The sequence below is a fragment of the Odocoileus virginianus genome, chromosome 15 (assembly GCF_023699985.2).
Source record: "Odocoileus virginianus isolate 20LAN1187 ecotype Illinois chromosome 15, Ovbor_1.2, whole genome shotgun sequence".
NCBI lineage: Eukaryota > Metazoa > Chordata > Mammalia > Artiodactyla > Cervidae > Odocoileus > Odocoileus virginianus.
In genome coordinates this window covers 49533682-49677860 of record NC_069688.1, presented here as the reverse complement: position 1 = coordinate 49677860, position 144179 = coordinate 49533682, and the positions used below count along the sequence as shown (strand labels likewise).

General features: G+C 40.5%; 4 protein-coding genes across 13 annotated transcripts in view; 2 read left to right on the top strand and 2 right to left on the bottom strand.

Annotated features, from left to right (window-relative positions):
• RGS22 (regulator of G protein signaling 22) overlaps positions 1–16037 on the bottom strand; it is a 148331-nt gene extending 132294 nt beyond the window's left edge. The window contains exons 1-2 of one of the 3 annotated variants that reach the window (XM_070477333.1): positions 15742–16037; positions 15220–15248 (exon numbers count right to left, since the gene is read on the bottom strand). In XM_070477333.1, coding sequence (XP_070333434.1) covers positions 15220–15248; positions 15742–15766 — 54 coding nt within the window. In that variant the 5' untranslated portion in view covers positions 15767–16037. The remainder of the gene's footprint in view (positions 1–15219; positions 15249–15741) is intronic. The other 2 variants (XM_070477331.1, XM_070477332.1) reach the window with 2 other exon arrangements.
• A 19468-nt stretch (positions 16038–35505) lies between these two features.
• On the bottom strand, positions 35506–47337 carry FBXO43 (F-box protein 43). 5 transcript variants are annotated; one of them, XM_070477327.1, is made up of 6 exons: positions 46941–47337; positions 43382–44864; positions 41020–41122; positions 38377–38433; positions 36312–36515; positions 35506–36210 (listed from the first exon to the last, which is right to left on the bottom strand). In XM_070477327.1, exons 2-6 carry the CDS (start codon positions 44845–44847, stop codon positions 35962–35964), a joined length of 2079 nt encoding a protein of 692 aa, XP_070333428.1. In that variant the 5' UTR covers positions 44848–44864; positions 46941–47337; the 3' UTR covers positions 35506–35961. The 5 variants fall into 5 exon arrangements, with proteins under 5 accessions (XP_070333428.1, XP_070333429.1, XP_020770293.2 ...); XM_070477328.1 differs by lacking the exon at positions 38377–38433; XM_020914634.2 differs by lacking the exon at positions 46941–47337 and having other exon boundaries at positions 43382–46927.
• Positions 47338–58395: 11058 nt separating this feature from the next.
• On the top strand, positions 58396–61062 carry POLR2K (RNA polymerase II, I and III subunit K). 2 transcript variants are annotated; one of them, XM_020914635.2, is made up of 4 exons: positions 58396–58499; positions 59275–59343; positions 59697–59789; positions 60438–61062. In XM_020914635.2, exons 2-4 carry the CDS (start codon positions 59283–59285, stop codon positions 60458–60460), a joined length of 177 nt encoding a protein of 58 aa, XP_020770294.1. In that variant the 5' UTR covers positions 58396–58499; positions 59275–59282; the 3' UTR covers positions 60461–61062. The 2 variants fall into 2 exon arrangements, with proteins under 2 accessions (XP_020770294.1, XP_020770295.1); XM_020914636.2 differs by lacking the exon at positions 58396–58499 and adding an exon at positions 58550–58743.
• A 172-nt stretch (positions 61063–61234) lies between these two features.
• SPAG1 (sperm associated antigen 1) lies at positions 61235–143296 on the top strand. 3 transcript variants are annotated; one of them, XM_070477326.1, is made up of 20 exons: positions 61235–64581; positions 64745–65072; positions 67905–68046; positions 70393–70552; positions 78093–78218; positions 84174–84238; positions 84954–85060; positions 85644–85749; positions 89132–89262; positions 92531–92637; positions 94362–94521; positions 116607–116999; positions 117313–117412; positions 123566–123718; positions 128206–128372; positions 131636–131768; positions 135045–135171; positions 140889–141053; positions 142129–142500; positions 142604–143296. In XM_070477326.1, the coding sequence occupies exons 3-20, from the start codon at positions 67907–67909 to the stop codon at positions 142733–142735; spliced, it is 2844 nt and encodes a 947-aa protein (XP_070333427.1). In that variant the 5' UTR covers positions 61235–64581; positions 64745–65072; positions 67905–67906; the 3' UTR covers positions 142736–143296. The 3 variants fall into 3 exon arrangements, with proteins under 3 accessions (XP_070333427.1, XP_070333425.1, XP_070333426.1); XM_070477324.1 differs by lacking the exon at positions 64745–65072; XM_070477325.1 differs by having other exon boundaries at positions 61235–65072.
• The last annotated feature ends 883 nt before the right edge of the window (positions 143297–144179 follow it).

Here is a 144179-nt window from a genome sequence, read left to right as displayed (position 1 = left end):
CTACAACAAGGGTGGCCAAGTTTTACACTACTGGGTTCATGATCAAAAATCCATAGGTGGCAAGGGTGAGTATTTTAAATTAGTTAACTGTAATGGAGCATGGTTCCTATTTTGCTAAACTAGCCATTTTGTTTTTAACTTTTAGTTGTAAAACAAAAAGTGTGCTTCATAAATACACATGGACCTAAATATCACCTAGTCAGTTACATAACCAGAAATTTCTAGAGAATCCTCAAATTCATATAGTCATTTCCAGATGTTTCACACCTCTAAAGGACTCTAACTCAGTGCTTTCCAAACCACCTGTGATGAAGCACCTGTTTTGTTTTTTCCCCTCTAATCAATTTCAGACAGATTTTTTTGGTAAAATACAGTAAGAATGAATTATTAGAAAGTGAAATAAAAATATACATAATACAAGCCCAACTATTTTTATTAATAGTTTTAAAATATTTTATTAATAGCTTCCCAGGTGGCACTGTGGTAAAGAATCTGCCTGCCAATGCTGGAGATGCAAAAGATGTAGGTTCACTCCCTGGGTTGAGAAGATCCCCTGGAGGAGGAAATGGCAACTCACTCCAGTATTCCTGCCTAGAAAATTCCATGGACAGAGGGGCCTGGCATGCTACATTCCATGGGGTCGCAAAGAGTCGGACATGACTAAGTACATACACACATTTTATTATTAAAGTCAATATTCTCGGAACTTCCCTGGTGGTCCAGGAGTTAAGAATCCGCCTTGCAATGCAGGGGATGCAGGTTTGATTGCCGGTCAGAGAACTAAGATCTCACATGTGGCAGAGCAACTGAGCCTGCACATGGCAACGACTGAGCCCGTGCGCCATGACTTGAGAGCCCACGAGTCGTAATAAAAGATCCTGCACGAGACATCGAAGCTCCTGTGAGCCACAGCTGAGACCCGAGGCAGTCAAATAAATGAATAAATAATGAAACCTAAAAGCAATACTCAGTCAGACTGCCATAAGGCTTCCAAGGGTTTGCTCTCGATTTCTGAACTCAACTCTGAATGGACAGACGGGAGGTCTCTGGCAGCACCAGTCCGCACACCCGACTCCAGCAGCGCGGCCCGGACCCTTGGGGAGCAGCGTGCTCTCAGCCCCTCAGGTCCCCTTGCGGGCCCACAGGAAAGGGCATTTCCTGGGCATCCCGTCGCATCCTCCATCTGCACTTAACAACCATGGACATTAAATGTATTATTCAAATACATCAAAATCTGTATTTCTTTTCTGAAGCTGCATCTTAATTTCTACCAATATTAAATATAAATGTTTCTGCTGGTATCAGGGCAGTTAGCTCCACAAGGGAAATAAGTGTGGCCTTCAAGTGCCATTCGCTCAGTCCTCGCATCACACTTGAATGAAAAGGCCTGCGTCTCTCAATAAATGAATGTATTTTCCCATTGCAGTTTCTAGTTCATTGTGTTCAAGTATCTTGTCACATCAGTAACAAAGTCCTGTGAACCTATAAGGATATGATAAACCCTTTATTCTCCAAATCCTTTAGTTTAAAAAAAAATTTTAAGGCCTTGATTTGGAGAAGCAACTCAGTTACTCTCAACAAATTTCCACAGTCCAGTCACTTGGCTGTAGTAAAAGGAACTAAGTCTCCATTATCCAGGTTTAACATCTTCCAAATAACCAATAAACTGGCGATGGTTAGTGGTACACTCAAGAAGAAAACTGAGTTACAATCAATTCCTCCATTACATCATTCCAAGAACCTGACTACAAAATTTGCAACACAGATTCTCTGCTGAATGATGCAATGGAAGGCAGAAACATTTTTTCAGAGTTGAATGCACCCTTGAAACCTATTTTTTCATGTATTACAGGTGTGCCATCTGTGAAAGTGAAGTCAGCTTTTCCATTTTTAGTCCAAATTGCTCAAAACTTCTTCCTGAAAGAGGATTACACAAAATAGTTTGTATGTGTATGCTAACAGGGAAAATTTTTTATTGATTAAAAATTCATTTTGCTGGACCCTCAAATGACGTAAACTACAACTTCTTCACAACTCTAAAAGATGCAAGATATACAAAGAAGATCTTCTAATGAAGGGAAAACTAGATAAATACAGACAAAAAACGTAGTCCAAAAAGAATATAGTACCTGCCATAAGAAAATTACCACATAAAGTGTTTCCTCCAAAAGGAGGGAAAGATGTTATTTGGTAGGGGGAGTCAGAAAAGACTCAAGGGGAAAATGGCATTTGAATTATATTTCAAATAACTTCAACGTTTATATCTAGAAAGATACACATGAGAGGCAATAATGCAGAGAAAAGACAGACATGCATGAGGAAAGAAATGGTGGAAAGCAAAACATTGTAAAGGCAATCAGTTAGCTAATGGCACAAATAGAAAAATAACCCAAGTTTCCAACTTCCATTTAAGCCATCCACATACTGGCCAAAGCCATTCATCTAATTTTTAAGGCAGAATCCTAAACTGACACAGTTTAGGCTGGGAATGCTATCAGCCACCAGGAGATAGGCATAAACCATATTTCCAGAATTATACTTATCAGGAGGGACCTATTTTGCTTCTTCTTCCTAAAATATGTATAGATTCTTCCTTTTCTTCTCTCTAAACAAGCCAATCACGAGACTAGAGCCTCCAAACCAGCATGGCCGTGACACAGCGTGGTGTGCAGACAATGGAATTCATGGTCAAGTGAAAGGAGACCTCTTCAGATCGCAGGACAACCAGGAATAGTCAGGGATGGCTGGTGCTCCCAGGATGGTGATCCCTGGCTATGAGCAACCTTGTTTGGGACTCCTCATCCAACTCGCTTCCCTGGAGACGGTGATTTACGAGCCACATCCCACGCCCAGACACTGAGTATAGCCAAAGAGTTGCTCAAGCTGGTGGATATGGATTTATTAGCCAGCTGCAGCACACACCACCGCTCTATGAAGCTGCTGGAGGAGTTTCTGTTTGAGATGTCCAAGAAGACAGTTCACGGCCAAAGGTGCTGACAGCTTGGAGGAAAGAGGGAGAGGAGATCCTGGAAGGAAAATGGCCCCAAACCTTTGCCTACCCATACAACAGATATTTCTGTCTGCTGGCAACTGAAGCATCCTTGTAGTAGTATACAAGGCAATCAGCTTAAAAATATATGCATATACTGCCATAGAATTTCATTATTATTTTGAAATAATTGAAACACTTTATTGACTTCTAAATTTGTTTATCCTAAGAATTTTTAACATCATATTTGTCATGAAAAGAGGGGGTACTATTAAAGTTTAAATTTCATTTTCAACTTCTGCAGTTTTGAATGGCTGTTTAAAAAGTCTAAAAAATTTTAATACCTATTGGGAGATACAGTTTTTCACCAATTGAGACTATACAAGAATAGTAAAAGATCAAACATTATTGATTAGAAATTACATATAGTTACTTCAAGCGTAAGACCTAATGTTAAAAAGTCATGTACATTCAAAAAGGAAATTAATAATTCCATTTACAATAGTAGGGAAAATAATGACAACCAAGAAGGCAAAGACTTGTACACTGAACTAAAAGACTGCTGAAAGAAATTAGAGAAGATATAAATAAAAGGAAATACATGCCATGTTCAAGGATTGAAAGACCATATTGCTAAGATGACAATACTATCCAAAGCAATCTACAAATTTTAATACATTCTCTATCAAAACCCCAATGTCTTTTTTTTTTTTGCAGAAATGAAAAACTCATCCTAAAATTCACAAGGAATTTCAAGGGACCTTGAATAGCCAAAATAATATTGAAAAAGAAAAAAAACTGAAGGATTCATATATCCTAATTTCAAAACTTATGACAAAATTACAGTAATCAAAACAAAGTGGTACTGGCATAAAGACAGACATACAGAACATTGGAATAGAACAGAGTCCAGAAATAAATCCTCTCTTAAATGGTCAAATAATTTTCAACAAGGGTGCCAAGACAATTCAGCAAAGAAAGGACATTCTTTCAACAAATGGTGCTAGGAAAATTGGATATCCACATGCCAAAAAATGAAGTTGCACCTTTTCTTTATAACATATACAAAAATTAACTTAAAATGGATCAAAGACCTAAAACATAAGTGCTAAAACTATAAAATACTTAGAGAAGACATAAGGATAAATCTTCATGACTTTGGATTTGGCAATGGATTCTTAAATATGACATCTAAAGCATGAGCCAAAAAAAAAAAAATGATTTTTCATGAAAATTAAAAACTTGTGAATCAAAGGACCCTACTAGGAAAGTGAAAGATAACCTACAGAATGTGAGAAAATATTTGCAAAGCATGTATCTGATAAGCGTTTAACATTCAAAATATATATAAAGAATTTTAAAAACTCAGAAATAAAAAGATAAACAACCCCAAGTTTTTTAAACAGGCAAAAAACTTTAACATTTCTCCAGAGAAGATATACAAATGGTCAATAAGTACACTTCACATCTACTAGGATGGCTACAATTTTTTTTAAAAAATGAAAAATAACAAGTACTGGTGAGAATGCAGAGAAATTGGAATCCTTGTACATTGCTGGTAGCAATGTGAAATGGTACAGCCACCATTCCTCAGAAAGAAGAGAAAGCAGGACTCAAACAGATAACTGTTGCACCCGTGTGTGTGTAGCACCATTATTCATAACAGCCAAAAGATGGAGACAACTCAAATGCCTGTTGATGTATGAAAGGATAAACAAAATACAGTATGTACATATAATGGAATATTATTCAGCCTTGAAAAGGAATGAAATTCTGATACATGAAACAACATGAATGATCCCTGAAAATGTCATGCTAAATGAAATAAGCCACACACAAAAGGACAAATACGGCATTATTCCACTTATATGGGTTACCTAGAATAGTCAAGGGCTTCCCAGGTGGCACTAGTGGTAAAGAATCTGCCTGCTAATGTGGGAGGATGTGAGATGTGGGTTCAATCCCTAGGTTGGGAAGATCTCCTAGAAGCAGGCCTGGCAACCCACTCCAGTATTGTAGCCTGGAGAATCCCACAGACAGAGAAGCCTGACGGGCTACAGCCCATAGTGTCACAAACAGTCAGACATGACTGAAGCAACTTAACCTGCACACACAGAATAGTCAAATCCATAAAGACAGAAAGTAGAACAACGGTAACTAGAGGCGGGAAGAGGGATAACATGAAGTCACTATTTAATGGGTTCAGTTCAGTCGCTGAGTCATGTCTGACTCTTTGCAACCCCATGAACTGCAGCACGCCAGGCTTCCCTGTCCATCACCAGCTCCGGGAGCCTGCTCAAGCTCATGGCCACTGAGTTGGTGATGCCATCCAACCATCTCATCCTCTGTCGTCCCCTTCTCCTCCTGCCCTCAATCTTTCCCAGCATCAGGGTCTTTTCCAATGAGTCACTTCTTCACATCAGGTAGCCAAAGTACAGGAGTTTCAGCTTCAGCATCAGTCCTTCCAATGAATATTCAGGACTTATTTCCTTTAGGATGGACTGGTTTCATCTCCTTGCTATCCAAGGGACTCTTCAAGAGTCTTCTCTAACACCACAGTTCACAAGCATCAATTCTTCAGCGCTCAGCTTTCTTTATAGTCCAGCTCTCACATCCATACATGACTACTGGAAAAAAACCAAAGCTTTGACTAGACAGACCTTTGTTGGCAAACTAATGTGTCTTCTTTTTAATATGCTGTCTAGGTTGGTCATAACTTTTCTTCCAAGGAGCAAGTGTCTTTTTATTTCATGGCTGCAATCACCATCTGCAGTGATTTTGGAGCCCAAAAATATAAATTCTCTCACTGTTTCCATTGTTTCCCCATCTATTTGCCATGAAGTGATGGGACCAGATGCCATGATCTTAGTTTTCTGAATGTTGAGTTTTAAGCCAATTCTTTCACTCTCCTCTTTCACTTTCATCAAGAGGCTCTTTAGCAATGGTAACGATAACCCTATATGCAAAACAGAAAAAGAGACACAGATGTACAGAACAGACTTTTGGACTCTGTGGGAGAAGGCGAGGGTGGGATGTTTCGAGAGAACAGCATCGAAACATGTATATTATCTAGGGTGAAACAGATCACCAGCCCAGGTTGGATGCATGAGACAAGTGCTTGGGCCTGGTGCCCCGGGAAGACCCAGAGGGATCTGGTGGAGAGGGAGGTGGGAGGGGGGATCAGGATGGGGAACACATGTAAATCCATGGCTGATTCATGTCAATGTATGACAAAAACCACTACAATATTGTAAGTAATTAGCCTCCAACTAATAAAAATAAATGGAAAAAAAAAAGGGAAAAAAAAAAAAGGCTCTTTAGCTCCTCTTTGCCTTCTGCCATAAGGATGGTGTCACCTGCCTATCTGATAGTATTGATTTTTCTCCCAATAATCTTGATTCCAGCTTGTCCTTTATCCAGTCTGGCATTTCTCCTGATGTACTCTACATATAAGTTAAATAAGCAGGGTGACAATATACAGCCTTGACGTACTCCTTTCCCACTTGGGAACCAGTCTGTTGTTCCATGTCCAGTCCTAACTGTTGCTTCTTGACCTGCATACAGATTTCTCAGGAGGCAGGTCAGGTGGTCTGGTATTCCCATCTCTTTAATCACAGTTTGTTGTGATCCACACAGTCAAAGGCTTTGGCATAGTCAATAAAGCAGAAATAGATGTTTTTCTGGAACTCTCTTGCTTTTTCAATGATCCAATGGATTTTGGCAATTTGATCTCTGGTTCCTCTGCCTTTTCAGTTTGGGATGATGAAAAAGTTCTGGAGATGGATAGTTGTGATGGATGCACAAGGTAAATGTGCTCAATGCCATTGAAATCATACACTTAAAAATGGTTAAAATGGTAAGTTTAATTTTATGTGCATTTTCCACAATAAAAAAGATAGAAAGTTAAAGTGTTAGTCACTCAGTTGTTTCCAACTCTTTGTGACCCCATGGGCTATAGCCCGCCAGGCTCCTCTATCCATAGGATTTTCCAGGCAATAATACTGGAGTGGGTAGCCACTCCTTTCTCCAGGGGCTGTTCCCAACCCAAGGACTGAACCCAGATCTCCTGCACTGGCAGGCAGGAGATCTGCCATCTGAGCCATCTGAGCCAGCAGGAAAGCCAAAGTTAAGGATATTCCAGAATCATGAAACAACATGGAGAATCTCAAGATCATCACGCTGAGCAAACACAGTTTTACACAAGAGAAAACCAACTGTACGATTCCATTTACATGAATTTAAATCTATAATCTATGTTACTAATCCATGGTGAAAACCAGGACAGTAGTCTCTGGGGAATGTAGGAAGAATCAACTGGAAAGAGACTTAAAAGGACTTCCTAAGATTATGGAAATGTTCTATATTTGATGGATGTTTAGATTACACAAGTGTATACACTTATTAAAATTTGTCAACTGGGACTCTCAAGTTTTCCATTTCACTGTGCATAAATTTTACATACAAAAGAACCATAATCTAACATTGAACACTAATTTTAGGGGTGATATATGTATCTCATCAATGTCTACAGCTTATACTCTGAAATGCATAAAAATAAAACAGATTGATGGATGATTGGTGAGATGGACAGAAGAACAAGAAACATGAAAAAGCAAATGTAGCAAAATACTAATGACTGCGAAATCTTGGGGATGGGTATATAGGTGTTTACCACAGTTTTTTTTTTCCCCTCTTGGCCACACAGCATGTGGAATCTCAGCTCCCTGACCAGGGATCGAACTCACATCCCCCGCCATCAGAAGCACAGAGTCTTAACCACTGGACTGCCAGGGAAGTCCCACAACACAGTTCTTTTAACTTTCCTATGTGTTTAAATGTATGCATTAAAAAATGCTGTGATGGGGGGACTTATGTATAAGGAAATGATATCATGTTTCTCTGCATCTGTTGAGCTTTCCTAGCCTCCTGCATACTAAAGGACAGATCCCAAATCACTTCATCACATCTAGAATAAATCCCTGGTCACCTGATGATCTTTTGACTACTATCCTGGGATCCCATGCACTACCAGTCAGACTCCTCTGGGACCTCTGCCTCACCCTCCTGTCCATAATGGGCCAAACCTCATCTTCCTACCTCTCCCTTACCCCATTACAGTATGGATCAGTCTTCCTAGCAACACCACAATCAATACAAGATTTCCACTTGTCTCCCAATCTCCCATCTTTTTCTAACACAAAAAGGGGTTTAGGATGAATGCAATTTGGCTCCTGCCCAGCTGTCTAGCCTCATCTCATATTACCATGCTCTAGCCATTGCAGTTTTTTTTTATAGTTCTGCACCTTTGTGCATGTTGATTATTCGACCATGAAAATCTTTTCTCCTCTTATCTATCTACCCACCCCTTTTCTTCTCCAAAAGTTACATCTATGTTTCCCTTATCATAACTTTTAATACTTCAGATTCTAATTTTGTATTTAGTCTCACACTCTGGGCTGTAAACTTCTGGAAGAAAAAGACTGCTTCTTATTCATTTAAAAAATTCCTAATGCTAAAAGAATCTGAAAAATAATACATACACACACACACACACACACCCATATACATACATATACTGAGGCCCACGTGGCTCAGTGGTAAAGAATCCACCTGCCAATGCAGGAGAACGAATTTGATCTCTGGGTCGGGAAGCTTTCCTAGAGGAGGAAATGACAACCCACTCCAGTGCTCTTGCTTGAAAAGTCCCATGGACAGAGGAGCCAGGCGGGCTACAGTCCATGAGGCTGCAAAGAGCTGGACACGACTGGGCAGCTGAGCATGCAGGCACACATAAGTGTAATCTGAATCATTTTGCTGTACTCCTACCTAAAACTGACATAATATTTTGAATCAACTATACTTCAATTAAAAAACTTCCCAGTGCTTTATATAATAGATACTTACATTATTGTTAAGTAAATGTTGAATGATTATACCAAAGACATGAAACCTAAAGAGAAAGACTAATAACCTAAGACTCTAATAAAACAACACTAGGGAGAGCCCCTGGAGAAGGAAACAGCAACCCACTCCAGTATTCTTGCCTGGAAAATCCCATGGACAGAGGAGCCTGATGGGCTACACTCCATGGGATTGCAAGAGACAGACATGACTTAGTGACTAAACCACTACCTCCAATAAAATAAAAAGGAGAGATGCTGCCAAAAAAGGAAGACAGAAAAAGAGAACACAAGGGGAAACAAACGCCACAAAGTGGCTTGTTGAAAGTATATATTACACAGATCAAAGGCATTTCAGGAACTTAAGAGCTGAAAGCCCATTTATCAGATCCTCACTGGACTGCAAAACTGCATCTAGTATTATTAATATAGTATATGAAGCAGGAAGCAAATAAGAGTGGTTCATGCAATGAATGGCAAAAGCATGGATCTCCTTTTATTATGAAGAGTTATCGTCACATATTACAGTCAGCATCTACTGAGCAGTACTTTTCCATTTGGTTTCTATTCTCACTCTCTTTGCTGGAGGAAACTCTGAAAGGCCTGGGGAAGGTACAGGAAGCTGTCAATTCCCTTTTTATCCAATCACACTGTGCTTCATGCCGGGCTGGATGAAGCGCAAGCTGGAATCAAGATTACTGGGAGAAAAGTCAATAACCTCAGAGACGCAGATGGCCCCATGCTCATGACAGAAACCGAAGAGGAACTAAAAAGCCTCTTGATGAAAGTAAAGAGGAAAGCGAAAAAGCTGGCTTAAACTCAACATTCAGAAAACTAAGATCATGGCATCTGGTCCCATCACTTCATGGCAAATAGATGGGGAAACAATGGAAACAGTGAGAGACTTTATTTTGGGGGGTTCCAAAATTACCGCAGATGGTGACTGCAGCCATGAAATTAAAAGATGCTTGTTCCTTGGAAGAAAAGCTATGACCAACCTAGATAGCATATTAAAAATCAGGGACATTACTTTGCCAACAAAGGTCCATCTAGTCAAAGCTATGGTTTTTCCAACAGTCATGTATGGATTTGAGAGTTGGACTATAAAGAAAGCTGAGTGCCAAAGCATTGATGCTTCTGAACTATGGTGCTGGAGAAGACTCTTGAGAGTCCCTTGGACAGCAATGAGATGAAACCAGTCAATACTAAAGGAAATCAGTCCTGAATATTCCTTGGAAGAACTGATGCTAAAGCTGAAACTCTAATACTTTGGCTACCTGATGCAAAGAGGCAACTCATTGGAAAAAAAAACCCTGATGCTGGGAAAGATAAGGCGGGAGGAGAAGGGGATGACACAGGATGAGATGGTTGGATGGCATCACCCACTTGATGGACAGGAGGTTGAGCAATCTCCAGGAGTTGGTGATGGACAGGGAAGCCTGGTGTGCTGTAGTCCATGGGGTCGCAGAGTCGGACAGGACTGAGCGACTGAACTGAACTGTCTAAAAAGCCAAGTAGGACTTTTTCAGTCAATTCATTGGCTTGGGTTCAGTCTATTCATTTGGCCAAACACCCTATGTCTTTCCTCCTATACCAAAGTCCTGGATACAACATGATATCCTAATGTAAAAAAGTGTATTTTACACTCTTTATCATCTTTCCTCCCATGCTACACCTTATGACTGAGCGGCTAAGTATAGTATACACCTTACCTATGATTAAAAGTTTCTCTTAATCTTAATGCACTTTTTGTTAAAAATGCACACAAACATAAACCGCTTATCCTTATATTGTTTCATATTAAAGGTCACCTCTCCAACCAGAAGGTATACAATTTGGGGGACGATCGATGGACAGCGTTGTGTCCCCAGTAGTGCCTAATACAATGGTAAGTTCAATTAGGTGCTTAACAATATGCTTGTTAACTAATGTATTGATGGAACCTCTAAAGCCGTTCCTGCGGTTTCAAAAAGCATTAGAGAATTTGGTTCCAACCAGAGAACTGGACTCCGCAGAGATGGAAGTATTCCAAACAGCCTAACACTCTCCAAAGGACCTCCAGGCCCATCTGGGTTTCCAAATGACTTGGTGGAGACATTTCTGGCACCTCACTTGGCACCCTCCATCCACCTGTTCCTGTCCTCCACCACCTCCGCAGACCTCCAGCCAGCATGCCAGCCAGGTGTGCTCTCCCAGTTCCCCCAACTCCACTGATGTGCAATCAGCTATATTCACAATCTGAAAAGGTAAACACCATGTAGTCATTAATGTTCATATAATTAGACACTCGTGCTCACAAGAACTGGAGCATATGCGTCTTTTTTGCATGTTACATGAGAATAATGAGAATATCCTCGGACTTGGGAAATGCTCTGTGTTTATAATAAATTCATTCACTCTATAAAAATAACAGAAAATGAATCTGAACAGCCTAAAGATTAGCTGAAAATCAATACTACTTTTAACAACTAAAATATAAAACATATTACGTGAAACTACAGTGTCTCTTAATTTTATTCACCATATGGAATATGCAGGTGTACTGAATCACAATATGAGTCCTATAGGTGGTCACAACTCTGTTAGGAAATTGCAAAATTTACAAAGAAAGTTAAAATATATGCAAAGTGACTTGTCTGACAAGAAACAAATTGTTCTAAATGTTATTCTCTCCACTGAAGACAGAGGCCTCATGTAAAGGTTAAAATATTTTACAGACATACTTAACAGCATCATTGTCTGAGAAAACGCAGTAAGAAAAAAGTTCCTGTGAATACTGCTAACTGCTAAGTCACTTCAGTCATGTCCGACTCTGTGTGACCCCATCCCTGGGATTCTCCAGGCAAGAACACTGGAGTAGGTTGCCATTTCCTTCTCCAATGCATAAAAGTGAAAAGTGAAAGTGAAGTCACTCAGTCGTGTCTGACTCTTAGCGACCCCATAGACTGCAGCCTACCAGGCTCCTCCATCCATGGGATTTTCCAGGCAAGAGTACTGCAGTGGGGTGCCACTGCCTTCTCCGTCCTGTGAATATGGATGCTCTTTTAGTATAGGACTCTGCTGCCAATAATGGAAAACCAAAATAATACTATTTAAATAACACAGAGGTTTATGTTTCTCGTGTAATTATAAGCAGTGCAGAACTGGCACAGTGGTATCCCAACCTATCAGGAGCCCAAGTCTCTTGGGTCTTGTGGCTCTGCCATCCTCAAGATGCCACTTCTACCTCAAGATCCAAGATGACTGCTTCAGCTCCAGGATCACACCCTCCTTCCAGCCAGCAAGACTACAAAGGGCATGTTCTTTCCCTTTACATTTATCTGAGTGTCAGAGTCAGAATGACCCAGGTTCTAGATGTGGTCTGACCGGTTTTACCAGCTGTGTGACCCAGGGGTTGGTTATTCCATCTCTGTAAACATCAGCTTTCCAGAAGTAGGACACAGTGCTTCTGCTTAAACTTCATTAATCAAAACTTGGTTACAAAACTTGGTTCTGGGAAGACTCAGGGCTGGTGCACTGGGAAGACCCAGAGGGATGGGATAGGGAAGGAGGTGGGAGGGGGGATCAGGATGGGGAACACATGTAAATCCATGGCTGATTCATGTCAATGTATGGCAAAAACCACTACAATATTGTAAAGTAATTAGCCTCCAACTAATAAAAATAAATGAAAAACAAAACTTGGTTCTGGCAAGGGAAGCCAGAAAACGTTAATTATTTTGGAGAGCAATATGTCTTGTAGGTACCGTGGAAAGTGGTGGAATGGGAAACCAGAGATCTCAGCCACACAATTCCTTTCTAAAAATATTAATGAGAAAAAATACTCTTACACTTTGGGGAAAGAGGAAGAAATATTATGTGCAAGACATACGGATTCTTTCATCTATAGATAATGCTTGGTGAGCGATGAATTTGAGGATCTGGTCACAAACTGGTCATGACTGAAAGCTGCACAGGGCTCAGAGGCAATCTGGATGAATTTAGGCTGGAAAGGTTTCACGGAGATGAGCTGGACCTGGAAGAATGTCCAAGATTGTGAAATGGATGGGGGAGAGCATCCGAGACAAAACTCAACAGTAAAGCCAAGGAGGCGAGCAGCGCAGTTTGGCTGGAGCAGACGGAGTGTGGAAGCACTTTATAAACCAAAGACAGTATGAACACTGTCTTCATCACATAGACAGTATTGGCAGATAAGGTTAAAGAAGGTTGAAAAGTTGCGAAAAGATTCTGCATGCTAAAGGGAGGCTTCTGACATTCTGGCTCTGCCAGTTACTAGACGTGTGGCCCCAAACCAAGTCAGTGAGCCTCTGTGAACACCGACATCCTCATCTGTGAGAGGTGAGTGTTAGTCACTACCTAACAGGGTTGTTCTGAGGTTAAATACCACCATGCAGTCAGCATTCAATAAACAGGAGGTTAAAAAAAAGGTTTGAGCAATTGAGTAACATGGAAATTTCTTAAAGAGTTAATAGCAATTTGACAGCCAAGGTAGAAGAGATGGGAGAAGGAAAAATCCTAAAGGTAGAGCAAAACCATAGCCGGAAATTCAGGTGATGCACAGGAGTTTGCTCTCTGTGCCTTAGGCAAAGAAAAACTGCAGTTGGCAGAGTGAACACTGGAGGCGGTGATATCAGCCAGAACTACCGCCGAAGTCCGAGCTCAGAGGTGAGGGCCTGAATAAGACAGTAGCTGTGAGAATGGAGAAAAAGATCTGGCTATGAATGGAACTTGGGAAATGACTACAGGTGGGAGGTGAAGAAAAGGGAAGAAAGGTTCTGACTTGGGTGACTGAATAGCCAGTGACACCATTAACCGGAATAAGAAAAAGAGGAAAAAGGACAGAATAGGTGGTAATGAGTTCACTTCACACTACTGAAGTGATGCAGGGACATCTAGATGATGAAGGCACCCAGTAACCCAGTAGATACAGAGTTCTGACATCATAAGAGGAGTGTAGACTGGAGGCGTGTAGGTTTGAGTCCTGAGAAATAAGGGTGGCGGAAGTCATAGAAGAAGAGTTCTCCCAGAGAATCCTGAAGAAGGTCTATACTTTGATGGGTAAGAAAAAAGAGAAGCCAGGATGGGAGGACATGAGAGATGGGAGAACTGGGAGACAGTGGAATTAAAAAAAAAAAAAAAATCAAGAGAAAGAGGAATGGCTAATAGAATTTTCAAGATGGCCTCATTAAGTTGCCATAAGCTGGGGAAAGACGTGCGGAGGTCAGCAGGCAATTCAAATGTTAAGGGTGATGTCCTTGGGTGACTGTGAGAGACTGTGCTGAAGTTGTACGGGAAAAGGTTATCTCGAAAAATGCTTTCCTCTTGTCTGTGTGAAGAACACTTCAGGAAGCAGCTTAAAGAAACTTGCTACTACACAGCATGACGCCAAGGCAACAGGAAGATTGTTGGAGTCTCTGGCACGCTATGTGTGCCTCTGTTTTGGTCTCCCCCAGTGGTGGACCAAAGATTGGGAAGAGTGAACGTGCAAAGTGCTAGCAGACGCAAGGTAGCAGACAGCCTCTACTCTCAGCCCCTACTAGACTGTGAACTTTTTGAGACGTACCCTGAGCATCTAGCACCACACTTGAATATAGAGGCACTCATGTTTGTTGAGTAAAAAGCCAAAAGCAAATAAGATAATTGACCAACAAGAGAAATAAGTGCTGTAGGACATAAGCAAATAATGTAGAGAAGTCATTAGAACTCTTGGAATCAAGCCTCTGTAAGAATGAGGCTTTGCTGCCTCCTATCTTAACGCATTACCTGGGACAAGTTCCTTGAATAAACAGAGGGAATCGCAGTAGAACCCACTACTCTAGATGCAGCACTCACCTAAATGACAACAGATATAATGTACTTGGCCAAGTAGTTATTACAGCTCAACTCTCCAGAAGTCTGAGCTGAGACTATCTGGTACATTTTCAAAATAATTATAACTGTAAACAGACCTTGTGTTATTAATCAATGCCACCTACTAAGGTTTACTGTAACCAGGAACTGCTCAGCCCTAACACAACAAAACCATGGAGATGAATCTACTCTCATGGAGTCATCAACAAACTTAGCAAAGTTGAATGAGGCCATTTATATAAAAGAACTTTTAACAATGAACAGCATCCACCATGAAAAATCAGTTGGCCCCTTCTTAAAAATGTACCTGTTAAAAAACAAATTCTTGAACCCAGCACCATTGTTATGAAACCAAAGCTTAAATTATAACTCATTTGGCAAAAAGAAAGGAAAAGAAACATCATTTCTAAAAAGTGATCTATGATTTGCTATTTTTAAAAAGCCAAGGAGGGGGGAAGTAGCCCTCTAAATTCTACTTACAAATCCTTCTTCTGTAATAGTTGGTGGCTCTGAAACAAAATAAAATATTACATTATCTCACTCAAATCTGATTTCCTTTTAAAGTAAATGAAATAATTTGAGACAGTACTCAGGCCTGCTTTATACGTGGGCAAGCTCAGTAAAACTCTTGGCCCTCTGTTCGCTCTCTGCACATGGATTGAATTTGAAGTTGGAATTCAAGGTGGAAGTGGGGAGAAAAGGCCTCTGGAATCCAGCTTGGTCACTAATCGACTGCGACCCCCTGAGTCAACCTTAATAGATGGAGGCCTCCATGACTCCCGCTGCAAAACGGAGAATTAAGCAAGATAAAATAAGACGGTGCCAACGAGGCACTGGAAAGGGGGGGATGGCGGGTTAAATTCCTTACAAAACGCGGTGAGAGGGCTCTGTGCTACCAAGGTTAGGGAGAGGGGTCGCCCGGGGGGCAGAAGGAAGCCCAGAGGCGGTGCGCGGTGGGGCCGCCCCGCGCGCCCCGGCCCCGACCCCGGCCGCCCCACCTACCGACGGTGAGCCGCCTCTCGGGCATGCCGCCGCCTGCGCCCCGCGCCCCCGGCACCCGCGGGGGCCGTCAGGACGCCTCGGGCGCGGGCCGTCGGGCCCCGGGAACGGACGCCGACGCGGAGCGGCGCGCGCGGCCCTGGGCGGCCTCGCTGCTGTGGCCCTAGCGCGGCTCGAGTTGCTATGGAGCTGAGACAATGCGGGCGCCGAGCAGCGGCCCGTCACGCGCCTTTCGGAGGGTGGGGGGTGCTCCCGGGGCCGACGAAGGGACGCGGGCCGCCCCGGTCCGTCCTCCTCCGGGCCAGAGCCCGGCGCCGCCGCCAGCGGCTTACGGGACGACCTGCGGCCCAACCCCGCCACCCCGGGGCCCTGGAGACGCGTCGCCCCCCAAACTCAAACCGGCCGGGGCCTCGTTTCTATGGCGACCGCGGCTCAGGCTGGTTCTCCCCGCTCGGTCCACAGTAACACAAGACCCGCTTCGAGCGGGTGCCGGAAGTGGAGGCCACACGGCCCGGTCCTGAAAAGAGGTGGAAGGCGAGCTCTCCTGGTACTAAAGGAGCTCTTGAGCGCATTCACAGTTACATGAATGCCTGTGTAAAAAGTTAAGTGTTCCGGTACTTTTAGGAACCAGCTCTTCCTCATGCTTTTTGCTCCAATCGGTTAGGGCAGCCCAGTTCTCAAGATAGCTAGCTATTAAAGATAGATTTTACAATTACCAGAGGAGACATGAAGAGGCGATAGTAAACTGAGGGTGCCCAGAGTGTGTGTGCCCGGAAGAGTTATGACAGAGGAGTTTAACAGTGAAATTTGCAAAAAAGAAGAACAGTATTTATAATTAGGGGGAAATGAGCGCCTTTAGCAATGTTGTGGCTCAAAGTTCCTTCCCACATCTCTCCCCCTCGGAGGTCCAAATCAAAATGTCCAAAAGGAAATTGACAATATCCCCCGTTTCTTGTTTTTGAATCCCGTCTTCCTCCATAAATTCCATATTCAGTAAGTGGTACCTTCACCCATTAAGTGACTCAAAGCCAGAAACACCAGGTTCACTCAGGCACTAGGTCCTGCCAAGTCTACCTTAAAGTGTTTCTGGAATCTGGAATCTTTTCTGTCTTGTAACAGAGTCAGCACAGCCTGCCATTCGGACTGTTGTGAAAACTTCCTAACTTGTTTCTCAGTCATTGCTTCCAGCGAAGTTCCCCTTAAATCCATTCTCTGAGATGAAAGCAAAATATCCAAATACAAATTTGACCTCCTTGAATCCTGTTGCTCCATTTTTGCCTCCTAGGGCCTGCAGGTGTGTGAGTGCTTAAGCAAACAAGAGTGACAATGGGTGCTAGTCCTACAAGAAACTATAACACCTGCTTAGTTATATTTATTGCCTTTTCAATAGGACAGGGAAAGGACAAAAAAAAAAGTAAATAAAGCAATAAATCATTAACTTGGCCAAACAAAATCAGTAGGCCAGATGAAGTCAAGGGAGTAGTAAGGAGAATGGAAAGGGGGCATGTGAGGGACAAACCACCAAGGCTTTCTCAGCCCTCCTAAGAACTCTAGCGCTCATTCTGAGTGAAACACCAACTATAGGAGTTTCGAATAAAGAAGTACACAATTTTACTTTTATTTGAAAATGATCATTCTGAGTGCCGTACAGAGAATGGCGATGGGCCAAGCAGTAGCAGGCAAGAGCAGGTGGCTCAGAGCAGGACCGCAGCAGTAACAGGTTTGAGATGGACTCAGATTCAGCATATATTTTAACAGTAGGGCCAAGAGGATTCCCTGACAAAGTGGATGTGGGAATGAAAGTAGCTGAGAATAACTCCAAGGTTTTAGCGATGAGCAGCAGAGAGGATGGAGCTGCTGTGCGTGGACCACAGGTGGAAGAGAGGTTAAGAAGCCTATTAACCATCCAGGCAAAGATTTTGAGTTTGAAGTTAATATAGAAGCCTGGAATTTGGGAGATATAAGTTGGAAAGTTGACATACAAACAGGCTTGTCAGGCATCTGCTTGCACTGATTGTTTGTCACCTTCAACAGGGAAGTCCTTCTGCCTTTATCAGGCTATTTTTTCTCATTCTTTAATACGTTCCTGTGAGTTCCTTTCATTGGCCTCTCCTCTCCTGTATATTTAGTACAAAGTCATGTCTTAAAGCGATACTGTCTACTCTCAGTGCCACTCACCAGACAGTGAACTCCTGGGGAAGAAGATGATTCGTGTTCCTTTAACAACCTCCCCACCCAGCACCCTCTACTGAGTGCTGCTGTGCTCGGTACATATTTGTTGAAATAGCTTCTCTTTATTGCAGTTATTCTTCACTGTGCCCTACTCATAGACAGGATTTGTTAATTCCTATTTTAGACAGCTATACTGATGAGAAGCCAATGATTTGTTTTAATATTAAGTGTGACTAACACAGTGCACACATTGTGAGCCTTTAACAATAACCATAAGAGATTGATATTATTCTCAACAATTTAAGAAACTGGGACTTAGAGAGACATAAAATTTGCTCAGAAACAAACAAGCTTGAAAGTGTTGAATCCACCTGCTGATCCAGGTCTGTCTAATTCAAAGCCTCTACCAGGTTTGGCAGCCTCTAAAAATAATCTTGTCAGAGATTTTAAAAACACCATCAGTTCAGTTCAGTCGCTTAGTCGTGTCTGACTCTTTGCAACCCCATGAATCGCAGCACGCCAGGCCTCCCTGTCCATAAGAATCATAAAAACAGTAACTTGAACCCAAAAGCTTAGGTTATAAGCTATTCTAATGTTTTGATTTTTTCTGATAACAATTTTGAGATGTAATTCACATATAATATTCACCTATTAAACTGTATGATCCAGTGGTTTTTAGGATATTCAGTTGTGCAACCATCACCACAATCAATTTTAGAACATTTTCATCACCTCATATCCTTTACCTCATACCCCTATTATTCCCATCCCCACCCAAACCCTATGTACCCACTACCTTCTGTCTTTATGTATTAATAATTGTATATTCTGGACATTTCATATAAATGGAATCACAGAACACACCACATGCTGGTCTTTTGTGACTGGTTTCTTTCACTTAGCATAATCATGTTTCTAAGATACATCTATGTCATGGCATGAACCGGTTCATCATTCCTCCGTGTTGCTGAATAATATTCAGTTGTATAGATGTACCGCAATTTGTCCATTCCATCAGTTGATAGATATTTGGATTGTTTGCTTTTTAGCTACTATAAATACTGCTGCAATGAGCATTTATGTACAAGTTTTTGTGTGGACATATGTCTTTTGTGAAGACATATGGATATATATCCCTAAGAAAGGCAATCCCAAAGAATGCTCAAACTACCGCACAATTGCACTCATCTCACATGCTACTAAAGTAATGCTCAAAATTCTCCAAGCCAGGCTTCAGCAATGTGTGAACCATGAACTTCCAGATGTTCAAGCTGGTTTTAGAAAAGACAGAGGAACCAGAGATCAAATCGCCAATATCCACTGGATCATTGAAAAAGCAAGAGCGTTCCAGAAAAACATCTATTTCTGCTTTATTGACTACACCAAAGCCTTCGACTGTGTGGATCACAATAAACTGTGGAAAACTCTGAAAGAGATGGGAATACCAGACCACCTGACCTGCCTCTTGAGAAACCTGTATGCAGGTCAGGAAGCAACAGTTAGAACTGGACATGGAACAACAGACTGGTTCCAAATAGGAAAAGGAGTCTGTCAAGGCTGTATATTGTCACCCTGCTTATTTAACTTATATGCAGAGTACATCATGAGAAATGCTGGACTGGAAGAAGCACAAGCTGGGATCATGATTGCGGGGAGAAAGATCAATAACCTCAGATATGCAGATGACACCACCCTTATGGCAGAAAGTGAAGTAGAACTAAAAAGCCTCTTGATGAAAGTGAAACAGGAGAGTGAAAAAGTTGGCTTAAAGCTCAACATTCAGAAAACTAAGATCATGGCATCTAGTCCCATCACTTCATGGGAAATAGATGGGGAGACAGTGGAAACAGTGTCAGACTTTATTTGGGGGGGCTCGAAAATCACTGCAGATGGTGACTGCAGCCATGAAATTAAAAGACGCTTACTCCTTGGAAGGAAAGTTATGACCAACCTAGATAGCATATTAAAAAGCATAGACATTACTTTGCCAACAAAGGTCCGTCTGGTCAAGGCTATGGTTTTTCCAGTGGTCATGTATGGATGTGAGAGTTGGACTGTGAGGAAAGCTGAGCACCGAAAAATTGATGCTTTTGAACTATGGTGTTGGAGAAGACTCTTGAGAGTCCCTTGGACTGCAAGGAGATCCAACCAGTCCATCCTAAAGGAGATCAGTCCTGGGTGTTCATTGGAAGGACTGATTTTGAAGCTGAAACTCTAATACTTAGGCCACCTCATGCGAAGAGTTGACTCCTTGGAAAAGACCCTGATGCTTTGGGGGCAGGAGGAGAAGGGGACGACAGAGGATGAGATGGCTGGATGACATCACCGACTCAATGGGCATGAGTTTGAGTAAACTCCGGGAGTTTGTGTTGGACAGGGAGGCCTGGCGTGCTGCGATTCATGGGGTCACAAAGAGTCAGACACGACTGAGCGACTGAACTGAACTGAACTGAAGGATATATACCTAGGACTGGAATTGCTGGTAATGTGGTAATTCTGTTTGTTTGGCAACTCTAATTTTTAAGGAACTACAAGTCTTCCAAATTGACTGTACCATCTTATATTACCACCAGCAGTGGATAAGATTTCTGATTTACCATATCTTAGCACTAACATTGTTATCATCTGTCTTTTTGAGTCTAGCCATCCTACTGGGTGGGCTTCCCTGGTGGCTCAGTAGTAAAAAATCTGCCTGCCAATGCAGGAGACATAAGTTTGATCCCTGGATCAGGAAGATCTCCTGGAGAAGGAAATGGCAACCCACTCCAGTATTATCCTCTGACAGGCTACAATCCATGGGGTCCCGAGAAAGTCAGACACAGTTTGACAACTAAATAACAATCCTACCGGGTTTGAAGTGGTATCTCATTGTGGTTTTGATTCATATTTCTCTGATTATTATATTTTACCTACTTTTAACATATTTTATTATGTTTCTGCCCCTACCCAAACTAGCCAGATTTTCCAAAAAGGGCTTTTTCTATGACTAGTCTATATGATCGTTGAAAACCAAGGCAGTTCAAAATCACAAGTTTATAATAAGAATAGTATCTACATAAATGGATTCTTTTTGTTTATTCTCTTCTGATTCTGGACATGTTCTAAGAGAATTTGGAAGGTGTGTTTGAGATAAATTGACTAAAACAGACTCTATAGTACACCTAAAGGCAGTTTGGGGGATCCTCGGAGAGCATCTCAGATAGTCTCCCTGCAAAACAGCTAAAACTGATACAACTGTGGAACAAGACAGAAGTGATATCATGTTAAAGTGCTGTAGACCAAAAAAAAAAAAAGATGAGCTTTCCAAATATGAAGCCCAAACCAAATGAGGGCTGATCTGAACTGCAAGGATTCATTTGCTCAGGGTAAGAAATGACAGGGATTTACCCAGTGATTCTCACAAGTACTGCTGGAGAGCCTGGAGTGTATGTGTGTGTGTACACATCTCCTTGATAATCAACAGCAGATTTTTCAGGCATCCTACCTGTTTGGTATCTGTTTACATGTATTGATCCTACCTTGGGTTTGGTGTGGTAGGGTCAAACTTAAGCCTAGTTCCAGATCTTTCTAAATGTGAACAGGAATAGCATCAAAGAATGAAATTCATATTATTATTGTGATTTTAATTTTTATAGTAATGGAATATTTCATAGAGAGTCTGAATGTACAAATGGACCATGGCCAGATCACATATGACAACAGAACTCTTAAAACCTCTGAAGAAATCATCCTGGGAAGCTAAGCCGCAACTTCTACAACAGTACGTCCCACATGGTCAGGACCATTTCATGGGTAATGGCCAGTCTCCCTTATTTTTACCCCCACTTCCAACTCAGAACCAACCAGAGAAAACCAAATATGCTTCCCTAACTAGTAACAGAGTGTGCCTGCTGGATTCTAGATAGCCGGCTTCCAGCCCCACTGCCAACAGCCTCCAATGAGCGCACCTGACATCTTCCCCTTCTTTCACTGCACTGCTTTCCCACTCTCTTGCCTGCCTTTGAGCCGCTGCCACATGCAGGTGATGGTGGCTGACTCCTTAGCTGTAACAAGCGCTGAATGAATAGCCTTTGTTCTCATTTGGGTTGTTTTATTTCCTCATAGTGAAACTATATCCTTAATTTTTACATGAATCATTTTTATTCCTAAATAAATGAATCAGAATGACAGGATAATGCAAATAGAATTGTTTTTCCTAGGAGCTGGATGGCACCTCAACATCTAATGATATGTGATACCAGGTCCAATCCCGGAAGTAACTGCGGTTGTGGCAAAGAGATCAGAAACACAGATTATAAAATTTATAATAGTCTCTTTCCATTCTCTTTTTGATAATCACTGATTCTTCCCCTTTTGTGAAATTACATATCTTGTCTATATTGTATAACAACCCACTCCATATCACATTTAACTAGATAACAGCACTCTTTTTTTCTATTTCCTCACTTAACAGTTCATAATTTTTTGAAGAAGGAACATATTTAGTTTAATACAGTTATTAGGCAATTTCTTAACTTATTCAAGATAACTACCATCTGGACCTGCTGGTTTAGATTTATTCTAATTGTCAATATATTCCATTACATGACTTTGTTTCTTTCACAAACTGATGAGATAATTCAATTTTTTTTACCCTCTCCTAAAGTTTGAAAACTCTAATATTGCTCTAGGATTTTGTAATTTTTACAGATAAAGAGTACATGACTTTTACTTTTTCTCCTCCTTTTTTTTTATTCTCCCCTCCTCTACTTTTCTTTAAAAATGAATTTGTTTGAGCTCCAAGGGATTTTTTGACCTATGTGAGCCTCTCCTGTAGGGCCAGAACCTATTTCAAAGCATGCCATGATACAGTAAAGGCTCAATAAATATGTGTTAGATTAGCAAATTACATTTAATGAAGAAGTAAAGATTATATTATTGGAAATTATAAAACAGTAAGATACCACCACATCTCATCAAAAGGTCAAAATCCAAACACAGACAACACCAAATGCTGGAGGGTATGTGGAGCAACAGGAACTAACCACAAAGTTGCTGGTGAGGCAGCAAAACGTGATAGCCACTGTGGGAGACTGTTTGGTGGTTTCTTATAAAACTAAGCATACTCTCACCATATGACCCAACAACTGTGCTCCCTGGTACTTACCCAAAGGAGGTGAAAACTTGTATCCACACAAAAACCTTCACATGGATGTTTATAGTAGCATTATTCCTAACTGGCAAAACTTGGAACCAACTAAGATGCCCTTCAGTAGATAAACAGATGAATTCTGGTGCATCCAGACAGAGGAATATTATTGACTGTTAAAAGAAATGAGCTATCAAGCCACAAAGACATGTTACTAAGTAAAAAGCCAATCTGAAAAAGGTTACAGACCATATGGTTGCAATCACAGGACGTTCTAGAAAAGTCAAAACTATGGAGACAGTAAAAAGATCAGTGGCTGCTAGAGATCAGTGGCGAGAGAGATGAATAGGCAGAGCACAGAGGACCTTCAGGGCAGTGACACTACTCTGTATGATATTTTAATGGTGGATACAAGTCATTATACACTTGTCCAAATGCACAGAGTGTACAAGACCAAGAGAGAACCCTAAGGTACACTGTGGACTTTGGGTGATCATAAAGTGTATATTTGGTTCATCAGTTATAACAAATGAATCACTCTGGTGGGAATGTGGATAAATGGGGTGGCTTTGAAGGTGTGGGGACAGGGAGTCTGTGGGAAATCTCTGTAACCTCTTAATTTTGAAGTAAACCTAAAACTGCTCTTAAAAAAAAAGTTTGTTAAAAACAGTTGTAAAGAACTTTGGTCAAAATAAAAGATTTCATTTTTTTAAAAAATTGAAGTATAGTTAATTGACAATATCAATACAATACTCAGCTTCCTGGGTGGCTCAGATGGTAAAGAATCCTCCTGCAATGCGGGAGACCTGGGTTCTATGCCTGGGTTGAGAAAACCCCCTGGAGGGCATGGCAACCCACTGCAGTATTCTTGCCTGGAGAATCCCCATGGACAGAGGAGCCTGGTGGGCTACAGTCCATGGGGTTCCAAAGAGTTGGACACAACTGAGCGACTAAGAACAAGCACATGGAGTTAATTTACAATATCATATTAGTTTCCGGTACACAGCAAAGTGATTCAGTTGTACATATATATGTGTGTGTGCACACTCAGTCATGTCCGACTCTTCGCAACCCTTTGGACTGTAGCCCACCAGGCTCCTCTGTCTGTGGGATTTTCCAGGCAAGAAGACTGCAGTTGGTTGCCATTTCCTTCTCCAGAGGATCTTCCCCACTCAGGGATCAAACTTGTGTCTCCTTCATTTCAGTTGGTTTCTTTACTTTTTGAGCATTGGGCCTCCCTATATGTACATGTATCTATTTTTAATTCTTTTCTATTGTAGCTTATTATATTAAAATGTTATATATTCTTGTAAATAATATTATTCCATATGTATTATATTAGAATAGTTCCTTGTGCTATCCAGTAAATCCTTATTGCTAATTTCATGTGTGGTAGTGCGCATTTGTTAATCCCATACTCCCAATTTATCCCTCCCCTGCCTTTCCCGTTTGATAACCATGAATATGGTTTCTTTTTTTTCTAAAAATATTAATTTTTTTTGGCTGCACTGGGTCTTAGTTGTGACATGCAGGACCTTCAAACTTCATTGCAGCATGCAAACTCTTAGTTGCAGCATGTGGGATCTAGTACTGGGATCAGAGGTCGAACCCGACCCCCCTGCATTGGGAACATGGAGTCTTAGCCACTAGGCCACCAGAGAAGAACCCCCTGAGTAAGTGTTCTTTGTGAGTCTATTTCTGTTTTGTAAATAAGTTCATTTATATTCCACATGTAAGTGATGGCATATATTATCTTTCTCCAACTGCACTTAGTATGACGACCTCTAGGTTCATTCATGTGTGCATGTGCAGTCACTCAGTTGTGTCCAACTCTTTGCCACCCCATGGACTGTAGCCCGTCAGGCTCCTCTGTCCATGGGATTTTCCAGGCAAGAATACTGGAGTAGGTTGCCATGCCCTCCTCCAGGGGATCTTCCCAACCCCGGGATTGAACTTGCATCTCCTGTGATTTCTGCATTAGCATGCAAATTCTTTACCACTATGCCACCTGGGAAGCCCCTAGGTCCATCCATGCTGCTGCAAATGGCATTATTTCTCTTTTATGGCTGCATAATATTCCATTTGGAGAAGGAAATGGACTACAGTCCATAAGGTTGCAAGAGTTGGACATGACTTGGTGATTAAACCATCAATATTTCCTTATATAGTGTGTGTGTGTGTGTGTGTGTGTGTGTGTGTGTGTGCATATATCACTTTGTACACATAGTAGACGTTACTTTGCTGACAAAGGCCCATATGGTCAAATGGATGGTTTTCCCAGTAGTCATGTATGGATGTGAGAGCTGGACCATAAAGAAAACAGCGATGAAGAATTGATGCTTGTGAATTGTGTTGCTGGAGAAGACTCTTGAGAGTCCCTTGGATTGCAAGGAGATCCAACCAGTCCACCCTAAAGGAAATCAACACTGAATATTCATTGGAAGGATTGATGCTGAAGCTGAAGCTCCAATACTTCAGCCACTTGATGAGAAGAGCCGACTCGTTAGAAAAGACCTGATGCTGGGAAAGATTGAAGATAGGAGAAGGGGACAACAGAGGATGAGATGGTTGGATGGCATCACTGACTCAGTGACATGAGTTTGACCAAACTCTGGGAGATAGTGAAGGACAGGGAAGCCTGGTGTGCTGCAGCCCATGGGGTCGCAAAGAGTGGAGACGACTGAGCAACAATTATAAATGCACACACACACCACACCTTTCCACATTCTTCTCTTGATGATGCTTAGTTTGCTTCCATGCCTTGGCTATTGTAAATAGTGCCACTGTGAACACCGGGGTGCATTATTTTTCAAATTACAGCTTCCATCTTTTTGGGATATGTGCTCAGGACTGGAAGATCTTAATTTTTAATCTGCCAATCAGGTATTGGGCTTCCCTGCTGGCTCAGTGGTAAAGAATCGCCTTTCAATGCAGGAGATGCGGGTTCAATCCCTGGGTCAGGAAGACCCCCTGGAGAAGGAAATGGCAACCCACTCCAGTATTCTTGCCTGGGAAATTCCATGAACAGAGGAGACTGGCAGGCTGCAGTCCATGGGGTCGCAAAAGAGTTGACAAAATTTAGTGACTAAACAACAAAACCATCAGTGATCAGGGAAAATAAAAAAAGTCCATTAGCTTGAATTTCATATCTCCTTACCTTAAGCCAAACCAACAGCAAGTGATTCTCTAATAATCAGGGAGCAGGGGAACCAAAGTTTTGCTGCCATGAGAGAGAGCTACTACTCAGGTTAGCATGAGCAGGCAGAAAGCCTGCAGTCAAACAGCCACCGTTTTAGCCTCAGCCCCAAATTCACTAGTGGGGATGAACATAATTTTAAACTCCTCTAAGCCTTAGCTGAAAGAGGGGGAAAAAAAGCAAGTATAATGGTACCACTCTCATAGCTTTGCTCTTAATATAATGAGATAATGTCATTAAGATACATGGTTCACTTACTGGCCAAATTAAAAATTAGCCACCAACAATAAAGATCTATAAATATTTTAAATTGAGGTCACTGTCTCAGGAGTCCAGAGCCCATTTAGTCAACATTTACCGTGTCTCTGATTATACTAGTAGATACTAGAGCACTAGAGAGTGCTAAGAAAGAACAGCCCCTGCCCTTGGGATATTTACACTCCTCATGAAACAATTCAAAAGCACTTACAAAGTAACTTGAAAATGAGTGCAGATTATCCTCTATACCAGTACAAAAAGAGAGAGGCAGCAGTGGACATTTTCCTGGCAGCCGAGAATAAGGGAAAAGGAGGCCTCTCATGAGGGCAGCCTTGACAGCGCCTTATTTTCAACAATGACATGGAATGCCCTCTCTCCACACCCCAGGCAGCCCATGTATATACCTAAACCCTACTAGGCACGGGAGAGGTGGAGGGAAGCCTTCTGGCAAACGGTGATCTTCTATTCAGTGTTTCGGTACTAGACTGAGTACTGGGGACTCAGACACGGGTCAGAGGACTTCACTGTCTAATGAGGAAAGCACAGACCTTCTGACAAATGCTGTGAGAACACAAATGGTCTCTGGAGACTGACATAACCAGCTTGGGGGTGGGGGAAGGTAACAGCTCTGTTGTCTACTGAGTGGGGGGTTAAAAAGCAAATGGGAGCAAGGCGGAGGGGAGAGGACGACAATCGGAAGGAGACAGCAATGCTGGCAAACTCTCAGTGATGGGAGAGCCGGAGCCAAGGGAGCATTCATCCTCGATTTGGGCAGTGACTCGATTTTAGCTCTTTCAAAAGCAGACAACTATATTTGAAGTTCCCTAGGATATCAGCTGAAAAAGTAAAGAAAACTGAGTTGGACAATATTTACCTCATACTATGAATTGCTCAATTATTAATTCCGCAATTCAGTTAAGATTTTAAACAAATGAAAGACTCAGATTTCTACTTCAATAAGATCAGATTTGCACTCCAACCCAGATCATAACTGTTTTGTTTTTAACCCATGACTGTATTATTATTAGTTATTTTAAATATGTAAGGTTATTCAGCTCTCTTCAGGTGACACCCAAACTTATTCAAGTCATTAATATTTACCAAAATGCATGAAAACATACAAGAGATAAAATGACATTGTTATCAGCTTAACCAGTTCTGGGGGTCTAATGTACAGCATGGTGATTATAACTAATCATAATGTATTATGTACTTGAGAGATGTTAAGAGAGTAAATCAAATGTTCCCACCACACACACAAGAAGAAACAGTAATTAGGTGATGGGATGGAGATGCTACCTAATATGAGAATGGAAATCATTTTGCAATAATATATGTGCATCGAGTCAACATGTACACAGTAAACTTACACAGTCTTATGCCAGTTCTACCTCAATAAAGCCAGGGGGAAAATAAAATACTTTTCCTTTAATACAAGTACTAAGTTTTGAACACATATTTCCCTCTTTTGAATACCAACACATGCAAAAATTAAGTACCTTTGCCACCCTAGCACACACAAATTTGATGTTTACTTTCTGCATGTAGTTCTATGCCACTTAGTCATAAAGTGATGTATATTTCACCTCTAAAGGCCAAAATCCTCTGCCCTTAAACTCCTAACATATATGTATATACGCATACATGCATGTATATCATAACAATACATTTTATATCATATTATCATATCATGTGATAATCATTATTCAGCAATTAATACTTGCTGCACCATCTATCATGCACAAGACATTCTGCTCTAAGAGACGGAGAGGTGAATAAAACAATTCTGCTCTTATGCATGCATGCTAAGTCGCTTCTGTCGTGTCTGACTCTGTATGACCCCCATGGCCAGTAGCCCACCAGACTCCTCTGTCCACAGGATTCTCCAGGCAAGAATACTGGAGTGGGTTGCCATTTCCTTCTCTAATTCTGCTCTTAAGGAACTTGCTAACAGCAGAAGATAAGAATTTGTATTGATACAAATAAGACATGCCAGAATTACCACAAGAAAGGTATAAACGAATAGTAGATTCAAAGAAGGTAAGAATTTAATCTTGTTGGAGAGATCAGAAAATGATTCATAGAAAGAAACTAAGGATTAGCTGGATTTGATGGGATTTAGTGTGGCAAGGGAGGGAGAAAGCACTGGGGAAGTTTAGAAAACAGTGAGAAGTCTGGTTTGGCTGGAACAAAGTGTGCAGAGTAGAATGGTGGGAGAGATTGCTAGAAAGTTAGGACCATTAGGAGTTCTGCTACATCTTTAATAGGAAGCAACATAATTGGAGCCACATTTTCGTACAAATAACCTGGCAATGGCCACTGAGGACGGAGTCAGATGGGGAGAAAGGAGAAGCAGAGACCCGCAAGGAGGCACTGAGCAGGATCTAGGCAGGGTGGGATTAGGGCCTGAACCAACACCTCCTTTCTGCAGAAATGAGCATCCCAAGAGGAAAAAAATCGGCAGCATACCACCACCAACCATAATTAGCACTCACCTCCATGTTTCTACTGCTCCTTCCATTCTTCTGGCCCCACAGTCTGTGATGAGGCGGCCAGGATGGCAACCTATTGGGCAAGGGGAAAAAAGATGGCCCAGCTACAGACCCCAGGGCCAACAAGGTATTCTGTTGAAAGTCATTCGGGAAAACAGTACACTCTTGCAAGCCAGCTAAAATATTTTAATTACCAACTCTTAGTGATAACTACTACCAACATTTATTCTATATACACTTTAAAAGTTAAGTCAAGGAATATTTCCCCTATCTGGCAATGTCACATCACACCGGTATCAAGTATATAAAAGCTAAATTTACTTTTTCAAAGCAAAGCCAAAATCACTATAAGTGAGTCTTTGGCGCCCCCTTGTGGAATGTTTAGTGTGAACTTTGAAATATTTACTCTGCTCCACAGCACAGGGCTTCCCTTGTGGCTCAGCTGGTAAAGAATCCACCTGCAATGACGGCGGGAGGGGGCGGGGGGGGGGGGGGCTGAGTTGGGAAGATCCCCTGAAGTAGGGAACTGGCCTGGAGAATTCCATGGACTGCATAGTCCATGGGGTCACAAAGAGTCGGACACAACTGAGAGACTCACTTCCAAGCACAACATACATAGAAACAATAATGGGTATTTCCATCTTTAATATATTACATTATTTTTAAGAGATGCAATTTAAAATAAATCCACATGAATAACTTAATGCAAACCAGGAACATAAGAGATCAAATGTAGAAAATGCAGTAAATTTTTGCATCGTAAGTTTATGATGGTTTTGCTTTCTGTCATAAATTAAGCAAAGGTAACAACAAGAAGTCAAAAAACTAGCTTTCTATGGTGCTATGTAAATATAGAAAAATTTTCTCAATAATATTTCTACCCTTAAATTATTACTAAGAATTCCTTAAGACTTTATTAAATCTTTAAATAGCTGGAATAAATTTTAACATATATTATTTTGCTCATAGAAATGCCAGAATGATCAGATAGTTCTTAAGTGTTGCTTTCCTTTATATCACTTATGACAAGTTTATCATCATTTTTTCCAAATTAGAGTGTCAGGAAATCTCTATCCTTCCTGGAATCAAGTTGAGGTGAAACAGAATATTACTGCCCATTAACGAGCAAGGCTCACTAGGAGGGGCACACCTTAGGGGAAAGAGATAGATTGCTATCCTAAATCAGTAGAAGGTAAAGCATTTATTGGTTGTTCCCAGAATTAATACTAATTTTTTCCCTAATGTCTTCATTAAGAAGTGAAACAAAATAGAAGAATATAAAGTGCCAAATTTAATTATCTCTCAATAAATGATTGGTGAGCTTTTTTCTTGCTACTTTCTCTCACCTAGTAATCAGGACCTATAAGAATGTAGTCATTACTGGAATGTGGTAATACTTATTTTTGTCTTCATGCAAAGAAAATGCAAAGACCTTGGGTTGGAAGCAGTGGCCTTTCTTTGGAACTGAACTCTCAAGATAATTGTATTCATACAATTCATTTAGTTTATCAAATGAGATCGTTGTTTAAGCCACTAACGCACTAAGGAGTTACTCTATTCAGGCAGAATTATTCTAAATTAGAATTTTTTCCTGGTATACCAATAGGTTTTTCTTAAATGGCAAAACAATCTTCGATTTACAACACTGTAATCACATGCATCTTGAATTTATCAGCAAGAGTTCTGCAAAGAGTTTTGTCATATACAAGTGGCTGACTACCTCTGCTAGACCCCACACTTGCTATCTGTGTGATCTTAGATTATTTAACCTGATTCCTGGTTTCCTGATATAAAAAAGGAATGATAATAACTGCATTAAAGAGTCACTTAGAGTCCCTCTAAGTCATGTAAAGGACTCAGGACAGTGCCTGTACATAGCAAATGCTCAGTTAATGCTTTGTTGAAAAAATTTTTCAGCCAGACATTTTTCACAAGCAGGCGAGAGGTTGATTTCACAGTTTCATTAGCACTATCAGCATAGTGCTAATAATATCAAGATCATATGCTGTATCGTCATAACTGTTGTTTCATTTTATTGTATTCATATATACCCAAATGTGTAGTTACACTGATTGGTATCATAAATTAAGAGTAATTTCACAATACGTCATTTCTTTTAATTTCCCTTATTTAAAGAAACATACTCAGAATCAGTAAGTGACTTGTGCAAGGACACAGTTAGTAAGAAGTTCAGGATACCAACCCTGGCTTTTTGATATGTGGCCTAGTGTTCCTTCCAGAAAACTAAGATCATGGCATCTGGTCCCATCACTTCATGGCAAATATATGGGGAAACAGTGGAAACAGTGACAGACTTTATTTTTTTGGTCTCCAAAATCACTGCAGATGGTGATTTCAGCCATGAAATTAAAAGATGCTTGCTCCTAGGAAGAAAAGTTATGACCAACCTAGACAGCATATTAAAAAGAAGACACATCACATTGCCAACAAATGTCCATCTAGTTAAAGCTTTGGTTTTTTCCAGTAGTCATGTATGAATGTGAGAATTGGACTATAAAGAAAGCTGAGCACTGATGAATTGATGCTTTTGAACTGTGGTGTTGAAGACTCTTGAGAGTCCCTTGGACTGCAAGGAGATGAAACCAGTCCATCCTAAAGGAAATCAGTCCTGAATATTCATTGGAAGGACTGATGCTGAAGTTGAAACTCAAATACTTCGGCCACCTGTTGCAATGAACTGACTCATTTGAAAAGACCCTGATGCTGGGAAAGATTGAGGGCAGGCGGAGAAGGGGATGACAGAGGGTGAGATGGTTAGATGGCATCACCAACTCAATGGACATGAATTTGAGTAAACTCTGGGAGTTGGTGATGGACAGGGAGGCCTGGCATGCTGCAGTCCATGAGGTCACAAAGAGTCAGACATGACTGAGTGACTGAACTGAACTGTTCCTTCCATTACACCCTAACTAGTTATAAGAAAAATCAGCTAAGAGAATGAGTAGACCAAAAAAATTTATTACATATTTTAAGGCAATTTAAGAAATCATTTATTATTAAGAAATTATTCTTATTACTACTATTTATTAAGAGACTATCTTAAAGCAATTTAAGAAATTTAGGAAATCTGTGGCTCAGATCATGAACTCCTTATTGCAAAATTCACACTTCAAGTGAAGAAAGTAGGGGAAATGACTAGACCATTCAGGTCCAGTATGACCTGAATCAAATCCTTTATGATTATAGAGTGGAAGTGACAAATAGATTCAAGGGATTAGATCTGACAGACAGAGTGCCTAAAGAACTATGGGCGGAGGTTCGTAACATTGTTTAGGAGGCCATGATCAAAACCCTCCACAAGAAGAAATTCAAAAAAGGCAAAATGGTTGTCTGAGGAGGCCTCACAAATACCTAAGCAAGGAAGAGAAGCAAAAGGCAAAGGAGAAAAGGAAAAATATACCCATTTGAATTCAGAATTCCAAAGAATAGCAAGGAGAAATAATAAAGTTTTCCTAAGTGAACAATGCAAAGAAATAGAGGAAAACAATAGAATGGGAAAGACTAGAGATCTCTTTAAGAAAATTAGAGATACCAAGGGAACATTTCATGCAAAAATGGGCACAAAAAAGGACAGAAATGGTATGGATCTAACAGAAGCAGAAGATATTAAGAAGAGGTGGCAAGAATACACTGAAGAACTATATATTAAAAAAGATCTTAATGACCCAGATAACCATGATGTTGTGATCACTCACCTAAAGCCAGACATGTTGGTGTGCAAAGTCAAGCAGGCCTTAGGAAGCATCACTACGAACAAAGCTAGTAGAGGTGATGGAATTCCAGCTGAGCTATTTCAAATTATAAAACATGATGCTGTTAAAGTGCTGCACTCAATATGCCAGCAAATTTGGAAAACTCAGCAGTGACCACAGGACTGGAAAGGTCAATGTTCATTCAATTCCCAAAGAAAGGCAATGCCAAAGAATGCTCAAACTACTGCATAATTGCACTCGTCTCACACACTAGCAAAGTAATGCTCAAAATTCTCTAAGCTAGGCTTCAACAGTATGTAAACTGAGAATTTCCAGATGTTCAAGCTGGATTTAGAAAAGGCAGAGGAACCAGAAATCAAATTGCCAACATCTGCTGGATTAAAGAAAAAACAAGGGAATTCCAGAAAAACATCTACTTCTTCATTGACTACACTAAAGCCTTTTGACTTTGTGGATAACAAAAAACTGTGGAAAATTCTTATTGAGATGGGAATACCAGACTACCTTAGCTGCCTCCTGAGAAATCTGTATGCAGGTCAAGAAGCAACAGTTAAAACTGGACATGGAACAAAATACTGGTTCCAAAATGGGAAAGGAGTGTGTCAAGTGTATACTGTCACCTTGCTTATTTAACTTTTATGCAGAGTACATCATGTGAAATGCCAGGCTGGATGAAGCACAAGCTGGAATCAAGATTTCTGGGAGAAATATCAGTAACCTCAGACATGCAGATGATACCACTCTAATGGCAGAAAGCAAAGAGGAACTAAAGAGCCTCTTGATGAAAGTGAAAGAGGAGAGTGAAAAAGCCAGCTGAAAACTCAACATTCAAAAAATGAAGATCATGGCATCTGGTCCCATCACCTCATGGCAAATAGAGGGAGAAACAATGGAAACAGTGACAAACTTTATCTTCTTGTGCTCCAAAATCACTGCAGATGGTGACTGCAGCCATGACATTAAAAGACGCTTGCTCCTTGGAAGAAAAGTTATGACCAACCTAGACAGCATATTAAAAAGCAGAGATGTTACTTTACTGACAAAGGTCCATCTAGTCAAAGCTATGGTTTTTCCAGTAGTCATGTATGGATGTCAGAGTTGGACTATAAAGAAAGCTGAGCACTGATGAATTGATGCTTTTGAACTGTGGTGTTGGAGAAGATTCTTGAGAGTCCCTTGGACTGCAAGGAGATGAAACCACTGAATCCTAAAGGAAATCAGTCCTGAATATTCATTGGAAGGACTGATGCTGAAGCTGAAACTCCAATACTTTGGCCACCTGATGCAAAGAACTGACTCACTGAAAAAGACGCTGATGCTGGGAAAGATAGAAGGCAAGAGGAAAAGGGATGACAGAGGATGAGACGGTTGGATGGCATCACCGACTCGATGGATATGAGTTTGAGTAAGATCCGGGAGTTGGTGATGGACAGGGAAGCCTGGTGTACTGCAGTCCAAGGGGGTCACAGAGTCGGACACAACTGAGCAATTGAACTGAACTGAAGAAATCATTTAGATTCTATGTTTTTGTATAATCAAGCATTAAAAATTAACAAATTATTAGGATGGCATTATAATGGTTTACCTGGATATAAAGTAACACTGGTAGCGCTAAAAACAAATCCACCCATTCGGTGAGTATTTACTGAGACTCTGCTACTTGCTTGGCACCAGGCTAGATACTAGGGATACAATAATATTTAAATCAAATATGACAGAGTCCAGGCCATCACAGAACTTACAGTCTCATGGTGAAAGAAAATTAAAGACATAAATAAAAGCACAGAATGCTGCTGGAGCTGTTGCCAGCCAGTTACAATCATAAATCAATAATTTACAATAATTAGGATAATGATTATTTTCTGGATATCTGGAGACTTTGTTTAATAAAGTTATTCATGAGTACCATGTGACCCTCTTCCAGTTAACCTACCAACCCCTTGACCTCACTGCAACTGTAAAACCTACCAATAAAAAGCTTGGAATTAAATGGAAAAAAAAAAAAAAAAAAGCTTGAGGGATCGGGTGGAGAGGGAGATGGGAGGGGGGACTGGGATGGGGAATACATGTAAATCCATGGCTAATTCATTTCAATGTATAACAAAAACTACTGTAATGATGTAAAGTAATTAGCCTCCAACTAATAAAAATAAATGGAAAAAAAAAAAAGCTTGGAATTAGTTTCATTCATTAACTTTTGAGTTCCTAGTCTGATCTTTTCTCTTCACAAAGTTTTATTTTTATTATAAATTCATTTAAATACATGGCATTAAGTCCTTACACTCTTTCACTCATCTCAATTTAAATATTCATCCCAATTTAAAGCCAGAAATATTTTTTTTAAATTAAACTTCCATTGTTTAACAGTTCCTGAAGTAGAGAATAACACATGGAGATTATTTATTTCTAAAACTACACATGGTAAAATCTACTTTTTCACCACCAGAGTGAAATAAAATATTCTATTCTAATGGACTGAGTGATCACAAGGTGACAAATGAGACACACCGAGGGCAGTGTGCCTCCGGATGGATGAGAGGTAGGAGTCCAGATTCCTACACTGCACCGCTGACAACTTCATACGTAACAGGGCAAAAGCAACCTGTGTGTGACTTACGGGGACTCACTAAGACTCTCATTGGAATAGCCACATATACCTAATAATTTATTTGTTACATCTTCTTAGTCATCAATATGAAGTAAATTTTATTTAACCAGAAGTCCACCCAAATATGACACTCACTAAATTAAGAGAAAGATTGAGATTATGGAATAAATTCAACAGAATTTCTGAAAACATTTTATTCATATTTCATTTTCAGTCAAATAGTCAAAGATTTTGAAATCTATAAGGCCATCTGTCTCAAGTTCAAAAATTTTAATATTATCTGGAAAACTATTTTTGAAAAGTGATTACTGAAGAACATTTCAACACATAGTGATGAAATGCACAGTTTTTAAATTTTACATGAAACAGTTAAATACATATAACACTGAAAATTCTTTATTTAAAAACACTAAGTTATTAAAATGAATAAAAACAACATAGTAAAATTAGATTTTTTGCAAAACTCACTACTTCAAAGAAAACATACAATGACATGGGTCATAATATATACAAAACAGGAAATAAATCATCATCTGTCATTGACGGGGAGATTTGCATGCTTTCAAAATACTCATAATTTTAAGTCACACAAAATGTTGCTCAGAGGGAATGCTTCTTTTATACTTAAAGTCTCTTTAAAGGCGTTTTAAATTCCGCTTACTCTGGGCACTTCCTGGAAGAACATCTTTTCTATTTCTTGGCTTTGCTGCTCCTCTACTACATTCTTCAGACCCATGATAAGCACACAAACACAGCACACAAAAGTCAAAGCCACAGGCTGCGCGGCTACACAGCCCCCTTCTCTTATAAGGCTGGTACTTAGCAGGGGACTGGCACCTTGGGCAAGGTTTTAACGCTTCATCAATAAAAAGTGTTTTGGCAACCTGCAGTAAAAGCACACACACTAAATCTTCCATTTTCGCATAGAGGACAGCTTTATTTCAAACTCTGTAAATATTTACGTCTAATAACTTATGATACTCACCTTGACATATTCTTCCTGTTTACTACTTAAGTGAGTAACAGAAGAGCTTGCTATAGGTGTCAAAACTTCTCCCCAAGGAGAAAATGTTGAAGCTTGTTCTTTCTGAAAACCTGGTGTCCTAGCCTGTGCTTGCACAGACCTTAAAGCTGATCGATTTAAGAGATGGAGCCGAGTGGCGGCATCCTCAACATTTAATATAGCCCCCTGTGGTAAAAGACAAGAGGGGTCAACACTGTCATATCAAAAGTTTCAGAAGAGCTTTCAGATGCACATGTCATGTTTGGAAGTGGTTTCTGCACCACTAGAATTTTCTCCCTAAACCATTCCTTTTTAGAGAAGAAAAAAAAAAATTATCTTATCTAGCATTTAAAAATCAAAGAAAAATACAAAGTTGAAACAATAAATGCTAGCTTTAAGTTTGCATCATTGGTTATTTTTCTGTTTAACTCATGAGTTTACAAACTTTTCCTGGAAAGGACCAGATAGTTGCAAGCTAGTCAACTGTCATTTTAGCAAACACAGCTACAGAGATATGTAAATGAAGGGACAGGGCTGTTCCAATAAAACTTATTATAAAAACACAGGTGATGGACAGGATTTGGCCCACAGATCAGAGTTTATCAAGTCTCCTTTTAAGCCAAGGTGTAAGAGGAGGTAAATTTTTTCAAAATCTGCTATGGGACATCATGGAATTCTGTAAAGATTTCTTACTTCAGCCACATGTCAGAAAATTAATGGGCCTAGTTAGACCATGAAACTCAATTTGTTTGGTTGGCTTTTACAAATACCAAATACTTGCAAAACTTGATTCATTTTTACACTTGAGTTTAAACAGCTTTGATATTTTAAAAGGAGAAAAAAATGTCTCTTATTTGAGCTGGATTTCCACATGACTCAAATAGTTAGCCAAGAAATATTTTCAGTGAATAATCCTTATAGTCTTGTATTTTGTTAAGCTTAGAAAAAAGAAAAAACATTGTAGGTTTTTTTTTTAAAACACATTGGCATTCTTAACTAATTATTAAAATAAAATGTACTACTGGTGAATTTCCTGAGTGTTCAACTATAATTGTGTTTTCTTTCCCTTGACAGTCTCCCTTTGTCAGAATTGTTTCCTATAGAGGGAAGAGGTAAAACACAAGAAATGATAGTAGGATAAGTATAGGAATGAAGCTAGCTGGCCATGGATTATGCAATTGACAGCTTAACAACATTGGCATATGTGTAATGGATGAATACTGGTTTTTAGAAATTAGAATGAATACAGTTGAACTTACTCAAGGATTCAGTACGTCTTATGTTACATCCTATAAATGATTTGCCTAGGCTAGAAGCATATGACACAAGAGTACTCTAAAAGAAAACACCCATTGGATTTCCATGCAGTTGGCAAACACAGTGATGATGCATGTACCAAAAAATGAATAGAGATATATTGTTAAAGCAAATTTCAGCCATAGAAGAACATTCATTCATTTAACAAAGATTTCATCTAATAGGTGCCAAGTGAATAGAACAGTCTAACCCTTATCCTCCCAGAGCTTAAAATGTGGGCTACTACCTCTGAACAGTGTAAGGTCTAGTAGTCAACAAAGGCAAATATTCGTATCAACATTTTTCAAAATACAGGCACCATTACCATACTAGAAAATATTTAAATGTGAAAGGGGAGTCTCTTATTGTTGTTCATTTCCATGATTATAAGTAAACAGTAAAGACTACTGTAAATTAAGAAATTTGATGGAAATAGTGTAATATTCCAATTTTATGTTCATTCTCACTGCTGCAAGGCAAACAGATAAAATGAGATCCTATTACACGTAACTGGTGCATGTGCCTTTTATTTTTCACACGTAAGGATCTTTCAGTGACACTATACACATGTGAGGAAAACCATCTAACAACTTTGTTTTATAATTTTTCTGTTTTGGTTAATGACATACATTAGGATAGTGCAGGTAGAAAGCAGCCAGTTCATTCGGGAACAAGAGGGCAAAGGGCATCTGGAATGATGTCTCTGAAGAAAAGAAGGAACAGGTAGAATACCCGATTTATTCAGACTTACACAGAGGAGAGTTCCAGTTCTGGCGGATGGTGAGTCAGGCATCTGTATAGAGAAACACTAAAAAGAAAGAAAGAGCAAGAGAGAGAGAAGAAGAAAGAGAGAGAAAGGGAAAGAGAGGAAAAAGAAAGAAACTGGGCAATTATTAACTTATTAACTGTGAGGGTAAAAGTTATATAAGAAAAAAGGTGTAATAGGTATAACCATACTGTACTATACATTATGGCTGTCAAAAAGTCATAATAATCTCAAAGTCTTAATAATGTCAGCACCTAATACTGATTCACTAATGATGGTGTAATTACATTCATAAACTAGGAGAAAAGACTTCAGAGGAAGAGCCAGGTAGACAGGTAGTAGTGAGAGGTTAGAGAACTAACCTAAAAAAACTAAATAAGAGAAAAAACTAAAAAACTGAACTATTTTTTTAGAGAAAAAACTAAATAAGCAATAGCAGTGAAGACATGCCATTCAGAAATATGCAGATGAATATCAAAAGGAAAAAGAACTAGAGAGTTGAAACTGATTGCCTTGATGAGACAAGAATCAAGAATAGGAAGGAAGGAAAATATGTGTTTTATTATAAATTTCAAAGTCCAATTTGATGTTTTAAACCATGTACTTGTTTTTACTTTTTAAAAAATTTAAAGCAAACCAAAATAAGGGGAAAAACTCAAGTAAGGAAAAAAATAGAGTTCTTTAGGAAACCAAGTTTTTTTAAAAAGTGGTAGCCAGGATATAAAGTAGAATACTTTATCTAGAATTACCCAAAGGCTTGCCAATTCAACCACATGTTTCTTTCACATAGAATGTAAGGATGCATGGAGCTAAAAGCTTAATATGAATAGGTACTTGCTTAAAAATTCGTTTTTTGGTCTGTCCTTAGCAGCAGGATGCCACTTGAAAAAGATATGTTAAGAAGGCAATTAATATCTTTAATATTATAAGCTCCCAGAGCCAGCAGCTGCAGCAGTAAGTAGCTTGTGAAGGATTATCATAGGTGAGAAGATAAAACTTGTCTTCAAATAAAATAGAAATTCAATACTTTAGTTAACAGAAGTCCCTAATATTTCCTTGAAATGAGGAAACCCTCAATCTGTATCTGGGTGTTCATATTTGTTTATACTGTGATTCATTTCCCTGGAGGCTCAGATGGTAAAGAATCCATCTGCAATGCGGGAGACCTGGGTTCAATCCCTGGGTTCAGAAGATCCCCTGGAGGACGGAATGGCAACCCACTCCAGTATTCTTGCCTGGAGAATCCCCATGGACAGAGGAGCCTAACGGGCTACAGTCTGTGGGGTTGCAAAGAGTCGGACACGACTGAGCAACTAAGCACAACACAACATGCTTCATTTCAATTATATTTAGCCAAATTATAAGTTTACTTGTGTTATTACATACTTTTTACTAGAATAAGGAAGTTAATTCTGAGTTTCTCTTTGTATTTATGCCTAAGTAAGGTCTAAAAGTTGAATATATAGTAAATATGGGTACTAGAGTCATCAGATAGCTATTACACAAAATAGTGTCTCCATGAAGAATTAATCGGCTTCTATAAAAATTTTTCTTATAACTTCAGGGCTGGACCTCAAATCTTTAAGGAAGTGCAAGTTCATGATGCTTTACAAGTTTGAGTGCCATGCTCACTCACCTCCAGGCCTTCATATATGTTATTCCCTCTGCTGAAACAACTTTCCTGTCTAACTCATTATTCAAGTCTCAGCTAAGATGCATTTTTTCCTTCTCTTGATCCCCAAGTATCAAACACTTCTTTTAAATGTCCCAATAGAGATAACTCTGAGCTTCCTCTAACACACCTGTATTGCAATCACCTGTTTATATCAGGTGTATGAGCTCCAAGAGAGCAGGGATCATGTCAAAAATGTTCACCACTGTAATCTGAGCAACTGGCATATAGTATCTACTCAAGATTATACTTGAGTAGCGTATACTACAAGTATACTACATCAAGACTGGATGACTTAGTCACTAAGTCATGTCCGACTCTTGCAACCCCATATACTGGAGCCCTCCAGGCTCCTCTGTCCGTGGGATTTCCCAGGCAAGGATACTCAAGTGGGTTGCCATTTCCATCTCCAGGGGATCTTCTCAATCCAGGGGTCAAACCTGCATCTCCTGCGTTGGCAGGCGGTCTTCTGCATTGCAAGCAGATTCTTTACGGCTGAGACACTAGGGAAGCACATAAAAGACTGAATAGAAAATGCTGTAAGAATATCTAATTATGATTAGGATCTGGCATATCCTATTAAATTGGAATCAAATACTGATAACAGCATATATACTTAAACAACAAAACCCAGCAAGATGCTCTTCATGTCAGTTAGTCCACTCCATTTATGGACTTGGCAGAGATGGAGTTTGGGGGCGGCGAAGAGTTTATGAATGCAGGAGTTCCCTGGTGGCCTAGTAGTTAGGATTGTGGGCTTTCACTGCCATTCAATCCCTGCTGGGGGAACTGAGATTCTGTAGGAGGGTGCTGTGGTCAAAGGAATAAAAAAGAACTTATGAGTGAATGTCAATACAGATTAAAGAATAGCAGGAAAACCAAATCAGGTTGTCCAGACATATATGATCATCAGATACGCATACAAATATGTTTTAGAATAGCATTATATACATTACCTCAGAATATGTTTTCAGTTGTGTGATATGTAATTTCCTCCTCCGATTTGCTTTTTTATCTTGAACAATAATTTCACGCCAATTTCTGCTCACTTTCCAAACACTGTAACAAAAAGATCAGTCCCTGTATATATGTATACAAGTTCATGTATATATGCCACAGAATTAGCATTTTTTACACATGGCAATAAGAGAAACTTGTTTTTAAAGATTTTGGATAGTTAATTTAAAGCTAAAATTTCACATTAAAAATATGACTCGATTTGCATAGCTATGAAAGAAGACCTATTAAAATACATCAGCATCATATTGATAGGTTACTATCTTATAAATGGTTAAGGAAATAAAACAAAGTTTCATATAAACCCAAATGAGTCCACTGGGAGACTGATTAAGAGGATTTAACTTATAAGTAACACTAATATTTAAAACTTAGAACATGACATGCCACAAATGATTATCAGCTATAGTGCAAGAGTTTATATAAATTTCTCCTACTATTGTGTTTAACAAATATCTGTCATTTTGAGTAAATAAACACAAAAACAATCAATCCTGTATTAGAACTTCTAAATGCCAGATACAGTTGATCTCTGAACAACATCAGTATTCTGGCATGGAAAATCACATGGACAGAGGAGTGTGGTGGGCTACAGTCCATTGGGTTGCAAAGAGTCAGACACGACTGAGTGACTAAGCACATAGCTGAACAACATGGGTTGTGGGTCCACTTACATGTGGATTTTTTTCCATGGTAAATACTATACAGTCCCTGGTCAGTTGAATCCAGGGATGCTGAACCATGGATACAGAGGAAACTCAGATGTGGAAAGCTGACTATAATTTATACAAAGATTTTAGGCTGCACACCAGAGGGTCAGCGCCCCTATTTTCTGGTTGTCCAAGGGTCAGCTATAATAAATAGTATTATGAGCAGCACTACAAAGTTCCTATTTTGTAAACCAAAGTTTATGAGAACAAAGCAGCTAAATAAAAAAACATAATTTATGTCCAGTGAGTGCTTATTTATCAATAAAAGTGAATGAGGTTAGGAGAAGGTTATGGAGGGCCCCATGTTACACCTGAGCTGTCAACACTACTATTCCTCCAGCCACCTCGGTTGCCATTGTCTCTCTCTAAGCTGACATAGGCACCTTGTATCAGATGGAGAGGAACAGGCAGAAAGTCACTCATTAATGGAGAAGAAATGAACTATCAATGCATAGTTGGGTGTTTGCCTCAGCTATTTCAACTGAGTCCAGTCTCTCATATTTCCAAGAATAAGCACTGCCAAGTTACACATGCACTCTGCAGTGCAAATACTAGAAATCTTGAGGGATGAGCAGGGAAGGCAATTATTGCAATATGTGCTTTCACTTACATATCAGTATGACTGAATATCATTTGTCCCACAAGCGAGCACCCAAAAGGGTCACCCAAGTTTTAACTGGTCTGTATCCAAATACTCCATCGTGTAAAAACAAAATCCCTATATCAAAGCCATATCCCTAATTTTTTAAACAAAATTTATCTCACTTGAACATTTTTTAAGGCATAGACATATAGGTCATTAATCTTTCTTATTATCCTACTTGGGTTACACCAAAGACATTCCTGATCAAGACTATGCTGAAAGGACTGAAACAAGAGTTTGGGGGGAAATATGGGCTTAGAAATCAGAGGGTTCAGTTACAGACCTGCATCCATTCCTATCTCCTTGAGTGACTGCTGGCAGGTCACTTAACTTCTCTAGAGCTCAGTTTTCTCATCTGCAAATACGTGATAGGACTAGACATTTCAGAAGACTTCCAGCTATGAAATTCTACAATTCTGTATAATAGCCTACACTTAGTTTATGGGGGAAAGGTGAAGAAGGGTCTCAATAGAAGTAGGGGCCAGAAAAGAGTAAGGATTCAATGAACCAAACTCTTGACATATACCTATGGAAAAAGAAACTGACTCTTTTGCTTGTCCTGCCTCAACCATAACCTTGCAGAAATCCTGTTCCACATGGCTTCTCTCATTCCTGGTTCGGGCATACCGATGAGGCTTGTCTTCTGATAGTTCTGCACTTTGCAAAACTGCCAGTATAAAGTCTCAATTTAGCCTTATAACTAATTCCTACCCACAATACTTCTATATATGTGACTCAGTTTCTACTTACTTATGAAGCAGCATTCAAGATACTGAAATTTCTGACACTGAAGAATTTCACTTAACCATCTTTGATGAAATGTAAAAGTAACCAAGACAGAGATAATAAAACAAAATTTTAAAAAGCTACAAACAGAAAAGTTTTCCACCTTAAAAAAAAAAAGTGATAAAAGGCAGTTTTATTTCAGAAGAAAAAAAAAAATCTTACCTACATAGGCTTTCTGCAGTCAAGGAATCTAAAACCATAGCAAGAACATGCTTTAGATTTCTGTATTTTAATTCTGTTAAGATGTCCAGTTTTTCTATACCCATTTTCTTGCCAATCAGTCCTGCGAGTACACACTTTAGTGCAGCTATTTTCCCCCCGTCCCTTTCTTCTAACAACTCATGTGCACCGTTTTGCTGGAATCTCTTCCTTTTGCTTTTCATAAAAAGCTCATGCACTAATTGCAAGGCTGGGGTCTTCGATAAATTCTTAAAGCTTAAATCCTCACACTTATTGTCACTGCTCGGCTGGCTCTCTGAAATGTCTGAAGCGGTTGCTGGTGTTGATTCAGAGCTAGAGAGGTAGGTCTGGTTTTCTTCTTCTGTCTCAGATTGTGAGCCTTGCTCCCGAAGGGTGGACAGTCTTCTCAGTCTTCCAAGACGCCTTGACTTTTTTATGGTGTCCCTGACTTTGAGAGTTCCCTTATGTTTCTGAAATAGTTCTTGGAAAGAGCCCTCTTGCTCAGATAGGGAATCTTCTGATTTATCCAAGCAAAGTGAGCTGAAACCGCTGTCTTCAGGGGTCGAAATATTGCGTCTCACTCCAGCTGAAGGAGAAAATCTTCGGCTTGCATTAAATTTAACACTTGGTACGAGATTACTGATTGGAGTCACAAATATGTCCTCATCTGTTCTACAGCTTGTTCCACCAACAGAAAAGCCCAGAAGTTCGGGATATGTATTCTCATTATTAATACATAGACTGCTGTCACTAAAGTCATGTGTGATAGAGTCTTTAAAATTACTGCCCTGAATTGGAGATATACATTCAACTTCAAAGAGGCCACAGTCATCTTTGGAATCATCCACTGTGGAAGTCTTCTGTTGAGAAAAATTAAGTCTCAATTTTTGACTGCTGGAAGTTACTTCTTCTGTTCCCAAAGTGCTAGTAACTGAAGAACTAAAATTATCTTGCCTTGGAAAGCCTGAAGCACTGCTTGGAAATTTTTTTTCTAAATTGGGAACTTGACTTGTACTACTTTCGAGGGAACTGTTCTGTGATTCAAAGTCCCTGTCTAGAAGAGAGAAAGATATGTCCAACCTTCTGCGCAGCAAATGCTTTTTTCCACTGACTTTAGGAGTTTCACAAAGTTCTGGGGTTTTATCATTTTCCTTCCTGAGGAAGACAAACCTCTTTCTTTGAGTGGGAGACTCTAAACTATGGGTTAAGGCCAAACTAGAAGTTTCAGGATGTTCATGGATCAATGCTGAGCCTCTTTCTTTCTTTCCAAATAATTCTTTATCTGTATTATCAAAGCTGCACGATTTTAACAGCTCACTGTAGCCACTATCTTGAAAAGAAGATGTGGAATAAAGGTCTCCAAAGCTGGAGGACTTGACCCTGACAATAGGAGAGTCCACCTCATTTCCGGCTCCAGCGCCGGCTTGACCTGAATGCCTTTCTGACATCTTCAAAATCTCTGCTTCTACAAAGTGAAAACAAATGTTATTCTTCCTTTGAAATTAATAGTCTGGAAGCTAATACCAAAATACTCATTATGAGCACAGATGATTATGGAAAATTGCACGGCAATAAAAAAAAGTTACTTTAAGAAACAAATCTCTGCAATATACTCATGTGTATCTTACTTAAGACAGTGTTTCAACATCATAAAAACCAAAATTTCCAGGATATAAATATTCACAGATTACCTGACTAAGCATAGTCTAGGCACTGTGCACAGATATTTTCATTAACTACACTTGAGGAAAAAAAATCTCATAGCATAATTTTTAGATGATTGTATTACCTTATAATTTTTATAGCACTAAAGTACATTATTATAGTTCTAACATTCTAGCTTATTTGTGCTGGCCTATATTTAGTCAGGTGGATATTTCCTTTCAGAGTTCTGCAGTGTAATAAAGATGCTTAAAAAAAAAAACTATATGCTGATTTTGACCACTGGTCAAGTGAGTGCAGCCACTAGGATAAACTGCAATTCAGCAAAGCAACTCTAGATTAATGTTACTCATATTCATAACATGGGCTTGTCTCAGAAACCTGGTCTTTCTGACCATTCACAAGGTCTGAATTCCAAGGCTTTCGCCTTTGCAGTCTCTTTAACTCACTGAATAATTAGTAACATATTCTTGAGCTAACCAAATTGAACCAAAGCCCTACAGGCCATCTCAAACCTAGCAGGTTATACTCTTTCATGTCTCATCTGGTAAATACTTTCTACTCGGGAACCCACCCTTTATAATATTCTTAAATTGAAAATAAAGAATTAAGTACATTACTTAGAGAAGAAATGTGATTCAGTATTATATTCGTAAGAAAGGACACTAGGAAACATTTCACTTTTTTAAAGGAAATACTTGGCTCTTTAACCTTTTCAACAGTATCACTGCATTCCTTCTTTTTAGAAACTTGAATTAAATCTTAAACTTTTTAGGAACTTGAATTAAATCTTAAAGTATAAGAAAGTTATTTCTCCAGATTATTCAAAGGACACTAAGAAAACTATCGTTCTTTTAAAGTTTTCTCCAGACCGAATAAGTGATTCTTCTCTATTAAAAAGATCCCAGGAAGATATATTGTTAGTTGAGTATAATGGGAAAGTTACTTACACCTAAGTTCTATCAGTTCAACATGTAAGTGAATAAGTTATTTTAAAAAATTGCTATTCTAACCAAAAAAACCAAATTGTTTCTTTGTGGTGCAATGACCATTATTACTGGGTAAAGTAAGTGTTTTTCAACTTTTAAAACCTATATTCTGTTTTGGTAAATCTCACACATGTTCTCTTCTGATTTAGATTTCCTCAGATTGTGACAATCAACTGATCTCTTCTGTACCTGCTTACTAGCCAAGATGATCAAATTTTGCTTTCTGTATTTCATACTTTAAAACAATTTTTTGTTTTCAAATTACACCTCCACACACGAATGTTTCCTACGCTCCGAAAATAATTTTATTAAGTAATAGTTTTCTCTCATGTCATTTGGTAAAGTTAGGTCCGAGCCTTTTTAAAACTTTTAAAAAATAAAACAAATGTTAACTATTCTTCTACTTCACCACTAGGTGTCTCACCATGTTCGAATTTGGGAACCTGAGAGGCAAATGGATGGAAACAAAAGCAGGCGTGCAAATATAATCCTCTCCCCGCTAAAAACCATAGACCACTTGCTTTAAACATACAAAAAACTTCCGATTTTCCTTCTGTTCATCTACCCATTTGAAATTGCTTCCACCGTGCTTTCTCTGGTGTCATTTTTTTTTTTTCATCTTTCATCACTTTCAACCCAAGATACTAGTCTCAAAACGTGGTTTTTCAAACTTCAAAAGTATTTATGCAAAATCGTAGAATGCCGGTTGACTTGCTCAGTTTCACTGATTCAACAGTTCACTGATGAAACAAACAAGCCTCTTCAACATCCATTTTTTTAAACCAAGCTCCTGATAAGGATTAAGAACACACATCTCTATAGTGCTTTAAAAAAAATAATTAGAGTACTTAAAACCGAATTTCCTTATTTGTTAAAGTGCAACATCTTACCATCAGTAAATCGAGTTCTAAGACGCCAACGTTAGTTACCGTAGGCTTCCGATAAAGGAAATTTCTCACTTTGCCTTTAAAATTCACGCCAAAGAAATACCATTTAAAGAGACAACTAATTTTGAACAATTAATGGAAACGTGCAGTAGCAGCACGATGCCCGCTAAGATTTGAAGGATACCTCAAGTACTTGCTACCGGGATTATTTTCTAACGCTTTAAAAGACCTAAATCACTTTGAATTCCCCCCAGCTTTCCAGACAGCAGCAATTGTCATATCTCTGTGTGCTCCAGCTAGTCTCGGGACGGAGGAAAACGGCCCCAATCCGGCTCTGACCACGCAGGGTCAGCTGCAGCGCGGTCGTCTCCCGCCCGAGGTGCCGGCGGCGGGTGGCTGGTTAACGGTCTCCCCGGGGGGCGTCAACCAGGCCGCTCGCCCGTCCGCGGGCCCTCCCCAGGCCGGGCTGGCGGAGGGAGGCCGGGGTGGCCCCAGGGCCCCAGGAAGCCGCCGACCGGCCGAGGACGGGCGGGCGTCGCCTGGACCCAGAGCGAGAGGGAGGCGAACCGCGTCGGGGCTGAGAGGGCGCGGGGCTGGGGACGCCCAGAGGCCGGCCGCCCTCACACACCTGGCGTCCCCGCTCCCGCCCACCTGGGGGCCCCGGGGCGGCCGCACCCACCGCGCCGACTCGCCGGGCGGGGATCTGTGGGCCGCAGCCGCCCGAGTGCCGCCGAGGAGCCGCGGCCTCGTCCCCAGGGATGCTCGGCTATGGCAACCTCCACGCCGGGTCCGCGTGGGGCCGCCGCCTTTTCCCTCCTTCGGTTTGAACTGCCCGCCCTGAGTAACCGCCCCGCCCCGCGCCGCGCCGCGCCGCCCCTTCCTCCCGCCCACCGCCGCCCGGCGACCCCTCAGACCCCCGGGCCCCGCCTGCGCAGTGATCTCTTTCTCGGCTTTCCCGCCCTCCGCGCCCCCACCGCACCGAGGCACCCGCGTGCGTGCTAAACCGCTTCAGTTGTGTCAGACTCACTGCGACCCCGTGGTCTGTAGACCGCCAGGCTCCTCCGTCCGTGGCGTTTTCCAGACGAGAGCTCTGGAGTGGGTTGCCATTTCCTCCTCCAGGGGATCTTCCAGACCCAGGGATCAAACCCTCGTCTCCTAAGTCTCCTGCATTGGCAGGCGGGTTCTTTAACACTGAGTGAGTGGAAATCGCTCAGTCGTGTCCGACTCTTTGCAACCCCATGGACTATACAGACCATGGAATTCTCCAGGCCAGAATACTTGAGTGGGTAGCCTTTCCCCTTCTCCAGGGGATCTTCCCAACCCAGGGATCGAACCTAGGTCTCCCGCATTGCGGGCGGTTTCTTTACCAGCTGAGCCACAAGGGAAGCCCTCTTCACCACTAGCGCCACCTGGAAAGCCGCTCTGAGGCACCTTAGGGCTTTTTAATTTGATAGGCTCTTTCTCCCGCCTTCCCGCCCCCCACGCACCACCCCCACCTCCGTCTTAACTTCGGACAACACACAACAGGTCCTAGGCGCCGTGCCTGCTAGATTGCTTTAGTCGTGCCCGACTCTTTGCGACCCTATGGACTGACTGTAGCCCCCGGGGCGCCTCTGTCCAAGGGGATTCCCCACCCAGGGATCGAACTGGCATCTCATGTCTCCTGCGCTGGCAGGCGGATTCTTTACCGCTAGCGCCGTCTGAGAAATCCAATAGGTCCTACTGTGGGATGCCATTAAAAATAATGTAGGAGAACGTTCACTTGATGTTTCCGAAGATGAACTGAAGCGTGAAAAGCAGGTTACAAACCGAATGCCATCCTTTAGAAGTACAGCTATACACAGGATAAGATCTGAAAGGTATGACTAATTTCATTACAGCATCTGTAGACTAGATTATACTTGGTTACTTTTTTTTTTAAGACCTCTAAAAAGGGATATTTTATGTACCAGGCTCCATCCTCTGCTCTTGGCAGTTTCTTCCTAATCTCTCTCTCTCTTTTTTTTCTTTTCCTCTGTTTAATGGGGCATCCTACACAACATTTTTCTTACTTTACCATTCTGTGCTTATACAATTCGGATTAGGAGTTAAAAGCATTACTTTAAAGTCAATTACAGTCACTGCTACCACTCTCCTCGGACAGAACTTCTTCATCTGGATGCCCTTTAGATATTCTAAATGTCAGGTATCCAAAAATCAAACTCACTAACAATTATTAAGCTTTGACTATGTGCCAAAAGCCTTCAACTGTGTGTACCACAATAAACTGGAAAATTCTGAAGGAGATGGGAATACCAGACTACCTGACCTGCCTCTTGAGAAACCTGTATGCAGGTCAGGAAGCAACAGTTAGAACTGGGCATGGAACAGCAGACTGGTTCCAAATAGGAAAAGGAGTACATCAAGGCTGCATATTGTCACCCTGCTTATTTAACTTATATGCAGAGTACATCATGAGAAATGCTGGGCTGTAAGAAGCACAGCTGGAATCAAGATTGCTGGGAGAAATATCAATAACCTCAGATATGCAGATGACACCACCCTATGGCAGAAAGTGAAGAAGAACTAAAAAGCCTCTTGATGAAAGTTAAAGAGGAGGGTGAAAAAGTTGGCTTAAAGCTCAACATTCAGAAAACTAAGATCATGGCATGTGGTCCCATCACCTCATGCAAACAGATGGGGAGACAGTGGAAACAGTTTCAGACTTTATTTTGGGGGGCTCCAAAATCACTGCAGATGGTGACTACAGCCATGAAAGTAAAAGATGCTTACTCCTTGGAAGGAAAGTTATGACCAACCTAGATAGCATATTAAAAAGCAGAGACATTACTTTGCCAACAAAGGTCTGTCTGGTCAAAGCTATGGTTTTTCCAGTGGTCATGTATGGATGTGAGAGTTGGACTGTGAAGAAAGCTGAGCACCAAAAAATTTCTGCTTTTGAACTGTGGTGTTGGAGAAGACTCTTGAGAGTCCCTTGGGCTGCAAGGAGATCCAACCAGTCCATCCTAAGGGAGATGAGTGCTGGGTGTTCATTGGAAGGACTGATGCTGAAGCTGAAACTCCAATACTTTGGCCACCTCATGCGAAGAATTGACTCGTTGGAAAAGACCCTGATGCTGGGAGGGATTGGGGGCAGGAGGAGAAGGGGACGACAGAGGATGAGATGACTGGATGGCATCACCGACTCGATGGGCTTGAGTTTGAGCAAACTCCGGGAGTTTGTGATGGACAGGGAGGCCTGGCGTGCTGTGATTCATGGGATCGCAAAGAGTCGGACACGACTGAGCGACTGAACTAAACAACTGAACTGATGTGCCAGCTGAGGGGTTCCCTCATAGCTCAGTTGATAAAGAATCTGCAATGCAGGAGTTTGATTCCTGGGTGGAGAAGATCCGCTGGAGAAGGGATAGGCTACCCACTCTAGTATTCTTGGGCTTCCCTCCTGGCTCAGTGGTAAAGTGAGTGCAATGGTAAAGTGCAATGTGGGAGATCTGGGTTCAATCCCTGGGTTGGGAAGATCCCCTGGAGAAGGGAAAGGCTACCCACTCCAGTATTCTGGCCTGGAGAATTCCATGGACTGTTTAGTCCATGGGCTCACAAAGAGTGGACACAACTGAGTGACTTTGACTTTGACTTTCTTTCAATGTGCCAATTACTGGGCTGCTGCTGCTGCTGCTGCTGCTGCTGCTGCTAAGTCGCTTCAATCATGTCCCACTCTGTGCAACCCCACAGATGGCAGCCCACCAGGCTCCTCTGTCCCTGGGATTCTCCAGGCAAGAATACTGGAGTGGGTTGCCATTTCCTCAAAATTACTGGGCTAGGCACTGGGAAAACAAAGATGGAAAGACGCAGTTACTGCCAGCTGGTATAAGTGCTATAGTAGAGGAATGGCGGCAACACAAAAAGAAAGATCAACTAGCGCTATAGAAGAGGAGAGGGCAGAGCTAACTGTGCAAAGACTGTGATACGCTTTTATGTGTTTATCTTTTGGCTTCACCCACACAGCATGTGGGATCTTATTTCTGAAACCAGAGATCAAACCCATGCCCTTTGTAATGGAAGCACAGAGTCTTAACCACTCTAATATATGAGGTGGAATTTGAAGGACGAGTGACGTCTTTAAAGACAGCAGTTGATTCTAAACTCAAAATGTGTAAGAGCAGGAGAATTGAAACAGTGGGGCACATTACAGAAACTGTAAATAACTCATTATAGCTGAAAACTGACTCGTTCCAGGAAAGGGCAAAGAAAATTCTTGACAGGGGAAGAAGCCAAGCCATGGAGAGTTTTGGATGCATGTTAAGAGTCTGAAGTTTATCCTCTCAGCAATACAGAGCATTTTAGAAGGACCACTCTGGTGGCAGAGTGGAGGACAGAAAGAAGAGAGGTGAGAATGGCATAGGAAGCTACTGTATTACTCTGGAACATAGTGGGGGTGGAGAAGAATCTAGACCCAATTCAGTCAGCAGAACCAGCTGCCTGGAGCAGGGGAATGAGAAGCAAAGAGTACATGTTTGGGAGAAAATAAGATGAATTTAGTTCAAGGTTGTTAAGTTTGAGGTACCAGTAGGACTTATGGTAAGGAACTGGTAAATTACACATTTTCAAGATGGCACCCTCCTGAAGCCTGTCACACGTTGAGGTAGAGGCAGTAGTGTCCTTTCTAGGTCCTCAAACAACTATTACAATCCAGCCTCTATTTTGCCACTCCCCACCCAGCACTTACTATCCTCCTCTGCCGAATTTTCCCCATATCATGTATCACCTTCTAGAATACCATATTATTGGAACTTTCCTGGGATGGTCCAATGGTTAAGAATCTACCTGTCAATGCAGGGGACCCAGGTTTGATCCCTGGTCCAAGAAGATCCCAAATGCCGCAGGACAACTAAGCTCAGGCACCACAACTACTGAGCATGCATGCGGCAACTACTGAAGGCTGTGCACTCTGGAGCCTGTGCTCACAAGAGAAACCACTGAGAAACCCACATACCCCCAAAAAGGGTAGCCCCACTTGCCCCAACTAGAAAAAGCCCTCGCAAAGCGATGAAGACCCAGAGCAGTCAAAAAGAAATAAATACCTTATTGCTTACCTATTTTAAGGTCTGCGTCCCACTCCACTCTAATGTAAACAGGGAAGGGAATTTTTTCTATGGTTAATATCCACACAACCCCCCAAACCATTGAAACATTGACCTTTTCTCTTTCTGTAGTTAATTTTTCTTTAGATATTTTGTTCCAACTGAAGAGTAAAAGAGTATACCATAACTCCTTTAGATACTCAAAGAATATTTTTAATACCACTCCTCACCCCCCCAAAAAGGGAGCAAAAGACACCTGGTTACATGTTAGCTTGCCCTAGCTTTACTCATATAGCCCAAATTTAAGCCACTGAGCTATATTTTCCTATTATTTACCCATCACAGTCTTTGGTCTCTTCCCTTCCCTTTTTGGATTGGGTGTAATCCCATTACTGACATCAGAACTCTAAAACCCAAATGTTTTCCATTGATCTAATGCTTCTTTTGGGAACTATCCAGGAATACATAATGAAAGGTTTTCTATCACCATGATATTCAAGCTATGCAGTATACTTAAATGAATATGATCAAGGAAAAGGAAAACAGATATTCAGGGGAGAAAAATAGCAACATGAATCTCCATAACCACACTATAAGGATTTAAAAGCACTAATATTCAAGATCACAAGATAAATAGGTTCATTCAGTTCAGTTCAGTTCAGTCGCTCAGTCGTGTCTGACTTTTTGCGACCCCATGGATCGCAGCACGCCAGGCCTCCCTGTCCATCACAAACCCGGAGTTTGCTCAAACTCAAGCCCATTGAGTCGGTGATGTCATCCAGTCATCTCATCCTCTGTCGTCCCCTTCTCCTCCTGCCCCCAATCCCTCCCAGCATCAGGGTCTTTTCCAATGAGTCAACTCTTTGCATGAGGTGGCCAAAGTATTGGAGTTTCAACTTCAGCATCAGTCCTTCCAATGAACACCCAGGACTGATTTCCCTTAGGATGGGCTGGTTTGATCTCCTTGCAGTCCAAGGGACTCTCAAGAGTCTTCTCCAACACCACAGTTCAAAAGCAGCAATTCTTCAGTGCTCAGCCCTCTTTATAGTCCAACTCTCACAGCCATACTTGACCACTGGAAAAACCATAGCCTTGACTAGACAGACCTTTGTTGGCAAAGTAATGTCTCTGCTTTTTAATAAACTTTCTAGGTTGGTCATAGCTTTCCTTCCAAGGAGTAAGCATCTTTTACTTTCATGGCTGTAGTCACCATCTGCAGTGATTTTGGAGCCCCCCAAAATAAAGTCTGAAACTGTTTCCACTGTCTCCCCATCTATTTGCCATGAGGTGATGGGACCACATGCCATGATCTTAGTTTTCTGAATGTTGAGCTTTAAGCCAACTTTTTCACCTCCTCTTAAACTTTCATCAAGAGGCTTTTTAGTTCTTCTTCACTTTCTGCCATAAGGGTGGTGTCATCCGCATATCTGAGGTTATTGATATTTCTCCTGGCAATCTTGATTCCAGCTCGTGCTTCACCCCACCCAGTGTTTCTAATTATGTACTCTGCATATAAGTTAAATAAGCAGGGTGACAATATACAACCTTGACATACTCCTTTTCCTATTTGGAACCAGTCTGTTGGTCCATGTCCAGTTCTAACTGTTGCTTCCTGACCTGCATACAGGTTTTCCTGTATAGCAAGTCAGGCGGTCTGGTATTCCCATCTCTTTCAGAATTTTCCACAGTTTATTGGGATCCACACAGTCAAAGGCTTTGGCATAGTCAATAAAGCAGAAATAGATGTTTTTCTGGAATTCTCTTGCTTTTTCGATGATCCAGCGGATGTTGGCAATTTGATCTCTGGTTCCTCTGCCATTTCTGAAACCAGCTTGAACATCTGGAAGTTCACAGTTCACGTATTGCTGAAGCCTGGCTTGGAGAATTTTGAGCATTACTTTACTAGTGTGTGAGATGAGTGCAATTGTGCTGTACTTTGAGCATTCTTTGGCATTGCCTTTCTTTGGGATTGGAATGAAAACTGATCTTTTCCAGTCCTGTGGCCACTGCTGAGTTTTCCAAATTTGCTGACATTGAGTGCAACACTTTCACTAATATATTCACTAGGATAGGGCAATTCAGTGATGTCTGGCACACAGTAAAGGCTCAAGAAAAGCTAGCTGTAACAATATCTACTGACCATGTTTCAGAATGATCCTAAAATGACAGATTCTTGCAGATAGGAAAGAGAATGTTGGGCTGGGAACTAGCCTTGACAAAAATTCTTTATCCTACCCCTCTGTAGGGTCCCAGGAATCATTTTATTCTACATGTGTTGATCCATTTTTGAGGATCCATTATCTTAATACCTCAAGCTGCGGAATCAGAATCCAAGTCAGTTTGCAATGACTAAAGTTGCACTTTTCCAGGCAGTCTAGTTATTAAGAATTGGTGCTTCTAGTGCAGCAGACACATTTTTCATCCGTGGTTAGGGAACTAAGACCCTCCATGCTGTATGATGTGGGCCACACCTCTTAAAAAACATTTTTTGTTTTTAAAAAGGCACAAAGGTACACTTTCTGGATCACTCAATAACATTTCTCTTATGATGACAATAGTTTTACCTAGTATTTCTTCAGTCAGTTCAGTCATCAGTTATGTCTGACTCTTTGCTAACCCATGGGCTCCAGCACGCCAGGCTTCCCTGTCCATCACCAATTCCCAGAGCTTGCTCAAACTCATGTCCATCGCGTTGGTGACACCATCCAACCATCTCATCCTCTGTCGTCCCCTTCTCCTCCCACCTACAATCTTTGTCAGCATCAGGGTCTTTTCAAATGAGTCAATTCTTTGCATCAAGTGGTGAAGAGTTTGGAGTTTCAGCTTCAGCATCAGTCTTTTTAATGAATATTCAGGACTGATTTCCTTTAGGGTGGATTGGTTGGATCTCCTTGCTGTCCAAGGGACTCTCAAGAGTCTTCTCCAACACCACAGTTCAAAAGCATCAATTCTTCAGTGCTCTATTGAGTTACCTCTTCCCTTTGGCTAAGAGGGGGAGGCACTTTGTAAGACAGCTGCTGATAAAAAAATATTTATGTTCTATCTTAGCCTGTCTGTGGAGTAAGAAACTGTATAGTTTAATCTTTCTTATTTACCTTATATGCAGAGTACATCAGGTGAAATTCTGACACACAAGTTGGAATCAAGATTGCAGGGAGAAATATCAATAACCCCAGATATGCAAATGACACCACCTTTATGGAAGAAAGCAAAGAAGAACTAAAGAGTCTCTCGATGAAAGTGAAAAGGAGAGTGAAAAAAAATGGCTTAAAACTCAACATTCAAGAAACTAAGATCATGGCATCTGGTCCCATCACTTCATGGCAAATAGACAGGGAAACATGGAAACAGTGACAAACTTTTATATCCTGGGCTCCAAAATCACTGCAGATGGTGAATGCAGCCATGAAATTAAAAGACACTTGCTCCTTGGAAGAAAACCTGTGACTAACCTAGACAGTTTATTAATAAGCAGAGACATTACTTTGCCAACAAAGGTCCGTCTAGTCAAAGCTATGGTTTTTCCAGGAGTCATGTATGGATGTAAGAGTTGGGACTAGAAAGAAAGCTGAGCGCCAAAGAATTGATACTTTTGAACTGTGGTGTTGGAGAAGGCTCTTGAGAATCTCTTGGACTGCAAGGAGATCAAACCAGTCCATCCTAAAGGAAATCAGTCCTGAATATTCACTGGAGGACTGATACCCTGATGCTGAAAAACACTGAAGGCAGGAGAAGGGGATGACAGAGGATGAGATGGTTGGATGGCATCACTGACTCAATAGACATGAGTTTGAGCAAGCTCCAGGAGTTGGTGAAGGATAGGGAAGCCTGGTGTGCTGCAGTTCATGGAGTTGGAAAGAGTTGGACATGACTGAGCGACTGAACTGATATTTAAAAATCGGCCTCTAAGAAAACCCAGAAAGTCAAGTCTCAAGTTGGTCTGTGGAGGTGCAACCAATTAATTCCTTCTGAAAATGAAAGATCAGGCTCAATGTTCCCAAGTTGCTGAATGGGAGAGAGAAAAGCAATAGAGCCTGCTTAATAAGAAATCAATAAAGGCTTTTCTCATAGCTCAGTTGGTAAAGAATCTACCTGCAATACAGGAGACCCTGGTTCAATTCCTGGGTCAGGAAGATCCGTTGCAGAGGGGACAAGGTACCCACTCCAGTATTCTTGGGCTTCCCTGTGGCTCAGCTGGTAAAGAATCCACTTGCAAAATGGGAGACCAGGGTTCAGCTGGTAAAGAATCCACCTGCAATGTGGGAGACTTGGGTTCTATCCTTGGGTTGGGAAGATCCTCTGGAGAAGGGAAAGACTACCTACTACAGTATTCTGGCCTGGAGAATTCCATGGACTGTAATAGTCCATGGCGTTGCAGAGTCGGACATGACTGAGCAACTTTTACTTTCAATAAGAAACCAAAGTAGTAGATGTTGGGGAGAAAGAAACCTGCTTCTCAGATTAACTACAATAGTTATTAACAACTGTTTATTTTCCAAATTTTAATAACTTCATTTTCTTCTTCCCCTTTCTGATATAAATACTTGCTGTTGAGAGTGCTAATTCTTAGGTAGGTTGATTCAGAAGGAGGAGGAGAGGGGAAGGAGAGGGAAGAGAAGGAGGTCTGGGGCTCTCAAGGAGGAGAAAAGGACAAATGTTTCTTTCCTACATTCCTTCAACATAGTCATATAAAATATTTTTTTCTTTAAGCCCAGAGCTAATAATTACACAACAAACAACTCATCTTGCTCAAGGATATGTTTTTCCTTAAACTCTTTACCAATGATTATAAAACAACAATGTATCCTGTTGGAGGACATGTTTCTCCTTAAAAACTTCTGACTATCCTGTCATCTTAAAATGTATATTGTGGGAGTGGGTCTGGTAAGCTGTGTAGTGAAAGTGAAAATTGCTCAGTCCTGTCAGGACTCTGCTACCCCATGGCCTAAATTCTTCAGGCCAGAATACTGGAATGTGTAGCTTTCCCTTCTCCAGGGGATCTTCCCAACACAGGGATCGAACCAAGGTCTCCCACATTGCAGGCGGATTCTTTACTGTCTGAGCCACAAAAGGAAGCCCATTATTTTAAAAATGTTATTTTAAAATGTTATCCCATTATTTTAAAATGTAAGTTGTAGGAATGGATCTGGTAAGACCTTTATAACCTTGAGACATTCTTTTGATTTACTGTAACAATCAACTGAGGAAGTATATAGCTCCCTTGCTAAGACTAGCGAGGGGGACACTCTCCATCCCCTCTTCTGATGTCTATGTTAGAAGCTTTCTGTCCTTTTTCACCGTAATGAAACTTCTGCCACACAAAGTTCTGAGTGTCTGAAGCCTGGTTCCTGATGCCCATGCTAAATCTTCTTCGGAGACCACAAATCCGACATCGTTCACTGTAAGCTATTACTGTGAAAGAGGCAAACGTTGTGAATCCAACCATTCAATTTCATTAAAATTTTGACCTTTGAAAGTACACGGCCTCACTGGTCAAGTCTTCTTGTTCTTCTAAGGAGGACTGAATACAGGGGACAAAAGGAGGGTCAGTGGACAGCTGCTGCTGCTAAGTCACTTCAGTCCTGTCCGACTCTGTGCGACCCCACAGACGGCAGCCCACCAGGCTCCTCTGTCCCTGGGATTCTCCAGGCAAGAATACTGGAGTGGGTTGCCATTTCCTTCTCCAATGCATGAAAGTGAAAAGTGAAAGTGAAGTCGCTCAGTCGTGCCCGACTCCAGAGACCCCATGGACTGCAGCCTACCAGGCTCCTCCATCCATGGGATTTTCCAGGCAAGAGTACTGGAGTGGGGTGCCATTGCCTTCTCCGAGTGGACAGCTACCACTACCTAAATCCCTTAGCTTTAAGTGGGAGCAACTGACGTAGCTGCCCACAAGTAAAATGTGTGAGTCAGAGAGAAAACGAGCGCCTAGGAGAGAAAGGGTCGAAAAGCAAAAACGAAATTATATGAAGAATAGCGACCAAGCGGGTTCTCCACTGCCCCGGCACAAATAGCAAATGATTCGAAACACGTAGTCTGAAAAGGGCTTTTCTACGTGGATATCCGCGGTGGAGCCGATTCTTCTACGTTCCTCGGAGTAACGGTCAGCCTAGTACTCCACGTGCACTTCACTGGGGTTTCTCTTCTAACCCTCTGCCCGCCTAGAAAAATGTTCCTTTCTGCAGACTTCATTTGTCAGAGAAAAAAACCTCCTTGGACTGCTAACGTGCTGCTAAAGTGCTTTGCTTTCCTGAAAAATGAAAACAGTTAGGAGGGAAATAAACACTTTCAACTAGACTCGAAAACACCAAAGGACCCGTTTCACCCGCCTCTGTTCAATCCAGGTTCCTCAGCCACGCCGGGAACGGAAGGGGCGGAGACTACGGAAGGGGCGGAGACCCTGACACGTCAGAAGCGAGCGCCGGAAGTTGGCCGCGGTTCAGAGGCGAGTCGGAGAGGCCTCAAGTTTTGTCTGTGTTACGTGAGTAGGGATTTGGCGGTTTGGGATTTGAGGGTGGGAATTTGGGCCCAAACTGAAAAGACAATAAGGTCTAAAGAGGTCTAGTGTAAGGGTTAGAGTCGGGAGAGGCTGGGGATAGAGTCGAAACTGTTAGTCCTTTACCTGTTTAGCTCTTGGGTTGTTTCCCTGTTTAACTGTTGACTAGCTTCGGGGAGTTATTTATTCTTCCCTTGTCTTCGGTTCGCATGTTCTCCCTTTGAGAGAGGTAATTTTTTTTTTTCTTTTACAATCAACTGCTAAATTTTGGAAAAATATAACTTGTTAAATGAAGACGCGGGCTTTGCAATCAGATCTAAATCTGACTCTGCAGCTGAGTGCGTTAGTCACTCAGTCGTGTCCCACTCTTCGCGACCCCATGGACTGTAGTCTGCCAGACTCCTCTGTCCATGGAATTCTCTAGACAAGAATACTGGAGTGGGTTGCCATTCTCTACTCCAGGGGATCTTCCCGACCCAGTGATTGAACCCGGGTCTCCTGCATTGCTGCTGAGTAATCCTGCCCAAATGATGTTCCCTAAACCCGAGTTCCTTCATCTGTAAAATAAGAGTCCAATTTGGGGGTAAATGCGCAACACGTTTTTTGTTTGTTTCGTCCATTAGACCCAGCCATAGAATTTTAAAACAAAGTACTGAGTAGAAATTGGGACCTTTTTAGCTTTCCCTCGGAAAAATGATTCCTGGTTGGATTTACCTGGGCCCCATTTTGAGAAATTAAATATTTGAGTCTCCGATTTCAGGGACAACAATGGACACCCAGAAGGACGTTCAACCCCCAAAGCAGCAGCCAATGATATATATCTGTGGAGGTAAGAGTAACACAAAGTAAGAGTATTTAAACTCGGTTAAAAAAAAAAGAATTGTGTATGTCTTTGACTTAAGTGAGTCGTTCATCTTTATCTTTAAAGTTAGAAAGCAGAACAGCTTTAGCAATCTTTAAAAACATCCTCTCATTAACTTTTCATTTCCTCTTCTAGGAAAAGTGCCTTGCCAACCACTCTTTTTTTCTTTCTCCTTTAGCTTATTGGTAATAGCTACACATCCTTGAGATTGAGTATTTGTATTTTAGTGTGTTGGATGAAAAATATGGTCAAGATAATATGCTTGTCTGTAATAATTTCTCTTTTAGGCATTGAATAAATAAATGTGTTTTCATTTCTAGAATGTCACACAGAAAATGAAATAAAATCAAGGGATCCAATCCGATGCAGAGAATGTGGATACAGAATAATGTACAAGAAAAGGACTAAAAGATGTATCCTTTTAACTGTGCTTCTTAGGTATGAGATGGGAGCAAGTGAAGAATAATGCCTGGTTTGATAGTCAAAGACTAATTGCTTGTGAAAATGGTAACAACTTGGATTACTTACCAAAAAAAAAACCCGAAAAACATATTTATCATTTTCTTTGACAGTACTTCGGTGTGTAGACGTATACCAAGTAATCTAAATGATAGTTGATTTTGGCTTTCATAAGTGTATTTTTCAGCAATTCTGTATACATACTCATTCCTGAGCTTCAGTTTATCAACCAACTAAATTATTACAAGGGGAACTGCAAATAGTGAGTTTTTATGCTACCTAATGGCAAAAGTGAGACTTACAAATTAGCTGAAAGACAGAGTAAATTGTTATGTAATAACTGACAGTATTTTTTAGAACAGTAAATTATTGCTTTTAATTTTAATTGCTTTAGTTTCTTGGTGCATTGGTCTTCTGTATCATGGAAAGAGGGCTAATAATTAAAATGGTTTATTTTTTAGTTTACTTCTCATCATAGTAGATAGTGAATTTTATTCTTTTGTGCATTTTAGATTAAATAAATAGATTATTGCAAAGAAAGTGACTTGGAAATACTAAAATTTTAATGTACTTTTTTATGTCCTTAACTTGGTATATTACAGTGGTGGTTTTTGATGCTCGGTGAAACATGAAATTCATAGGAATATCTTCATTTTTATTTGGATTTGTTGTTAATGTTGTATAGTTTTTGATTAGTGTACTTTATAAATACAATTATACACATGATTTCATTTTAAAAAACCATATTGTATTTAGATACCTATTAATAGCTTATATAAAGATATTATTTTTTGTTCAGTTACATGGTTTGTATTTTAATTTTATTGTATATGTAATCTGACACTCAATGGAGGTTAAATATGTTTCCCAAACTACACTTTAATCAAAACCTGGAATCATCTGGGACCCTTGTTAAAAATGAAGTTTTCTAGGGCTCTTTAAAGGTCTGATTAAGTAAGTTCTTAGGAAGCCTCTGTTTTACATCACCAATTGTTTTTAAACTCTCCAGCATCATTTTGTATAGAGTATTCCAGTGCACTTACTGTCAATGTGCATACCTTATTTTGAGTTCAGTTTTCATTTGTTAACTTGGCATTGGCTTTTCTGTATTTATATGTAATGGTTGACTTTTTAAAATCTTGGGCAAGGGAAAAGAAACTTTGATGGTTGCTTTCTGTAAGACAAAATCAATCCCAAGTAAAGTGGATGAAGCAGACTGTTAAGGCAGGTGTGGTTTCCCAATTGTAATTATTCATTAAAGTAAAAAAAATTTTACTTTCAGCATATAAAAAAAAAGTTGGTTTACGCTTAATTATTGGATGAATGTTTAAAGCTTTTGCTTTGATAACTAGGCAAATGGATACTCAGATACTCCATCTGTTCCAGAATTTGATTAGATAAACTTCATTGATAGCTTTGTGTGTCTCTGACATTCAGAGAATTAACTGTGCCATTTAAAAGAAGCACCTGTTATTTCTACTACCATCCTTAAATACTAAGTTCTATAAATTAATTATGTGCTATATATAGCACTACTGTACTCAATTGTTTTTAAAGGGTGCTTCCTTGGTCCAGGTTTTCCTAGGCCGTAGCTTTCATAATCCTGTGATTCTGCCATATTCCTTGAGCTTGTCCTTTGTGTGGAAGAGTCCCGATAAATGACAGCTGCCTAAACCCCAACTCACTGATAATATTGCTCTTAACTATTCTAATTTCATCGTAGGTCCTTTGTGCCTCAGTAGTTTGAGTATTGTTATTTGGTTAACCACAGTCTACTGTGGTTTAATGGGTAAAGTATTACACATGGAACTCAAGACCTTCATTTCAATCAGTTACCTCCTTGTGTCCCCTTCATTTATAAAATGGGAAGTAATTTTACTTCTTGCCTACCTGGACAGTTGTAGAAAAGGTACAATAGATATAAAATTGCTTTTTAAAAATGCTTTTGAATAGTGGTCTATGAATGTAAAAATCAGTAAATCTGAGCTTGAAGCTAACACATAACTTGTTCCCTATTTAAACTGCTTACCAGACACACAGGTTCATCAAAAATATGTGGAAATTGTTTCAAATCCAGCCCTGCTCATTTACTGGCCAGTTTACTTCAGCTTAATTGTTGAAGTCAAGAAATTAATAACACATACACCTGCAGAGTCCTTGTTAGATGGCAGTGACTTTACCAGGATTCACTTTCCTTATTTGTAAGATGGGCATGAAAAAATGCACTGTAGCACCTACCCCAAACATTGGCTGCAAGATAAAATACTCGATAAAAACTCTTAATGTAATAAATGTTAGCTATTCACACCATTACAGTTTCTACACAGGTGATTGTATTCAGTTCAGTTCTGTCGCTCAGTTGTGTCTGACTCTTTGCAACCCCATGAACTGCAGCACGCCAGGCCTCCCTGTCCATCACAAACTCCTGGAGTTTCCTCAAACACATGTCCATTGAGACAGTGATGCCATCCAACCATCTCATCCTCTGTCATCCCCTTCTCTTCCTGCCCTCAATCTTTCCCAACATCAGGGTCTTTACAGATGAATCAGCTTTTCGCATCAGGTGGCCAAAGTATTGGAGCTTCAGCTTCAGCATTAGTCCTTCCAATGAACACCCAGGACTGATCTCCTTTAGGGTGGACTGGTTTGATCTCCTTGTAGTCCGAGGGACTCTCAAGAGTCACCTAGAGCCAGACATCCTGGAATGTGAAGTCAAGTGGGGCCTTAGGAAGCATCACTATGGACAAAGCTAGTGGAGGTGATGGAATTCCAGTTGAACTATTTCAAATCCTAAAAGATGATGCTGTGAAAGTGCTGCACTCAGTATGTCAGCAAATTTGGAAAACTCAGCAGTGGCCACAGGCCTGGAAAAGGTCAGTTTTCATTCCAATCCCAAAGAAAGGCAATGCCAAAAATGCTCAAACTACTGCACAATTGCACTCGTCTCACACACTAGTAAAGTAATGCTCAAAATTCTCCAAGCCAGGCTTCAGCAATACGTGAACTGTGAACTTCCACATGTTCAAGCTGGTTTCAGAAAAGTTAGAGGAACCAGAGGTCAAATTGTCAACATCCGCTGGATCATCGAAAAAGCAAGAGAGTTCCAGAAAAACATCTATTTATGCTTTATTGACTATGCCAAAGCCTTTGTGTGGATCACAATAAACTGTGGAAAATTCTGAAAGAGATGGGAATACCAGACCGCCTGACTTGCTATACAGGAAAACCTGTATGCAGGTCAGGAAGCAACAGTTAGAACTGGACATGGACCAACAGACTGGTTCCAAATAGGAAAAGGAGTATGTCAAGGTTGTATATTGTCACCCTGCTTATTTAACTTATATGCAGAGTACATAATTAGAAACACTGGGCTGGAAGAAGCATGAGCTGGAATCAAGATTTCCGGGAGAAATATCAATAACCTCAGATATACAGATGACACCACCCTTATGGCAAAAAGTGAAGTAGAACAAAAGAGCCTCTTGATGAAAGTGAAAGAGGAGGGTGAAAAAGTTGGCTTAAAGCTCAACATTCAGAAAACTAAGATCATGGCATGTGGTCCCATCACTTCATGGCAATAGATGGGGAAACGGTGGCTGACTTTATTTTTGGGACTCCAAAATCACTGAGGATGGTGACTACAGCCATGAAATTAAAAGACGCTTACTCCTTGGAAGAAAAGCTATGACCAAACTAGACAGCTTATTAAAAAGCAGAGACATTGCTTTGTCAACAGAGGTCCGTCTAGTCAAGGCTGTGGTTTTTCCAGTAGTCATGTATGGATGTGAGAGTTGGACTATAAAGAAAGCTGAGTGCCAAAGAATTGATGCTTTTGAACTGTGGTGTTGGAGAAGACTTGAGAGTCCCTTGGACTGCAAGGAGATCCATCTAGTCCATCCTAAAGATCAGTCCTGGGTGTTCAGACTGATGTTGAAGTTGAAACTCCCATATTTTGTCTACCTGATGCAAACAGATGACTCATTTTAAAAGACCCTGATGCTGGGAAAGATTGAAGGGCAGGAGAAGGGGACAGCAGAGGATGAGATGGTTAGATGGCATCATTGACTCAATGGACATGAGTTTGGGTAAATTCCGGGAGTTGATGATGGACAGGGAGGCCTGGCATGCTGCGGTTCATGGGGTCACAAAGAGTCGGACACGACTGAGGGACTGAACTATTCCTCAGTATTCTCTCTCCAGATCTTTTAAATCAAGTGTTAGACTAATTGACCTAACTTTTTCATCTTTTTTACCTTTTTTTTTCTTTATCTGTTCTGTGAAAGATTTCACATTTACTTTCTAATTCATCTGTATATTCTTGGATGGAATGTCTTTCTGTAGATGATAGTGATGTTTTTAATTTGCCAACATAGTCTTATTTTTCGAGTTAGATTTTATCCTGCTTGTTTATTCAGCTTGATTTTTTCTGTACACAATTGTGACCAGAAAAAAACCATAAAGTGTGTGAAAAGAAAATTCCAGAGCACGTGGAATTGCAATTCACTTCTCTTTAATAATCCTGTGTCTGAGTGAAGCTGGATCTGCAAGGCCAATCAGCGGATGGCAAACCGGAGGCTAGCCAGTCGTCACGCAGAGGCTCTAAACCCCGCCCGCGGCGGTCCGCCTCAAGCTCGCGGTCTGGGCAGGGACGGGACGGGGCGGAGCGGTGCGCCCCTCCCCGGGTACCTGAGCGAGGCTGGTACAGTGTGTGGCTGGGTCCTCTGCAAGACTTGGGGTCTGAACCAGGTGAGTATCTGCCGGCCAGGAGTAAACTATACGTCCCCATCGCAATTCCTCCCTCCGGGGGTCGGGGGTGAAAGATAAGACTCAGAGGTGGGGAGGGAGCGCGGGATGAACAGCCTTCTCGGTCGGGGAAAGAAACAGGCCCTTTTGTTTCTCGGGGCTGAAGGTGGCGGATGTTGCGGCAAGGTCTCCGGTGGCGGCTACTACTCCTTGTGAACCAAGCCGGGGAATAGGGAGAAATTACTCGTAAGAGTCCTGAAGTGCCCCCTGACCGTTGCGGGCTGGCTGCAGAGCTCCGGGATCCCGGGCAGGCCCTGACCCCGCTGTCCTCCCCGGCCGAGCTGTACATAGAAACCGTTGCTACGGGCTGGAAGATGCCGTTTCCTTTCGGTCTCCGGCTGCAGGTGGCGCCTAGCCTTATGGATGCTGGGAAGAACGTGCGAAGGTGGAAGTCAGTTTTTCCTGTTACTAGCGCATTGCAGTTTGCACTGGAGGTATTACTGACAAACCGATGAGTAAATGTGGGAAATGGATGTGAGGATGGTGGAGAAGAAGTTAACCCCAACTAGGACCACAGTTTTTCCTAATCAGAGACAAATTGCAAGCAGATGTGGAGGAGTTCTAACTGGAGCAAATAAAGCATAACTTGTGTTTTGGAGTTTGAGAGTTAACATTTATTGATCTTGAGAATGTGTATCCTCCCCACCGCAGTCCTCCAAGTGGTAGTTTTCAAAAAAGATTCTCAGAAACGTTGAAAGTGTTTAAGTTGAAATTCTCTTAATTAGGTAAGAGATGTCTTTATCATTGCCAACGTTTTTCACTATGTTTTATTCAAATCATAAAACCTCAGGGATTTCAAGATTCCTTTAATTGAAGGTAATCTCTTTTAATCCTGTTAGATGCTTAAGTCCTCTCATCAAATATCCTCCAGCTCTCGGAAAAAATTCTCCCACAGACAACTCATTCTATTCTGGGCAGCATCAATAATTTAAAGTTCTTCACTTGGTTTCTTGTAACTTCCACCATTAAGGCTACCCTTGTGATGGGAGACCATCCTACTGGGCCCTTCTAGTATGGTGTAAAAGCCATATTCTCACTTCTTCGTTGGACCTCATTCAAAAGCTGACAAATTGTCAGCTATATTCTGTACCCAAGTCAAAGCCAGCAGGAATATGGAGAAGCTGACATTGCATCCTTTTTCTGCAGATGTCTGATGTATGACCAGACTCAGAGGGCAGGCATGCTGAAGGGAATATTCCTAATGAATTAGACTTATTGCTACTTGTTTTAAAATTTATCACCCAGTGTGTTTTAGTGCAGTGTTTAAAAAAAAACTTTGACAATATAACTCATAATGTATACATTTTACTTTGCAACATTTATGTACACATTTGTGTGTGCATTTATATATACCTATGTTTATCATTTCTTTATATAGGCATGAAATAAAAGTTTCTGTGAAACTGTATTTAATGGTAGTCTGCTTTTATTCCTGTTCTATCTCATAAAAGAATGCTGATTGCAGCTGACTAAATTGATTTCATAAGTTGCCACCTGTTATTTGAAAAGCACAATTAAGTATGACTGTTAAGTATGTGGGCTCTGTAGTGGCCTCCTGAGGTTCAACTCTTCAGTTCACTACTTAATAGTTATATGACCATATGCAGTTTATATACTTGAAACATCACCTTCCTCATCTGTGAAAAAGAAATAATATCTTTCATGAAAGTGGTCTTGAGAACTAAGATAATTCATGATGTATAGAAATTTAGCTTCATAAATGTTAACTGTTATTACTGGTCTCTGTTTAAAACATACTTGATACAGTACTTAAAGGATTAAACGAAATAATAATATATGCAAGGTTCATTAAGAATTACGTATTTGTTGCTGTTATTGACACTATCATTAGCAGTATGTCAGTAGAGTGAAACTGTCCAAGGCCATCATATTCCCAATTCAGTTAAGTTTAGCACATATTTCTAAAGGGATATAAGATACTACTTACTATATTAGTTCTGAAGCTCTGAGATGAATTAAGTAAGATCTCTCACAATCTAGAAGAGAAGACAAAGAAATAGAATTTGGATATGTGCTATGTGGTACAAGAGAGGTATGTACAGAGTGTGTTTAGAACATATTAGGCCTGGAAACTGTTCATTGGTGGGAGTGGGCAACTGGGAATGTAAGGAGGCTGGGAATGTGGAAGAAGACTATGCAGAATTACAGAAAGTATATTGTTTATGTTTGTACCGAATCAAAAGGACGATTAAGATGTTAACAGCTAAAGTAGGAGATACCAAAATCAAATGTTAAAGGATACCTTAAAAAAGCAGCTTGAGCACTAAAGAGGATCAGAATATGCACACTACACCCAAGTTGGCCACTTTGGCATAAGGATTATTTTGAGCAGAAGACAAATAAGAGCAGACACAGAAAAAACTCTTTCTGCCTTCCCTTTTTCTGCCTAAAAGCAGGACATAAATGTCCCTTTATGAAGGTGTTCCCTCCTCTCCTCTCTCATACCAAGGTGAGGAGTACAATCCTTATCACAGCAGATGGACAGTCAGCATTGAGGTGAGTCTGCAGAAACAAACCTTATTAAAATAACTCTTTATCTTCCATTAGTTTTTCCATATATTTACTTTCTAGAAGCCAAAACCCTTTTCCTTTTGTCTCATCATTTTTACACAATTTATCACCCTTTGTTAAAATGATATATAAATTCCCAGGACTAGCAGTTTCTTTGAGTTTTTACTTTTCTGTGAAGCCCCCAGGAGTATGTAAAATAAACCTTTTCTCCTGTTAATATCTATTGTCAGTGTGATTTATAGGCCTCAGGTACTGAACCCAATAGAGGAAAAATATTTTTCCTCCACATACCAAGTCCTGCTTTGTCATTATATTTCAATTTTGCTTAAGTGAAGATTAAGTAAGCTAATCCATGTATGGTAGATAGTAATTTAGCCCTATGAATGCTAACTGTTCTTAATAGACAGAGTTTACAATGAGTAGCTTCCTCCTTAGAAGAAATACTCCAGGGACTTCCCTGGTGGTCCAATAGTTAAGACTTTGCAGGGGGTGCCAGTTTGATCCCTGGGCGGGGAGCTAGGATCTTAAAGCCAAAGAACCAAAACAGAAGCAATGTTGTAGCAAATTAAATGAAAGGCTTTTAAAATGGTTCACATTAAAAAAAAAGAAATACTCCATCTCCTTTTCTGTAGAAATGAAAAAAAAGCATTGCAGAAGTACCTAGATGGTTACTACTATCCAAATTGAGCTTTACTATATAAGATTCATAACTATTTTCCTACACTACATTTCAGCTATGGCCACCAAAGATTATCCATCATTGTGGGGCTTCGGGACAACAAAAACATTTAAAATTCCTGTCGAACATTTGGATTTCAAGTATATTGAAAAATGTTCAGATGTTAAACACTTGGAAAAAATTCTTTGTGTGCTCAGGTAAGCATTAAAAAAAATCTTGTTTCAGTCTGCCAATTTTAATTATATTGTTGACTTCTGAAATTCAAAGCCTCATTAGAAATTTTGGAGCAAATTTTCAAATATTGAGATTGATTTTTTGGTCCATGTTAGGTTCCCAAACAGTGGTTTTAATTTTGTGGTTAGTTTGGAGGGTTCTGGCCAGATTTACTTCCAGCACAAGAAAATGCAGGAGACATGGGTTCAATTGCTGGTTTGGGAAGATCCCCTGGAGAAGGAAATGGCAACCCATTCCAGTATTCTTGCCTGGAGAATTCTATGGACAGAGGAGCCTGGCAGGCTACAGTTCATGGGGTCACAGAGTCAGGCACGCTTTAGGGACTGAAACACAACTTTCAGCACCAGACTTAGGTTAATTGGTATCCCGGGAGGAGAGCATTTTTCTTGCGTCCTCCCATTTTCTAGGAAAAGGTAAAGCAGCTGTTAGGAGGCACTTGCTTCTGCTGATAAAGCGCTTGGCACTGTCTCACTTCACACTACCTGCCAACAAAGGGGGGTGACTCACTAGGAGCTGTCACATGGAGGGTGGGGTGGGAGCAGGGCCAGAAGTCAGGGAATCAAGGCCTTTTCTGGGTAAGAGCCCTGTGGCCGTATTGTCAAACTTTCTTATTCACCAAATATGGTGGTTAAAAAATCACTAGTTTGAGGGCCCCATTCTTAGAGATTCTGCTTCAGGAAATTGGGAGCGGAGCCCAGGAACATGTGTTTTCAACAACACCCTGGAAGATTGACAGGCAGGTGGTCAAGGGAACTCTGCAACAAACATGACCTGGGACTTCCCAGTGGTCCAGTAGTGTGTCTTTCAATAGAGGGGACACATGTTTGATCCCTGATAAGGGAACTGGGATCTCACAGCTCTTGGAGCAACTAAGCCCTGGTGCTGCAACTAGAGAGAGTCTGTATATGACAATGAACAATCCCACATGCAGCAAAGATCCCAAGGTGCCTCAGCTGAGACCTGACACAGCCAAATAGACAAATGTGCTCAGGTGCTCAGTCGTGTCCAATGCTTTGTGACCCCGTGGACTGTAGCCCGCCATGCTCCTCTGTCCATGGCATTTTCAATGCAAGGCTACTGAAGCAGGTTGCCATTTCCTTCTCCAGGGGATCTTCCCAACCCAAGGATCAAACCCCAGTCTCCTGCATTGACAGATTCTTTACCACTGAGCCAGCTGGGAAACCCAAGTAAATTAATAAATATTAAAAAAAAGAAACACTGACCTGTTGCCTACCAACTTGTGCCACCTGTGTGGTGTTTCTTGAGGGATTTTCGTTTGGAGGGTAGCCTCATATTACAGAAGCACTTGTGAGCATGAACTGCCCCTTTCCAGGACATCAATAGCATTCCTTTTACCCAGCAGTGATTCTTTTCTTTCGTCTGATGATTTTCTTTATCTCTGTGTCCTTTCCTTTTTCCTTCTCTCACCTTTAGCCTCCTGCCCTTTCTAAGCAGTCCTACTTGTCACCAGCCAGTTGAGGTAATAACCTCATCATATCATTATTTTCTCTTTTGTTTTTCTCAACATATGAGAACATTTTCATTTGTATTTGATCAATGACTAGTAAAGAAAATGAGAGTTTATGGGATGAAAGAATTTGTAAGATTTTTTTATGAATAGCCTTTTAAAGTAGTATGGACTTGGAATTATATTTTAAAATTTAATTTGAAAATGGAATTTATTTCTCTAAAAATTTAAAAGTAAGCAGATTCACAAGAAATAGGGAAAAGATTGATTTTCCTTAAAAAAAAAAATAAGTAAAAAAGAACAGATGCCTCTGTCTAATTGTGAGGAAGGAAATCTGTTCCTTGAGTGGTTGAATTTAGAGGTGTGTTGTTCTAAACTATTCCTCCGCCATTATCTTCCTATCCCCTTGGGGGTGGAAATTGAACTAGGATAGTAACTCCTCATTGGAAAGTAACTCCAAAGTCTCACTCTTTGCCTCTCTCTAATAAAGAATTTCCATGTATAAGTTTAAAATTACCTTATGTACAAAATGAACATGTGAGTGTTGAAGAGGAGAGAAAATGTTATTTATTCAGCTTTTAAAGTGTGTAATGGAAATTGGTGTCTTTGGAGCTCCTTTTTCTCCCCTTCATTGCGACACTCCATAGATCATATAAAAGTAGAGATTGCTGAAATTGAGGAAGGTTCGGGGAAAGCAGCAGCCCAGCCTTCATCCTTGTAGAGAGGCGGATCATGAGATCTCCTTGGAACCCCTGGGCTCCGTGGAACCCAGCTTGCAAACCACAGGTTTACGTGATCTCTAAATAAAGTGGTAACTCTAAAATTCTGAATTTTTTAAAAGGTCTGGTGAGGAAGGATACTATCCTGAACTTACTGAATTTTGTGAAAAGCACCTTTCAGGCTTGGCTCCTGGAAGTAGAGCTTTGAGGAAAGATAAACCTGTGGCAACAGCATCCAGTTTTACAGCAGAAGAATGGGAAAAAATTGACGGTGACATAAAGGTATAGAGTAACATCACTTTTTTGGTGACATTGTCATGGGATATATGTCTACTTGTCTTAAATCATTAAAGGGAATTTTGTGGTAATTACTTATACCACATAAGTAATTGGTTGCTTCTTACATCCAGGAGACTATTGTGACTATGTTTTTGTAGATTTATATATATATGGGGGTGAGGGGCATGCTCACATACATGTATGTATTTTAAATGACTAAGTAATATCCCATCCTACAAAAGAACCATAATTCAGTCAGCATATATAAATAGTGCTATCCAAACATATCTGTTCATAATTTTTTCTGCATCCTGGTTATTTCCTAGGAATAAGTTATTAGAATTCAAGTGCCTTGATCTGAAAGGATCTGAATGTATTTCAGTCTGTTAAAACACGTTTCTTTGTGTCTCAGAAAGTTGTACTTTTGTACTCGCCCAACAGCAGTGTGTCGGAATGCCCACTTCAGGTTACTCTTCACTGGATACTATAATCATTTTTTACATTTTAAAATCAAGTAAATGGTTTAAAAATGACAGTACATAATGTATAGTTTGTTTACCATAACATTAGAGTTTTAGAAGTCTGTCACTTGAATTTTTTATTTCATTAATGACCTGCTTGTGTCTTTACTGATTTCTTTTAATCAGCATTATTGTTATAGTTTACATTCAATAAAACTTAGCCATTTTATAAAACAAGTGAATGTATACAATAAAACAGAAACAGGCTTATAGATATAGAGAACAAACTAGTGATTACCAGTGGGGAGAAGGGAGGAAGGAGAGGCAGGATAGGAGTAAGGGATTAAGAGATACAAACTACTATGTGTAAAATAAATAAATAGCAAGGATGAAATAGAGAAATAGAGACATTATTTTATAGCTTTAAATGGAATATAATCTACAAAAATATTTAACCACTATGTTGTACACCTGAAACTAACATTATATTGTAAATCAACTGTATTTCCATTTTAAAAAAATTAACTGTATTATGGTAATTTCACTGAGTTTTGACAAATCATATATACTATAGAATATTTCCGTTATCCCTACAAGTTTCACTGTGCCCCTTTGCAGTCAGTGCTGACCATATACCCTGGTTCCTGGCAGCCACTGAACTGCTTTCCATCATTACAGATTTGCCTTTTCTAGCCTTTCATATAAATATAATTATATAGTATATCTTCTTTCATATCCGTCTTCTTCCATTTAGCATGATGCTTCTGAGATTCATCTCTGTTGTTGTATGCGTCCATACTTCATTCCTTTTAATTGCTGAGTAGTAGTGATTTGTATGGCTATCTTACAGTTTGTTTAACCGTTTACTACTTGATGAACAAATGTCAAAAATCTTTTTCCTTTCTTTTTATTTATTTGACTGTGTTGCGTCTTCAATCTACACTGTGGTATGTGGAATCTAGTTCCATGACCAGGGACCGAATCTGGGCTCCCTGCATTGGGAACTACAAATCTTAGCCACTGAACCACCAGGGAATTCCCCCAGAATGTTTTCTGAAGTGGCAATCAATCCTGCCAATAATGGATAAAAGTTCCAGTTGCTCTGCATCATGGTCCATAATTAGGATTGTCAGTCTGGTTAATTTTAGGTCTTCTGTTGGGTATATAATGGTATGTCATTGTGCTTTTTATTTGCATTTCTCTAATTACTAATGATGTTGAATGTCTTTTCCTTTGCTTGTCATCCATATATCTTCTTTTGTCTTTAAATCCTTTGCCCATTAAAAAATTAGATTGTTTATGTTCTTATTGAATTATAAAATACATATCTTTCATGTATTTTACACATGAAGATGTATCTTTGCAGATATTTGCTGATATTGTATGGCTTGCCTTTTAATTTTTTTTTAATAGCATCTTTGGAAAAGCAAAAATTTTTACTTTTGATGAAACCAATTTTTCTTATAGTTTGTGCTTTTGTGTCCTGTTTAAGAAAACTTTGTCTAATTTAAGATCCCTAAATTTTCTCCTATGATTCATCTATAAAGTTTATCATTTTAACCCTTAAATGTAGGTGTAAGATCAGTTTTATTTTTTGGACACACACACACAAATATATACATACACACAGTGCATGTATTTGTATATACCAATATGGATATCCAAATGTTCAAGCATCTAATGAATGATTATCTTTTCCTCATTGAACTTCTTGGTGTGAATACCAAAAATAGGTTGACTTTGTATGTGTAGCTCTATTTCTGTACTCTATTCTGTTCATTAATCTAAATATCTCTCTTTACACCAGTATTCCATTGTCTTGATAACAATAAGTCTTTTTAAACATTTTAAATATTGTATTGGAGTATACTCACATGCTAGCAAGGTTATGCTCAAAATCCTTCAAGCTAGGCTTCAGCAGTATGTGAACTAAGAACTTCCAGATGTACAAGCTGGGTTTCAAAGAGGCAGAGGAACCAGAGGTCAAATTGCCAACATTCGTTGGATCATGGAGAAAACAAGGGAATTCCAGAAAAACATCTACTTCTGCTTCATTGACTATGCTAACACCTTTGACAGTGTGGGTCATAACAAACTGTGGAAAATTCTTAAAGAGATGGGAGTACCAGACCACCTTACCTGTCTCCTGAGAAACCTGTATTCGGGTCAAGAAGCAGCAGTTAGAACCGGACATGGAACAACTGACTGATTCAAAATTTGAGAAAGGAGTACAAGACTATATTGTTACCCTGCTTATTTAACTTCTATGCAAAGTACATCGTGTGAAATGCTGGGCTAGGTGAATCACAAACTGGAATCAAGATTTCCAAGAGAAATATCAACAGCCTCAGATATGCAGATGACACCACTCTAATGGCAGAAAGTGAAGAGGAACTAAAAAGCTTCTTGATGAAGAAGAAAGAGGAGAGTGAAAAACCTGACTTGAAACACAACATTAAAAAAACTAAGATCATGGCATCCAGTCCCATCATTCATGGCATATAGAAGGGGAAAAAGTGGAAGAAGCAATGACAGGTTTTATATTCTTGGACTCCAAAATCCTTGTTAATGGTGACTGCAGCCATGAAATTAAAAGATGCTTGCTTCTTGGAAGAAAAGCTATGACAAACCTAGACACACATTAAAAAGCAGAGACATCATGTTGCTGACAAAGGTCTGTAAAGTCAAAGCTATGTTTTTTCCAGTAGTCATGTAGGGATGTGAGTCAGACCATAAAGAAGGTTGAGTGCCAAAGAATTAATGCTTTTGAATTGTTGTGCTAGAGAAGGCTCTTGAGAGTCCCTTGGTGTGCAAGGAGATCAAACTAGTCAATCCTAAAGGAAATTAACCCTGAATATTCATTGGAAGGACTGATGCTGAAGCTCCAATAACTTGGTCACCTGATGTAAAGAACCAACTCAGAGGAAAAGACTCCGATGCTGGGAAAGATTGAAGGCAAAAGGAGAAGGGAGAGGCAGAGGATAAGATGGTTAGTTAGCATAACCAACTCACTGGACATGAATTTGAGCAAACTCTGGGAGATAGCAGAGGAAGAGGAGCCTGACGTGCTACAGTCCATGGGGTCACAAACAGTCAGATATGACTTAGTGACTGAACAGCAACAAAATAGTTGATTTTAGTGTTGTGTTAGTTTCACATGTACAGCAAGGTGATTCAGTTATGCATTTACACATCAGTTCTTTTTCAGATTCCTTTCTCATATCAGGTAGCGCAAGTCCTCCAACTTTGTTCTTTGTTTTCAAAGTTGTTTTGGCTGTTCCAGGTCCTTTGCCTGCCAGTTTCTATAAAATAGAAATTGTATTTGTGTTGGGATTGTTTTGAATTTGTTGTTCAGTTTTGAAAGAATTGATATCTTGATAATATTGAGATTTCTGATCGATGAACATGTATTTTTCTGTTCATATGTGTTTTATTTAATTTTTTGAAGCAGTGTTTGTAGTTTTCAGTGTATACTTCTTATACATTTTTTAATGAAATTTATTCCTAAGTATCTATTTTATATTTTATATAAAAGTTGATATCTTTAAATTTTTGCTCATTCCAAGTCACTTCAATTATGAAATTTTATTTCTTTATTTTTATTGTGATAAAATACACATCATAATTTATCATCTTTATCATTTTCAAGTATACAATTCATTAGTGTTAAGTATATTCATAATATTATGCAACCAACCTCAAGAACTTTTTCATCTTCCAAAACTGAAACTCCATACCATTTAACAATAACTCTCCAATCCTACCCCCACCACCAGCCCCTGGCAACCACCATTCTACCTTTTTTTTTTCCTGATCTGTTTACATTCTTTTTATTTATTTATTTTTTATTGAAGATGATTTACAGTGTTGTGTTACTCTCAGATGTACAGCACAGTGATTCAGTTATACGCACATATATGCTAATATCTTATTTTTCTCAGATTCTTTTCCCATATAGATTATTTTAAAGTATTGAGTATAGTTTCTTCACTTTGATTTATCTCTGGGTCCATCCATGTTACTACAAATGGCATTATTCCATTTTTTTTTTATGACTGAGTAACATTTCATTGAATAAATATACCACATCCTCTTTATCCATTCATCTGTTGATAAATATTTAGGTTTCTTTCATGTCTTGCCGATTGTAAGTAGTGTTGCAATGAATATTGAGGTACATGTATATTTTCTTATCTCTGAATATATGCCCAGCAGTGGGATTGCAGGATCATATGTTAACTCTATTTTTAGTTTGTTAAGGAACCTCCATACCATTCTCCATAGTGGCTGCACAAGTTTGCATTTCCACTAATAGTATAGGAGAGTTCCTTTTTCTACACACATTCTCCAGCATTTATGGTTTGTAGACTTTTTGTTGATGGCCATTCTGACAGTATGAGGTGATACCTCATTGGGGTATTGATTTGCATTTCTCTAATGATGAGTGATGTTGAGCTTCTTTTCATGTGCCTTTTGGCCATCTGTGTGTCTTCTTTGGAGAAATGTCTATTTAGATCTTCTGCCTTTTTTTTGGTTGGGTTCTTTGCAGTTTTTTTATATTGAGTTATGTGAACTGTTTATATATTTTGAAGTTGAATCCCTTGTCAGCTGCATCATTTGCAAATACTTTCTCCCCTTCTGTAGACTGTTTTTTCATTTTCTTTATGGTTTCCTTTGCTATGCAAAAGCTTTTATGTTTAATTAGGTCCCATTTGTTTGTTTTTGCTTTTATTTCCATGACTCTAAGAGATGGATCGGAAAAGGTATTGCTGCAATTTATGTCAAAGAGTATTCTTTGGTGTTTTCCTCTAGCGGTATTATGGTATCCAGTCTTACATGTAGGTCTTTAATCCATTTTGAGTTTATTTTTGTGCATGGTGTTATAGAATATCCTAATTTCCTTTTTTACATGTAGCTATCCAGTTTTCCAGCACTATTTATCAGAGAAACTTTTTGCTCTTGTATGTTCTTGCCTCCTTTGTTATAGATTAATTGACCACAGGCTTGTGGATAATTTTGAGGCTCTTTATCTGGTTCCACTGATCTGTATTTATGGTTTTTGTGCCAGTACCATACTATTTTGATTATTGTAGCTTTGTAGTATAGTCTGAAGTCAGGAAGCCTGAATCCTTCAGCTTTCTTTTTCTTTCTCAAGCTTGCTTTGGCACTTCAGGATCTTTTGTGTTTCTAAAAATTAAAAAAAATTTTGTTCTAGGTCTGTGAAAAATGCTATTGGTAATTTGATAGAGATTGCATTGGATCTGTAAATTGCCTTGGGCAGTGAATTTGTTTATTTTATCTAAATTGCAAAGTTATTGGTATAAATTTGTCTAAAATATCTTTTTTTAAAATATCTGTAAGATTGCTAGAGATGTGCCTCTTTTATGCCTGATACTGCTAATTTGTATTTTTTCCTTTCACTTTCTTTTGATTAGTCTTGTTATGTTTGTCAATTGTTTAATTTATTTCCAAAAAACTAGGATTTGGATATTGATTTTCTTTTTCTATTTTATGTTTTATGGATTTCCACTCTTATTTTTTTAAATATTTTTATTTCTTCCTACTCACTTTGGCTTTAATGTGTTTTCTATTAGTTTTTAAGGTAGAAGCTTTACTATTAATAATTGATCTTTTACCTTTCTTCTTGTTTAAAGTTGTAAAATTTCCTCTAATACTTTATCTGCATGATATAAATTATTATATGTCATGTTTTCATTATCCCTTAGTTCAAATTATTTTCCATCTGATTTCCTTTTTAACTCATGAACTCTTTATAAGTGTATTCAAATTCCAGTTTCTTGGGGATGGCCTAAATACTTATTGTTGCTGAATTCTAGTTTAGGTCTGTTGTGGTCAGATTCCATACTTTGTATAATTTCAACCCTATGAGATTTATTGAGACTTTTTTGGGCCTATGCTCCATGTGCTCTTGAAAATAACATAGACGTCTATATTGAGTAGGTCAAGTTGGTTAATGTTGCTCAAATCTGCTATGTTACTAATTTTTGTCCACTATTTTCCTGTGTCCATTCTACTCTTAATAATATATTCACTTTGGATACTGAGTTTTTTATCTTTGGAATTTCCATTAATTCTTTTTAAAAGTTTTCACTCTTCTCCTGAATTTCTCAATTGTTCCTGCATGTTGTTCACTCTTCTCATATATTTATTGCAGCTGTTTTTAAGTCTCTGTTTGTTATTTCCAACATCCATTCACTCTCCGTGTCTGCTTCTGTTGGCTATGGGTAGCATTTTGCTGATTCTTTGTCTTTATTGTTATTTTTTATATTTTATGCTGTCCATTGTATATAAAGGACTTTCTTGGTGGCTCAGATGGTAAAGAATCTGCCTGCAATGCAGGAGACCCGGGTTTGATCCTTAGGTCACAAAGATCCCCTGGAGAAGGGAATGACTACCCTCTCCAGTGTTCTTACCTAGAGAATCCCATGCACAGAGGAGCCTGGCGGGCTACAGTTACAATCCATGGGGTCACAAAGAGTTGGACACAACTGAGTGACTAAGCACAGTACAACACATTGTGTATAAAAAAATCAGAAGTAATTAATATTTACCAGTAGAAAGGAGCATGTCCTTTCTGTCAAACTGCTAAAGTTGGAAAATGTGGTCAGTCCAATCTGATTTGCTTGGGTGTTTGAGATAAAGACATAGGTTCTACTGTCAGAGAACTTACAGTGTGGTAAGAGAGACAAACAATAAATACAGGATTTTAAATCTTCATGCTAAACACTTTTGTCCCAACCAGGAAGTTCAGAGAAGGCTCACTGGAAGGGTGATGAATATGATCTTACAAGATAAATGAAGTAGAAAGGGCAGAAATGAATATACTGACAATACTGAACTGTACACTTAAGAATAGTTAAGATGATACATTTTATGTTATTGTGTATTTCCCTACAATTGCAAAACACAGAGTAGGAAGGACAGTTCAAGTAGAGAGAATGTCATGATCAAATTGTCACCTAAAAATTGACCCATAGCATGATGATATATAGTCTTTTCTAATGTCTGGTTAATTATTTAAAATGGTATATTTACCTTCTTTTTTTCTCTCTTCTTCTCAGAGTTGGGTATCAGAAATTAAAAAAGAAGATGATAAAATACACTTTCATGAAACTGAAACATTTCCAGCAGTGGAAGATAATTTGCCTCCAGTTCGTGGTTCAAACAGCCATCTTCATGTTGCCAAGGTACCTTTTTGGTGTGGGGGGTAGGTGGTAGGGGAGAAAGTTGTTGTTTATTAAGAAGTTAGCTTGGTTTAATCATTGTAGCCAAAGTGTGGTGTCCTCTGGGCAGCTGGAGATTTTTTTCATGGTGATCCTGTGTTTTCACCTTGTTGAGTAAGCCTCCTCTGGAGATCAAAATGAAACAGTGTTTTCCTTTGAAGAACTTGCATCTTGGGTTTACTGCTTCCCTTATTTTTATTTTTGGACTGTTCTGTCTCTTCTACTCTGACAAGTTTTGATGAGTACTTAAGATCCAATTGAGTATGCAAATGTTTCAGGGAATAATTTTATGTATCTAGTAGAGGTACAGTAGGAATAGTTTGCATAATTAAATATGGATTTAAAGCATTAAACAGATGGATTAATCTGTTTAATTAATCCATTAAATCCATGGATTTCAAGCAGTTATAGATGGCATTTCTCTGTTTAGCGCATCCCCCTCCCCCATCCCCAGCCCCTCATGGTTATTTCTCTGAGACTGCTCTCTATTTTGCCATGCAGGTCTCTCCTTTCTAACGCATGGTTTCCATAGAGAAGGGGCCTGTTGGAGTTCCAGGTTTCCTTAACTTCCAGTTAAAACTGAGCTTCTTGGTGTCTACCTGATCCTGATATTACAGATCCCAGCCCTTACCTCCAGGGGATTTTGACTTGAATCATACATTCCATTGCCTCTGCCCTCCTTTTTTCCCTGCTTTTTTTTCTTTTCCTTTTATTCTTATCATCTCTAAGAGAATGGTTACCTAATTGTCTTCATTTTCGGTTGAGTCATTTTTGTTTTTCTCGTTTCTTCTTTGAACCCTCAGTTTTATTTGAAAAACATCCATAGCCCTTCATTACTCTGCTTCTTGGTAATTTACCTTCCTGGATCTTTTTACTCCTCATTAGGAATTACTCAGGTAACTGAGGTACACAGTAAATAAGTATAGTAAGGATAACACTATCTGTAATCAATGAATTTGTTTTTATTGAACCCTCATTATGTGCTAAGTCTGTATCCTGAAACTATAACAACGAATAATATTTCCTCTGTGTCCTTACTGTAGTCCAGTAGGAGTAGACAGACTAATGTGGTTCTCAAAAGTATGGTCCATGGATGCTGGTTATCCCTGAGATCCTTCTAGGGGATCCATAAAGTCAATGTTATTTTTAAAACTATGTTATAAAATAATGCTTTGTCTCTTTCACTTTGTTGACATTTGCTCTAAGGGTAAAACTGCTGGTTGCTCTTTAGTCAATTAAGTCATGTCTGGCTCTTTGCAGCTTCATGGACTGCAGCCACCAGGCTCCCCTTGTCCATGGGACTTCCCAGACAAAAATACTGGAGTGGGTTTCCATTTCCTCCTCCAGGGGATCTTCCTGACCCAGGGATCAAACCCACTTCTCCTGCATTGGCAGGTGGTTTCTTTACCCCTGAACCGCCAGGGATGCCCAAAACTGCCGGTGCCTTACGGTGAATGAAGGCAGTGGCACTCACTGAGCTAGTGGTCATTGTTTTCTTCACTGCTAGGCACTCACAGTAAGAAATTCCTATTTAGCTTAAATACGTCTTTGATAAAGCAACACAAATGTATTCTTTCTGTTAAATATGATACCCTGAGGACATATCTTTTTAATATTCTGTGTGACAAAAGGCAGACTTCACGGAAGGCGCTTCACTGTGAAGTGAAATGTGATGATCATCATAGGAAAATCCACTTGGTGACTGACTGTCAGCTGGATTAGCAACTGTTTCCTGGAACAACTTTTACTTGAAGAGATGACCGACAGACCAGCTATGGTTATTCAGAGTTCAGTTTTGGGCAGACAGTTTCTTGGAAATGAATGAAATGGTCTGTCACTTCAAGGAAAACAGTGAATGGTGTTCATTGCCAGTGATAAAATCTGAGCTTTCAGGTGGAATTCACAGTACTTCATATTCTTAGGGGGCTCTCAGATAGGTGCTTGTGATAAAAAAAAATTTCCCCTTAGGGGAGACACTTAATGACTTTTATGATGAGCTGTGAGTAGTTTTAATTTAAAAAAAAATTGAGATATAGTTGATGTATGGTATTATACAAGTTATAGGTCTTATAGTAATTCACAATTTTTAAAGGTTTACTTCATTTATAGTTAATATAATATATTGGCTATATTCCCTGTATTTTACAGTATATCCTTGTACCTTATTTATTTTTTACATAATAGTTTGTGCCTCCTAATCCTCACTCTCTCCTTCTCTCTCCCTACTGGTAACCACCAGTTCTCTATGTCTGTGAGTCTTTTCCCTGTTTGTTGTATTTATTCGTTTGTTTTATTTTTTGGATTCCACATACAACTGGTATCATATAGTATTTGCCTTTCTCTGTCTGACTTATTTCACTTAGCATAATAGCCTTCAAGTTCATCCATGTTGTTGCACATGGCAAAATTTCATTCTTTTTTATGGCTTAGTAGTATTCCATTGTATGTATATAGATTCATTTGTATATGAATCTGTATGTAACAGATTCATTCATCTGTTGGTAACAGATTCATTCATCTGTTGAGGGACACTTAGGTTGCTTCAGATCTTGGTAACTGTAAATAATGCTGCTGTGAACATTGGGTGCATTTATCTTTTCAAATTTGTTTTCATTTTATTAGGTTGGTGCAAAGGTAATTGCAGTTTTACATTGTTGATATTTGCATTGTTTAATACATTCTTAAATGTGGTTATAGTATACATTATTTTAATTTGAATTTCTTGCTTTCTGTTTTTTTTGCTAATGACTTATTTTTGTTGTTTGAGGCCCCATGGACTGCAACATGCCAGGCTCCTTGTCCCTCACCATCTCCCAGAATTTGTCCAGGTTCATGTCTATTGAATCAGTGATGCCATCCAACCATCTCATCCTCTGTTACCCTCTTCTCCTTCTGCCCTCAGTCTTTCCCAGCATCAGTCTTTTCCCGTGAGTCTGCTCTTTGATTCAGGTGGCCAACGTATTAGAGCTTCAGCTTCAGCATCAGTCCTTCCAATGAGTATTCAGGGTTGACATCCTTTAAGATTGACTGGTTTGATCTCCTTGTAGTCCAAGACTCTGAAGAGTCTTCTCTAGCACCACAGTTCAAAAGCATCAATTCTTCAGTGCTCTGCCTTCTTCATGATCCAGCTCTCACATCCATACATGACTAATGGAAAGACCATAGCCTTGACTATATGGACCTTTGTTGGCAAAGTGATGTCTCTGCTTTTTAATACAATATCTAGGTTTGTCATAGCTTTCTTGCCAAGAAGTAATCATTTTCTAATTTCACAGCTGCAGTTATTTGCTGTTTATATTACTCAGTTGGTAAAGAATCCACCTGCAATGCAGGAGACCCCGGTTTGATTCCTGGGTCTGGAAGATCTGCTGGAGAAGGGATAGGCCATCCACTCCAATATTCTTGGGCTTCCCTCGTGGCTCAACTGGTAAAGAATAAGCCTGCAATGCGGGAAAGCTGGGTTTGACCCGTTTGTTGGGAAGATCGTCTGGAGGAAGCAACGGCTACCCACTCCAGTATTCTGGCCTAGAGAATTCCATGGACTGTGCAGTCTGTGGGGTTGCAAAGAGTCAGACACAACTGAGCGACTTTCACTTTTTCATAGAAATGATGTTAGACAAAAAGCAAATTCAAGTGACTTTTTCATTCAAGTTCAAAATCGGTTGTTAAGCAGCGGAGACATCTGGCAACATCAGCAACACACTTGACCCAAGAACTGCTAATGAATGTACAGTGCAGTGGTGGTTCAAGAATTTTTGCAAAGGAAAGGAGAGCCTTAAAGATGAGGAGCATAGTGGCCAGTCATTGGCAGTTGATGACGACCAACTGAGAGAAATCTTTGAAACGGATCCTCTTAAAACGATCCAAAAAGTTACTGAAGAACTCAGTGTTGACCGTTCTACCGTCATTTGGCATTTGAAGCAACTTGGAAAGGTGAAAAAGCTTTATAGGTAGGTGCCTCATGAGCTGATCACAAACCAAAAAAATTGTTCTTTTGAAGTGTTGTCTTTGCTTATCCTACACAAACAACCACAATGAGCCATTTCTTGATCGAATTGAGGTGTGCAATGAAAATTGGATTTTACATGACAACTGGAGATGACCAGCTCAATGGTTGGACTGAGAACAAGCTCCAAAGCACTACCCAAAGTCAGACTTCCACCAAAAATAGGTCATGGTCACTGGTGGTCTGCTGCCGATCTGATCCACTACAGTGTTCTGAATCCCAGTAAAATCATTACATGTGAGAAGTATATGCTCAGCCTATCCATGAGATGCACCAAAAACTACAACACCTGCAGCTGGCATTGGTTAACAGCAAGAGCCCAATTCTTCTCCATGACAACCGATGCTTCAGAAGTTGAATGAAGCATCCGCCATATTCACCTGACCTCTCGCCAACTGACTACCACTCCTTCAAGCATCTTGACAACTTTTTGCAGGGAAAACACTTCTGCTACCATCAGGGTGCAGAAAATGCTTTCCAAGAGTTTATCAAATCCTGAAGCACAGATTTTTATGCTACAAGAATAAACGAACTTATTTCTCATTGGCAAAAATGTGTTGATTGTAACAGTTCCTATTTTGATTAATAAAGATGTGTTTGAACCTAGTTGTAATGATTTAAAATTCACAGTTTCAAAACCACAGTTACTTTTGTACCAACCTAATATTTGGTATATACCCTGAAGTGGAATTGCTGGATCATATGGTAGTTCTGTTTTCAGTTTTTTGAGAAACCGCCATACTGTTTCCCAGAGTGGATGCACCAATTTATGTTCTTATCAACAGTGAACAAGAACTGTCTTCTCTCCACATCCTTTCCAACATTTGTTGTTTCTGGTCTTTTTGATGATAGCCATTCTGACAGGTGTGAGGTTATAGCTCATGGTTTTAATTTGCATTTCCCTGATGATTAGTGATGTTGAACATCTTTTCATGTGCCTGTTAGTGATCACCATGAAAATTTTAACAGATATGATTTTTAATTGTATAATGAAACATAGGAATATTTGGAAGACCTGTGTTAACTCCTAATGACCAGTGTATAATATTACAAAATTGTGCTTGTGTATCCATTCAGATGGTTTCAAATGTTGATTTTTAAGAAACGATTTTAAACTGTTGTTTGCTTTCCTCCCATTCCCTTCTGGTGCTTGCAGTGGGCATGTGACCTGGGTTGAGCCACTTAATAACACTAAGCTAGTGATTGGTCAGTGATGGGCCCATATTGCGAACTAGCTAATCAGAGTCCTTCCCTGGGATTTCTCTAGCTAAAGATGGGGAGAAGAGTCAGTCTCCTTTTCCCTTCTGATTGGGAAGCCAGTGAGTTTATAATCCCAGACTGGGTGTAGCCACATTTCCTACTGCATAGAAAAAGCAAGCAATCAGGCAGAGAGAAGCAGAGACTTCTAGGGAACAGGAGACAGGTGGAGAGAGGAAGAGCTATAGAGAGAGGGCATATGAATCCTTTATCCAGCAATATCCCAGCCCTTTCATCCATTTGGTTACATAAACCAGTAATTTATTCTTTTTAAACAAAATTAGTCCAACTTGGGTGTCTCTCATTGCAAGCAAAACAGCTCTAATACAGCAAAGTAGCTATTTCTTCAATGACTAGGTTTTAAAAGAATGAATGATAGTTTAATATTTTTTCATTATAAGAAAATCAATAATAATCACATTTCACACATGTAAATTTTAAAGTTTTACATATGTACCAAAAGTCCTATTCATCACTCTCATAATTAACCTGCTGTGTATTATTATGTTAACAATTATAATACTGAAGCTGTCCTAACTTCAAGGGTAATTTATTCTTATCCATTCAATTCATGTATCTTAAGCCAATTTTCCTTTATAGAAAAATCTGCTAACATTATATTAAATATCTCATAAAATATAATTTTATTCTTTTAGGAAAAGAATTCTAAAAGTAGACCAGCTAAAAAGAAAATTCCAAGAGATTATGCAGAGTGGGATAAGTATGTTTTATATTTCTTTATATACAATTGACACTAAAAATTCACTGTCATAAAATACTGTAATAACTCCTTAATTATTTTAAACCTGAACATATCAAATGTAAGTTATGTCAGTAGAGTACTAAGAGTATTTGGATTAAGCACTCTTGATTTTGTTTTTTTATTAAATAAAAAACTATGGCATCCTTTTATTTATAAGAGTAACCAAAAATAGCTAGTGTAATATTTACCTATCCAAAATTATAAATTTTTAAATTAGGAGAAATTAGTCACTACTATAATAACAAAGTTCTGCATAATTTAGGTCTTATTAATATTTAAGGGCTTCCCTGGTGGCTCAGATGGTAAAGAATCTGCCTGCAATGCAGAAGACCTGGGTTCAATCCCTGATCAGGAAGATCCCCTGTTGAAGGAAATGACAACCCACTCCAATATTCTTGCCTGGAAAATCCCTTTGTTATTGTGATAACAAAGTTCTGCCCAATTTAGGTCTGATTAATATTTAAGTCCTCGCTAAATTCTGTGTTTTTTAGGAAAAAATACAGGTGACTTCTAATACAAACCTATCATATATTTTTAGAATATTATTTCTAAAGGTACAGTGATACGGATACAAGAGTATCAATGATAAGTTTTAGTCTCTTGTTTGTACTGAGCTTTTAATGCTATACTTTTAAACAACTATAATAGTTTTTTTATTATTCTTTCATTTAAGATTTGACGTGGAAAAAGAATGTGCAAAACTTGATGAAGATAAAGAAAGAACTGTAATAAACAACAAATCACATTTGTCTAAAATTGAGACAAGACTAGATACAGCAGGTAATGGAGGGGGAATAGGAATGATTTAGTAGTCTTTAATTTTTGAATGATAGTAAAAGCTGTCGACCTGAAGACATTCTCTTTAAGTGCTGCATATTTCCATGAAAAGTTTATGAATTTTCTCCTAGGGCTGACCATGTCTAACAAATTCCAGTTTATCCTTAAACTTCTTAATTTTATGAATAATAATAGTTATGATACTTAAATGTAGTAAGACTTAAAAATATATAAATATGTAAACCTATTTTTTTTTAACCATGATTCAGTTTTCATTCCCTTTTTCAAATCTTTTTTGTCCAAATCCTTCAAATTTCTTTTCCTCAAAACAAAAAGATGGAGCACTTTCTGTTCACTTGAAGTCCACAGGTACATAGTACCTTTAAAGTAAAGCAAAACAATTATTGAGAAATCTAAACCTTCAAAAATTCTGAATGATTAAAAGAATAGAAATATCATAAACTTTGGAACCTTTTATTTGTTTTTATAGTTTTCTGCTTCTGTTAAAATAAGCATTTTCGGATTTAAATTTGGAAAATTCTATCAAGTTATATATATACTTACAGCAGATAACATTTATTTCTAGGTCTGACTGAAAAGGAAAAGGATCTTCTGGCTACTCGTGAAAAGGAAAAAGGAAATGAAGCTTTTAAGTCAGGAGATTATGAAGAAGCTGTAAAGTACTATACTCGGTAAGCAGATTTTTGATGTGGTTTAATCTTGTCATTTAAAAAATGATAGTGTTTAGTTGTTGAAATGATATAAATAAGCTAAATAATGTGTCATAAACACTCAGTATATTGTAGTTGCAATTTATCATAAATTCACTTGTGTTTGCCTTGCTTTTTCAATACTTTTCTTAAAACTCCAAGCCCCCACTCCACTCCCATGTTTGACAGAGGTTCTAACTTTACTCTTTTACAGAGGAAATAGAAGCTGTCTGGATGGAACTCAACAGAAAGTTCATTCAGGACAGAGGTTAAAATCTCAGGTTCTGTAGTAGACTGCCCGGATCTAGTACTTATGGTGCTACCTCCCACCACAGGGCCTTTGCATATATTGAGCCTCTGTCTAGACTACTCTTTCCTCTACTTGTTATTTAGTTAATTCTAACTTATAATCCAGATCTCAGCCCATGCCTTAGTTCTTTTGTGAAGTTTTCCTTTACTTCTCAGACCAGGTTAAGCCTCTACCTGACTCAATTACTGCACCAACAACCGCCCCCCCTCCCCACACCCACTGTCAAATTTGCAAACCCATATAGTAATTTTACCTCTTTGTAATATCTGTTGGAGGTATGATTCAAATTTGTGTGATTTGGCACTAACTGGACTATAAACTCTGTAAGATTGAGCCCACTTGTCATTTTTAAAAATACCATTGGATCCCTAATGCCCAGCCAATACCTGGTTCACAGTACATGTTCATTGTATGCTTATGTGAACTTATGAAGCTCTTATAGTCTGTGAAAAGTAAACTAATTTCTTAAAATACTGTTATAGACAAACTGTGCTTATAGAACCACTAATGCTATCTTATTAATAGAACTAAATGCTATAAAATCGTGGTTCTGCCTTTGGAAAGAATTTTTTTTTTTTTTTTTTTAATGTTGTTTGTGTCTCTAAAGAAGTTTGCTCAGCTGTTGAAGTGAACATACAAAGTAAAGAGGATATTGAGGTATCATTCATTCAGTTCAGCCTCCCCTATTTAGGCAGGTGGATGTCAACTCTGGTATTGTTTTCTCTCTTCTTATGGATTTCCACCAGTGGAGAATCTCTTGTCTATTACAAGGAACAAACTTTTTCTTGCCTTCCTCTTTGAAGAAATCATAGAGGTGAAGAACTAAAGCAGCATATTGCAATGGTTAAGGGAACTCAAACTGCCACTTTTCTGACCTTGGGTAGATTCTTCACTTTTTTGTCTCAGTCATCTCAACGAGATGAGGCTATAATAGTGCCAACCTCAGAGCAGCTGTGAGGATTAAATAAAACAAGTTGCTGAAAGGCAGGGTAACATGATGGTAAAGAGAACAGGTGCTGGAGTAGACCCCTGAGGTCTGAATCTTGACTCTGCCATTTTCAAGCTTGTGGCCTTGGGCATGTTACGTAACCTTTTTGCCCCATCTGTTTTCTCCTCTGTAAGATTGGGAAAGCAGTGATTCCTCCTCTGTGCATTATAATGAGGATTAAGTGAGTTTAATGTTTAGTGTCTGGCATGTGGGAGGTACTCAGTGTCAGGTTCTTGTGTTATTTATTCTTACATGTATTTTCTATGTTTGATTGCTACCCAACCATGTGATTTATTTATATTCATCTTTAATGATCTTGTGGGGCTTCCCAGGTGACTCAGCAATAAAGTATCTGCCTGCCAATGCAGGAGATGTGGGTTCGATCCGTGGGTTGGGAAGATCCCTTGGAGAAGGAAATGACAACCCACTCCAGTATTCTCACCTGGGAAATCTCCCCTAATGATCTTAATAAATGGACACTTTTTGTGAGTTTTCCATTTTTATCTTATATTGTAATTCTGGATTTAGAAGATTCAGTGTACCAATACCCTTATCGTTCCTATATTTTGGAATACATTATTTTAAAACTATATAGAGAGTATTTATTTATTTGACTGTACTAGGTCTTAGTTGCAGCAGGCAGGGTCTTAGATCTCCATTGTGCAGTGTGGAATCTTTTAGTTGTGGTATGCGAGCTCTTAGTTGCAGCATGCGGGATCTATTTCCCTGACCAGGGATTGAACCCCCTGGCCACTGCATTGGGAGCATGGAGTTTTAGTCACTGGACCACCTGGGAAGTCCCTAGCAAATACATTATTTTACAGTATTTCAAATCAATTTTATAAGCAATAGCCAGGTAGGTTTAAAATTCTTCTTTTCATTAATTATATTGCATTCATACACTTAGTGTGGCAAAACTTCCTCTCTTAAGGTCTGTATTCCTCAATTACTACTGCTCTCTCCTGTTTCCTTCAGTTAAAATCCTTTGGTAAGATTATGACTATTTCCTAAGAGTTAAATCTACTTTTAGATAACAGACTAATTTGTGTCTGTTAACACAATAATAATTTAACAAAGGGTATTAGTTGTGGTTGATCACTATTTGCTTGTTTCTTTTTACTAGGAAATTATCCCCAAAGAGTAAAAAAATTTTGATGTTAACTAAACTGGCTTTTTTTGAGATCTATGTGGGTATTTAAGGGCTTCCCTGGTGGCTCAGATGGTAAAGAATTCGCCTGCAATGGCAAAGATCTGGGTTTGATCCCTGGGTTGGGGAGAGCTCCTGGAGAAGGGAACGGCTGCCCACTCCAGTATTCTTACCTGGAGAATCCCATGGACAGAGGAGCCTGGCGGGCTATGGTCCATGGGGTTGCAAAGAGTCGGATACAACTAAAGCAACTTAGCAGCCAACAGTATGGGTATTTAAATTATCATGTCACTTCTAAAGCCAGAATCAATTTTAAACCTTTTCACTAGATACTTAAGCATCTGTCTAAACATTGATTTAGTAGTTTGTAGAATTTTATGTTATTACTTTTGACAGCACATGCTGTGTTAATTTGCTGGGGCTGCCCTGCAAACTGCCACAAACTGATCAACTTAAAACAACAGAAATGTATTGTCTGACAGTTCTGGAGGCCAGAAGTCTGACAGCAAGGTGTCCTAAGGGTTGGTTTCTTCTAAGGCCTCTCTCCTTGGCTTGTCTGTGACCATCTTCCCTCTGTGTCCTCAAGTGATCTTTCCTCTAGGTGTGTCTTCTTATAACGATACTAGTCATAGTGGATTAGGAAACACCCTCATGACCTCACTTTAACTTAATCATCTCTTTCAAGACTATCTCCAAGTATAGTTATACCCTGAGGTGCTGGGGGGTGGGACTTCAACAGACAAGTCTGTGGCGATGCAATTCTACCCACAACATGAGCTGTGATTGTTTTAGCTTCTAACTTTAGCTGAGTTTCTCCATTTTATGTTTTCCTGTCATTCACTTGTTGACATTAATGTCTCTTTCATACATTTTACCACAATAAAATATTAAAAACTTTTAAAAAGTGTCTCTTTTACAGGAGCTTGTCTGTGCTTCCCACCGTAGCGGCTTACAACAATCGCGCTCAAGCAGAACTCAAACTGCAGAACTGGAACAGTGCTTTTCAGGACTGTGAAAAGGTCTTGGAGTTAGAACCTGGGAACTTAAAGGGTAAAAAATGTCAATAGAATACCTTTAAATTTGCAGCACCATCTGTTGAAGGTCATTTGTAGACACTCATTATGTTTACACTAAAAAAAAAATTCAAATTTCTGTATGTGAATCATAACTTTCTTCAAGTTACTTTGAATTTCAAGTTTAACTTGGGATTTAACTTCTTAATTACTTGCACTGAAATAGCTAGTAATCCCAGATGATTGAATAAAGTGTACATGTTTTTGTTTTTTAATTTTTTTTTTGCCTGCACTGGGTCTTCACTGCTGCCCGCAGGCATTCTCTAGTTGTGGCGAGTGGGGACCACTCTTCATTGTGATGCGCAGTCTTCTCACTGCAGTGGCTTCTCTTGTTGTGGAGCAGGGCCTCTAGGGCACAAGGGCTTCAGTAGTTGCCAGGCATGGGTTTAGTTCCCCTCGCCAAGTGGGATCTTATTTCCCCGACCAGGGATCAAACCCATGTTCCCTGCACTGGCAGCTGGATTCTTAACCACTGGACTACCAGGGAAATCCTATATGCATTTTTAAAGAAATATCTCACACTTGCATTTGAACTGTAGTCTGTGGGTTTTTTGTTTCCTTTCAATTTTGGGGTAAAATTGACATAGCACAAAATTTTACCATCTTAATCATTTTTAAGTACAGAGTTCGGTGGTCTTAAGTACATTCATATTGTTGTGCAGTCAGCTCTACTGTCCACCCACAGAACTTTTTTAATCTTGAAAATGTACCCATGAAACAGCAACTCTCTACCCACCCCAGCCTCTGGCAACCACTAGTCTACTCTCTGTCTCTGTGATTTTATTATTCTAGGCACCTCATGTAAATTAAATCATATAGTATTTATCTTTTTCTGACTGGCTTATTGAACTGTATCTTTTTATCTAAAAAAATAAAATTTAAGTATGATTTAATATAGATTTAAAAAATATTTATTAATAAGCCCACACCAGAACTCTGGAATGTTCTACCAGCTGCTTTTTGGGTTTTACCACCTAGATGTCCATAGGCCATTTTAAATTAAGTATGTCCAAAGCTGACTACATCTTTCCACCAACACCTGTCCTCTGTTCTGATTTCCCATCTCGGTGACTACACCACCTTCTTGTGGTCCAAGCCTGAAGTATGCAAGTCAGACTCTACCCTCCTTTTCTGTCATCAAGGAGTCATCCCAAACTGGAGAGGCATAAATTATAACAGATTCATTCTATTTCTAAATACTGTGGATTCAGATAAATACAACCACTTACTGTTTTTTCCACATGCCTACAAACATGGGTGGGCAGAAACCATGGGTGTGCTAAGGATGGATTCTGGTACATCAGCCCAACTGTCATCATCACGGACGCCCTCCTCTCCCCAGTAAAGTTCTTCTTTGCTTCTATGTTGTCTCTGTCACAGCATGTGGGTGGGATCCTAGCTTTAGGCAGGTGCCCGGTGAAGGTTTTACAGTCCCCACACCACCACTGTGCAGGCCCTGTGCCATGGAGTACATGTATTAACTCCATTACTTTTCACAACAGCTCAGTAAAGGTGCAGGTACTGTTTTTAGTGGACTTGCCAGGTGGCTTAGTGATAAAGAACCCTCCTGCCAATGCAGGAGATACGAGTTTGATCCCTGGGTCTGGAAGATCCCCTGGAGAAGGAAATGGCAAACCACTCCAGTATTCTTGCCTGGGAAATCCCAAGGACAGAGGAGACTGGTGGGACTATGCAGCCCACAGGTTCGCAAAAGAGTTAGACATGATTTAGCAACTAAACAACAACAGCTGTTACTGGCACACTCATTTCACAAAAGGACATGGACATACTGAGAGACTGAGCAACTCACCTAAGATCACCCAGCTGCTAAGTGACAGAGCCAGGACTTGACACTGCATGAGACTCCAGGGTCCACATTCAGCCACTGTGCTACTCTTCTGCACTAGAATGGTCTTCTGTTTTCATTTTTCCCCATCTGAATAATTTCTTAAGCACCAGAATCTTCACTATTTAAAAAAAAAAAACAAATTTGACAGAGCCAAATCTAGTAATCAGTATAGCCATAAAACATCAAGAATTCTTAGGTTTTCTTAAGTGGATAAATATCATCCTCTTTGAAACTTTATTTTTCACTCAAAAAGTAATTGTTCTAAATGCAGCATGGTTATAACCCGAAGCAGAAAATGGACATTAGTGGAAAAATTGGTGAAATCCACATAAAGCCTAATGTTTAGTTAACAATATTTCTTAGTTTTGGTAAATATAGTTATGTAAGATATTAGCCTTAAAGCTGGGTAGGGGTATATGAGAACTATCTGTATTAGCTTTGCAACTTTCTGTAAATCTGAAATTATTTCCAAAATAAAGAGTTTTTTAAAATGGTAATTGTTATATCATGAATATTTCTTTATAGACAGTTCCTTCTGAAATCTGAGTAGTAACAGTAATAGCTCAGTTTGTATTTATGCTATAATTTTGCTTATATTAATGATGACATGATTTATCCTCTAGATTTTCCTGGCTCATTCTAAGACTAAAACTATCCAAATTTATGTTTTAAAATAGTGTTATTAAAGTAAATCAGATATAAATTACAGAATCAGATATAAATTCCAGAATTACAAAGCCTGATTCTTTTCAAAATCATGGCTTACTACACAAAATTCTCTTATGACGTAATTAATCATGATGGGACTATGATGGCATTCATTTTAGTATTAAAAATTATCAAATTATATTTTGTAACCTTCAAAAATTCTCTGATACAATTTACCAAAGTGTGCAATTTCTGAACTTAGCTAAGTTAAACACCAAGATTCTCTCAGTTCCTATTCATTTTAAATTCCTATAAAGACTTCACTAAGGACCCATATTCTGAGTTAGGTGCTTGGTTATTTATATAAATACCACATTTAAATGAAAGGCTTTCTAAGTTTTCAGAAAGTAGAAATAATAGTCATGATTATAAGGAGGAACATATTATTTAGTGAAGAGCTTCCCAATATTGTAGCACAGCGTGGTGCTTCCAAAGAGTTAAGATGTGGAGTCTCTCAGCCTTAGAGGAACTGGCAGAGCCTGGAGCTGTCAGAGGGCCAGGCTGTTGGAAGGGACAGTTTTTTATTGCAGCCTTTTGTTTGACCTCAGGATCATTTTCTATATTTGTAAGAATATGAAAAGGGGTCTGGTTTGCACAGTTGCATTTTAAATTATTCCCCTTGAAAAATGTGTCGTAATCAGAATGCCATATGTTAAAAAAAAAAACTTTTATTTTGATAAATTTTCAGCTCTTCTGCGCCGTGCCACCACATATAAGCATCAAAACAAGCTCCAGGAAGCTATGGAAGACTTGAATAAAGTACTGGCTGTTGAACCTGATAATGAATTGGCCAAAGTAAGTAAAGAAAGCAATCCCTCACCTAATTCTATAGTTTGCTTTTTCTGAGTTTATGTTAAGATAATACCAGCCCTGCTGGATAAATGATATTGAGGAATGAATAGGACACAACTTTAAGAAGTAGATACATCTCAGACACCCCCGGTGTTAACATGTATTTGAAGTAAAAGAAAGCAGACTCTTTAATTGTCCAAAATCATTAACCTACTCCTAAAGGATAAATAATTTTCTCTTTCCTGCAGCATTGTAGGCAATCCTTTTCTTTGAGCCAATTTCAGTTTATTATGCAGAGTGGTGTAGAAGTTCCTAGGTAGGATTAGGCATGAGCTTAATGGCTATAAAAGAATGTTTCTTCCTTTAACTTGCATGATAAGCATAGCATCATTGACAGTAAACTGACTCAGATATGTACTTTGGGGATCTGTGTTCAGACCTAGAGAGTGGAGGTAAGTGTCAAAAACTATGAAGAGTCTGAGACTTTACCCTACTTAACACTTAGCAAGGTGGCCTAGAAGAATAGACAGGACTCCTGGGTCAGGCACAGATTTTGTTACTCATGGCATGGCACGCCAATGAGCTAAGGCTTCCCTGCTCATCACCAACTCCCGGAGCTTGCTCACACTCGTGTCCCAACACCCATATTTTATAATGTTGTTGTCTAGTCGCCCAGTCATGTCCAGCTCTTTGCAACAGTTTGGCTCCTGGAGTTTGCTCAAACTCACGTCGATGCCATCCACCATCTCAGCCTTTGTTTCCCCCTTCGCCTCCTGCCCTCAGTCTTTCCCAGCATCTGGGTCTTTTCCCGTGAGTCGGCTCTTCATATGTGAAGGCTGAGATGGTTGGATGGCATCAACTCAACGGACATGAGTTTGAGCAAACTCCAGGAGACAGTGAAGGACAGGGAAGCCTGGGGTGCTGCAGTCCATGGGGTCGCAAAGAGTTGGACATGACTGGGCGAGTGAACAACAACAACATTATAAAATATGGGTGCTGAGTTTTCTAAATTTGAGATTCCTCAGCTGTGACACAAACCCACTGAGTGTGTAGTACCTATCTGGGCCTTCTGCTGCCCCTGTGGAACTTGGTGGCCAGGGTAACTGACATAAGCTTGAAGTTCACGTCCATCGAGTCAGTGATGCCATCCAACCATCTCATCCTCTGTCATCCCCTTCTCCTCCCACCTTCAATCTTTCCCAGCATCAGGATCTTTTCAGATGAGTCAGTTCTTCACATCAGGTGGCCAAAGTATTGGAGCTTCAGCTTCAGCATCAGTCCTCCCAATGAATATTCAGGGTTGATTTCCTTTACGATGGGATACAAGCAAATCTGCCAAACCTTTAAATATTACTCTTTAAAAACATGAGTAGTATGGTTTAATTTTTATAAAACTTTTGGACATGTCTGCAAGTTTATATGCATACAAACATATCTAGGAAGATGATCATCAGAATATCTGTAGTTTATCTGAGAGGCAGGATTGCAGATAGTTTTTTTCCCTTTTTTATGCTTGTTATACTTTAATTTTTTTGCAATATAAATATATAATTATAATCAGAGAAATCAATGAAGTTGTTTGAAAAGAAAAAATAAAGACCACCATAAAAAGCTTTATCTTAGTTATCTTTATTCACTTTTCAATATCTTCATATTATTACCTGCAAGAATAGTTGTATTTTTTACTAAAGAAAAAAATTTTCTTTAACATGGTGATTATGTTGTAGAAAACCTTGTCAGAGGTTGAAAGAGATCTGAAAAATTCTGAACCTGCATCTAAGACTCAAACCAAGGGGAAAAGGATGGTTATTCAGGAAGTAGAAAACTCAGAAGATGAAGATGAAAAGGGCAGTGGAATAAAACATGAAGATGGCAACGGAGATAAGAGTAAGACATCTTTTCTTTTCGGTTTATGCAAAAAAAGCTATCTTGTTATATGATAGGCTGGTTCAAATTTTCTATTTGTACAAAAATTCTTAGTCTACCAAACTTTTTTTAGCCTTTCCCTTGTAAATCCAGAAGCAAGTTTTTTCTTCTTTTTCTTAATACAGCTCATCTTTTTTCCTTTTATTACTGAAGTATAATTGGCTTATAATATTAGGTTAGTTTTGGGTGTACATGTTTCAATAATTTTATATATCATGAAATGATCACCATGTAAGTCTAGTTAAAATCTTTTCCTTAATACAATCTCCCAAACCTATTTTTCTTCATAATCTGACATCTTTTCTAATGCTCAATTTAATTCCTGATTATCACCTTTACATACAAATGGCTGCTTGTTTGTCACCAACCATTTGTAAGTTAACCTTACATCAGTCTCTGAGATGATTGTTTTACGTGTAGCTATTTAGTTGTAAACAAATATGTTGACTTCAGAGGGGTTATTTACCTAAAAATGAATGCGCTATTGCTGTATGTGCCTCTCTCCAAAGAAATTTTTAAAAATACGCAATTTCACTTTTGATGTAATTTTTTTTAAAAAAAAGAATCTAGACTATATAAACTTTCATCTTCATAATGTAAGACAATGAAAGTTATATCAACTTTAGGCAGGAAAAAATCTGCCTTTTCACCTGACCAGAGCAAGGGGAGGTTTTTGTTTTTTTCTTGAGAACCCCTGAGCAATTAAGGGGGAAATGTCAGCATTGAAAATCATTCACAGGTAAAATTCAACTCTAAGTAATTTGATAGAATATTTTAATTTTGAGGGAGAAATATAAAGTGTTCAAGTCATTTGACTAAAAAAAAAAACAAAACAAGGTGTATAAGTTTTTGGTTTTTTTTTTTTAAGTGGCAAAAAATATAATGTAAAATACATAGCTCGGGTTAATATATGACCAGTTAAGCTAGGACAAAGTCAAAAGCACAGAGAAGGAGGAGGAGAGGAAGAGGAGGCAGAGTGGAGCAACCGAGAGAGGGGAGAGGAGAGAAAGCGCGAGCACCAAAGGGGCAAAAAGCAGAGTGTGAGGGAAGCGGCTCTGCGCGGACCGGGGCTCACCTTTCTAAGCGAGCTCTGGCCACAGATGTTCTCCTTAGGGTTTATGTGTAACAAGATCATTAGCCAGCATTTTGCAATTAAAAAGAGTTACTTAAAGTCTTATCTGAAACAATATAAACTCTATCAATTGCTAGTATTTTAAAATTATTTTAAAAATTTACATATAGTAAAAATGGGCTTCCCTGGTGGCTCAGTGGTAAAGAATCTGCTTGCCAATCAGCAGATCTCCGGGTTGGGAAGATCCCCCAGAGAAGGGAATGCCTACCCACTCCAGTATTCTTGTCTGGAGAATTGCATGGACAGAGGAGCTACAGTCCATGAGGTCACAAAAGAGTCGGACACTACTTAGCAACTAAACAGCAAAAACAACAATAGTAAAAATGGACTTTTTTGGTGTGCAGTTCTAACACATGTATAATTTTGCATAACCATCACCACAGTCAGGATACAGAACAATTTCATCACAAATTGTTGGCCAAAAGGAAAGCAAAAAAGAACACTTTTCTTTAACTTCCCTTTTAGCCAAACCCTCCCCTCTCTAAGCCTTGGGTAGCCATCGATCTATTCTCTGTTCTTATAGTTTTAACTTTTTCCGGAAACTCACATCAATGGAAGCAGAGAATATGTAACCTTTTGCAACTAGCTTCCTTCACTTAGCATAATGTCACTGAGATTCATTCATGTAGTTGCATGTATCTTTGATTCATTCTTTTTTTATTACTGAGTAGTACACCATTAAATGGGTATATCGCTGCTTGTTTATCCCTTCATTTGTTCAAGGGCATTTGGGTTTTTTCCAGTATTTGGTATTTATGAATAGAGCTGCTACTAAGATTCATGCACAGATTTTTGGATGAACATATGTTTTCATTTCTCTAGGGTAAATACCAGGAGTGAACTGCAAGTCATAGGGCAAGTGTATGTTTAACTTTACAAAAATTTCCCAACTGCTTTTCCAGAATGGCAGAATCATTTTTCATTCCCATGGGTAGCATTTTCATTCTTCCGATTTTCATTTCATTCCCATAAGCAGCATTTTTCATTCCCATGAGCAGCATTCCCATGAGAAGTACATGGGATGAACCATGAACTTCCAGATGTTCAAGCTGGATTTAGAAAAGGCAGAGGAACCAGAGATCGAATTGCCAAAAATCCGCTGGATCATCAAAAAAGCTCCAGAAAAACATCTATTTCTGCTTTATTGACTATACCACAGCCTTTGACTGTGTGGATCACAACAAACTGTGGAAAATTCTGAAAGAGATGGGAATACCAGACCACCTGACCTGCCTCTTGAGAAACCTGTATGCAGGTCAGGAAGCAGCTGTTAGAACTGGACATGGAACAACAGACTGGTCCTAAATAGGAAAAGGAGTATGTCAAGGCTGTATATTGTCACCTTGCTTATTTAACTTATATGCAGAGTACATCATGAGAAACGCTGGGCTGGATGAAGCACAAGCTGGAGTCAAGATTGCTGGGAGAAATATCAATAACCTCAGATATACAGATGACACCACCTTTATGGCAGAAAGTGAAGAAGAACTAAAGAGCCTCTTAATGAAAGTGAAAGAGGAGAGTGAAAAAGTCCAGCTTAAAGCTCAACATTCAGAAATCTAAGATCATGGCATCCAGTCCCATCACTTCATGGCAAATAGATGGGAAAACAGTGGAAACAGTGGCTGACTTTATTTTCTTGGGCTCCAAAGTCGCTGCAGATGGTGACTGCAGCCATGAAATTAAAAGATGCTTACTCTTTGGAAGAAACGTTATGCCCAACCTAGACAGCATATTAAAAAGCATAGACATTACTTTGCCAACAAAGGTTTGTCTAGTCAAAGCTATCGTTTTTCCAGTAGTCATGTATGGATGTGAGAGTTGGACCATAAAAAAAGCTGAGTGCTGAAGAATTGATGCTTTTGAACTGTAGTGTTGGAGAGGACTCTTGAGAGTCCCTTGGACTGTAAGAAGATTCAACCAGTCCATCCTAAAGGAAATCAGTCCCGAATATTCATTGGAAGGACTGATGCTGAAGCTGAAACTCCAATACTTTGGCCACCTGATTCGAAGAACTGATTCATTGGAAAAGACCCTAATTCTGGGAAAGATTGAAGGTGGGAGAAGGGGATGACAGAGGATGAGATGGTTCGATGGCATCACTGACTTGATGGACATGAGTTTGAGTAAGCTCTGGGAGTTGGTGATGGACAGGGAGGCCTGGTGTGCTGCAGTCCATGGGTCATGAATGAGTGAAGAGTCGGACACGAATGAGTGACTGAGCTGAACGAACTGAGCAGCATATGAGAGTTCTCACTGCTTCACATTCTTGCCAGCATTTGGTATTTTATGTTTAAAAATATTTTTAGCCATTTTGTTAGGTGTATGGTAGTTTCTTGTTATGGTTCTAATTTGCATTTTGTTGCGGTTGTTGTTTAGTTACTAAGTCATGTCTGACTCTTTTGCAACTCCATGGACTGTAGACTGCCAGGCTCCTCTGTCCATGAGATTTCCCAGGCAAGAATACTGGAGTGGGTTGCCATTTCCTTCTCCAGGGGATATTCCCTACCCAGGGAGCAGATCCACGTCTCCTGCATTGGTAGGTGGATTCTTTAAGACTGAGCCACCAGGGAAGCCCTACCCAGGGTTTGGTATTATTTAATTGCCTTTTCCCTTGCTAAATGTTGAGATTTTCTTTCTTCCTCACTTGGAAGGAATTTTGTACTGTATATTAGCAATTCTTAACATTATCATATGTGATTTTCAGGTTTGTTCGAATCTGATGCGGAACTTTTAAAATCTGGTTAGTTTTCGGTAACAGTTTTCCTGCCTAATTCTGTGACCTATGGTTCTATTGTCAATTTAGTTTAAAAACTTTTGCAGTGCTATCTGAATCTGTCCCACTTGTGTACCACCCCATGACCACCTGGGGTCTGGGCAATGGTTTCCCCTGTAAATCACTTCTCAAAAATTTTGGTAGAATGTTTGAGGTTAGATTTATGCATATGGATCCCCTGGTGGGCAAGCTCATTTCAGATACAATTATAAAATTGTTTTCTTAAGTTCCCTCCTCTCTGTGATTCTTCCCTACTCTTTGTGGCTCACAGAGGTTTTTCTTCCTCTTCCTCTGGCTAGAAAACAACAGTTTAATTCTACTGTACACATCCCATGACTATGCGCCTCTAGGACTGAGCAGCAAGATGAGAGAAAGAGAAAAAAAAAAAAAAGAATGGGGCTATCCTAGGGCCCAGTTTCTCTGACCAGCACAAGAGCTCCTCTCCCCCAAAGTTTCAAGTATCTACTTGACTGCCACTGCCTCTGCAGTTGCTCAGGCACTGTTTGGGGACTGGGACTGGAGAGAAAGGAAAAACAAAACAAGTGGAAATAGGGAATTTCCCTATAGGGGCTAAGTATCTTAAAAAAATAATAATAATAGAGGGCATCTCCTGAAGCTATTTCTTTCCATACCCAGCAGACTGTTCTGGGTTTTGAACTGCTACTGATCCAGGATAGGAAATATCAAAGAAAAGAAAATGGAGAAACTGACTGCTGTTTGGGGGCGGGGGGGGGGGGTGTGGGGTGTGTGGTATTTCCAATTCTAGTTCCATTCCCCCATAAGCCTGCTACCGTTTTCTTTTCAGTGTCCTCATATAACTGCTCCATGAATTCTGTCCAAGGTTGTTAGTTGTATTCAGTGTGAGACATAGGGTGGAGTTTATTTACTCCATACTGACAGGAATCACACTTCTCATTACTTTTTTGAACAATTAGCACCCTTGAAGAACTATGAAAGTGCTTTACATATAGTATTTCACTTAATCCTCAAGGAAGCAATTAATTATCCATACTTAAAGTATTTGCCTGTAATGCAGGAGACCCGGGTTTGATCCCTGGGTCGGGAAGATCCCCTGGCGAAGGAAGTGGCAACCCACACCAGTGTTCTTGCCTGGAGAATCCCATGGACGGAGGAGCATGGTAGGCTACAGTCCACGGGGTCACAGAGAATCGGACATGACTGAGCAACTAACACACACACATAGGTTGGGAAAGGGAAGCTTAGAAAGGTTGTTTGCCACATTTGCACAGATTGTAAGTCCCATGGATAGGATATGGCTTCAAATCTGTGAGAATCCAAAGTCTATCTCTTCAAGGTGGTTATTAGATGCCAACTGAGTTTGAGTAAACTCCAGGAGTTGGTGATGGACAGGGAGGCCTGGCGTGCTGTGATTCATGGGGTTGCAAAGAGTCGGACACGACTGAGCAACTGAACTGAACTGAAGGCCCAGGGACTCCAGCAGTGCCTTTGGGCGGCATGTTGACTGACACCTGGTGGCCGGTGAAGGTTTATGTGCTCCAGGAGAACCAACAATGGGAGAACTGGGGTGCCCGGCATGTTGCCTGGCCACGTGCAGTAGCTGAAGGGCATGTCCCTGCTACTTAGGGCCTGACAAAACGTGCTTCACTGGAGAAGGGAATGGCAAACCACTTCAGTATTCTTGCCTCGAGAACCTCATGAACACAATGAAAAGGCACAAAGATATGACCCTTGAAGATGAGCCCTCCAGGTGGGTAGGTGTCCAATACACCTGGGGAGTATTGGGAGAGGAGTGGAGGGGAGAAGTGGAGAAACAGCTCCAGAAAGAATGAAGAGCCTGGGCTCAAGTGGAAATATCACTCAGTTGTAGATGTGTCTGGTGGTGAAAGTAGTCCAGTACTGTAAAGAATATTGTGTAGGAACCTAGAATGTCAGATCCGTGAATCAAAGTAAATTGGATGTCGTCAAGCAGGAGATAGCAAGAGTGAACACTGACATTTTAGGTATCAGAGAACTAAAATGGATGGGAATGGGCAAATTTAATTCAGATGACTATTATATCTACTACTATGGGCAAGAATCCCTTAGAAGAAATGGAGTAGCCTTCATAGTCAACTAAAGAGTCTGAAATACAGTACTTGGATGCAGTCTCAGAAATGACAGAATGATCTCTGTTCATCTTTAAGGCAAACCATTCAACATCACAGTAATCCAAATCTTTGTCCCAATCACTGATGCCAAAGAAGCTGAAGTTGACCGGTTCTATGAAGACCTACAAGACCTTCCAGAACACCAAAAAGAAAAAAAGATGTCCTTTTTATCATAGAGGACTGGAATGCAAAAGTAGAAAGTCAGGAGATACCTGGAGTAACAGGCAAGTTTGGCCTTGGAGTACAAAATGAGGCAAGGCAAAGGCTAACAGAGTTTTGCCAAAGGATGGACTGGTCATAGCAGACACCCTCTTCCAACCACAAAAGAGACAACTCTACATGTGGACATCATCAGATGGTCAATACTGAATCAGATTGATTATATTCTTTGTACCTGAAGATGGGAAAGCTCTATACAGTCAGTAAAAAGAAGATCTGGAACTGACTGTGGCTCAGATCATGAATTCCTTATTGCCAAATTCAGACTTTAAGAAAGTAGGGAAAACCACTGGACCATTCAGGTATGCCCTAAATCAAATCCCTTTTGATTATGTGGTAGACGTGATGGAAAGATTCAAGGGATTAGTGCCTGAAGAATTACGGATGGAGGTTTGTAACATTGTATAGGAGGAAGTGACCAAAACCATCCCCAAGAAAAAGAAATGCAGGAAGGCAAAGTGGTTGTCTGAGGAGGCCTTCCAAGTAATTGAGAAAAGATAAGTGAAAGGCAAAGAAGAAAGGGAAAGATATACCCAACCTAATGCAGAGTTCCAGAGAAGAGCCAGGAGAGATAAGAAAGCCTTCTTAAGCGAACAATGCAAAGAAATAGAGGAAAATAATTGAATAGGAAAAACTAAAGATCTCTTCAAGAAGATTAGAGATACCAAGGGAGCATTTCATGTAAAGATGGGCACAATAAAGGACAGAAACAGCAAGGCCCTAACAGAAGCAGACAAGATTAAGAAGAGGTGGCAAGAATACACAGAACTAGACAAAAAAGGTCTTAATGACCCAGATAACCATGATGGTGTGGTCACCCACCTAGAGCGAGACATCCTGGAGTGTAAAGTCAAGTGGGCCTTAGGAAGCATTACTACGAACAAAGCTAGTGGAGGTGATGGAATTCCAGCTGAGCTATTTCAAATCCTAAAAGATGATTCTGTGAAAGTGCTGCACTCAATATGCCACCAAATTTGGAAAACTCAGCAATGTTCCAGGACTGGAAAAGTTCAGTTTTCATTCCAGTCCCAAATAAAGGCAATGCCAAAGAATATTCAAATTACCATATAATTGCACTCATTTCACACGCTAGCAAGATTATGTGTAAAATCCTTCCAGCTAGGCTTCAGCAGTATGTGAACTGAGAACTTCCAGATGTTCAAGCTGGATTTAGAAAAGGCAGAGGAACCAGAGATCAAATTGCCAACATCTGTTGGATTATAGAAAAAGCAAGGGAATTCCAGAAAAACATCTACTTCTGCTTCATTGACTACGTGAAACCATTTGACTGTGTGGATCACAGCAAACTGGAAAATTCTGAAAGAGATGGGAATACCAGACCACTTTACCTGTCTCCTGAGAAACCCGTATGCAGGACAAGAAGCACCAGTTAGTAGCTGACATGGAACAATGGACTGGTTCAAAATTGGGAAAGGAGTACGTCAAGGCTGTATGTTGTCATTCTGCTTATTTAACTTATATGCAGAGTACAATGGCAAAATGCCAGGCTGGATGACTCAAAGCTGGAATCAAGATTGCCAGGAGAAATATCAACAACCTTAGATATGCAAATGATACCACTCTAATGGCAGAAACCTTAGAGGAACTAAAAAGCCTCTTGACGAAGGTGAAAGAAGAGAGTGAAAAAGCTGGCTTAAAACTCAACATTTAGAAAACAAAGATCATGGCATCCATTCCTATCACTTCGTGGCAAATAGATGGGGAAAAAGCAGAAACAGTGACAGATTTTGTGTTCTTCGGCTCCAAAATCACTGCAGAGGGTGACTGTAGCCATGAAATTAAAAGATGCTTGCTCCTTGGAAGAAAAGCTATGACAAACCCAGAAAGCATATGAAAAAGCAGAGACATTACTTTGCTGACGTAAGTCCATATAGTCAAAGGTATAGTTTTTCCAATAGTCATGTATGGATGTGAGAATTGGACCATAAGAAGGCTGAATGCCAAAGAATTGATGCTTTCGAATTGTGGTGCTGGAGAAGACTCTTGAGCATTCCTTGGACAGCATGGATATCAAACCAGTCAGTCCTAAAGGAAATCAGTCCCGAGTGTTCATTGGAAGGACTGATGCTGAAGCTGAAGCTGCAATACTTTGGCTACCTGCTGTGAGGAGCCGACTCATTAGAAAAAGACCCTGATGCTGGGAAAGATTGAGGGCCGATGAAGAAGGGGGCGAAAGAAGACGAGATGATTGGATGGTATCACCAACTCAATGGACATGAGTTTGAGCAAACTCTGGGAGACAGTGAAGGACAGGGAAGCCTGGCCTGCTGCAGTTCACGGGGTTGCAATGAGTCAGACATGACTTAGTGAATGAACAACAACAAGAAGAAAGTATAGGTTCCATAAAACCCAGGCTGAACATCACTGGGCCATCCTATGAAAGAAACAAGTAGAATTTGGTGTTTATCCACTCTTGTGCTGAAGCTGTGCCAAGAACTCATCAGAGTTTGAACATATGTTGAGCAACAAGTGAGTTAAGGACTAATACTGATTTTGATTTAAAAAATGGGCAGAGGAACTAAATAGACATTTTTCCAAAGAAGACCTTCATTTGGCCAACAAGTACATGAAAAGGTGCTCAATATGACTAATCAGGGAAATGGAAAGCCAAACCACAATGAAAACCTCACTCCTGTGTGAATGGCCATCATCAAGAAGACAAGAGGTCACAAGTGTCAGCAAGGATATGGAGAAAAGGGAACTCTTGTACACTGTTGGAGGGAATATAACCACTATGGAAAAGAGTATGGTGGTTCCTCAAAATATTAAAAATAGAACTATTTTCAAATTTTTAAGTAAAAAAATTAAAAATTACATTTTAACTAAAAAATTTAAAATATGATTCAGCCATCTCACTTATGGGTCCAAGAGAAATGAAATCACTGTCTTGAAGAGATATCCATTGTTCATTGCAGTATTATTCCCAATAGCCAAGACATGGAAACAATCTTAGTGTCTACCAATGGATGAATAAGTACAGAAAGTGTGATATAAACAGATATAGACACAGATACACACACAAGAGATATTATCCTGCCATAATAAAAAGGAAAATCCTGCCATTTGTAACAACGTGGATGGAACTTGAGGATACTATGCTAAGTGAAGCAAGTCAGAGAAAGATAAATATTGTATGATCTCACTTATGTGTGGAATCTTAAAAAAGCCAAATTCATAATAATAGAGAGTAGAATGGTGGTTGCCAGGTGCTGAGGGTTGGAGGTATTGGGAGAAGTTGGTCAAAGGGTATAAACTTCCAGTTATAAGATGAATAAGTTCTGGGGATTCAGCATGATGTCTACAGATAACAATATCATATTATATACTTGAAAGTTGCTAAGAAAGTAGATCTTAAATATTCTTATTACATAAAAAATAGTAGTTCTGCAAGGTGAAGGATGTGTTAAGTAACCCTATTGTGGTAATCATTCTGCAATATATATGTGTATCAAATCACCACACTGTACAACTTAAACTTATACAATGTTTTGTGTCAATTGCATCTCAAAATACTAAAGTGCCCTCTTCATAATTAGAGATAAACAAGAGAGGGCTGATCAAAACATTTGTAATACACATGGTGGTGGTTTAGTTGCTGAGTCATGTCTGACTCTTGCTACTCCATGGAGCCTGCCAGGCTCCTCTGTCCATGAGATTCTCCAGACCAGAATACTGGAGTGGGTAGCCATTCCCTTCTCCAGGGGATCTTCCCAACCCAGGAATCGAAACTGGGTCTCTTGTATTGCAGGCAGATTCTTTACCAACTGAGCTACAGGGGAAGCCTGTAACACACATGGTTCCATGATTAAAAATCTGAGTCGGGATTGTTGTAGTATAATATCGCTTATCAGATTGATATGTTTCTCTGGTTATCCCTAAGGTATAGGTGGTTATCCCTAAGGCAAGTCCCATCAAGTAGCAGCATTCCGTTCAGATCTCCAAGCAATCAGAGCTTTAAGAGGACCGTTTCTGATCCTGGCATTCATGGCCCTCCATAATCATTTGTAGATTAGGGAATACATACAAATACACAAGATTCAGAGAAAAAAAATGTCTTATAGGAAGGATATAAAATTTTAAATTCCCCTTTCTCAGGAAAGCAAATCAAGATTAGGTAGATTAACCTTAATTCACAGCTCAAAGAAACAACTACAGTTTTTTTTTGCCGGATTCCTCCCTCCACCCCCATTCTCCTTATGCATGAGTCTGTATGAATTTTTTTACTGTTAAGATTTAACTGTGTATAAAATTTTAATGTATGTTTTCCTATCAAGTCCTATATTTTTTGGGTTTTTCTATATTCATAAAAAATCCCAAGATATATTAAAAAAAAAAAGATTAAGTAGATTAAATGGCTGGAAGCCCAGTAGCAGTGCTTTGAAGATGAACTAAGAACAATGGAACTATCTTATATTCATTTTTACCAGTTCCATTGTTAGATAACATGGACAGAGAGGCCCTGGAGGCTTGAACAAGACAGGAGAAATCCAAGTTACTTTTAGGAAAATAATGTGAAAGCCCAGAGAGAGGTTATCAAGTCGGAATCTTTGCTGGTGGTTCCCCTCCCAGCACATTCCAAGAAAGAACCCTCAGTCATTATGGGGTATGATGCAAGGAGCCCTAAAGACCATGGGAAAATGCAGCAATTAGTGTGTTCTAACCTCAGGGGATAATGCCGCTCCCCTGCGGGCTCCACCTGTGTTGGCCAGGCCCAGTTCATCCAGACTGAAGTACAACATAACCAACGGGTTTAACAGCTGACGGCTACTGAGCACCTCTGTGTCAGGTACTGAGATAAGACAATTGATGGGCTTTCTTCACCTGTCCTCCTAAGGACTCCCAAAGCTGATTGGTTCTGGGATTTGAATTCCTGGGCTGTCTCGGAAACTTCCCTATTTTTATTTTCCTTCTCTAGTAGAGGGGGTGTCCCAGTGGTAAAGAATCTGTCTGCCAGTGCAGGAGACGCATGTTTGATCCCCAAGGTGGGAAGATCCCTTGGAGAAGAAAATGGTGACCTACTCCAGCATTTTTGCCCGGAGAATCCCATGGACAGAGGAGCCTGGAGGGCTACAATGCATGCGGTCGCAGAGTCAGACACGACTGAGCACGCAGACAAGTCCCTAGGAGAGAGCACTGAGAAGTGGCCATCAGGGGAAAGTAAGCATCTAGACTCCCTGGTAGTGTTGTTGCTTGTTCCCTGCTTAAACATGAAATATAAGAAAATTAAAGTCATTAACAAACAGAAGGATAAAATATAAATATTTCTCTTGTCCTAGAATTGTTGGAATCAGGAGGGTATCAAGGTGGGGATTTCAAAGAGTTAAAAGACACAAAATCATAAAGAAAAAGAATGATTTTGATTATGTAAAAATTAAAAATTATACATGATAGATACCATAAAACATTAAAAGACAAATGACAAAATAAAAGAAGTGCAAGCAGTTAATGACATTAAATATGAAGAACTTTTACAAAGCAATAAGACCAAGTTAAAGAGCCTAATACCAAAATGAACAAAATGTGTGTGGGTGTGTGTGTGTGGGTGTGTGTGTGTGTGTGTGTGTGTGTGTGTGTGTGTGTGTGCGCATGCGCGCTCAGTCTCTCAGTCGTGTCCAACTATTTGTGACCCTGTGGACTGTAGCCAGGCTCCTCTGTCCACAAAGCATATAAGTAGATAAATCACTAGGAAGAAATTAAATGATCAATACATTTTGTATTGCTAATAAAAAGATGAAAATTAGCTTCTTTTTTCCTCTCTCATCCAGTTAGCCAGGATAGAAAAAAAGTATTCCTTGTTGTCAAGGGTAAGATAAAATAAGCACTCTTTTTAAAAAAAAAATTGAGATATAATTCCTGTATCATAAAATTCATCCTTTACAAATTCAGTGGATTTTAGTAGACTCAAAAGGTTGTACAACCATCCCAATTGTCTAATTTTAAAACATTTTATCATCACAAAAAGAGATCCCATACCCATTAGCAATAAGTCCTTTCTCCCTTTCCCCCTGGCAACTACTAATCAACTTTCTGCCTCTCTGGATTTGCCTGTCCTGAATATCTTACGTAATGGAATCATGCAATATGTGGCCTTTTGTGTCTGGCTTCTCTCACGTTAGCATAATGTTTTCAGGGTTCATCCATGTTGCAATATGTATCAGTATTTCATTCTTTGTTTTTCCCCTTTCAATTTTATTGAGATATAACTGACATCAGTACTGTATAAAGCTTAAGGTATATAGCATAATGATTTGACATATATACCATGAAATGATTAGCACAGTAAGCTTAGAAAGCATCCATCATCTCCTAAGGTAATGAAATTTTTTTAAACAGAAAATTTTTTTCCTTATGATTAGAACTCTTAGAACTGTTGTTCTCTTAACAGCTTTCCTATAAAACAGTGCTAATTATGTTTATCATGTTGTATGTTACATCCCTAGTACTTACTTATCTCATAACTGGACGTCTGACTGCCTTCATCCAGTTCCCCCTCCCCTCATTCCCCACCTCTGGTAACCACAGATCTGATCTTTTTTCTATTTAATGTGCATTTGTTTCTTTGGTTTTGAAGTATAATTGACTGACAACATGTTATACACCTTAGTGAGTTCATCAGTCAGTTCGGTTCAGTCGCTCAGTCGTGTCCAACTCTTTGTGAGTTCATATTTCTGTACATTTCAAAATGATCACAGTAAGTCTAGCTATGATCTGTCGCCATGTGAAAGTATTACATAATTGTTGACTATATTCCCCATATTGTACATTTCATAACTGTGACTCATTTATTTTTTGCAACTGGAGTCTGCGTCTCTTAATCTTCCTCAGAGAATCTCCTATCCTCAGCCCTTTGGCCTCCAGCAACCACCTGTTTGTTCTCTGTATCTATGACCCTGTTTTGTTATGTTTCTTCATTTGCTTTGCTTTTATATTCCACATGTAAATGAAACCATACATTATTTTTCTCTGACTTATTTCACCTAGAATAATACCCTGTACATTTATCTATATTGTCACAAATGGCAAGACTTCATTTTTTATGACCAAGTAATATTTCATTATAAATATATACATACATATATATATATACACACACATGCTGAGTGTGTGCCAAGTTGCTTCAGTCATGTCCGACTCCTTGTGACGCTATGGACCACAGCCTGCCAGGCTCCTCTGTCCATGGGATTCTCCTGGCAAGAATACTGGAGTGTGTGTTTATATATGAATTACATCTTCTTTATCCGTTCATCTATTACTGGGCACTTAGGTTGCTTCCATATCTTGGCTATTGTAAATAACGCTGACAGGTATATTTATCTTTTCTAATTAGTGTTTTTGTTTTCTTCAGACAAATACCCAGGAGTGGAATTGTTACAGTATGGTAGTTCTATTTTTAATTTTTTGAGGAACTTCCATACTGTTCTCCATACTTACTGTACCAATTCACATTTCTACCAAGAGTAGGATTATACTTTCTCCACATCTTTGCTAACAATTGTTGTCTTTTTGATAATAGCCATTCTGACAGGTGTGAGGTGATAGGTCACTGTTGTTTTAATCTCTGATGATCAGTAGTGTTGAGCATCTTTTCACGTACCTATTGGCCATCTGTATGTTTTCTTGGGAAAAATGTTTATTCATATCCTATGTCCATTTTTAAACCAAGCTGTTTGTTTTTTTGCTATTGAGTTATATGAGTTGTTTATATATTTTGGATACTAACTCCTTATCAGATATATTGTTTACAAATATCTTCTTCCACTCAATAGGTGGCCTTTTCAGTTTTTCATAGTTTGCTGTGCAAAAGTTCTTTAGCTTGATGTAGTCCCATTTGTTTGTTTTTACTTTTATTTCCCTTGTCTGAGTAGACATATCCAAAAAAATATTACTAAGACCAATGTTTTAGTGCTTCACTCCTTTTTATGGACAAATATTCCATTGCATGGATAATATCACATTTTCTTTTTTCATTAATCAGTTGATGGACATTTGGGTTTTTCCACTTTGTGGCTATTATGAATAATGCTTCTGTGAACATTCATGTACAGGAATTTTTGGTTTGTGTCTGTGCATGTACATATGTTTATAATTTGGGGAGGTATAAACTTAAGAGTGGAATACTGGGTTATATGGAAACTGTATGTTTACCTTTTAGAGGAACTGCAAGACTGTTTTCCAAAGTGGCTACACCATTTTATATTTTCACTAGCAATATATAAGGATTCCAGTTCCTCCACATTCTTGCAAACACTTGCTATAGTTCACCACCTTGAGTATAACCATCCCACAGGGTATAAAGTGGTAACTCCTTACGGTTTTGATTTGGATTTCCCTCAAAAAGCTAAGATCATGGCATCTAGTTCCATCACTTCATGGCAAATAGATGGGGAAAAAGTGGAAACAGTGACAGATATTATTTTTGGGGGGGCTCCAGAATCACTGTGGACAGTGACTGCAGCCATGAAATTAAAAGACACTTGCTCCTTGGAAGAAAAGCTATCACAAACCTAGGTAGCGTATTAAAAAGCAGAGATATCACTTTGCCAACCATGGTCTGTATAGTTAAAGCCATGGTTTTTCCACTAGTCATGTACGGATGTGAGAGTTGGACCATAAAGAAGGCCAAGCACCAAAGAACTGATGCTTTCAAACTGTGGTGCTGGAGAAAACTTTTGACATGGACACGCTCTTGGACAGTGTGGAGATCAAACCAGTCAATTCGAAAGAAAATCAACCCTGAATATTCATTGGAAAGACTGATGCTGAAGCTGAAGCTCCAATACTTTGGCTACCTGATGGGAAGAGCCAACTCATTGGAAAACACCTTCATGCTGGAAAAGATTGAAGGCAGGAGGAGAAGGGGGCGACAGAGGATGAGATGGTTGGATGGCATCACCAACTCAGTGGAAGTGAGTTTGAGCAAACTCCAGGAGATAGTGAAAGACAGGGAAGCCTGGCATGCTGTAGTCCAAGGAGCCACAAAGAGTCAGACACGACTTAGCAACTAAGCAACAACAATAACAATGACTTATTATGTTGATCATTTTCCATGTGTTTATTAGCTGTTTGTGTGTCTTCTTTGGAGAAATGTTTATTCAAGTCATTTGCCCATTTTGAAGATTGTCTTTTTGTTGTTCCACTTTAAGTGTTATTTATATATTCTGAATGCTAGACCCTTATCAGATACTTGATTAGCATATTTCTTCCATTCCACAGGTTTTTAAAATTTCTTGATAATATCAACTGAGGCACAAAAGTTTGGTCATATATAAAAGTCGACTGTTAAATCCAAGGTCATGTAGGTTTACTCCTATGTTTTCTTCTGAGAGTTTTAGGGTTTTAGCTCTTATTTTTAGGTCATTGATTTATTTTGATGAATTCAGATAACAGGGAGTCCAACTTAGCTTTGGTTTTTTGGGGGGCTTTGTTATTGTTTGACATGTAGAAATTTAGTTATCCTAACATTATTTGTTTAAAAAAAAACTATTCTTTCCTTATTGAATGGACTTGACATCTTTGTCAGAAGTCAGTTGGCCATACCCACACACTTAAGGTCAATTAATCTACAACAAAGAAGGCAAGAATATATAATGGAGAGAAGACAGTCTCTCCAATAAGTGGTACTGGAAGCCTGGACAGTTCATGTAAAAGAATGAAATTAGGACATTTTTTAACACCATACACAAAAATAAACTCAAAATGGATTAAAGACCTAAATGTAGGACAGAAACCATAAAACTCCTGAAGAAAACTTAGGAAAAACATTCTTTGACATAAGTTGTATTTTTTTTTTCTTTTTTGGATCTTTCTCCTAAGTCAAAGGAAACAAAAGCAAAAAATAAACAAATGGGACTTAATCGAACTAAAAAGTACAGCAAAGGAAATCACCAGCAAAACAAAAAGACAATCAACTGAATGGGAGAATAGATTTGCAAATGATATGATCAATAGAGATTAATATCCCACAAATATAAACAGTGCTAACTTGCTCTGTCAAAACAAACCACTCAATTAGAAAATGGGCAGAACACCTGAATAGATATTTTTCCAAAGAAGATATATAAATAGCTAACAGGCACAGGAAAAGATGCTCGACATCATTAATCATCAGAGAAACACAAATCAAAACCACAGTGAGATATCACCTCACATCTGTCAGAGTGGCTGCATCAAAAAGACCACAAATAACCAATGTCGGCAAGGATGTGGAGAAAATGTAACTCTGTGCCCTGTTGGTGGGAACATAAATTGGTGCATGCAGCCACTGTGGAAAACAACATGGCAGTTTCTCAATAAACTAAAAATAGAACTACCATATAATCTAGCAGTTCTACTCCAGGGTATATATTCAAATAAAACAAAACCACTAATTCGAAAAGATGCATGCACCCCAATGTTCATAGCAGCATTATTTACAATAGCCAAGATATGCAAGCAGCTGGTGTCCATTGGCAGATGAATGGATAAAGAAAATATGATATTTCACACACACACTGGAATACTACTCAGTCTTAAAAAAGAGTGAAATTTTGTCATTTGCAACATCCTGTGGATGGAATTGGAGGGTATTATGCTTAGTGAAATAAGTCAGAGAAAGAAAAATACTGTATGATAAAACTTATATGTGGAATCTAAAAAATAAAATAAGCTAGTGAATATAACAAAAAAGAAACAGACTCACAGAGAACAAACTAGTGGCTACCAGAGGGGAAAGGAAAGGGGAGGGGCACGCTAGGGGGGTCAAATTAAGTGGTACAAACTATTATGTATGAAATAAATAAGCTACAAGGATTTATTATACAGCACAGGGTATATAGTCAATGTTTTATAACTATAAATGGAGTCTAACCTTTAAAAATTGTGAATCACTATTTTGTATACCTAAAACTTATATAATACTGTAAATCAACTATACCACAAACAACAACAACAACAAAAAACCCACCTGATTGATTTATGGACTGACTGATGTGGTTTTCAGAGGTTTTCATTGTACTATCACATTGATTTCCATTTGATAAAAATTAAAAAATATACGCTACCCTAAAAAAATCACTTGGCCATAGATATATGGGTTTATTTCTGAACTCTCTATTTCATTGATCTACATGTCTATCATTATATCAGTATCACACTGTTTTGATTATTGTAACTTTCCATAAGTTTTTAAATCTGAAGTGTAAGTCGTTTGATTCTGTTCTTTTTCAAGATTGTTTCGGCTATTCTAGGCCTCTTGAAATTCCATACAAAGTGAAGGATCAGCTTTTCCATTTCTGCCAAAAAAGTTATGGATTTTTGATAGGGATTATGTTGAATCTGTAGACTGCTTTGTATAGTATTGATATTTTAACAAAAGTAAGTCTTCCTATCCATGATGAAGAGATATCTTTCCATTTAATTTCTTTCAGCAATATTTATCCCACAAGTCCTATTGCCTTGGTTAAAATTGCCTTAATATTTTATTCCTTTGAATACTATTGTAAATAGAATTGTTTTTGTAATTTCTTTTCAGAAGTTTTCATTGCTAGTTTATAAAAATAACAGATTTTTATATGTTGATCCAAGGAGAGATAAGAAAGCCTTCTTAAGTGAACAATGCAAAGAAACAGAGGAAAACAGTAGAATGGGAAAGATTAGAGAACTCTTCAAGAAAATTAGAGATACCAAGGGAACATTTCTTGCAAAGAAAGGCACAAAAAAGGACAGAAACAGTATGGACCTAACAGAAGCAGAAGACATTAGGAAGAGGTGGCAAGAATACACAGAAGAAATGTACAAAAAAGATCCTAATGACCCGGATAACCACAATGGTGTGATCACACACCTAGAGTCAGACATCCTGGAGTGTGAAGTCAAGTGGGCCTTAGGAAGCACTACTATGAATAAAGCTAGTGGAGGTGACGGAATTCCAGTTGAGCTATTTCAAATCCTAAAAGATGATGCTGTGAAAGTGCTGCACTCAAGTGCCAGCAAATTTGGAAAACTCAGCATTGGCCACAGGATTGGAAAAGGTCAGTTTTCATTCCAATCCCAAAGAAAGGCAATGCGAAAGAATGTTGAAATTACCATATCAGTTCAGTTCAGTCGCTCAGTCGTGTCCGACTCTTTGCAACCCCATGAACCACAGCATGCCAGGCCTCCCTGTCCATCACCAACTCCTGGAGTCTACCCAAACCCATGTCCATCAAGTTGGTGATGCCATCCAGCCATCTCATCCTCTGTCGTCTCCTTCTCCTCCTGCCCCCAATCCTTCCCAGCATTAGAGTCTTTTCCAATGAGTCAACTCTTTGCATGAGGTGGCCAAAGTATTGGAGTTTCAGTTTCAACTTCAGTCCTTCCAATGAACACCCAGGACTGATCTCCTTTAGGATGGACTGGTTGGATCTCCTTGCAGTCCAAGGGACTCTCAAGCATCTTCTCCAACACCACAGTTCAAAAGCATCAATTCTTCAGTGCTCCGTTGCACTCATTTCACATGCTAGCAAGATTATGCTCAAAATCCTTCAAGCTCGATGTCAATAGTATATGAACCAAGAATTTCCAGATATTCAAGCTGGATTTAGAAGAGGCAGAGGAACCAGAGATAAAATTGCCAGGATCTACTGGATCATTGAAAAAGTAAGGGAATTCCAGAAAAATATCTACTTCTGCTTCATTGACTATGCTAAAGCCTTTGACTATGTGGATCACAACAAAATGTGGAAAATTCTGAGAAACCTGTATGCAGGTCGAGAAGCAACAGTTCAAACCAGACATGGAACAACGGATTTGTTCAGAATTGGGAAAGGAGTACTACAAGGCTGTATATTGTCACCCTGCTTATTTAATTTATGTGCCGAGTACACCATGCGAAATGCTGGGCTGGATGAAGCTCAAGCTGGAATCAAGATTGGCCGGAGAAACAACAGTAACCTCAGACATGCAGATGACACCACCCTTATGGCAGAAAGCGAAGAGGAACTAAAGAGCCTCTTGATGAAGGTGAAAGAGGAGAGTGAAAAAGCTGACTTGAAACTCAGCATTCAAAAAACAATTCCAGTTCATTTCAGAAAACTCAACATTCAGAAAACTCCAGGGGATAGAGGACAGGGAAGCCTGGTGTGCTGTAGTCCATGGGGTGAAAAAGAGTCAAACACTACTGAGTGACTGAACAACAACTTGTACACTGAAATTGCTGAATTTTCTTATTAACTTGTTTGTGTGTGTGCATGTATTATGTAAATATATAATCCCAAAGAATCTATCTGAAGATAATCATGTTATCTTTGAATAGAGATAGTTTTACTTTTTCCTTTCCAGTATGGACATCTTTTCTTTCTTTCTTTTTCTTGTCTCAGCTGACCAGGTTACAACTTACGTTGAGTAGCTACAGTGAAAACATTATCTTCAGGGGAAAGCTTTTAGGGTTTCACTATTGAGTATGATCTTAGCTGTGTTTTTCATAAATGTACTTAATGTACTTAATCATGTTGGGAAATTTTACTTCTTCATTTTTTGAGGTTTTCTTTTTTTTTTAAATCATGAAAGAGTATTGAATTTTGTCAAGTTCCTTTTCAGTGTCAGCTATGGTCATATGGTTTTTTCCCCATGTTCTATTAATGGCAGGTGTTGAATAGACTGATTCTTTCTACTGTTGAAATACTCTTCCATTCCTGAGATAAATCCCATTGGTCATGATGTATAATGCTTTTAATATGCTATTGGATTCAGTTTGCTGGTATTTCCTTGAGAATTTTTGTCTCTACCAGCTACCCTAAACCACCGCACCACCCAAGGGTACGGAAGTCTTTGTAGTTTTTAGATCTGATGGTTTCCTTTAGTCTTTATGAAGTGACAACCATTGGTCATTCCTTCCTTTGATAGTTGTTATCGTTGACTCCCTTGTCCCTGAAATACTCTTTCCTCTTCGTTTCTGAAGCAGTACACCTTCCCGTTTTTTCCCTCTCATTTCTAGGTGGTACTCCACCTCCACTGGTGATTCTGATCATCTTTTTAAGTGTTTTATTTCTCAGGGATCCTTTGGAAGATCTCAGTGACTTCCTTCACACCCACCAAACTTTGATGATTGTCTTTACGCTAGCAATTCCCAAGTCAGTGTCTTCCAGATAAGGCCTCCTCTGATCTATACTTGGAGCCATCTTCTGAACAACTCCTCTGGAATGTCTTCCAGGGAGCTAAATAGCCCCCAGGACTCACACGTCTTTCGTCTTTGGGTCTCTGCTTACCTGTGCAGGGAAATTTCAGGGGCATTTCAATCTTAAGGAAAGAGGTACAGCATTCATTTCATTTCCTCTGGATCCTGAATCCCAGTTACGTTGGTTTTTAGCTCTTCATGCTTCAGAGAATTCCTTAGTCTTCTTCTCTCTTTCTTCATTTGTAATGTGGGGATAATACTTAGTATGAAGATTAATGATAATTAAGAATGATAATATATGTAAAGGTCCTAACTCATATTAACTTCTAAATAAATAGCAGCTATTTATTAACAGTATTGGCCAGACATGAGGGGATGACACACAAGGGAACAAAACAATACTAGCTGCCTGTCATTTCTGCTGACACTGATTTATGCTTCCAACCATTTTTATTCTGGGTGGAACCTGAGCAGCAAATACCAGATGAAGAGTACTAGAGCCTTGATCTAATAATTCTCCTGGGTTCAATCTAGGGATTTATCACTATTACAAGATCATCTTTTGTTTTAATAATTAAGCATCTTTTGGTTAGTGATCCAAAATTGAATGTCATTCTGCTGTATAGAAAACTGTATTAATTAGTGTGCTTTTATACACTCATTGCCTGCCTTAAGGTGACCATCATCTACCCACTGATTTTCATTTATATATTTGTGGCTTTCTATCTCATCTGTGCTTCAGATTTTGGCTTTACCATTCATGAAACAGAATGGGAAATACATTCACTAAAAATTAGATTAGAATTTGTTACAAGAGAAAGTTGGGAAGTCTCTGCAGTCAGTGCTTTGAAATGATGAATTGCTTTGTTTTAAATATTTAGACACCCATCAATGAAATATTTGTTATTTTCATAGTTAAAAATCAGTTCAATAATCAATTATTAAAGCTCCGATAAATACTTGAAATCTTTCAGTCAAGATCAGAGGAATTTTTTACTTGGAGTAAGGTATTGTAATGGAAATTTTACTGACTTTTTAAGGTTCACTTTAAAAACTAGGTGCCTGTTTTATGTGAGTTCTTTGCTAAAATCATTTTTAAATGCCTTAAAAATCACTTGGACTTGATAATTTGAAAAAAATTGATAATTTTTTGATTATTTGAAAAAGATAATTTGAAATAATTATCTTCTCCCAGTTCTTTAACAGAAGGAAAGGCTGCCCTGACTTGGGAGTGCAGTTGTTTTTTCAAGTCTTAGTAACTTCATTCATTCATTTGTAAATTGTTAAGCGTAAGAACAGTACAAATTTTGTAAGGTCTACCTCGACACGTACGCTGTGATGGAGGGAATGATGTTTGAAATGCCGGTTTTCACATCCCAAACTCTTCGGCGTTCGAAGAGTTAAATCCAGGCTTGACTTCAGTCCTCAGCCCGGAAAGCCCCAGGGTCCAAAGGAGCGCGGGACCCTCGGGGCTGACCGGCCTCCAGCGGCGCCGGAACTGCCCGGCTCCCGGCGAGGGGCGGGCCGGCTCCGCCCAGCTTCGCCAGCGACTCCGCCTCCGTGCTGGCACCGCCGCGGCCTCCGCGGTAGCTGCTCCCGATGATGCAAACAGTCACTTCCCGCATCCACTCCCCACAGAGGCCGCGGAGCCGGCGGGAGCCGGGCGCGCCGCCGAGCCGCGCGCCATGGGCAACATCCAGAAGAAGCTGACGCGCAGGAGCGAGGGCGGCAAGCGGCAGGAGAAGGGCACGCCGCGGCGGGGCCGGGCGCCGGGGGCCGGCGCGGACAAGCGGGACCGACCGCGGGCCCCGGCCCCGGCGGGCGGCGCCAACGGGCAGCCGGGAGGCGGGCGGGCCGCCGGGGAGCCCGCGGCCGGCGCGTCCCCGGGACCCGACGCGCCCCCGCCCGCGCCCGCCGCCCCGGTGGGCCCCGCCGCCCTGAAGAGCCAGGGCAACGAGCTCTTTCAGAATGGGCAGTTCTCCGAGGCGGCGCTCAAATACTCGGCGGCGATCGCGCAGCTGGAGCCCGCAGGTGAGTGAGCTGCGCCCGGCGGTCTCCCCGGCCCCTCGCGAATGACGGGCGCCCGCCGCGTCCGTTCCCTTCCCGGGAACCGAGGGCAGGGCGGATGCGGCCGAACCTCGGGGCGCGCCGCGTGTGCCCGGGGCGGGGCGCGTTGGCAGCTGCAGGTCCCGGGCTTGGCCTCCGGCCGGCACGGGCACTAGGAGCTGCTCGCAGCCGCCTTAGCCCCGGGTGTAGGACCGCGGTGCAGTGGGAGACCTCAGTCGTCTGCTGAACTGTGATTCCGCCAATGGATTGTAACCATTTAATTAAATGTGATTTTTAGGAAGTGGAAGTGCAGCCGATCTAAGTATCTTATATTCAAATAGAGCAGCATGTTACCTCAAAGACGGAAACTGCAGTGGCTGTATTCAGGATTGTAACAGGTAAACTGCCCGCTTTTCAGCTTTGTCACCAGATTTTCATTTCAGTGGGATGAATGCAGTATTTAATACCCTTCTAACTTTTTTGCGTAAATCTAATTTTTTAAGACATTGAAGGTGCGTTAATTGGTTAACACAAAAACTCTTAAATCCTTTTACATATATGAAGGCAATTATAGAAGATGTTTGTGCAAACTTTTTTCATTTCTTAGCTACCACCTTAATCATACTCTTTCCACATCGATCCCAGAGTATTGGAGAAGCCTTCTGACTGGTGTCTCTGCCTCCTCCAATCCACTGTGGCATCAGGATGACCTTTCCTGAAGCATTATTTTGTGCAGACTGTTTCAGCCTGTGTTCAGTTGCCCGGTATGCTCTTGCAGATCATTATAATCTCTGCTTCCCTGGCGGCTCAGGCGGTGAAGAATCTGCCCGCAATGCAGGAGACCCAGGTTGGATCCCTGGGTCGGGAAGATCCCCTGGAGAAGGGAATGGCCACCCACTCCAGTATTCTTGCCTGAAGAATTCCATGGACAGAGGATCCTGGTGGGCTATAGTCCAAGGGTTCGCAAAGAGTCATACACTACTGAGCGACTAACACTTTGTCACCACACTGCACCCCTGCTCTTCCCCACAAAACAAGCTTTCTACTCTCATTTGGTCTATATGGGTAATGCCCTCTGCACAACCTTGCTTCAGGAATCTTTCCTCAGCTTCCCCCTCCTCTCCACTTTCCTTGTCACCTCATACTTCCTGGTCTTCTGCATGGCTGTGACGCTTGACTGTCACTCTCATACCTGTAGGCACGTATGTCACCCTCTGCATAGGAATTTAAACTCTCTGAGGTCAGAAATCGCGTGTGCATCCCTCAAGCACAGTAGTCACCCATGGTACTCAACAAGTTACATGCTGAGATGGATGAGTATATTTACATGAATTAAAAGTATCTTTTTTTTTTAACCATTAAATATTAAGCCTGCTTGAGGAGCCCTTTGGAAAGAAGATACTATTTGTTGTTGTTCAGTCACTAAGTCGTGTCCGACTCTTTGAGACCCCATGGACTGCAGCACACCAGGCTTTCCTGTCCTTCACTGTCTCCCAGAGTCTGCTCAAACTCATGTCCATTGAGTCGATGATGTCATCCAATCATCTCATCTTCTCTTGCCCCCTTCTCCTCTTGCCCTCAGTCTTTCCCAGCATCAGGATCTTTTCCAGTGAGTCGGCTCTTTGCATCAGGTGGCTAAAGTATTGGAGCTTCAGCATCAGTCCTTCCAATGAATATCCAGGGTTGATTTCCTTTAGGATTGACTGGTTTGATGTCTGTGCTGTCCAAGGGCCTCTCAAGAGTTTTCCAGCACCACAGTTCGAAAGCATCAGTTCTTTGGCACTCAGCCTTCTTTATGGTCCCACTGTCACATCTGTACATGACTACTGGAAAAACCCTAGCTTTGATTATATGGACCTTTGTGGGCAAAGAGATGTCTCTGCTTTTTAATACATTGTCTCGGTTTGTCATAGTGTTTCTTCCAAGGAGCAAGCATCTTTTAATTTCATGGCAGCAGTCACCATCCACAGTGATTTTGGAGCCCAAGAAATTGAAATCTGTTCCCACTTTTTCTCCATCTATTTGCCATGAAGTGATGGAACCAGATGCCATGATCTTAGTTTTTTGAATGTTGAGTTTTAAGCCAGCTTTTTCACTCTCTTCCACCTTCATCAAAAAGCCCTTTAGTTCCTCTTCGCTTTCTGCATTAATGTGTTAGTGCATCTAAAAAATAAGAAGCTGCATGTACTGGTGTAACCTCACAGCCTTGGTTTACTCCTGTTGTGTGGTATAATTATTAGTATTACTCCCTTTCACTCTTAGAAGCCCTAGTTTGGACAGTGGCATACATGGACACCTTGATTATAAGGTAAACAATTTTTTTTTTCATTGATAGTATCAGTTTATATATGTGGGTGAAATCTTGCTAGTATCTGTGCCTGCAGTTTAAAAAGAAAGCCATGAGCTGCTTGTATTTTTTGCCAATTTTACATATTAAAATTTAAAATAAAAAATATTTATATTCACTTTGGTCTGTCTCTAGACATCATTAACAGTTGTGCTAGCTCACAACGTTTATCAGGATTTGGTGAGTTGGGTGAAGTCAAGTTGGTAGTTGAAATCTGACATGATTGGAGTACTACTAATACTATGAAAATTGGCCGATGCCACAAATCTGGGTCTTTGTTCTCAGGAGAGCCAGCTGTTAAATGTTTGCCACTGCCCATAACTAACAATAAGACCAAGTAGATTTGCATAGTATCAAGCACCTTGCGATTTGCAGCTGAGAACCTTTCAGTTCAAGTGTCTGTTGCCTAATACATTACCCTTCAGACTTGTCTCAGTCTTCCTTCAGTGAGTTCAGTACTCCGGTTAAAAAACAGTGGACTTACTTTATCCCTAAGTGAGATGGTGTAAGTGAGATATGGTGTAAGACATTTTCTTGCTAAAATGTGTTGTGTTTCAGTGGAGACCCAGGAGGAAGTCACAGAGGAGACTGTTAAGACTGGAATGGAGTTTTGTCTTGAAGGAGAGCAGGAGATTGCCTGCCGGGGAGGGAGGAGGCAGAGGGGAAATGGGTGGTGGTTTAGGTGAGGGGTCCTCAGCGAAGGGCTGTGTTCTCGGCCAGGGAATCTGGTTCTGCAGGTCAGTACTGACTTTTCTAGAAACCGACCTACTTAGATGTTTTCTTTGATACCTGACATATGAGTCTCAGCATAAGGTGATTGGGTGATTGGAGTGATTTTACTCCAAAGCAATGATTCTCAAACTCATTTTAATGCCAGGGAAACCATGATTTGCCTTGGGGGACATGTTGAAGTATGGCTGTATTGAAAACTAGTTATTAGCAGAGATATGACTCTATTCTCTTCACCTAAAAAGGTTATATACCTTTTAAAGAAAACCTATGTTTTAGTTTTTTGGTTAATTATCTTTGCTCCTTGGAAAGTTGTTTGCACTGACTCTTATTACAAGTGGTAGCAGGTTTCAAACAGTGAAAAAGAAAAATTCCCTGGGGGCAAAATTTAAGATAAGGGAGAACTTATGAAATAACTTTCATAGATTTACCTGTGAAATAACTTTTTATGCACTTTTTTTGGGGAAAGTATTTGATTTTTAAGTGTCTACAATCCTAGGGCCTATTCTGAAGCACTTCCCTGAGCTCTTTTCCAGGGGCATATGAGGGTCAAGAGTTGCTGTTGGGAGCATGACGCTTATTTGAGAAACTCAGGGGCTGTGGGCCCTGCCTTCTCCTCTCAGCATCTCCAAGTTTCTAGGTTAGGCTTCCAGGTGAAGCATGAAACAGGGATATGACACCTAAGAAGAGTTTAAAACATTAGTGGTTTTAAACAATAAAGTAATTTCTAGAAATTTCTAGAATTATTTCTAGAAATTACTTTTTATTCTCATAATTGTTGTTCAGCTGCTAAGTTGCGTCTGTCTCTTTGTGATCCCATGGACTGCAGCATGCCAGGCTCCTCTGTCTTCCACTGTCTCCTGGAGTTTGCTTAAATTCACATCCTCTGTCATCCCCTTCTCCTACCTTCAATCTTCCCCAACATCAGGGTCTTTTCCAGTGAGACCTCTTCCCATCAGGTGGCCAAAGTATTGGAGCTTCAGCATCAGTCCTGCCAACGAATATTCCAGATGGATTTCCTTTAGGATTGACTGATTTCCTTGCAGTCCAAAGGACTCTCAAGAGTCTTCTCCAACATCATAATTCGAAAGCATCAATTCTTCAGCACTCAGCCATCTTTATGGTCCAACTTTTATGTTGGTACATGACTACTGGAAAAACCATAAAACAATTCTCGTAATTGTTTATCAGCTAAAAAACATCTTCACAGCTCCCAATCTGTCACTTTTTGAGTTATCTAAACATATCAAAACTTTTTCCTGGACTTCCCATTGAGAGTATTTTGACAGACTCAAGACAAATGAATGTTGCCTAATAATTCTATTTTTGCTTATCTTTGCTTCTCTCTGATGGACTTGAAATTAGAATGCTCTTTTAGATTCTTAGCTGTTTTAACTTGAGTAGTTAAACTTTTGTAAACTCTGATTTAAAAGTTCTCTGTGTGTGTGCTTATGAATAGATGTACTTGTTTTGTTTTGTTTTGTTTTGTTTAGTGGAACTCCCATTCATAAGCTCAACATTCGTTTTCAGGATTGTGATTAAAAAGAAAAACTTTGCATTTACTCAGCTGGGAAATGCTATAAATTAAATGCATCATCTCATTCAGTTTTAGATTCCACGCCTACCTCAGGTCCATCTTGTGGATAAATAGCTTCTCGGGCATTGGAAGTCTTTTGTAAAATAGGGGTACTCTTGTGTCTGTGACCTACATTTATAATTAGTGTTCATGTAGTTAATATCTCATAAGCATTAAGCTAAGGTAGATTTAAGACAGGGGTGCAGGTGATAGATCCTGATACCCAAAAACCTGTTTTCTAGTGTTTGAGTGTTTTTAATAGACTTTTATTTTTAAAATAACTTTTACTGGTTACAAGAGTAACACATAACCTATTACGGAAAAAAAAATTTTAAATCCAGTACAGTGCAAAAGAGATCATTAAAATCATCCTCAATCCTAGTACCTAGGCAGAGCAAAAATGATTCTTTTTCAAAGAAATTATGCTGATTAGGTTTAATGACATTTCTAGAACAAAGTCAGTGATATACAGCCCAGGAGCACACCCACATGTGCAGTTGAGGATCCGTACAATGTGAAGAATTACCAAGGGCTCCGGGTGGCAAGGTGACTGCGCCTTTCTTAATATGTGGTGCTTTCATCTGCGCTTGTGGTGGCAAGAGTGTGGGTCCTGAAGGTTCACTTGGGCGGGGTTTGCTGAGCGCCTCCAGTGGCCCTCTGTGATCTAGGTGCTGGGATATAGTAATGATCGAGACCAGCAATGCCCTTGGTCTCCCGTGGCTTAAGTTCAGAAGATCAGGCTTGTAGGCAGATCGCTCCCTCATCTGTGACCTGCACATATGAATATGTACCTCCCAGGCCTGTTGTGACATTAGGTGAGCACGTCTGCAGAGACTCACACCAACAGGTGTTGTCAGGGCTTCCTCCTTCCAGATCTCTGTAGACGGGGATAGACAGGTCTCCTGGGGAAGAAATCATGCTTTTCCTGAGGCAGATCAAATGTCTGATATATGCAAACTGCTTGTGCAGAAGAATCACCAGGCGAGCAAACCTTTATCCCCACTGTGGACAGTCTGGTGCAGATTCTTGTTAGCAGATCAGAGAGGAAGTAGGCTCTTCATGGGATCTCTGCGTGGAATATTAATAAATGTTGGTATTGATCCATAATACTTCTTGACAGTTTCAACTGATTTTGTCAAAACTAAGAGTACAATAGTTTTCACTTATAAATACCATCTTTTGATTGTATGCTTTATTTCAGAGTATAGTGAAGTGCATTAAGTTAGTGACGTAGCCTTAAGCAGTTACTTCAAACAAAACCAAGAACATAACCTTGAAACATGTCTCTAGTGATACTGGAAGTACTTCACAGAATAGGAGGAGCACTAGAAAATTCATGACTTACAGAAATCACTGTATACTAACTTCCACAATTTCCTCCAGTCTATTTTTGAAGCTCTTTGGCAGCAAGTAAATCATAATCAACTGTGTTAAATTTTAGAGGGCTGATTTTCAAAAGGTGTTGTAGGTATTGTAGTCCTGTGCTAATAAAAAATTACATAGGTGCAAATAAAATTCTCCCTTGGATCTGTCAGTAACAAGAACCTGGTGAAAAGCCTCCTCTGTCCCTGTGCCATGTGGCCTCTATTGGCCCATGGGGGTGGGGGGCGACCCTGGGAGGGGGGCTTGGAGGGGTAGGCAGTGCCTGCTCCCTGGAAGCTCAGTCTCACTGGGGGAAGAGCAGGTGCCAGAGGGGACTGGTTTAAAAGAAAGGCAGTAACCACAGATTGATTGCTCTGCTGCTCTGGGTTTGCCTTTCTGGTATGTTGCCAGGCCCCCAAGGTGAAATATCAGATATGCATGTATGTGAGAGTTCAGTCCTAACAGATATGTCAGGTTAGTATAAGTTAGGGAGTGATCTTCATAACAAATGACATATAATATTTCTGTCTCCTTTAGGGCCCTGGAACTTCATCCATTCTCCATCAAGCCTCTTCTTCGACGTGCAATGGCCTATGAAACTGTAGAGCAGTATCAGAAAGCTTACGTGGATTATAAAACAGTGTTGCAAATAGACTGTGGAATCCAGATAGCAAATGACAGTATTAACAGGTAACCTAATCAGAGGCTGCTGCCCGAGGGCGAGTTGTTTTCTAATGGAATGAGGTTTTGTTTCTTCTCCTCCTTCCAGAATGAGGTCAAGGTGTGGACGTGTTTTTCATTATTGGCATTACACAGGGATGCATGCCTTTTTTCACCCCTTCAAAACCAAATGGTTTTCGCTCTCTAACTTTCTGACTATCCCATGATATGTTTTGAGTTGTCCTCTGACACCTTTATATTTGTTTCCTGGTCCACTTATTACTGTTCAGTGAATATTATATATAATATACACTTAATTTTAAAAACAGCACAGGGTATGGCTCTTCTGTGCAACTCAAGATGCACAGAATTTGATTTTAGTATTTGTTAATATCTGTGCGGTTAGAAAGGTGTTTTCAGTGATGTCATATGTCGGCACTGATTACAGGACGAAATCCAAAAATGTAGCGAAGCCTGCCATGTTGAGTCATCTGCAGGATCTGCAGGTGTTCATTGGCACCACATCTGTCAGTGGAAACACATTTTATTTTCTCCTCAGGAGAGTGGATGTTTTATGAGCCTGCTAGATATTTGTGTTATATGCCCTTTAGATAGATGCTCATCTAGGATGATGATGTCGTCCCTTGTGGCTCAGTCAGTAAAGAACCTGCCTGCGAAGTGGGAGACCTGGGTTCGATCCCTGGGTGGGGAAGATCCCCTGGAGGAGGGCATGGCCACCCACTCCAGTATTCTTGCCTGGAGAGTCCCCAGGGACAGAGGCGCTTGGCCGGCTACAGTTCATGGGGTCACAAAGAGTCAGACGTGACTGAGCGACCAAGCACAGCACAGGATGATGAAATAGCACAGAATTTGGATCTAATTTGTATTATGACCTATTTACTCCCTAGGTGAGAACAGGAAAGTAAGAGCTTCCAGATTTCATAAATTGCTTTCACGTGAACTTTGAAAAGTTACTCCTTGGGTAACGTTTCCAGTTATGTATGATATTCTCTAATTCCATTTGTTCAAAGTATCATTTCTTTCGAGGATTTTTGGGTGCCACACTGTGCCTTGTGTTGGTCTAGGGTACCATGTCCCACACACCCCACAGAAAGAGCGGAAGGGGGAAAAGTGACATAGTCTCTGTCTTTAAGCAAAGTAGAATGTTGCCTGCGGGGGGGACAACTTAACATAAGACACGTGATCCCCAAGCATGAACGTTAGTTGATGAGGCGGGGGCATCACAGAGGGGTCAGGCTGCCTTGGTCCGTGGGCTGCAGCTGTCGGAGAATGAGCCCTGGAGGTGGTCGTGAAGGGCATTGATTGACCACAAAGGGGACCTTGAACAAAGCTGAAGAAGATGAGAGCTCGTGTTTTACAGTCCTGCCTTACCTCCCCGCCTGGTCCCACTGCACTTGGCAGAAAACTGTTGGAAAGATCTGTGTGTTGAGTGGGCAGCTTTTCCCTGGTGCTTCTTCTCTGTGGTCGCTAGGGACCCGCCTGTTGGGAAGAAAAGAGGAGATCCTGGTTATTGGATCTAGAGTGGGGCCTGATAGAACCGTGGGCATTCGGGGCATGGTCTCCATCCTGTAAAATCAGGGGTGTTCCTGGGAGCCCTCCAAGCCTTCTCTCCTGCCTCACAGCCGCCTGGTTGCGCATCACTTGTGGCCTCCACATGGGCTCCTGAAGGCTCTTCTGCCCCACCTTTGTCCGGCTAAGTCCCTTCTGCCCTTTAGGAGAGGACGTCCCCTGATCCACCCATCTCCCCCGGCACCCGTGCCCCTCAGGCGCCTCTCCCTCCAAGCTGTGCCTTCTTCCCATGTTGTCTCTTTTCATGAAGCTCTGTTAGATTCATTCCACAGAGTTCTGGGAAGTCAGGGCTGTGTTTCATGCAGCTGTGCTGTTGCCCTACCTTGTACAGTAGGCAGCCTCAGCAAAACTGTGTGGGTGAACGCATTCTCCGGCAGACCCTGTGCTGTGGGTTTCTGCTATTGATTCACCCATTCTCTGCCTGGGAGTCTCCGAGGTGGTTGGGAGAGTAGGATCTTCTCCCAGGGTTAGAGGTTCTCGTGAAAAAAATTGGGAAGACACCTGAAGTCTTCCCACTTCTGCCCGAGACAAGGGGCCTGTGAAGAGGTGTTTTAGGAACTCTGGTTCATAGTGATAGACTGAATGAGTCTGAAGGGAGAAATTTATGTCTGAGAGACTGTGATCATTCATATTTCTGAACCTTCTACATTCTTTACACTTTTTTAAAAAATTGAAGTAAAATTCACATAACAACTGAATTTACTATTTTTAGGTGTACAATTTAGTGGCCTTTAGTACTCTCACAGTATTGGACAGCCACTATTTGGAACAGCTCCACTATTTGGAACTAATGGTTCCAAAATACTTCTTCCCCCCCAAAGGGAAACCCCCATTAAGCCCCTGATTTGCTTTCTATCTCTGTGGATTTACTTATTCTGGAGAGTTCATATAAATAGAAACATACAGTGTGTGTAGCTTTTGTGCTTGACTCACATAGCTTATATTTTCAAGGTTGGTCCATGATGTGGCATGTGTGATGTTGTCATTTCTTTTTATGACTGAGTAATATTCCAGTGTGTGGATATGTCACATTGTGTTCACCCGTTAATCTGTTGAAGGACATTTCAGCTGTTTCCACCATTTGGCTATTGTGAATAGTGCTGCTGTGTACATCATGTGCAAGGTTTTGTTTGCATACCTGTTTTCAGTTCCTTTTGGTGTATTCCTAGGCATGGAATTGCTGGATCATACGGTAATTCTGTTTAGTTTTTTGAGAATTGTATTGTAATTTTTAGATGTACTCAAGAAGGTGCTTTTACACAGATTGACTTTTAAGACTCATTCATTTTTTTTAATGGAATGGTTATTGCTTATATATCATTTTATGAGAAGGTGAGGAGGCTTTGTCTGGTTTTGGCATATATATTTTCTGTAAAATATTCATTAAAAAATTTCACTATTGCTTTTCATGAACCCTATATTTATGCTTGCTTTTCCATCTAAGCAGCTTTTTTTGGGGGAAAAAAAATTTAAACATCTGTGCTTATTTTGTTTGTTTCTTCCATTAACCATATTCCTCTTTTCCTCTCCAGGAATCTCATATGTTACATTTCCCTGCATATACTTATTTACTCCCTGGCAACACATCATCTCTTTTAAGCTGCTTCTTCCTTCCTTTCTGCTGGTAATACAAGTTTTGCTTGAAAATTCTTTTTTCTAAAGCATCTTTTTCTTCTGCTATGGTGGGTGGTTATACATTATTTTTCAAAAAAAAATTTTTGCACTAAAATATGAGACGTGGCTATCATAACCAAAGATCACTGTTGAAATTTAAGTTTATGAAACTGTAGAGAAAATGTTTGTATTACATTTGGCTCTATATAAATACAATTTTTTCACATGAAAAGTACTACTGAGTTAACTAATTTGAATGCATTCTACTGATTACCAATGACTTTCTCAGTCTTGGGGAGCACCTTTTTTTTGAGCACCTTTTTTTAAAACTAGATTTATCCCAGACATAATTCAGTTTTGTTTTAAAATCTAAGTATGATACTTTGTGTGTTTAGAATGATGGGAAAGTGATAATCAGGGGTGGTAATCTGAGTATTATTTATAGCCATTAGCAAATGTCATTGTTACAAGGGTCCTTGTAGTAGACTCCAGTATCAAATTCTTTCATCTATATGCATATGACAACACAATGAGTGGATCGTTTTAGAGATGAAAAAATGCAAGGTAAGAGTATCTTAACCATATGTTAATGTTTCAAGAAGAAGCACTGTTCCATTTGACAGCCACTCCACATCAGTTTTGGGCTTCCCACATGGCTAAGTGGTAAAGAATCCGGCCAGTGCAGAAGACACAGGTCCCATTCCTGGACTGGGAAGATCCCCTGGAGAAGGGAATGGCAACCCACTCTTGCCTGGGCAATCCCATGGAGAGGAGCCTGGTGGGCTACAGTCCATGGGGTTGCAAAGAGTCAGACACGACTGAGTGACTAAGCACACGCAGGTCCGCACCCTCACCAGCTTTAGCAGCCAGTCCTGTAGACCTGTCTGTTGTATCCAGTTTGGGCACAGAAATTCTAAAGTCCTTCTGTTAAGTCTCAAGAGTAATAATCACTTTAGCAATTATATGAAATGTTATGTGGGGCACATTTCTTCTAGGCTTCCTAAATTTTAGTTTTATACTTGACTTTTTTAACAAATTAAAATTTTATTGCATATACATTTAAAAATTTCTTAAACCAATTAGAAGTGTCTTCATTTTTTCTTTTGATACAAAAAAGATCTAAAGTTACATAGTTTGGAACAACTTTTAAAAGTCCTTTCAAAGACAGTTTATGTGGACAGCAAGTAGCTCAAGTCTGACTCTCTGTGACCCCGTGAGCTGCGTAGCATTTGTAAGTTTTACCTTGATGTGACCTTCAGTAATATAAAAAAGCAAACTGCATGTTTAACAGAGAAAACTGGTTTTCTTTTTAGGATAACAAAGATTTTGATCGCTCTGGATGGCCCAAACTGGCGGGAGAAGCTGCCACCCATTCCTGCTGTGCCCACCTCCGCACAAGTGCGGGCTTGGCGGCCTGCGGCAGAGACGCCCCCAGACCAAGTGGGAGATTCCTGCCACCATCCCCAGCCGGGCACACCAGGTAGGGGAAACCTGCACTTGTTTCTTCTGAGGGTTATTGTGAGCTGTGCGTATGATTTTCACAGTAAAGCAGGAGGGTAAGTGCATGATATCAGGCATCAGACCTGGGTTTAAGACCCTGCTCTCCCTCTGTCTAACTGCAGAGTCTTAAGGAGGTGCTTCCCACCTCCAGTGTCTTCATGTATATGAAAGGGGGGAGATGTGAGTGTCTCACGGAGTTATGCTCAGGAATAAGGGGAGATATGCATGCAGCATACTCAGCACAGCATGCTGCCTGTGGAAGCGCACAGTAACTGCTTCATAGAGCTGGACCATAAAGAAAGCCGAGCGCCAAAGAATTGCTGCTTTTGAACTGTGATGTTGGAGAAGACTCTTGAGAGTCCCTTGGACTGCACGGAGATCCAACCAGTCCATCCTAAAGGAGATCAGTCCTGGGTGTTCATTGGAAGGACTGATGCTGAAGCTGAAACTCCAATACTTTGGCTACCTGATGCAAAGAAGTGACTCATTTGAAAAGACCCTGATGCTGGGAAATACTGAAGGCGGGAGGAGAAGGGGACAACAGAGGATGAGATAGATGGTTGGATGGTATCACTAACTCAATGGACATGTGTTTGAGTCAGCTCTGGGAGCTGGTGATGGACAGGGAGGTCTGGTGTTCTGCAGTCCATGGGGTCACAAAGAGTCGGACACGACTGAGCTACTGAACTGAACTGAACTGACTGAACCTCTTCATAAAGGTTGTTGTTTAATCGCTCAGTCGTGTCTGACTCTTTGCAGCCCCATGGACTATAGCTCAGGCTCCTCTGTCCGTGGGATTTCCCAGGCAAGAATACTGGAGTGGGTTGCCACTTCTTCCTCCAGGGTATCTTCCCAATCTGAGCATTGAACCTGCGTCTCCTGCATTGCAGGCGAATTCTTTACCACTGAGCCACCAGGGAAGCTCCTAATGAAGGTGGAGTCAGCATTGTTATTAATAATAAGAAAAAGAATTAAGTAGCCATGTAGTTCTCATCATACCATGAATGTGGTGGCAAGGCTAGTGTATTGAAATTGATGTTTTTGAAAGAATAAAACCTTATAACATGTATCTTAGCAGTACCTCCTCCCTTACATCGTAGTTGTTCAGGTCCACAACTGCATCCCCACAGTGCCTACCTCAGCACTTTGTGTAGTGTATGTAGTCAGTGTGACTTCATGCTTGCCTTCTGCCTGAAAGCCAGCTGAGGCTCCATTTCTACTGCCTGCTCAGGGACCCATGTATGTCTTTGTTGGGCTTCATCTTGCACAGCCCCTGAGGTTCCTGAACTGGCATGTCCCAAAGGCTGGTGTTAGACCCTCACCCTTTTCCTTGCCTAGAGAGAAGAGGCAGGGAACTTCTGCCAATGCTTTTAAATGGGCAGCAGTCCTGGAGAAAGTGTGGAGATCTCTAGTTTCTAGAGTCTGTAATCAGTGGGGACTATAACAAAGTATTTGGTCAGTTAAGGGTAGCTCTTCATTATTAATAATGTGCAGAAACTAACTATGCTGTAGATATGTGCTGGCAAGTCATGAGCACAAGAATAATCAGTTCTTTCTGTTCATATTTATTAGTGAGACTGGATTCCACATTCCTAAAAACTGTGTGGGAAGAAAAGCTTGAGGAAAATTTTTCAGCAAATTAGAGGGAAAAAATCCTCTGTAATAATCTGTTTTAGAGCGTACATAGACGGCAAGATTTATGGCGAGTGTCATTTGGCTGCATACTGTGAGATCTTTTGAAACATATAACATTAGGCAGAAATATTCTGTGATTTGAAATAAGGGATGAAAAATTAATATTCCTGCCATTTGTGCAGAGGAAATAAGGTTATCATTTATATTCTGAGTTTATACTATAAATTCAGTGCATCTATCAGGATCTTTAAGTCACAGAATTTAAAGATATATTTTAAAATTTAAGTTATGGATTTTCATTTCATATGTAGGTACTCTATAAAGTTAATACATAGATTTAAAACTTTAGATTTTAATATTTTATGTATGTTAGACAACCTTAGTTGCAAGTCACAGAAAATCTGTTGACTTATAACTGTATGGAAATAGTTTTGGCTCAAAGTAACTGAAAGGGCCCAGGCAGACTCCAAAATCAGGCACAATTTGTCAGGGCTCAGGGTATGGCCAGAAATACAGAACGGTAGCAGTTTTAGACTTAATGACCACACAAATCAGTGTCCAAAGAGAGAGACACCACTGCTTTTGGTGGTGTTAAGAATGAGGAAATACGTTCGTTGCCCTAAAGACCTAGCTTTTTTTAGCCTGTTGTTCTGTAGGCTAAGCTGTCTTGGTATTTATGGTAATGAGTCATGTGCTCATTCCTGAGCCACTCCCTATGATGAAGAAATGCCCTGGTTGGCTTAGACCCAAGTTCTGATTGGTGGGGTCAGCTTCCCCCCCCCCCCCGGACACGTGGGCTGAGTAGGAGAGGAGTGACAGCTGTGTGAATATCGGGGTATCCTTAGGAAGAAGGAAATGGATCCCAAGTGGGGCGTCAGCCATGCTCACAGCAAGATAATAGGCAACAGTAACAGTTGGGACTCTCTGATTGCAGAAAACCCAACCATGAATGTCTTAAGCAGAAAAGGTTGTTTATTGGCTCCCCACTTGTGGAAAGGTCCACAGGTAGGCTTGCTGCTCGGGCAGCTGGATTCAGGGCTCAGAGGTCTCTGAGCTCTCTGTCCTGGCGTCTCTCTTGCTCTGTTGACCCCATTCTCAGACAGATTCTCCCCTTGTGTTGCATGATGACAAAATAGCCCCTTCTTTTATCCTCATGTTCCACAGGGAAAAGCAAGAATTACCTTAGCAGAAGCTGCCACAAAAATCTTATTGTCGCTCATTGGCTCTCATAAGTCCTTCCCTGACCAATTAGCTGACTGTGGCCAAGGGAGTATAATGTGCTGGTTAGTAAAGCTCAGATTACCCCAAGAGGTAGGGCTGGGGTCGGTTTGCTTTACTGAAAGCACAGGAGCAGAGAGGGGAGGCATACCAATATGGATAAAGTAATATAATTACTTGTATTTTATTTTCTAATTAAAAAAAAAACAGTGTCGTCATTGTGTAATCAAATTTTTACTTGTAGCCAATTTATCTTTTTAATTTGTATACAAAATTTTGTTCCATTTAGACTTTAGATCTGTATGGTTTGTGGTCACTTAGTTTACAGTATACTTAAAGTATTGTAGAGGTGCTTATAGAATAATTCCACTTTTTTTGTGTGTCCCATAGATGAAAAAGTATTTAAAACCCTTAAAGAAGAAGGAAATCAATGTGTAAAAGACAAAAACTATAAAGATGCCCTTAGTAAATACAGTGAATGCTTAAAGATTAACAACAAGGAATGTGCCATTTATACAAACAGGCAAGTTCTCTGTCACTTTCTCTATGTCTTATGTTAATATTTTTGATGAAAAAATTATAGGCTGATTAATTGCCAAAGTTTTACCCCATGACTCTGAGAATTTGGTATATACAGTAAATTGTTTTAAGTGAGTGTTTTTTTTCTTTTAAAAGAGGTGAGGCCATAGGAGAGATTGAAAGCCTGAGGTGTCTTGGTATCTTGTTGCTGGCAGGGCTGACACAGGCTGTGTTCCTACTCAGACTTGGCTGCCTCGGCTGGTGCTGCTCTGCCCCTCCCTGGTGTGAGCCCTCCCTCCCTCCCTGGTGTGAGCCCTCCCTCCCTCCCTGGTGTGAGCCCTCCCTGCCCTCCCTCCCTCCCTGGTGTGAGCCCTCCCTGCCCTCCCTCCCTCCCTGGTGTGAGCCCTCCCTGCCCTCCCTCCCTCCCTGGTGTGAGCCCTCCCTCCCCTCCCTCCCTCCCTCCCTGGTGTGAGGCCTCCCTGCCCCTCCCACCCCTCCCTCCCTGGTGTGAGCCCTCCCTGCACTCCCTCCCTGGTGTGAGCCCTCCCTCCGTCCCTCCCTGGTGTGAGCCTTCCCCTCCCCCCCTCCCTGGTGTGAGCCCTCCCCTGGTGTGAGCCCTCCCTCCCCTCCCTCCCCTGGTGTGGAGCCCTCCCTCCCTCCCTGGTGTGAGCCCTCCCTGGCCCCTCCCTCCCTCCCTGGTATGAGCTCCTCCCTCCCTCCCTGGTGTGAGCCCTCCCTCCCTCCCTGGTGTGAGCCCTCCCTGCCCCTCCGTCCCTCCCTGGTGTGAGCCCTCCCACCCTCCCTGGTGTGAGCCCTCCCTCCCTCCCTCCCCTCCCTGGTGTGAGCCCTCCCTGCCCCTCCCTGGTGTGAGCCCTCCCTCCCCTCCCTCCCCGGTGGGCGCCCTCCCTCCCCTCCCTCCCTGGTGTGAGCCCTCCCTGCCCCTCCCTCCCTCCCTGGTGTGAGCCTTCCCTCCCCTCCCTCCCTCCCTGGTGTGAGCCCTCCCTCCCCTCCCTCCCTCCCTGGTGTGAGCCCTCCCTGCACTCCCTCCCTGGTGTGAGCCCTCCCTCCCCTCCCTCCCTCCCTGGTGTGAGCCCTCCCTCCCCTCCCTCCCTCCCTCCCTGGTGTGAGCCCTCCCTCCCCTCCCTCCCTCCCTCCCTGGTGTGAGCCCTCCCTGCCCCTCCCTCCCTCCCTGGTGTGAGCCCTTCCTCCCCTCCCTCCCTGGTGTGAGCCCTCCCTGCCCCTCCCTCCCTCCCTGGTGTGAGCCCTCCCTGCCCCTCCCTCCCTCCCTGGTGTGAGGCCTCCCCGCCCCTCCCTGGTGTGAGGCCTCAGCCTCGCCCTTCAGAGTGGGACCAGGAATCAGCTGTCTTCTACACTAGTGTCTCTAGTGCCCTGTTCCTCTTGAAGTCCTGAGGACAGGGTCTGCATCTTCTGGAGTGCAGTCGGGATGAGCCGACTGTTCCAGAACACTGCTCACATTATTTATGTTGAAAAAGGTAGTTACCTGGAATACGGTGATTGGGGATTTTTTTTAGGGAGTAGAGAGTTTTCAGTGACAAGGACAATTAAGGTATGATTCCTAAACAAAAGTGACTTGGCATGGGTTTCTATAGCTATTTCAGAAAATATTTTAAACTTAAGTTCTCACTTTTATTTTCCCACATGTTTTCCTCTTTTTGGTGACCTTCTTTTGTGAAAATACCAGCAGGTATTTTTCTGCCCTTCTCCTGTTCGGCCTCTGTGGTCTTGGGCGTCAGGGGGCCTCTTAATTTTCCCCGGAGGCTGCCTCCCCTCGCGTGCAGACAGCTCACATGCCTGGCTCTCCCCTGCTCCCCCTCTAAGGCTTTTCTTTCTTTCTTTTTTTTTTTAGGCTTTTCTTTCCCTGCTGTTCTTGGGTTTCTAAAGGTGTAGATCCCTTTTTTGCTCTAATATCCTCTGGCCTATTTCATCCTCTCCCCAGCTCCATTTACCGCCTTCCAGTTCTGAGCCCCACATCTCTGTGGACATGAGTCTGAGCAAGCTCTGGGAGTTGATGATGGACAGGGAAGCCTGGCGTGCTGCAGTCCATTGGGTCGCAAAGAGTCGGACACGACTGAGCGACTGAACTGAATTGATCTCTGTCTCTGAGCCCTGGACCTGAGCGCCACCCTGCCTCTGTGCTCATGATGGGTTCTCACCCCTGACCCACGCCTCCCTCGTCAGTCCATGCAGTGCAGGTGTCCTGACTTCTGAACTCTTGTAGGACTTCTAAACTCCTTTCCGTCCACCTCCCTGTCAGTCCCGCTCTGGCCGTCACCAGCTCTCCCTCGCCATCTGCCCCGTCCTCCCAGGTGTCCCTGCACAGCCTTGTTCCCTCCGATTCTCCACTTGGCAGCTAGAGCGACCTTCCCCAAACACAGTAAATGGGTCCGCCTCTGTTTAAAAACCCATTGTGCGTACTAAGTCGCTTCATTTGTGTCCGACTCTTTGTGACCATGTGGACTGTAGCCCACCAGGCTCCTCTGTCCATGGGGTTCTCCAGGGAAGAATCCTGGAGTGTGTTGCCATGCCCTTCTCCAGGGGATCTTCCCAACCCAGGGATCAAACCTGTGTCTCTCGCATCTCCTGCATTGGCAGGTGGGTTCTTTACCACTAGCCCCACCTGGGAAAACCTTAAAAACCCATCACCAGACTCCATTAAGTGCTGGATAAAGCTCAGCCTCCTGCCAGGCCCTTCCTGTCCTCCCGCGTGCTGGGCCTCCCCCCACACTCCCACCGTAGCGCCAAGAGCACCACGTTCTCTGTCGCTGTAGAACTCTGCACGTGCTGTGTGCCCTCTCTCCATCTTAAGTCTCAGCCCAGCACCTTCACATTGCATAATACTCACTTCGTACATACTCTGGGCTTCAACTTAAATGTCCCTTCTTCTGGGAAGTCTTGCCTGACTGCTCTTCCCCTAGCTTCAGCTTCGCCAAGTCTGAAGAGACTCTCAGCTCCGTGCTCCCAGAGCATCCTTTACAGACTTCACTGCATTTGCTTCTTTTAATAGACGGTCTCTTCCCCTAGTCTGCAGCCTCCTTGAGGGCCTGGACGGTCTTGATTGCAGTGGGATCCCCAGGGTCCCTAATTGCAAGTATTGCCAGAAAATGCCTTCACTGGAGAAAAAAAGGTTAGGTTTCGAGTGCAGCAGCTGTGGTATAGAAACAGGCTTATTTAGTTATTTTCTGACTTCTATTAGTTGCCCAAATTTATGGATATGTTGTTTTTACCTTTCATAATGCTGAGTTCCATTCCATTACACCAGAGCCCTCTGTTACTTGAAGCTGGGCCAGTTTGAAGAGGCAAAGCAGGACTGTGACCAGGCCCTTCAGATGGATCACAGGAGTGTGAAAGCTTACTATAGACGAGCCCTTGCTCACAAAGGGCTCAAGGTGAGGAAATCTTTGTTTTCATATGTCAGGGTCAGCTCTGAACAAATCACATGCTTTCAATGAACATGACTTGTAGGCTTGAGGAATGGGCATGGCAGTATCCTGGGGTTTAAGCCTGGTAATCCTGAAATCTAAGAAGATGCCACAGATTTCTAAGATTCCTTCTAGCTCAAGAATGATGACTTATTTCCTGATTTTCTAAGGAGTGTCGTTCGTTAGAACAGGTCCACTTTAAGGGACAGGAAGGTTTGCTGAATTACTGAAGCCCACCGGCAGTGCCGCTGGATTCCTTGGGCAGAGGGTTGGGGTTGTCTGTGGCGGGGTGGGGGGAAGGAACAGAACAGAAGAGGTGTTCACCCATAGACACTGGTAGAGACACAGCAGAGGCTGGGAAGTTCATGGTGATTTGAGCTTTAAACTAGCAAGTGGTCCCTATGAGACCATTGGACAGCATTCTTCTCTAAGAAAACCATGCTGTTATTTTCAAAGAAAGTTTATATGATTACACTTTTCTTGATGCTGCTGCTTCTGTGTGGAAAACTCAAGTGAACATTCTCGTTTGTAGAAAATAACAACACAAGGAAAACTCAGAACATTCTGGGAAATGGCATTTCCTACAATGGTATTTTTAAAGAATCTGATTAAAGTTTAATACAGTGAAATTCACACATTGTAAGTGTATAGGTCATTGGCTTTTTTTTCTTCTTTAAAGTGTTTTTTTAATTAAGATATTATTGACATTTTATATTAGTATCAGGTGTGCAGCATAGTGATTTGATATTTGTATGTATTGTGAAATGATCAGATGATCACAGTATGTTTGGGTCACCATACTGCTGCTGCTAAGTGGCTTCAGTCGTGTCCGACTGTGCGACCCCATAGACGGCAGCCCACCAGGCTTCCCCGTCCCTGGGATCCTCCAGGCGAGAACACTGGAGTGGGTTGCCATTTCCTTCTCCGAGTTCACCATACAGTTAACACATTTTTTTCTTGTGATGAGAACTTCAAGATTTATTCTCTCGGAGACTCTCAAATATACAATATGCTATTATTACCTCTTGTCATCATGCTGTACATTACATCTCCATGGCTTATTTCGTAACTGAAATTTCATACCTTCTGAGCATCTTCGATGATTTTGCCCATCCTCTACTCCCCAACCCCTACCTTTCCTCTGGCAACCACTAGTTTTGTCCTCTGTTTCTGTGAGTCCAGGTTGTTTTTCATTGTTCAGTTTTCTTTTCTTTTTTTTGGATTCCACATATAAGAGATCATATGGTAATTGTCTTTCTCTATGACCAATTTTACTTAGCATGGTGCCTTCAAAGTCCATCATGTTGTCACAAATGGCAAAACTTCCCTTTTTAATGGCTGAATAATATTCCATTGTGTAGATATATCACATTTTCTTTATCCATTCATTCATCGATGGACACTCAGGCTGCTGTTGTGAATAATGCTGCAGTGAGCATGGGAATGTCTTTTCAAGTTAGAGTTTCTGCTTCCTTTGGATAAATACTGGGGCTGCGTCCCACGTTCTGTCTCAGGTCTGTGATGTATGCGGTGCAGTGAGATGAGGGAGGGTGTACAGCTGGAGGGAGAGGTTTGAGGGCAGAGTGTTGACCTTACTGAGTTTGAGAGAGTTCTTATAACTCCATGAAACCTAGGTTTTGTTGCGAGAGGGTGGTCATGTTTTTTGTGTCCTGTATCAGATGAGGATGTGTGCTTGTGCTCTGAGCACTCAGGCTTTTCTAGAGCCTAGATCCCCTCAGGTTGCAGTGGAGTGACAGCTGTACTGAGGCAAGATGACCCGTCACCACCCTTCAGGCGTGCTGCCGCCCTCCCTCCCCTCCCCGGCCCTTCCTTTTGTTATAAAGGATACAGATGAACAGCCAAGTGAAGAGGTGCAGAGGGCAAGGTCCAGAAGTGTCCCAAGTGTAGGAGCTTCCGTCCTGATGAAAGTGGGTCATGTCACCCTCTGGCATGTGGCTGCCCCGTTCGCCAGCCCAGCAGCTCCACAGCGGCCCTGTATTCCCAATGTGTTCACTCTGTTCCCAGTGCCCAGGCCACCTGACCTGCCACCCCCACTCCCGTCCTCTTTTTTTGTTAACAACCTACTCATTTGTAAACCTCACATAAAGATTTCCTAGCGGGTGTGTGGCACCGTGAATTAAAAGAGGTTTCTTGAAAGTTTACTCAGCTGTTCTGGAACTTAATGGATTGGGTCCATGAGGCAGTCATGATCTTCATGACTCATGAGTTTCTATATCGATAAGTCCAAACTCTTAGAGCAGGTTTATCCCATACTGGCTGCCTCAGTCTTTGAAAGACCGGAATTTTATACTTCCTTGGAATGAATTCTGGAAATTGCATTATGATGCAGAAAGAGAATCCCAACTTTTAGTAACCCTACCCTGGTGTAGAGTATGAGGCTGGCAGCTTGTTTTTCTGGTTTGATCTCTCATAGCTTTATCTACATCCCCTGTAGTTTGAGTTATGTGCCAAGTGAATTTAATTTGAGGATCTGGACTGGCTTCCTCTATATGACTGCTAAGGAGGTGGCCCACAGGCCCACAGGGAGCAGGGCCCAGCCTGTGTTTCTCAGCTAAACTCTGCTTTCTCAGATATTTTGTTTTCCAGCTGGCTTTAATTTCTTTTTTTTTTTTCTTGTGTGCTAGGTTTGAAAACTACAGAGCTTTCCTTTCTTTTCCTATGTAGTTTATCGTTGGCTGCACTGGGTCCTCGTTGCCATACGCTGGCTCTCTCTAGCTGCAGAGAGGGGGGCCCCTCTCTAGTTGTGCGTGGGCTGCTCGCTCCTGTGGCTTCCCCTGTTGCAGAGCACAGGCTCTAGGGCACGCGGGCTCTGAGGTTGTGCGCGGGTTCAGATGCCTCATGGCATGTGGGATCTTCCCGGACCAGGGATCAAACCCATGTCCCTTGCATTGGCAGGCAGATTCTTAACCACTGGGCCACCAGGGAAGTCCAGGGCTTTTCTTACTGTTCAGCTGTTCTTCATAAGAGGAGATAACTGAACATCTTGGTTTTAGTTACAGTTTGTTTACTCTCTCGAGTGCCATGTGTGTGCTGGGCTGTGGGAGCATAGGGGTAGTAAGACGTGTAGCCTGCCCTTGGGAATTGACAGCCGACCCCTGTGGGGACGCCAGCAGGCTCAAAGTATCAAAAACAGTAACATCATCTAAAAGAATTGTTGTTATTGTAGTTTAAGCACATTTATTAATAGTAAATGTTGTCACAAACATATGTGATTTATCTTTTTTTTCTTTTTTAAGGCCTAATAAGGTCATTAGCATCTCTTCCTGTCCTCCTTTTTTGCTGGAGCCACTTTCCTCTCTGTGTGAGCTCTGCCCTCCACTCCAAGGGCTGGCTTCCCTTCCAGTCTGCTCTGACAAGCAGTATCAAAGGAGACTCCTGCCGCTTGTTAGCGTCCATCTCAACCCTTGCTTTTCTTACTTGCGTGAATGACAGTGCACTCATGCTTACTTTATTTATTCGTCCATTCACTCATCTTCTTATCGTTTCCCCTCATAAGACGTGAGCTCCCAGGCCCCGCTGTCCGCTCCCCCACCGTGTCCCAGCCCGCAGCACACGGCGCTCTGGTGACCCGTCTGGTCTGACGCTGTGTTGACCAGGGGCTGGGCCCCTTCTCCGCACCCCCGACCCCATGGCCCTTCCTGCTCTCGGGCCCTCTCTTCACAATGCCTGCCTTTGTTTATCATTTATCAAAGTGTATTTCTTGCTTTCTTAGGTTTTCTTCTAACCAAACAGATTGGTTCTTTAGGCACGAACTTTCCTTGAACGGATGGAAAAACAGTCACGTCCACGCCTCGGTGGTGACCCTTCATTTCCAAGGCTCCATTTTCAGGCCTCTCCCTTGAGCTCCACAACCGTCCTCACTCCCGCCTTCTGCTCATTGCTGCCTTGATCATCTCAAAGATGATCTTTCTGTGCCTCGGTTTCCTCGTCTTTAAATGGGAACAGTAAAAGTTATATTTATAGGGCGGTGCTGGGAGGGATTGGGGGCAGGAGGAGAAGGGGATGACAGAGGATGAGATGGTTGGATGGCATCACCGACTCGATGGACATGAGTTTGAGTAAACTCCGGGAGTTGGTGATGGACAGGGAGGCCTGGCGTGCTGCGGTTCATGGGGTCGCAGAGTCGGACACGACTGAGCGACTGAACTGACTGAGCTGTGGGAATAAAGTGTGGAGAAGGAAGACTTAACCATTAGCCCTCCCTCCACGTGCCCTGCTGCCCCACCCCCGTGTCTTTCCCTCCAGTTCCCTCCTGTCTTTCTGTACGATTCCCGCCCTGCCTGAACACCCGGGAAGGAAACAGTGTCACTTGCTTTCTTGAAGCAGGTTCTGACTATGCTCTGGTGACACACAGCTCTGTGCAGATTGGTTGTCAATAGTATTGATGTACTGTATAGTTCGTAAATAATTCACCTTTTTTGAATAATAAGTTAGAGCGGGTTTAAGCACATCCCTTTGAGCACATCACTCTTGCTCTGGTATATTGCTGGGTGGAGTGGGAAGGGCTTACAGCTGGGAGTGTCCCTTACAGCTAGTCCCCCAGGAATGTCACATAACCACTAGCTCATTTTACTTGTGCTTGCTATTATTATATGTCATGCTATTACTATATGTCCGGTGCATGCTATTATTATATGTCATGAATACTTGAGAGGTTACACATCGTTGGAACTCTTCACCTCCTCACAGAATTAATTTTGGCTTAATTCTTAACATGAGTCTGGTCTATAGTTCTAGAATATGGCCTCTCACCAGCCAGCTTTTTTTGTGGTGTCCTTCTCTGCCACCAGATTCTGCACAGTGTTTGTTTAAGCACAATACTTTTCATTCTTTTCCACCTCTCCAAGGTATTGCCTGACTCTTTATGGAATAATAAATGTTGACTCTAGCCTGTCTGAACAGTTTACGATTCCAAGGGTGTTATGGAATAGGATATTATGGTATCAACTAAGATTTGTCCAGCTCTTTGTAGGTATAAGCCACTCACATTTTGTTTTATTAATTCATTTATTACTTGGCATAACTCTGTGAAAACTAGAATGAAGAATCTTTTGTTGTTCCTATTTTAAAGATGAGAAAACTGAAGCTCGGAAACGTGATGTGGGATCTAGCTCAAGTTTTTGCTGCTAGTAGGTGCTGATATGAGGCTGTTGCTTCTTTCATTTATTCATTTAGCAGACAGTGCCTGTGTGTCAGGGACAGTGAAAGCTGTGGTAATACAAAATTTAACTTCTGACTCCAGATTCTGTGCTCACTCTTCTGTGTTATGTGTGTGTGCGTGTTCAGTTGTGTCCGACTCTTTACGACCCTGTGGACTCTAGCCCACCAGGCTCCTCTGTCCATGGGAGTCTCCAGGCAAGAAGACTGGAGTGGGTTGCCATGCCCTCCTCCAGGGAATCTTGCCGACCCAGGGATCAAACTTGAAGTCTCCTGGATTGGCAGGTGGATCCTTTATCGCTGAGCCACCTGGGAAGCCCCTTTTGTTATGGATCCTAGTGTTTTAGCCCAAGTCTTAGCTCGCAGGACTGATTTTATCACTGTGGTACCAAGGGGAACCTGCTGCACATGCTCTGTACTTACCTCACCAGTCTCCCATTCAGGCTCATCTGTGCCCCTTCTCCTTTTATTTATGAGAATTATTTTTTCTGCCCTCCTGCTTTCAGAATTATCAGAAAAGTTTAAACGATCTCAATAAAGTTCTCCTACTAGACCCAAGTATTGTTGAGGCAAAAATGGAACTGGAAGAGGTAACCAGAATCCTTAATATTAAGGATAATACAGCATCATTCAACAAAGAAAAGGAGAGAAGGAAAATTGAGATTCAAGAGGTACGTGTATTTGATTATCTCTGAAAGTACTCCTTTGAAGATCCTATACTCATATGGGATTCTGAGGTCATATTCCTATGAATCTTTAAAATTCTGTGTTTTTATCCTGGTAATCAATAAAGACATTTTAACAGATTATAATGACAAAATTTTTCTTTTGTTGTGCTAATTGGCCATTGCATTTCCCACCTTGGATCCAAGAACCTGGTGGGTGTCTGCAGTCTTTCTTTCTATGCTCCCCTCCCTCCACGCCACCTGGCCTGTGGTTTTATTGCTTCCATTCCTGGTTGCCCTGTGAGCCTGCTACCACTGAGCTTTGCTTCCTGGTTGACCTGAAGAACCCTAGAGGACGATTCAGATTCAGCGTCCTGGACACCACACCCCAGAGAGCTTCCTGATCAGTTCAGACCTTTCTTAGTGTTTGTAAACAAGACCAGCCTCATCAGGGGTCCTGGAGCACCCTAGAACCAAACTTGCCTTTGTGATTTCAGATTACCCAGTGCCTTGTGTTGTAGCCTTTAGTGAAGAATGTCAGCTCGTGGATCCCTGTGTATTCATGAATGCTCGTATCAACCTACCTATCATCTTACGTGTCCACTAAGAGTAGGAGGCTAATATGTGATAGAAGCTAGGGAGTTTTTTCACCACTAAGGAGGGAAGAAGAAAACTGTTTTTAAGAGAACTGAAAAATGTAAGTTCACTTCCCTATCAAATATAAGAAATAAGTAAATATAAAATCTGTCATAAAGAGGAGGTATAAAGTTGTCATAGGTCTTCTTTTACACAGCAGCTTTTACTTATAAAAATTTCATGGTCATATTCTCAATGTCAAAACAATTTTTAAACTTTAAAAAAAGAATACTTTTATGAATGGATATTTAGACTTTAAAACTTCTCTTCCTAAAAAATAAGTAGATTTTATGACTTATTACAAGTTATATATTTTTCACTTAGAACTTAACTAAAATGCAGTCCATTGTGTTTTTTCAGTTCCTTCCTGTTTTAATGAAAGTAACTTGGGGGTGTGTGCAGGGCCTGCTGTTTGGGTCACGGTGTAATTTTTCTCCTCCTGCAGGTGAGTGAAGGCCATCAGGAAGAGTCTGAGAGGACCGTGAAGGAAGCCCCCACGGACGGCCTTGCTTCTGAGAAGGGGGACACCAGTAATGGGCCACAAGAACTCTATGAGAAACTGCTGATCTCCAGGCCTAACAATGCCTACGAATTTGGTCAGGTTATAAACGCCATCAGTACGAGGAAAGATCAAGGAGCCTGTGCACACCTGCTAGCCATCACTGAACCCAAAGATTTGCCAGTGTTGTTGAGTAACAAACTTGAAGGGGACACGTTCCTCCTCCTCCTCCAGTCTCTGAAAAGTCATCTTATTGATAAAGATCCCTCCTTGGTGTATCAGCATCTTTTATATCTGAGCAAAGCAGAAAGGTTTAAGGTAAGTGGCAAAAATATCTCATTTGTGGAGATAGGTTCTTTTAGGGTTTTTATAACTTTAAAATGTTCATTTATAAGCTGATATAATTTTTTCCCTATTGCAGATGATGTTGACACTAATTAGCAAAGACCAAAAGGAGCAGATGAAGCGGCTCTTTGATGACCTCTCAGATGCACCAAACAAACACTTTACTTTAGAAGATGTACAGGCCCTCAAAAGGCACTATGATGTTTAAATCAAGATAATGGTTAGATTTCTTCTATGTATGTATGTGTTCCAGTAATGCCAGTGAGATGGTATTGTAATAGAGTTGCATGGATAAAACCTGGCTTAGAAAAGATCCCTTGGTCTGGACTATAAAATATTTTACTTATTTTTATACACAGAACACGTATATTCTACAATCTCCTTTTTATTAGTTGTAAATATTTTCTTATGTACCAGAGCTAACATCTTTATATTTAATAATAAGTATATTTGGAACTTGTTAAGATGCATTTTAACTTATACCATACATTTTCTCTTAATGACTTGTTAAAATTTTGAGTTAAATTCTACTTCTTTGGGCTATGAAGCAGTCCTCTTAAGTTTGGTAGAAATGTCATTTCTTTATAGTTCATTTTTAAAAGTGAAAATCATTAACAGTGATTATTACATCACCTTTATTTCCTGCTAAGATATATATAAATCCCATTTTATATTACTTGTGGATGACAGGCCTCTAAGATGAAACACAACATTTAAGTCTATAATAGGAAATGATTATTAAATAAATTTTGGTTATTTAGAGCTATAAGAGGAACGTATTTTTTCTAATAGGGAAGTATTGCCTACTAATTAAGAACAGAAATTGCCAAAAATTCTATTACTAGATTTTTGAAGGCTGGTTTCCCTTATGTGTTGTTTATATAAGCAATAACAGAACAGCCACTGTATAAAAGCAACCAAGCCTGCATTTCTATTTGAATTGTCACTTGCACATTTCCCCCAAACATTTTAAGTTACTTCTCCCTCTTTTGTTCCCTCCTCCTTTAAGCATGATCATATTTATTCCCTTAGTGCAAAAGGGAAAATGAAGAACTCTTTATATTGAGAGCTCACTTGTCACTTGGGTCAAAGTAAAGGTATTTCTTATAATAAAACATTCAGGTCTCTATCAGTGTGCTGTCATTTATTCCTGTAGTCTTTGGTCAGTTCTCTTTTTTTCTGGAGCATTTTCTTGTTCTTCAGAAAAGCAGATGAAAGAAGACTATCACATTCATTATTACCATGCCCATTATTATTTTATCTAATATTTAATAATTAAAGAATATTTAAAGTGTTGTGGGGAAATGGTTTCACACGGTGCCATTTTTCCTTAAAATATTTATTTATTTACGGCTCTGCTGGGTCTTCACTGCTGTGCGGGCTTTTCTCTAGTTGCGGTGCACAGCTTCACCTTGCGGTGGCTTCTCTTGTTGTGGAGCAGGGGCTCTGGGGCACGTGGGCTTCAGTAGTTGTGGCTCCCGGACTCTGGAACATCGGGCTCAGTACTTGTGGCGCACGGGCTTGGTTGCTCCTTGGCCCGTGGGATCTTCCCAGACGTGGGATCCAGTCCATGTCTCAGGCGTCGGGCAGGCAGATTCTTTGCCACTGAGCCACCAGGGAAGTGCCGCCCCCTCCCCCTCAATTTTTCTTTT

Excerpts from the sequence above, each read along its gene's own strand:
- SPAG1 (XM_070477324.1), top strand. The coding sequence starts at position 67,907 with ATGGCCACCAAAGATTATCCATCATTGTGGGGCTTCGGGACAACAAAA. Across the intron at positions 84,239-84,953 it reads GATTATGCAGAGTGGGATAA|ATTTGACGTGGAAAAAGAAT; the intron begins GTATGTTTTATA and ends CTTTCATTTAAG. Across the intron at positions 123,719-128,205 it reads GCAAATGACAGTATTAACAG|GATAACAAAGATTTTGATCG; the intron begins GTAACCTAATCA and ends TTTTCTTTTTAG.
- POLR2K (XM_020914635.2), top strand. The coding sequence starts at position 59,283 with ATGGACACCCAGAAGGACGTTCAACCCCCAAAGCAGCAGCCAATGATA. Across the intron at positions 59,344-59,696 it reads AATGATATATATCTGTGGAG|AATGTCACACAGAAAATGAA; the intron begins GTAAGAGTAACA and ends TTTCATTTCTAG. Across the intron at positions 59,790-60,437 it reads CAAGAAAAGGACTAAAAGAT|TGGTGGTTTTTGATGCTCGG; the intron begins GTATCCTTTTAA and ends GGTATATTACAG.
- FBXO43 (XM_070477327.1), bottom strand. The coding sequence starts at position 44,847 with ATGTCAGAAAGGCATTCAGGTCAAGCCGGCGCTGGAGCCGGAAATGAG. Across the intron at positions 41,123-43,381 it reads ACTGCAGAAAGCCTATGTAG|TGTTTGGAAAGTGAGCAGAA; the intron begins GTAAGATTTTTT and ends TTTTTGTTACAG. Across the intron at positions 36,211-36,311 it reads AACAGGAAGAATATGTCAAG|GTTGCCAAAACACTTTTTAT; the intron begins GTGAGTATCATA and ends CTTTTACTGCAG.